Source organism: Tenrec ecaudatus, chromosome 2, assembly GCF_050624435.1.
Source record: "Tenrec ecaudatus isolate mTenEca1 chromosome 2, mTenEca1.hap1, whole genome shotgun sequence".
Taxonomy (NCBI): Eukaryota; Metazoa; Chordata; class Mammalia; order Afrosoricida; family Tenrecidae; genus Tenrec; species Tenrec ecaudatus.
Window position 1 is genome coordinate 67164708 of NC_134531.1, and position 116185 is coordinate 67280892.

Genomic DNA, 116185 nt, shown 5'->3' on the forward strand with positions numbered 1-116185 from the left:
CGTGCCTCACACCCTTGGTCCTGAAGGTATCATCCACCCTGGATTCCCTGTACCTCCAACCCTCATATGTACCAGTGTACAGCCTCTGTCCTATCCAGCCCTGCAAGGTAGAATTAGGATCATGGTAGTTGGGGGGAGGAAGCATCCAGGATCTGGGGGAAAGCTGTGTTCTTCATCGGTACTACCTCACACCCTAATTAACCCATCTCCTCTCCTAAATGCCTCTATGAGGGGATCTCCATTGGCCGACACTTGGGCCTTGGGTCTCCACTCTGCACTTCCCCCTTCATTTAATATGGTATATATATACATATACACATATATACACATACATACACACACTTATATCGTTGTGGTTTTTTTTTTGCATGATGCCTTATACCTGGTCCCTTGGCACCTCGTGATTGCACTGGCCGGTGTGCTTCTTCCATGTGGGCTTTTTTGCTTCTGAGCTTGATGGCCGCTTGTTCACCTTCAAGTCTTTAAGACCTCAGACACTATCTCTTTTGATAGCCAGGTACCATCAGCTTTCTTCACCACATTTGCTTATGCACCCATTTGTCTTCAGCGATCCTATCATGGAGGTGTGCAGTCAATGATATAATTTTTTGTTCTTTGATGCCTGGTAACTGATCCCTTTGGGACCACTCGATCACACAGGCTGGTGTGTTCTTCCATGTGGACTTTGTTGCTTCTGAGGTAGATGGCCGCTTGTTTATCTTCAAGCCTTTAAGACCCCAGTCACTATCTCTTTTGATAGCCGGGCACCATCAGCTTTCTTCACCACATTTACTTGTTCACCCACTTTGGCTCCAGCCGTTGTGTCGGGAGAGTGAGCATCATAGAGTTCCAATTTAATAAAAGAAGGTATTCATGCATTGAGGGAGTGTTTGAGTAGAGGCCCAAGGTCCTTCCGCCACCTTAATACTTGACCTATAAATATAGACACATAGATCTATTTCCCCATCCTCCTATATATATTTGCATGTACATGTCTTTGTCTAGACCTCCATGAATGCCCTTTGACTCCTAGCTCTTTCCTCCATCTCCCTTGACTTTCCTCCTGCCCTACTACCATGCTTCATTGCCACCTGGGCTAGAGTATACCTCTTCTCTAAGCAACCTTACCCTTGATCATTTCCCACCATGCCTGCCACTCCCCCTTCTCTACCATTTGGGGTCCCATGTTTTTCCCTTGTCCCTGGGTTTGTTAACACCACTTCCGTACCCCCCCTACCCCCCCACCCCAAGTCCCCCCGGAACTGTCGGTCCCGTTGTTTTTCCTCCAGAGAATGATTTTTTTTTTAAGGAGGCAGTAGGTCAAATAAATTTGAGAGCTCATGGGAATTGTGAGGCATATCATTTTACTTTGATCGACAATTAAAACATTCATGGAAGCAGCAGTCAATAAATAAACAATGTGTTACATTAAGCAAATATGTTGCGAAAGTTCTGTTAAACAGCCTAGGTTTCACTTTGAGCACTAAGATGTGCCTGTGCTAAGTCAGGGTATTTTGAAGGGCCTCATTTGCCTATGAAAGTTAGACAATGAATAAAGAAGACTGAAGAGGAATTGATACATTTGAATTATGGTGTTGGTGAAGAATATTGAAAGTAGCATGGATTCCAGGAGAACAAGCAGAACTTTTGGAAGAAGTACAGCCAGAATGCTCCATAGCAACCAGGATGGTGAGTTATTCTATGTTTTGGACATGTTATCAGGACATTATGCTTGGTAAAGTAGAGGGGCAGCCTAAAAGATGAAGCCCGCAAGGATATGAAGTGACACAGTGTCTGTAACAATGGACTCAAACAACAAGTGTGAGAATATTGCAGGCAGTGTTTCATTGTGTTGTATACAGGGTCACTATTAGTTGGAAGCAACTGGACCGCACCTGTCAACAACAACAATGTGGGACAAATCTTTTGTAAAAGACTTCTTTTTATTTATTAAAATCATTCTATTGGGGGCTCTTATAGTTCATAGCAATTGTATCCAGCATATATGTACATATATTATCATTTTCAAAACATTTACTTTATATTTGAGCCCTTGGTATCAGCTCCTCTTTTATCCCTCCCTCCCATCCTTGAGACCCTTTGATAAATTAGAATATTATTATTGTTTTCATATCTTACACTGACTGATGTCTCCCTTTACCCACTTTTCTGTTGAAAAGACCTCCTGAAAGTGCTTAAAAGCTAAGATATTACTTTGAAGTCTAAGGAGTATCTGACCCCATCCATCACATTTTGATTGCCTCATAGAAAGCTGAAAAACGATAAGATGACTAAAAATAATGGGTTCCTTACCATGGACTACCAGAAGAATGAACACATTTGTGATCTGAAAAGTATAGTCAGAATGCACCTCTGGATGCTTTCAAGCCTTGGCTTTATGTGTTTTGGAAATGGTATCAGGAGGGACCAGTTGCTGGTGCAGGACATCATGCTTGGAAGAGGGTCAGTGAAAAAAAGAGATACTCAGTTGGATGGATTGGCCTAGCTACTGCAACAATAAGTTAAACATCATGACTGTGAGGACAGTACAAGACTAGCTAGTATTTGATTCATTATGACTAAGAATTGATTTGATGGCACCTAACATCAACAGCAACAACCTGTCAAGGGCCCTGCAGGGTCCAATGCACCTCATTTGCAACAACTTGTCTATCTTTGGAGGCTTGTATCTTGCTATGATACTGTTCAGATTTTAGTTGACTTCTAAGAAAGAAAAAAAGGTCAGCCTCTGTACTTTGAAAGTCAGCTAATGAAAGTCCTATAGATCACATGGTGCTTAAAATCAGAGCACTACTTTGCAGGAGGCTAAAGTTTACAGTAAGAACCCTAAATCAGTTTGGAGTCTCCAAATAAACTTAGCCTCCATTGAGTCCATTTTGAGCGTTGACGGGCAATGTAAAAAGCTTTGCTCTCAGTGTGTTGGCTGAGCTGCATCTAGCCAGCCAGAGAATCGCTTCGGCATGCCCTTGATGGAAATTGGCCTCCCAGGGTTGCATGGCTGTGAGCCATGCCCAGACCATCGAGGACCTCACAATCCATTGTGTGAACTCTTCAAAATGGGCAATAATCGATGTGTCCCAATCATGGTCTCTTTCCATTTCTTATACTAGACTATGATTAGTTCATTTGCTGCTAATAGTGATTTTGTGTCAAATATCCTGTTTTCCACGCTTAATAATTTAGCGATGTGGCTGTGAGAATTTAGGTTATCATTATGGCCTCGTACTGATAGTCTCCTTCATAGGGGTTATTCGGGTTTATTTTTGTTTTTGTCTATGTCTTCGTCTTGTTTAACACTTAGTAAAGGTGTTTCAATAAAATGGATTTGAAGTTTGAAATAAGGAGCTTTTTTTAACGCTCGAACAGACAACGGGTCCGATTCGCATAGTCACGGATGGAGCAGAAGCAGGCAGACGTTCCTTCAGGTCTTCCTATCAGGCCGCCGCGCGTCCGTGGGAGTCGGCTTCCCGGACCCAGCACCGCAGCAGCAGCAAATACAAGCCCGCGGCTAGCGGAGCGGCGGCTCGGGTCTCAAGTTCCGGTTTGTGCAGCGCTCGCTTGGCAGTTTCCAGGGCTCTGGGCGCCGGGCTTCTGACGTCACGCCGCATGGGTGGCGGCGCCGTCTGATGACGCGCCAGTTCCGCCGCGCTCGGAGGACCGGAGCTGGGTGGAGAGGGAAACTTGGCGAGGGCTGTGGCAGGGTCATGAAGAAGAGGCGGCGGCGGGGGGCAGGTGGAGGTGGTGGGGGCGCGAAGCTGCGGTAGCTGGCTGCTGGATTGGTGGGGAGGCTTTGTGGAAAGGGCGTAGTTACCCCTCTCCCGGGCAGCGGCCGGGGCTCGGGGCACAGAGCGGCCGTGGGGCCGCTTCCCCGGGCCCCCTGGCTCCGCCATGTTCCGCCGGGCACGCCTTAGTGTGAAGCCCAACGTCAAGTCTGGGATAGGCACCAGAGGGCCCACCGCGTCTGTCCCCCAGCGTGCAAAGGAGGCTGCCAAGCCGCCGGAGCCGGTAGCAGCTTCAGCTCCGAAGCCATCAGAACCAGCAGATGGCCCCTTGGTGGATTTGGGAGGAACGGAACCCCAAGAAAAGGCTCCGAGGAGCAGGTAAGCGCCTACAGAGGGAAGCAAATTTGTCTGCCCCTCCCCTTAGGCCCTGTCACATGGAAGCGGAGATGAGTAACCACCGAAGCTGTGCTCCCTTGCGTGCATTGTCATTCATTTTCGGTGTTGGGAAACCATTATCCCTCTGCTCAGAGCTATGTCCTGTGTGTATTTAGTAAGGGTCTTTGGCATCTCGGGGATCAGGGGGCAGTGTGGGTGACTGTCTTCTAGTGACGGCGGGGAATCTGGGCGGAACACTCGCGCGAAGACTACATGTGGTGCTGTTGTTCTTGGATAATTTAATTTTCATTATTCTGGAGTGCTTTGGGAGGAAAGTATTTTAAAATACGCAATTATTCACAAAAGGAGAAAACCAGCGTTGCACTGGTTCTGCTGAATATGTCAGTGGGAAGTAGGTCTGGTGACTTGCTTCGGCTACAGTGCTTTGAAGGTGTGCTGCCCCTTTAAATACGGTGACCATGCTTTCTAATAGGAAAAGCATGGCTTTAGGTTCAGGTACCACATTAGGATTCAGGACCCAGGACCCAGGACCCAGGACCCAGGACCCAGGACCCGTCAGCTGATTTTTAACAACATAGTAGACATTTCTTGGGCAGAATTTATTCATCTGTAAAGTGGAGTAATATAACGTCTTCGGGGGGGAGATAAGTGATAACATAAACAACTTCCCCACAAACAAACAACTGGTTTTACTGACATGTAATTCACATAACAAATTTAGTGCTTTGAATGTGTTAAAAAGAACTGTGAGCTCATTACCATAATACGTTTTACAACAGTTTCTTCATTTTTGTGCTCAATGTTACCAGCTCCACATCCCCCCTCCCTCCAGCCTCACCTAAGGATACAAACTTTCTTGTTCAGAGTATGGCAGAGTAGCAACTCAAGGATGACTAGTTTTATGTTTGTTTTCTTTTTAAGATGATGGCGCAGTTGAAGTTAGGACACACTAGGTTAATATGGACTGTGTTTCTGTATTATATATATGCAAGGAAGCCAGTTAACAACCAACCTTGTTAAGAGACAGTGGCGATGGTACAAAATCTTATGCTGTGACAGGAAGGTGAACATTTTTTCCCCTTTCTTTTTGGCTCAACTTCCTCTGTTGGCCTGAACTGTTTTGAATATGGGTGCTTATTTTGTTCAGAATGTAAACTTAAAAACAAAACAAACTCACTGCTATCAAGTCAATTCTGACAGTGAGCCCAAAGGATAGCGTAGAACTGCCACTGTGGGTTTCAAACACTGTAGCTCTTTATGGGAATTGAAAGCCTGATCTTTCTTTAAAGGATTAGTTGGTGCTTTTGAACTGCAGACCTTGGGATTAGCAGCCCAATCTGTAGTCCGCTCTGCCATCAGAACTCCAGGTTGATAACTTAGTGATGCTTAAAATAATTTCCAAATATATAAATCTCTTTCACATTTCCCCACCAAAATGGATTGTAAATATTAAACCCACTACTACAGAGTAGAACTGCCCTATAGGATTTCCAAGGCTGCTAATAGTCAACTGTTAGATCTTTCTTCCAGAGTGACTGGTAGGCTCAAACTACCTACCTTTTGGCTAGTAGCTTAGCATTCTTAACCACAGTTCAAGTAGGGTTTTTTATAAAAATACTAGTTTGCAGGCAACTGACTCAATCCATACTATTTTCAGTTGCCTCATTTTTAAGTCCCTGGGACAGGAACTTGCAACTTAATAAACATAGGGGAAGGGACAGATAGCCTGTTAGTCTTTCCAGAACTTGTCTAGCAGCAGATGCTCCCTGTCACCATTGGGCTCTAAACCCCTGCAGCACCTGCCTCGAGCTGCCTGGGAATTGATGAGCATGCAGGGCAGACTGTGGCATTGGAGACTCCAGGGCCTGTACTGACTCCCTGTGGTGATGGGGGGCCCCATGCCTGATGTGAGGCAGCTGGTTCTGACTTTGCTTTGGTATCCGTACTTGATAGTGCTTTGGCCCTATCCACAGTTGGGCACAATGCATTGACCCTAGACTCAGACCAAGGCCACAACTGACCTTGGCCCTGAATCATGCAGCCTAAGCAGGGCACTAGGCTCCCAGGACAGCTGGGTGGGAGACTCTAAGCAAAAGAGGGGCAAGATTTCTGGCCACTACAGCAGAGGTGAGTGCCTTTTGCCGCTTGGGGCTACTGCCCCAGATGTCGAAGTTTTCATTGCATGATTATGTTAAAGATATTTTACTGGTTCTTTAATATTTCCTATGCGTATAGAGGTACACAACATTGAAAATTTGACAGTTAAGACCATCTTTAACTCCCGGTTTATGTACAAATTAGACTAAAGAAAGATTTAGAATCGGAACTAGTTTGTAATCTGGGTACTACCTGAATATGGATGCATGATGATAGAGAATTTAATAAATCAAGACACTTAAACTTGAGGATATTTAATATTTTCTTTGAGTTGACATTTAGAAACGATCCATCAGAAGTGCTTACTTGTCTATATCAAGAAATTTGGAAGACAGTTACCTGGCCATGTAATTGCACTTTGTACCATGCACTTTAGACATGTAAGAGATCCGTAATTGTTCCCATTCTGAAGAAAAGTGATCCAACAGAATGTGAAAATTATTATATTTTACACACATCATAAATATTACACATAAGTAAAATTTTGCTGCAGATAAATAGAAAACAGTTAAAATAGTACATCCACAGGGTACTATGAGAAACTCAAGCTCCTTTCAATCACAAGAGGACTTGGAAATGAGGGATAATATTACTAACGTCAGATGGATCTTGACTGGAAGCAGAATACCCGAAATATTTTTACTTGTGTTTTATTGACCCTGCAAAGCTTTGTTAACTGTGTGGATCATAACAAATTATGAAAGAAATTGAGAAGAATAGGAATTCCAGAACACTTAAAAATGTTCATGCACCTCCTTGGAGACCAAGAGGCAGTTGTTTCAACAGAACAAGGGGTGGCTGCGTGGTCTAAAATCAAAAGTGTATGTGTGTAAAAGTGTATGTCAGAGTTGTATCCTTTCACCATATGTAAATGGTCTTTGCTAAATTGATAAACTGGGCTATATGAAGATGAATGTGCCATCATTCCTAGAGGAAGACTGTGATAAACATGACTACCTTCTTGTTGAACTTGAAGAGGACTTGAAACTTTTACTCATGAAGATGAAATATACAACCTTCAGTGTAGATTATAACTCAGTGTATGGAAACATATATTCTCGTCACTGGATCAAGTAGAGAACACCATGCCCAATAAGTAAAAATTGAGGTTGGCAAGGGTTTAATTTTGCTTTGCTCTGCAATTAGTGCTCATCAAATCAGTTGCCAAGAAATCCAGCGACGTAATACATTGGGCAATCCGCTTCAGAAGAGCTCTGTAAAGTGTTAATAAAAAACACAGATGTCACCAGAGGACTAGGTGTATCTGACTCAAGCCAGGCCATTTTCAGTGGTCCCAATACATGTGAAACCTGGTTGATAAATAAGGAAGGTAGAACAATTATTGGTGCATTTGAGTTGCATTATTGTCAAAGAAGATTGAAGACGCCATGAACTGGCAGGAAAAGAAATCTGTCTTAAGAGACGTACAGCCAGGTTCCTTAGAGGCAAGATGACAAGTTTTTTTTAAAAGACCGGACTTACAGCTTAGGCACGGGAGAGGTGTTTCTGGAAAGAACCAGAAAACCTAGACAAATTGTACAAGAACTGTAGCATTAGGATGACAGAATTTTGTGTCGTGTTTTGGACATGCTATCAGAGAGGACAAGTCCTTGGAGAAGGACCGCATGCTTCTCCAAGGTCAGTGAAAAAGAACACGACCTACAATGAGATAAATTGATTCTGGCTACAGCTCTGCTTTCAAGCACAGCACTGATTGTGGGTCTGGTGTAGGAGCAGGTAATGTTTTATTATGCTACACATAGGGTCGCTGTGAGTCATAACTGATTCTGTAGCACCTTCCAGCAAATTTGTTTTTGATCCAGTGTTGTGTTGTTTTGTGGGGGAGCCTTGTTGCACAGTGGTCAAAGCACTAGGTTGCTAACTGAAAGACAGATTGTTTCAACCTATCTATCCATTCTCTTGTGAGAGAGATGTGGCAGCCTGCTCCATAAAGATTTACGGCTTTGGGAACCCTATGGGATAGTTTATTCTTTCTTTGTTATGAGTCAGCATTGGCTGTAGCATAGTGGGTTTTTGGTTTTCGATTACTAGTTATAAAATAGTCTATATTCAATATATTTGGATAAAATGCAGAAGAAGATGCATGTATCATTTTAAAAAGGTTGAGAAAAAATTTAAGTTAAAGAAATGTTCATAGAAAAGGTTATTTTGCCCCCAGTAAAACTATTTAAAAAAGAAAAGAAAAAGGTCAAGGACGAATGGAATGGAAAGAAAATAAAAATTTTAATTTTTTTCTTAACAAAGAAAGTTATTTTGTGGCTAAGTATTTGCTATTTTTATTCAAAACTAATTTCAACATGAGAAAAGTAGATTTTCTGCTTTTAATCCTTGACTGAACCTACTCTTTTGTTGACGTTAGCTTATCTTGAAATTCTGTATCCAATCTGAACAGTTTCTAACATGTTATTTAGTGTGAGTACTTTAGCTGTGTTACTTGAAGAAGAACCTGGCATCAGGATTGGAGGAAGGCTTATTAACAACCTCTGGTATACACATGACTCAAACTGACTCAACCTTGCTTGCTCCACGTGAGGAGGACTTGAATCCCTTGTTGACAAAGATCAAGGATTGCAACCTTCAGTATAGATTACAATTCAATGTCAAGAAGATGAAAATTCTTACAACTGGAAAAATAGGTAACATCATGAAAAATGGAGAGAAGGTTGAAATTGTCAAAGATTTTATCTTGCTTAGATCCATAATCAATTCTCATGGAAGCAGCAGCCAAGAGATCAAACATTTTGAAACTGATTGTGGTAACAATTGTAGAATACTTCTTGACGTGATTGAATTATGGAATGATATAATATCTGTATTACCTCCCAATAAAAAATTTTGGGGAAAAAATGAATCAATCAACACATTTGGACTGGGTAAATCTTCACAAGACATCTTTAGAGTATTGAAAAACAAGGAAGTGGTGTTAACAAACCCAGGGACAAGGGAAAAACATGGGACCCCAAATGGTAGAGAAGCGGGAGTGGCAGGCCTGGTGGGAAGTGATCAAGGGTAAGGTTGCTTAGAGAAGAGGTATATTCTAGCCCAGGTGGCGACGAAGCATGGTAGTAGGGCAGGAGGAAAGTCAAGGGAGATGGAGGAAAGAGCTAGGAGTCAAAGGGCATTCATGGAGGTCTAGACAAAGACATGTACATGCAAATATATATAGGAGGATGGGGAAATAGATCTATGTGTCTATATTTATAGGTCAAGTATTAAGGTGGCGGAAGGACCTTGGGCCTCTACTCAAACACTCCCTCAATGCATGAATACCTTCTTTTATTAAATTGGAACTCTATGATGCTCACTCTCCCGACACAACGGCTGGAGCCAAAGTGGGTGAACAAGTAAATGTGGTGAAGAAAGCTGATGGTGCCCGGCTATCAAAAGAGATAGTGACTGGGGTCTTAAAGGCTTGAAGATAAACAAGTGGCCATCTAGCTCAGAAGCAACAAAGTCCACATGGAAGAACACACCAGCCTGTGTGATCGAGTGGTCCCAAAGGGATCAGTTACTAGGCATCAAAGAACAAAAAATCATATCATTGACTGCACACCTCCATGATAGGATCGCTGAAGACAAGTGCATAAGCAAATGTGGTGAAGAAAGCTGATGGTGCCCGGCTATCAAAAGAGATAGTGTCTGGGGTCTTAAAGGCTTGAAGGTGAACAAGCGGCCATCTAGCTCAGAAGCAAATAAGCCCACATGGAAGAAGCACACCGGCCAGTGCGATCACGAGGTGCCCAAGGGACCAGGTATAAGGCATCATGCAAAAAAAAATAGATATAAGTGTGTGTATGTATGTGTATATATGTGTATATGTATATATGTATATGTATCATATTAAATGAAGGGGGAAGTGCAGAGTGGAGACCCAAGGCCCAAGTGTCGGCCAATGGAGATCCCCTCATAGAGGGAGGGGTTTAGGAGAGGAGATGGGTTAATTAGGGTGTGAGGTAGTATTGATGAAGAACACAGCTTTCCCCCAGATCCTTGGTGCTTCCTCCCCCCAACTACCATGATCCGAATTCTACCTTGCAGGTCTGGATAGGACAGAGGCTGTACACTGGTACATTTGAGGGCTGGAGGTACAGGGAATCCAGGGTGGATGATACCTTCAGGACCAAGGGTGTGAGGGAGGATGCTGGGAGAGTGGAGGGTGAGTGGGTTGGAAAGGGGGAACTGATTACAAGGATCCACATGTGACCTCTTCCCTGGGAGAGGGACAGCAGAGAAGGGGTGAAGGGAGACTCCGGATAGGGCAAGATATGACAAAATAACAATGTATAAATTACCAAGGGCACATGAGGGAGGGGGAAATGGGGAGGGAGGGGAAAAAAAAAAGAGGACCTGATGCAAAGGGCTTAAGTGGAGAGCAAATGCCTTGAGAATGATTGGGGCAGGGAATGTATGGATGTGCTTTATACAATTGATGTATGTATATGTATGGATTGTGGTAAGACTTGTATGAGTCCCTAATAAAATGTAAAAGAAGAAAAGAGAAAAAAATGATTAGGGCAAAGACTGTACAGATGCGCTTTATACAATTGATGTATGTATATGTATGAACTGTGAAAAGAATTGTATGAGCCCCAATAAACTGTTAAATAAATAAATAAATAGGAAAAAAAAAGAAAAACAACGATGTTGCTGTGAGGACTAAGGTGCCCTGAAAGCCATGTATTTTTAATTGCCTCATGGGACACTGGATAAAGAAGACTGAAGAAGAATCGAGCCATTGGAATTGTGGTGCTGGAGAAAACTACAGAAAGTACCATGGACAAACCCGTCTATTTTAGAACAAGTACAGCCAGAGTGCTCCTTGGAGGCAAGAATGCAAGGATGTTGAGACTTTGTCTTACATATTTTGTACATGTTGTTAAGAAAGGCCAGTCCCTGGAGAAGGTCAGCAAAGATGAGTCAGGCCTTCAAGGTGCTGGATTGACACAGTGGCTGTAACAATGGCCTCAAGCATGGAAACAATTGTGAGGATGGCGCAGGATAGGGCAGTATTTTGTTATCTTCTGCTTAAGGTCACTATGAGTCAGAACCAACTTGATGCTTCCTAACCAACAACAAACTTTTCTTTTTGAGTGAAAAATTAATTCTAATGTCTTGTATTAATACAATCATGTTTACCAGAAGAGAAATAATTTCTACCTCAAACAAATTTGGTTTGGTTAATGTAGTTCAGTGTATATTTTCAAATATAGGTATTTCAGAAGTTTTGCATATTTTGTGATCTCAGGTTGATAATTAAATATGGCAGTTTAGACTAGTTCAAGGGATGGCAGATGAATTATAAATTTTATTTAAAAAAACTCAGTTATCTACTAATTCAAATTAAGAAAATTTAGCTTTGTTCTATAGCATAGTTTTATTATTTTAAAGGGAAGCCCACACCAAACTATGTGTTCATATGTGCCTAGGGACTTACAGCCTGAAAAAGATTTGCAGTTTCACTCGAGTTTACCTATCAGTTTTTACTGCAACCTCTGCCACAATTTAAATCTCAAGTCATTGACTTTGAGCAAGTAAGACATTTTTTCACTAGACAGGGTTTTAAAACTATAGAATCTGTAAAACAAGATTGCTTTATTCCCCCCCCCCCCCCTTGATTTCTCCAGCGATGAAAAGACTGATGGTAAAAGCCAGGTTGAAGAATCCTGTACCGTTTCTCAGAGAAGAAAGCGAGTATCAAGTTCTTCTGCTCTGGAGAAACCTCCTGTCAGTGTTCCATCAGAACCACATCCCTTAATTGCTGTTCGTCACGAAGCTCCAAAACCAACCTCGATTCCAGCAAAAGAGAAACAGCCATGCTCTGACAGATACCGAATTTATAAAGCCCAGAAACTGAGGGAAATGTTAAAAGAAGAATTGAGAAAAGAGAAGGTAAGGGAGAAAACTTAGAATTATAACTGATGCCTGTTGGATTTCTGTTTTTTATATTAGTAATGTATCATTTGGAGGAAACATTTGTGTCTATTGCATTTTGATATGGGATATAAATAACATTCCTCATAATACTTTTTTAAAATAAAAACATTCAAAGCTTTTTATTGTGAATTGGATGAAGGTTTACTGACAATTTTCCATTGAACAATTCCTGCATGTTTTGTTTCATGCCTTTGGCTGTTTCCCCACATGTAACAGTTCTTATCCCAGTGACCATGTTTCCTGCTTACATTCCTCCTCCTGTCCTAACCCTTATGAATGTTGTCCTTAGGCAAATGCCTGTCTTTGGTCTCAGCTGTTTGGTTATTCTAAGATGTGCTGCCTCTTGAGTGTTTTTATTCCCTTAGAGAACTCTTTGTTGGTGGCAGAAAATTGAGCCACGGGAGTGAGGGGACAAAGGGTCATAGTCTGGGGTCCCATCAGCCTCTATCTGACCAGTAAGCCTTAGCTATAAGTCGTATGAGTTTGAGTTATTTTCCACAGTTTCCTCCCACATGATCCATGACCTTTTAGTGTCCTCATTTTTCGAGCTGGGCTTCATCTAGTTCTTCTAGTCTCTGGATTGAGTAGCTGGGGTCTACATGCTCCATGATTCCATTGGACTTAATTATTTCAGTGTGTCTTTGATTTTCTTCATTCTGTGCATTCCATGGGGAAAGACTAATGCTTGCACTTCATATGACAGCTTATGTTTTTTTAAAAATCATTTTATTGGGGGCTCATACAACTCTTATCCCAATCCATACATACGTTAATTGTGTAAAGCACACTTGTACCTTCGTTACCCTCATCATTCTCAAAACATTTGCTTTCCTCTTGGGCTCTTGGAATCAGCTCTTCATTTTTTTCCCTTCCCTCCTCGCTCCCCCTCCCTCAGGAATCCTTGATAATTCATAAATTATTATTTTATCATATCTTAGCACTGCCCGACATCTCCATTCACCCACTTTTCTGTTGTCCATCCCCCAGGGAGGAGGTTATATGTAGATCCTTATAATCGGTTCCTCCTTTGAACCCCCCCTTCCCTCCACCCTCCCAGTATCACCACTCTCACCACTGGTCTTGAGGGGTTCATCTGTCCTGGATTCCCTGTGTCTCCAGTTCCTATCTGCACCACTGTACATCCTCTGGTCTAACCAGGTTTCTAAGGTAGAATTGGGATCATGATAGTGGAGGGGGGAAGAGAAAACATTTAAGAACTAGAGGAAAGTTATGTGTTTCATTGATGTTACACTGCACACTGATTGACTCGTCTCATCCCCACTACCCCTCTGTAAGGGATGTCCATTTGTCTACAGATGGGCATTGGGTCCCCATCTCGCACTCCTAATTCACAATGATTTTTTTGTTCTTTGGTGCTTGATATCTGGTCCCTTTGACGCCTTTTGATCACACAGGTTGGAATGCTTCTTCCATGTGGGCTTTGTTGCTTCTGGGCTAGATGTCCGCTTGTTTACCTTCAAGCTTTTAAGACCCCAGATGCTATATCTCTTGATAGCCAGGCACCATGAACCTTCTTCACCACACTTACGTATGCATACATTTGTCTTCAGCGTTTATATGAGGAAGGTGGGCATATAATGATTTTTGTTCTTTGGTGCCTGCTACCTGATCCCTTCAACACATTGTGATCACACAGGCTGGTGTGCTTCTTCCCTGTGGGCTTTGTTGCTTCTCAGCTAGAAGGCTGTTTGTTTACCTTCAAGCCTTTAAGACCCCAAACACTATATCTTTTGATAACTGGGCACCATCAGCTTTCTTCACCACATTTGCTTATGCACACGTTTGTCTGCAGCAATAGTATCTGGAAGGTGGTTGTCATGGAATGTCCGTTTAGTCGAGCAAAGTGTTCTTGTATTGAGGGAATACGTGAGTGGAGGCCCAATGTCCATCTGCTACCCTACTACTAAACCTATAAATATATGCACATAGATCTGTTTCCCCCACCATCATATATCAATATATTTACATATGTACATGCCTGTATTGAGGCTTCTGTATGACCTTTGCCTCCTAGCTCTTTCCTCTATTCCCTTTTGCTTTCCTCTTGTCCCACTACCATGCTCAGCCTTCATTTAGGTTTCTGTAATCCCTCTTGGTTACATTGCCCTTGATCACTCCCTGCCAGTCCTCCCACCCCCTCCTTGCCACTGGTTTTGAATCCCTCCTTGTTCCCTTGTCCCTGGGTGGGTTAACACCTCTTCCCTCCCTCCACCTCCCACTTTCCCATGACTCCCCGGAACCATCGGTCCAGTTGCTTTCTTCTCTACATCCAGCCTATCTTATCTAGATAGACCTGCAGAGAAGATAATATGCACATAAAATTGCGGATGGCCTGGACAGCACCAAACAAAGTGACACATAAAAACACTGTGATGACAGTGGCAACAACAACAAATAAACAAACAAGCAATAGCTTGTGTGAGTCAGGGGCTTGCAAGAAAGCGTCTGCTGCGCAATGAAGGTGAAGGCCGGCCTCATTCGCCAGGCGGGCGGAGGTGGGATCCCAAGGCCTCTCCAGTGCGCCTCGTCGGGGAGGTGGGGCATGAGCGCGCGCGTTAGGACCGACAAGTGGTGAACAATGCCTGGGCAGGGCGAAGCCAGAGGAAACTGGTGGAGGGCCATAGCGGTCCTGACGTGCAAATCGGTTGTCCGACCTGGGTATAGGGCGAAAGACTAACCGAACCATCTAGTAGCTGGTTCCCTCCGAAGTTTCCCACGCAGCTTTATCCGGTACAGCGAATGATTAGAGGTCTTGGGGCCGAAACGATCTTAACCTGTTCTCAAACTTAAATGGGAAAGAAGCCCGGCTCGCTGGCGTGGAGCCGGGCGTGGAATGCGAGCGCCTCGTGGGCCATTTTTGGGAAGCATAACTGGCGCTGCGGGATAAATCGAATGCCGGGTTAAGGCGCCCAATGCCGCCGCTCATCAGACCCCAGGAAAGGTGTTGGTTGATAGAGACAGCAGGACAGTGGCCATGGAAGTCAGAGTCCCCTAAGGAGTGTGTAACAACTCACCTGCTGAATCAACTAGCCCTGAAAAAATAAAAATAAATAAAAGCGACAGCTTACGTGTTTTTAAGACCCCAGTGGGCAGCTATTCCCATAGTGACCCAATAAGACAAGGTAGAACTGCCCCAAGGGTTTCCCAGACTGTAACTCTTTATGGGAGTAGAAAGCTGCTTTCTTCAGCATGAACTCGGTGACATTGAATTTGAGCCAGGCTAGCTAGACACTAGAATGTAGAAACGTCGTTTTGTGGCTTATGCTATGCCAGTTGACCTTGCTTAGTGTCCCACTAAAACTAGGGTCCTTGAGCCCTCATGTCCAATGACTCATTCCCTCAATGTGTTTGTGTTTTCATAACTGCCCCTGTATTCGCTACTATATTTATGTTTATATCTGCAGTATATGTCAAACTCTCCTTTTACAAACATAGATTCATGAGTGTGGTCTTAATTCTCCTTACACTGGTCTTTATAATAGTGCTCTCATAACTTTCTTTTGTGGTTGACTTACTTCACTGAACACGATGTCATGCAGGTTCATCCATGTTCTGAGGTGTTTTGCGTTTCCATTGGTGTTCTTTTATGTTGCGTAGTGTTCCATTGTGTGTTATACTGTGTTTTGTTTATCCACTTTTTCCATTGGTGGGCATTTAGATTGATTGCCCTTATAATATTTTTGTTAGTAGAATAATTCATAAATACCATGAATATTTTTTCACGTCTTATTAATGAATTTATTTCCTTGCTTTTTGCTTAAGAAACAAATACACATTTACTACACATATACACAACTTATGCTTATAAAATATTCAGTATGATTTTTCAAAATAAGCTTTCCTAAATGACATGGTATATTTATTTGAATTATGACAAATACACTTTTGCAAAATGAATGGGAAATAACTATCCAAGTTGGCAGTATAGAGCATTTTAAGCGAGGAGATTTTGAATGTGCATGTAGTATAGTCTATGTCCTAATCGTGAAGATTATAGAGGAGATTTGTTCTTTTTCCAGAAGAGCAGTGTATTAGTAGTACAGTATTCAGCCTCTGGAGTTAGATACTTAAGGTTTTCTTCTTGGTTTCACCCTTAGCAGCTAGGCCATCTTGGGCAATTTAATTAACCTCCATTTGACTACTTTCTTATCTGTAGAAAACTGGTAATAGTATATCTCATTGTGTGGTTGTGAAGATTAAATTTAGACTAAACAAACCAAAAAAACCGAACCCATAGAGACTTGTAGCAACCCTATAGAAGTAGAATGGCTCAGAAGGTGTCTGAGCTTAATCGTTACAGAAGCATACTGCCACTTCTTCTGCAGGAGGGTGCCTGGTGGATTTGAACCACTGATTTTTTTCTGTTAGCAGCTGACAACGTCACCATTGTGCTCCTTAAATTTTGACTAATGCTTAGCAAATTGTAAGTGCCCAACAATCGCTAGTTGTTACATCTTTTTATTTTCTATTAAAGAGGAAGAATCTATGTTGCTTTTTTCTATTGATAATTTAATTTTCTTAATTGTGAAGTAGATAACTCTTTTATACAGGAAGAAACAAGCTCAGAGACATTCTTTGTTTAGTGTTGAACATAATGAAAGATACTGGATTAGTATTGCTGTCAGGTAAACATTGGATTGTTAAACCTCAAGATCAGTGGTTCAAACCCATCAGGTGCTCAGTAAAGATTTACAAAGCCTTTGAAACTCTACATAGGATTACGATGAGTGGGTACTGACTTGAAGGAAATGAATAAAAGTGCTCAAATACAAGTCTTGGTTGTGCAGTTGGTTAAGCATTGGCTATAAATCAAAAGATTGGCCGTTTAAGCCCTGCAGTATTCTGCAGGAGGAAGGTGAGGCAGTCTGCTTTGGAGAACATTCACAGCTTCCACGCAGATTTAAAGGGACAATTGTACTTCATTCCTATGGGATCTATATGAGTTGGAATTGAGTTGACAGCACTGGGTTTGGTTTTTTGGGTATGTTCTAACATCTCAGCATCTAAAAAGAGCTTTGTTTTCTAGAAACTTCCCAATTATATTTAGGGAAATTAAAAATAAGCATTGGTTAGCAATTTTATAAAATATGCTATTTTAATTTAGTGTAGCATAAGGAAAAGCTATATATTTGTAAATTCTCAGCAGACTATAGTATGATTTTATATGTTGAGCTTTATCCAGTATTAGTTCCAAATTTCTTAGGTTTTTAAAATTCCTTAAAATGCTGTAACTTCTAAGAAAACAGTGCTGTAACTTCTAAGATTCAGTTCACATGATTTCCTCTAAAATGCGGTATAATTGGAGTCGGGCTACCACTAAGGCACTGCACGGAATATAACAATAGGCTGCTTTTGAACACGGCGCATTTGACATTCTGTGCTCAAAGTAATGCATCTCTGTGTTTTGTGCATGTAGAAGCAATGGAAAAATAAATATGCTGTAGCTGAAAGTGAGAGGCCACCAGATCGTTCAAAAATGACTATGAGAGACTTCATATATTATCTACCAAATAACAATCCAATGACGTAAGTAGAGTTTTTTTTAAGTTGGTATGAAGTGTGATTTAAATAACATGTTGGGAGTATTGTTTTTGTCTCCTCAAAGCATTTTGACACAATTTATAACATTTGTGTCCTTTTAAATAGAATTTATAGCAAAATTAGTTATTCTTCAAGTATCTCCGTTCTTTGTGTGATACATGATGTCCTTTAGCTCTGTGATTAAAAATACATTTTCTCTGTCATATTGACTACCAGAATATAGTAAGTTCAATTAAGCAACTGCTCCTAAGAGTGCAGTTTCTGTCTTCTATGCTGTTATTGGACCTAAAGGGGCAATGTGAGTTCCTAATTGCAATCGTAGTATTATTATCAATTCTCTTAAGAAAGCATCTTTAATCCAAGTTAGTCTGAGGAGCAGGGGGTTTATAATGAATCTAATTTGGCTCATGGTTGTGTTGTTAATGGCTTAGCAAGGGGAGGTGGGAATAATGGCATATTAATCAGGATAGGCTTTTCGCAGATTCACCAGGAAGGAATGGCCTGGAACTTTGATTTGAGTGTTTGACATTCAGGACTTTGGGACACCCCACCTAGGTTGCTTCATGCTTTGGGACTAGAAGATTCCTTTGTTGAGGTGTAGAGGGCTAGAACATTTCCTACTCAGAGTCTTAGAAATTATTTGTACTAGATGAGGAAAATTTTTGACCGAAAAATTCATCATTGGACCAGTTCATCTTTAATAGAAGTGTTAGAGCATATGAAAACCAAAAAACAAAGATAGCAGCATGGAAGTGAAGATAATTGCCTTCTTGCCTACTGATTGAATGTATAAGATACTAATTAGGAGTTTATTTAAAATTATTTTCTTATTTGTGTTTGATAGTTCTTCACTTGAGCAAGAAAAGAAAACTGAAAAAGCATCAACACCTGTTCAGACAAGAGAGTAAGCATCTCATGCTTTAAAAGAAAAAACTTTGCTATGGGTACATGAAAAGAAATACAATCACATGGTTCTTTCTGTTACAGTCAAATTTGGTAGGTGTGTAAAAACTAGACTCACTGACAAGTTAAATTTCCTGCCTGGTTTGAATCAGTATAAAAACCCCACTATATTTATGTATTACATATAATAATGCCTAGTATGTTTTAAATTAAAGCTTTTAGAATTACAAGTTTTTGCCTTTAAAAATATAATGATAATTTGTAGGTATACAAGTTAAAGGAACAAAACAATATATTGAGAAATGTCTTTTAACTTATTCTTTAACTTATTAACTAGTTCCTCTCCCTGGAGGCAACAGATGTTACACTTCATTCCAATTCTAGTCTAGTTACATCCATGCAATTATGTCAGTCTTTTTCTTTTTTTTTAAAAAAAGCCCTCCCTCCTCTTGTTTTTTATATATATCATACATACAGATACATCATATATATTGTGTCTATTTTTTTAAAGTTCCATTTTACCTTTCTCTGTCATATATTAAGTTTCCTCCAGGAAGCCCATTAGGAAATTATTGTAACCTTGTAACTCAAGGCATGGGATTGTGAAAAGTAATAGAAACATTTGAGAGTTTTCTGGTTTTCACTTCAAGGTTTTGATTCAATAGCATTGGCCAATTTGCCTAAGATCAAGTGTTTGAAAGTACAATTTAAAACTGGGTACTATTTTATAAGTTTGTATGTTATACTCATTGAGTCAATTCTGAGTATAGTTACTTGTGGGCCGTAGTAGAACCTACTGTTCAGGGTTTGTGAGGCTGCAAATCTTTACTGGAGCAGAAAGCCTTATCTCTTTCTGGGTAAGCAGCTGATGGGTTTCGACTTCTCCTTTAAGCCAACAGGGCTCCTTCTATATGTTATCTTTGCTATAATACGAAGTTGGCTTAAGGAGTCAGTATCATAGAATGGGAAGTATATGGGATTTGGAATTATTATTTGGGAACCTGTGTTTGCCTTCTGTTACATTACTTAGAGCAAAATGTCTTTATCTTCTTTATGTCTCAAATAGGAGTTCTGCTGGCATAGTGGGGCTGCTAACCATAAGGTCAGCTGTTTGAAGTCACCAGATGCTCTTTGGAAGAGATATGAGACTTTTTACTCCTGTAAAGGTTAACAGTCTCAGAATCCCACAGGGGCAGTTCTGTTTTGTCCTGTAGGGTTGCTATGAGTTTGAATCCACTCATTGGCTTGAGTTCAGTTTCTGGAAGTCTCAAATGTATGAAAATATTACCCCTAAAGGGTTGTTGTGGAGAGTAAGTACAGTGATCTGGAAAATAATGCTATAGAACAATAGGCATGTTATTGTTAATTCCATAATAACTGATGGTTTACTTTTGCTATTTGAGATGGAAAAGATGAGCATTCATTTCTCTATTTTGAAAGAGAGTTAATGCATCTTATGGACTGCTATTAGATTAAATCTGAGGAAATACTAGCCATGTGTTTGGCAACACGTGTTTTCAATTAATTATATGGAAGGTTGGAAATAGCTAGAGGGTTGAATTTGTAATATTTTGTTTTAGAAGTTCAAATTGTTTAGAAAAAATGTCTGAGGGCGATGTGTGTTAATCTTGTTCTTTTTGGTAGCCAAGAAAGTAAGAGTGCTCCTGATGCTGAAGAAAGTGATGGCTTGGAAGAGGAGACTGATGATGGACCGCTGCTGGTTCCTCGAGTGAAAGTGGCAGAAGACGGTTCTATTATTTTGGATGAAGAAAGGTAACTTAAAAAGGGGGAGGGTGGGGCTGGAAAGAGGATGGTTTCATGAAAATAAAAAGGCTTTGTTCAATGAGGTTTCTATATCTGTCATTATTACTTTGACCCTGATATTTATACTTGGATAATGGATATCGTAAGTGGAAAGATAGGCTAGCTTTGCTTAACATTTTTAGCAATTTCTATAATGCTGTGTTTTGTGTGTGAAGGCGTTAATGCAGGCTTAACCTGGCATCGTTGTTTTCCTAACTGTATTGGCAAATGAACTGAGCTGCTCAGCTAATCACATGCTGTCCTCTGCTGAGGATCACTGTCTAGGATGGACTCTTAGTCTTTAAGTTAACGTTCAACTTTGCATGTCATTAGTCCTGTATTCTGGTGTGCACTGAAACCTTATGCACATAGGATGAAAGGTTTTATGAGTTTTGCTATGGTGAGGTTTAGTTCACCTTGTTTAATTTCTAAGCTATAACATTACATCCCTCAAATTAGTTAAGCTTTGTGACATTTGGATGCATTTCCCAAGTATATATACTGTGATATCTCAGTTGACCGACGACTCCAAGCTTGGAATTTTCCACTACGTGAACAGCAAAGTTTGAAACAAAATCTTCGTGACATTGCCTGATGGTCAACCAAAAATCTTATGTAGTCTAAAGATATTTTGTATATTTTATATTCTTAGGAATAAAAAAAATAAGGTGCCATTGTAATCACTGGGGAGTTACATTTTAATGAATATTCACAGATACTTGAAATAATGTGTATTTTTGAAATGATTACCATTGTTAACTTCAAAATATAGCTATTTAAATCTTATTTATTGGGTGTTTCCTCGTTTTAATTGTGGATCTGTTGAAAATGTTTTTCAGTTTAACTGTAGAAGTGTTAAGGACAAAAGGTCCCTGTGTTGTTGAGGAAAATGACCCCATATTTGAACGTGGTTCTACAACTACATATTCCAGCTTCAGGAAAAACTATTACTCCAAACCATGGTCAAATAAAGGTAACCTGTTTTCATTTTAAATTGTGTAATTTGATTATTGCAAGTGATGTGAATTGTTAATATTTTTTTGTTTCCGAATTAAAGTCTCTTCTAGTAAGTAAATTGCAAATTAGAATGTTATTTTTTTCTTAGTAATTTTAGTCTACAAAATAGTTTAATAAATATATTAAGGCTTAAGGTAACCATTGTTTTATGTAGAGGAGGGTGGTTTACATCCTAGTACATCCAAAACATACTAGTTTACATCAGAATCTTTAAAAACAAGAAATGTACCGTATTACCATGAAGAAAACAAAACATGGGCTTGCCCAAGTTTTTTCATTCACTATATCTGCTTTCCAACTACTTATATCTGGTGAACAAAGAATGCTCTCAGTTTTCTGATGGATTGAGGGGGGAGAAAGTAGTCGAATGGTCTGATCTGAAATATTTACTTTTTCAGCAAAAAGCCTTCACTTGAAGATGATTTTTTCTTTCAAAATTTAAACTGATTTTTTTGTCACTCCTTCCCTCCCCGCTTCCTGGACATGGAATTTTGTCCCGGCTTTATTGTAGCATTTCTTCAGCAGCTAGCTTTCTAATCGTTTTGTGGGACTTTTCCTGTATGTCGTATTCTTATACAGCAAACACCGCTGTAATGACACAAAGTTTCTACTGTTCATAAGATAACAAAACCTTGTTGATAAATGTTACATTGTTTAAAATTATATGCTGTATTTTTACACATACAGAGGCCATGTAAACAATGTTCACATAATGTGTTTAGGGAAGTAATGTGTAAGGGGTTGCACAGTTTGCAGAAAGCCAAATAAATCATAAAAATGTACATTATTTGCCTAAAAGTATAGCAATACCTATTGTATGCTGTTGCCTATGTACTTTTTATTATAAAAACAGTACTGTTTGTTTTAGAAAAATTATAAACAGGACAGAAACATATCTAATGAAAAGATTGTGTACTTCTTCCTAATGCCATTTTCCTGAAGTAACGTGTGCATCTTTTTAAAATATGTTTTCTTTCACCTATCACTGAGCACAACATAGTTGATTATGTAGCACAGTGGTTTACTGGCTGTAGTTGCCAGTATTCTCTAGGGCATTTTAAACGGGATCATATAGGCAGAGTGTCTGTATTTTTTAATATTCCAACTACTTTGGTATGAGCAAATTTCTTACATGCTTTCCTTTAAAAGTTTTAAAAAATGGTTTTAGATATTTTATGATGGAAGATTTACTGGACTTTAATGCAAAAATGTTAAGTACTATTCTTTGTTTTTAATTCTGAGTAAATATGTATGAAAGATTTTTTTCCCCTCTGACATATTGTGGTTTATTTTTTCAGTCATTCTGAGACTTTTATTTTTGCAGAAACAGATATGTTCTTTTTAGCTATCAGCATGGTGGGAACTGACTTTTCTATGATTGGACAGCTTTTTCCTCACAGAGCAAGGATAGAAATTAAGGTAAAGTAACACATTTGTTGTTTGGAAAGAGATCCAGGTCCTAATGTTACTATTATTTTTCTTATCTTTGCTTCCAGTCTCTACTTTTTAACTTGTTTTTGTTATTCTTGCTCTTGGACATAGAATAGCTAAAAGGTAGCATAATTGCTGAACAGAAGATTTCAAAGGGTGGCTTGAGAAGACAAAGTATTATGAAATGTGCAAAGCCCCAGAGTTAAAAAGGCTTGGATCATTCCTAATCAAGGAAAAGGCGCTAAAGGCCAAGCAGAGTGCCGCCCCTGAGCTGGGGAAGCAGGCAGTCTTTAGCAGCAGGGTTCTGGAAAGAAGGGAGTTATGTGGATGGGGCCTCATAAACTTGATGGAAATCCTCCATGTGATCTTGACCTAAGTCGGGGTTGTGCATGCCCAGAATGCTAGACATGAGAGAAACTGCTGTATGGAGGAGAGCAAAAAGAAGCTACCACAGACACAGAATACTGGTAGGTGATAGTCTTCTAGCACAGATGAAATGAAAGATCTGCTTAACTCCCAGAACCACTAGGAAGGGAACCATTTAGAGATAAGGAATACATCCTAGAGGGCAGTCTTTTTCATCTGGGGTTCTAGTACGAATTGTAAATAACTTATAGTTAAGGATTGATGGCAATGACATAATACATGCTTGAAGAAACTTTTCAATACTTAAGAATTATTTTCCAATTCGTAATTCTTGATACCTTTTGGAATGTCTAAAGAATACCATAATCTTTTAAAGGAGCCCTGGTGGTGCTGTTAGATAAGCAAATACCAGCCGCTCTACAGGACAAAGAGGAAACCATGTGGTCTTGTAGGGATTGGCAGCTTCGATCCAGAGTCACTTGATATAGACAGAGAGTCACTATAAGTGACCGTTGACTTGAAGGTCATGGATAAAACCTTCTAAGGAGGAAAAATGTTCACCCTTGAAAACTTTTGTACTAATAAGTTTTATAAAGAATACTCTTTTTTTAAAAAAAAAAGTGGAGTTCCTATAGATAAAAGGCTGTTACAGTCACATAATTCTAAATATGGGCAAGTCTCAACTGTAGCGGGTAAGGCTACATATTGTGTATACTCGTATATAAGCCAAGTTTTTCTTTTTAAATCATTTTATTAGGGACTTATCATCATCCATCCATCCATCCATTGTGTCAAGCACATCTGTACATTTGTTTCCATCATCATTCTCAAAAAATATTTGCTTTCTACTTGAGCCCTTTTTTTTCGCCTCCCTCATTTTTCGCCTCATTTTTTCACCTTCCTCCCCGCCTCCCCTCTCTCATGAACCCTTGATAATTTATAAATTATTATTATTTTGTTATGTCTTACACTGTCCGACATCTCCCTTCATCCACTTTTCTGTTGTCTGCCCCCCACTTTCTCCTTCCCCTCCTGGTAGCACTACTCTCATTATTGGTCCTGAGGGGTTTATCTGCCCTGGATTCCCTGTGTTTACAGTTCTTATCTGTACCAGTGTGCATCCTCTGGTCTAGCCAGATTTGTAACGTAGAATTGGGATCATGATAGTGGGGGGAGGAAGCATTAAAGAACTAGAGGAAAGTTGTGAGTTTCTCATTGCTATATTGCACCCTGACTGTATGCTGAGTTTTTCAGCACATTTTTTTATGGTAAAATTTGATGCCCAGGGTTAGCTTGTACTCGAGTATATACCGTACTTGAATGGTCAAATAGTACAGAAAGGTGAAAGTTATTTCTTTTAAAGTTGGGTGAATGGGCAGTTAGTTTTGAAGAGAGCAAGAGGGCTCTGAAACAGTTCATTTCTTTGGTGGGATTTTCTCTCAGTGTACTTTTTATGCAATAAAAATTTGGTATCTTTTTAATATAAGTTTGTAGATCATTTGTTATGTAGGAGAGATAGACTGATCTCTGTCCTATGAAGTATATGACCAATTATATTATTTTCAGGCATACACTTAGGTCCTTAGACTAATTAATTTCTTAACATAGGTTAAACTCTGAACTGTAATTATCTGCATATTAATGGATTAGTCTGGAGTGGAGCTGAGGACAGGGATTTTGGGTGGCTCCACAAGTATGAAGAAATAGCCTTTCCAATATGCAGAAGGTTGCTAAGATAAACTTCACTTACTGTGTTGCTTCCTAAAGTCTCAGCTGTCAGTAAAAACACATCAGAACAATAATGAAAAATAAATTGCCAGGGGCTTAAGTGGAGAGCAAATGTTTCGAGAATGATGAGGACAAAGAATGAACAAATGTGCTTTACACAATTGATCTATGTATGGATTGGGATAAGAGTTGTATCAGCCCCTAATAAAATGATTAAAAAGAAAAAGAAATTTCACATGATATTAGTTTTTACAAAAATAACACTTATTAACTTTATTGATTCTAGATTTTCTTCTTCATGCTAGCTTGCTTTATTTTTCTTTCATCCATACTTTTTAAAGGCTTAAAGTACTTATTGTTAGACATATTGTTTAGTTGAAAATTACGTATAATTCTTAGAGATTTATTTTAATACTTGATGTCTTAAAAGTATTTTCCGTTATTGTGAGGGGGAAAAATTGCTATCGTCTTTTTTTTTTTAACAGAATAAATTTAAACGTGAAGAAAAAACAAATGGATGGAGAATAGACAAAGCATTTCGTAAGTATTAGGTTGTCTTTTACAGAGTACCATTTGGAAATCCTAAACAAGACTCATCTTTGATATTTGGCGTCAGTGTGTTTTACAGTTGTTTAGTCCCTATGCTGGCATAGGAAGACTGGAAGTTTTTCTGTTTTGCAGCAGGAGTCTGGTAGTTGCCACAGATCAAAGAGTAGTTAAAATAGCAAAAACCAGTTCAGAATTCAGAGTCTTCAGAGCCTAGAACTAAAGATACTACTTTTCCTGCCGTTCTTTTGAGGGTAGCACTTGAATTTAGATTTCAGTCAAGGAATGACATACACAATTCAGCTTCTTGCTCATGTCCTCAAAACATTAAATGTATTGTGTTTACAGTACCTAATTCCTATATTGTTTGTCTGGAAGATATTTATTTTTTTATGGACCTATAATTATCAAAAGGAGCCCTAGTGTCATGGTGGCTAAGCGCTTGCCACAGTTTGAGCCTACTAGTTTCTACACTGGAGGAAGATGGGCAGTCTGCCTCCAGCAAGATTATAGCTGTGGACAGTCAGCTTCCCTAAAGACTGAAACTATGGACTCCCGCTGGGACAGGTCTACTTTGTCTGTAGGCTCACTAGGAGTCAACATTAACTTATCAAAGTTATCAAAAAGTTCTCTATGAGCGTCCACTATACATTTGCCATAGTGTGAATCTTAGAAAACAATCCTAGTTTGTTGAGACTTCAGGTTGTGTCACATGTGCACTTATTTGTGAGTAGACATTAAAGTAAGATGAGCGGACCTTATCATACTCACTGTTTTAATAGCTTCTAGGAATAGTTCCTGGAAAAACTGCCGTATTGTTATCTCAGTCCTCTTCATTTTATTGGTTTTGAAACTTAAAAAAAAATTGTATTTACTACATAATCAGAACAAATCCATAGATCTGTAAGCATTGTTTGGGGTCTGAATAATTTTTAAAAGGAACTTTAATAAATATTTAAAACTCAATGATTTTGTTGGTTTATAATAGAGAATTAACAAAATAAACTGCACATTGCTTACATGTTGAATATTGTAGAAACTGACATGTTGAATTCTGAGATCCGTGCAGAGATTCTTTCTGGACTATTTTTAGTTTGAACTGTAATGTAGAGGGTCTGAACAGATAAGGGCTGGTCTCACATAAACAAGGCCTTAGGAACTCCAAATTTAGAGTTGGCTGTATAAAATGAACTTGTTTATGTTTTGGTATATGCCTCTTTTTTATTTTGTTGTTGAAACTGTTGTGTGACCTAACTAACCAGTTACAAGCTGATGTGTGCATAGCACAGTTTTCTACATGCACTGTGTTTTTAGATTCAGTGAGCGTTTGGCTACGGGGTTGACTCCTGTAGTGGACGCATTCCTGAGCTGTTAGTGCTTGAGTAGAGTGCTGCTGACAGGATGTAATGAGCGTGATGACCGCCATCACGATTCATTTCTTTTCCTCTGCCAGCATTTGCAATAGTGGAGTTCGGAGTAAGATGGCTGTGTTAAAGGCTTTTTGAAGACCTCTTAGACATTTATTTCCCTAATTTAAAATTTATTTTTAATAAATATGCAGTTGGATGAGTTTAACAATGAGTAAAGCCATATAACCACTACCCAAAACAAGATGTAGGGCACTTACTACACTTCAGAATGCCCTTTTTATAATATCCACAGCTGTTCTGTTCTAAAGCACCTATTATTTTATTTGAAATTCCATATGTTAATTTAGTTTGAGATTATAATTCATGGAATCAAACACTTGTACACTGTGTTTGATTTCTTTCACTCAGTGTGTTTTTAATATTCATCCACTATTGTGTGTCTCAGTCGTTACTTTTATTTCTGAGTGATGTCTGTCTGTAGCTATATTATGGTGGATGGAGTTGCTTTTATAAATTTCTTATGATAGGCACACTCATTTGCTTTTGATCCTATGATGCTTTAAAAAACCAAAACTTGAAAGTTCTTTCCCTTTTTTTCTTAAACAGAGGAAAAGCGTCCTTTTGACTTCGATTTTTTTGCTCATTTGCTTCAGAAAGTTCTTGCTGAAGAAGAGAAAAGAAAACAAAAATCAGTTAAAAATCAGAATTCAAAAGAGAAATCTTCCAAATCACGGAAAAAAGTAAAAGGTATTTATGTTACAAGAAGTTGTGCTATTTTAGTTAGTAGTAACATACTGGGGACTTCAAAAAGTTTGTGGGAAAAAATATGTTGTTTCCACAAACTTTTTGATGTTCTCTCATGTTTGTAATATCTCTTACGTCTGTAAGAGTCCACTAGAGACAATTGTTTTTACGCCAAAATCATTACCTAGTCCAAAGTAGCAGCTCCTTTAAATATTTTATAATTTACATGGCTAGGTCATTGTCATCTTTGTAGCACATGGTTGTTGATGCCTTTGAATTGGTTCTGATTCATAGCAACTCTTTGTCCAATAGCACGAAACGCTGCCCAATCTTGATCGTTCCCAGTCATTGCTGTGTTGGAGCCCTTTGTCGCAGTTGCCATGTTAATCCAGCTCATTCAGCCTTCCTCTTTTCCACTGACTGCCTGCTTTCTCAAGAATGGTGTTCTCTTCTGGGACTGGTCCTTCTTGATAACATGTCCAGAGTGCAGGAGACAGAGTCTCACCATCCTGTTGCATCAAGGAACATTCTGGCAATGCATATTCCAAAATCAGGAGCATACTTGTAGTTGCTAAAAGCATCAGAATTTTGGAGTTTAATTTTTTCATGTTTGATTATTTATATTTCTTCTGTTAAAAAATCTGGTACAAAATTCTAATGTTTGGAAAAATGGAACTGTATACTTCGGGTTGTACTAGATTATGTTGTTTGCGTTCAGGGTATTTTTGAAGGTTGCTGTATAAAATTGCTTATATCTAGCCATTTCTGTTTTTAAAGTTATATTTTCTTACCATTTGAACTCTATGAAAACAATAGTTAGTTTAAGCACATGATTTGGAACTTCAAGGAACCTTCCATGCTAGCTGGGCTCCTTTTCCAATTTTTTACTCACATAGAAACAGATCTCGAATAGAGGTCCTTAGTCACTTTTTCCTAAGGTCTCACAGTGTTAGTAGCAGCAAGATGTAAACCTAGGACTATGAGAGCTTGTGTTGGGGATGCCCAAGACCACCCAAGTTCAGTGATTCATTGGAAGAGTCCTAGGACTCAGCATAGAGTTGTATTTATGACAAAGATTTATGACAGCAGAAGGATTCCGAGCAAGTTGGATCCTATTGTATTTATCCTTCTGTGTCTGACTTATTTTATGCAACATCTGTTTTTAAAGGTCACCCATATCATAGCATGTATTCGGACCTCATTAATTCGGACCTCTTAATGGCTGATACTGAGTAATGGCCCACTGTGTGTACCACACTTATCGATCCAGTCATCCTGGGTTCTTTGTAGATGCCAGCTGTTGAGAATAATGCTGCAATGAGCAACTCTTCTTTCAGGTCTCTTAGGCATATATCTGGGTGGTTCATATTGGAGGAATTGTCCAACTATTTTTCACATTATGCATTCTTAGCAGGGCTTCAAGTTGGCCTTGTCATGGTGTACACATTGCACAGCAACAAAATCACATGTCCATGAGCTTTTGACCTGAGTCAGAAATGGGAAACAGGAAAGGCAGTTGACTGCTTTTACATATACTGGAAGCCTCGTTTCTGTCAGCCATACTGAACTGTTTCAAACTGGTCCAGAGCTTTGCTTGCCAGTAATGTGTAAGCGTTCCAGTTTCTCCACATTCTGCCAACATACTAGCTTCCATTTTTTTGCTAACAGCCAGCTCCCAACACTGCTGCCTAAGAACCCTTGCCCAGAACCAGCCCTCTTCTTCACCTGCGGCTATCCCATATGTGGTCCCATGCTACAAGAGGCTGGACTTGGGAACTTTAAAACCACTAGGGGGCAGTAATAACAAGGAGAGCAGTTTTTCCATTCAAAGTCACACCAAAACAGAAAAACCGTATGGAACCACAGACATTTATGTTGTGATGCTATGAACGTACATTTGTGTCTACATCTTGTTTGGTGGAAGAATGAGTATTTGAGTCTTCGGCCCATGTTGGGATTGGATTTTTTTTCTCTCTATTATTAGGTTATAGAAGTTCTTTATATATTCTGGATATTTTCAGATATTTGATAGTCTGATATCAATTTTATCACATTCTGTAAATTGTTTCTTCATTTTGTTGAGAAAGTACTTTGTATAAAAAGTTTCTATTTTCATGAGGTGTTGACGGGATCACATATCAGGTATCAAAAGATCCAAGGGGTGTGGGGTGGAGTAGGGACTCAAAAGCCCATCTATAGACAATTGGAAATCCCCTTTCAGAAGGCTCACAAGGAAGGGAAGAGCCAGCCAGGGTGCATTATAGCACCAAGGAAACAACGTTCCTCTAGTTCATGAATGCTTCCCTCCCCCCACTATCATGACCCAATTCTACCTTAAAAAGCTGGCTAGGCCAGAGTTTACACTTTGTTACCGCTAAGAGCTCCCGACACATGGAATCTAGGACAGATAAACTCCTAGAAAGAGTAGTGGATGTAGCGATACTGATAGCATGAAGGTAGGGGGAAGGTAGGGATGGGAAGGGGTAAAAAGGGGGAACTGATGCAAGGTTGGAAATATAACAGCCCCCCCCCCCAGGGGGATGAATAATAGAAATGTGGGTGAAGAGAGACAAAGGATGGTGTAAGATACGAAGTAACAATAATAATATATACTTGATCAAGGATTCAGGAGGGTGGGAGGATGGGAAAAACGAGGAACTGATACCAAGGGCTCAAGTGGAAAGAAAATGTTTTGGAAATGATGATGGCAATTTATGTACAAGTGTGTGTAATACAATTGAATTATGGATTGTTAGAAGATTTGTAAGAGCCCCCCAATAAAATGATTAATTAAAAAAAGCAAGCTGCCCCACCATAAACACTCAAAAAAGTTTGTTTTAATGAAGTATAGTTTATCTATTTTCTTCTTTTCCTATTTCTGCTCTTGATGTCTTATATAAAATGTCAAAATTAAAACCATAAAGGGTTTTTTAAAAATAATTTTATTGGGGACTTATACAACTCTTATCACAATCTATACATACATCTATGTGTCATGCACATTGTACATTCATTCTCCTTTCTACCCCACCCCCCCTCCACCCTCTCGGTAACACCACTCTCAGCACTGGTCCTGAAGAGATCATCTGTTCTGGTTTCCCTGTGTTTCTAGTTCCTATCTGTATCAGTGTACATGCTCTGGTCTAGCTAGATTTGTAAGGTAGAATTGGGATCATGATAGTGGGTGGGGAGGAAGCATTTAGGAACTAGAGGAAAGTTGTATGTTTCATCGTTGCTACACTGTACCCTGATTGACTGGTCTCCCCACAACCCTTCTGTAAGGGGGTGTTCTGTTACCTACAGATGGGCTTTAGGTCCCCACTCTGCACTCCCCCTCATTCACAAGTAATTGATTTTTTGTTCTAATGATGCCTGATACCTGATCCCTTCAACACCTCATGATCACAGAGGCTGGTGTGCTTCTTCCATGTGGGCTTTATTCTCAGCTAGATGGCTGCTTGTTTACCTAGAACCTTAAAGTTTTATCTCTTTTTTTGAAGGGGTAGCTTAAGATTTTAGTCCTCATATGTAGATCATTGGCCAATTTGAGTTTACTTTTGCATATGAGGTGATGTATGAGACCAATCATTCATTTATATGTGGATATCAGTAATCTCAAGCACCATTTATTGAGGTGACTTTCTGTATTGAATGATCAAATTAAATATGTCTTAGTAATCAAATTAAATAATTTTAGAGAATATGAGGGGGTACTCCCTCCTCCCCAAAACGTGAAAAAGCTTGGCGAGCATCTAGCAACTCACTCTGAGTTAGTGGACCCAGTGGTGTCAGCTAAGATGGTTCACTCTGGTCACAGTGAATTTTCAGTGAAAGCAGTTTTGCTTGAACCTTGTTTTTTGTGGTGGCTGATTTATGAGTACAGTGTATGGTTGTGAAATTTTGTTCCTGCTTGGGAAAAATGCTGCAGACACTGTTGTGCTGTTGAGCACAGCTTACAAGGCCTGCACTATGGGGAAGACTCAAGTGTATGAGTGGTTTTCTTGTTTTAGAAAAGGTGAAATGTTGATTGATGACAAACCTTGTTCTGGATGTCTGTCATCTTTTCAAATGGATAGAAATGTCTAATAGCTGAAAATGTTGACCTCATAGTACATTTGAAGTTTGTTCCACCAGGTCAGACTATTAATTCAAGCTTTCTAGTTAGAGGTTCTGAAAAGATAGTAGAGCAGTGCGTGATAAGAAAGGCCTGAGTTGTGGCAGATGGATTAGTTTTGCTGCTCCGACAATGCACCTGCTCACACTGCCATCTCAGTGTGACAGTTTTTGGTAAAAAACAGCATGCCTCTCTTATGGCACATACCTTAGTCTCCTGACCTTGCTCCATGTGATGTATTTTTTTGTTTCTGTGGATGAAGAAGGACATGAAAGGATGGCAATTTGATGACATAGAACAGGTGAAGAAAAATTTTTTAAAAATGTTTCCATGGAAGTGCAGATTTCACAAATGTATTTTGTTTTTTTCTTTTTAATCATTTTATTAGGGGCTCATGCAACTCTTATCACATTCCATAGATACATCAATTGTGTAAAGCACATTTGTACATTCATTGCCCTCATCATTCTCAAGACATTTGCTCTCCACTTAAGCCCCTGGCATAAGGTCCTCATTTTCCCCCTCCCTTCCTGCTCCCCACTCCCTTGTGAACTCTTAATAATTTATAAATTATTATTTTGTTATATCTTGCCCTGTCCGACATCTCCCTTCACCCACTGTTCTGTTTTCTGTCTCCCAGGGAGGAGGTCACATGTAAATCCTTGCAACCCACCCTTCCTATGCCCTCCCAGTATCGCCACTCACACCACTGGTCCTGAAGGGATTCCCTGTGTTTCCAGTTCCTATCTGTATCAGTATACATCCTCGGATCTAGCCAGACTTGCAAGATAGAATTGAGATCATGACAGTGGGGGGGAGGAAGCATTTGGGAACTAGAGGAAAGTTGTATTTTTCATTGTTGCTACATCACACCCTGACTGGCTCATCTCCTCCCTGAGACCCTTCTGTATGGGGATGTCCAGTGGCTGACAAATGGGCTTTGGGTCTCCACTCTGCACTCCCCACCCTCATTCACTATGGTAAGATTTTTTGTTCCGAGGATGCCTGATAACTGATCCCTTCGACACCTCGTGATCACACAGGCTGGTGTGCTTCTTCCATGTGGCCTTTGTTGCTTCTCAGCTAGATGGCCGCTTGTTTACCTGCAAGCCTTTAAGACCCCAGACACTCTATCTTTTGATAGCCAGGCACCATCAGCTTTCTTCACCACATTTGCTATGCACCCATTTGTCTGCAGCCATCTTATCACGGAGGTGAGCACATGGTGATATGATTATTTTGTTCTTTGATGCCTTATCCCTTCAACACTTTGTGATCACACAGGCTGGTGTGCTTCCATGTGGGCTTTGTTGCTTCTGAACCAGATGGCCGCTTGTTTACTTTCAAGCCTTTTAAGACCGCAGATGTTAATCTTTTGATAGCTGGGCACCATCAGCTTTCTTTACCATATTTGCTTATTCAGCCGCTTTGTCTTCAGCGATTGTGTCGGGAAGGTGAGCATCATAGAATGCCAATTTAATAGAAGAAAGTATTCTTGTATTGAGGGAGTACTTGAGTGGAGGCCCAATATCCTTCTGCTACCTTAATACTAAACTTACAAATATATGCACATAGATCTATTTCCCCATCTTCATATGTAAACATATTTGAATATGTACATGTCAGCTCTTTCCTCTATTTGCTTTGACTGTTCTTCTGTCCCACCATCATGCTCAGTCCCCATCAGGGTTTCAGCAATTCCTCTTGGTTACATTACCCTTGATCATGCCCTACCAGGCCTCCCACACCCTCCTCACCACCGATTTGGATCACTTGTTCCCTTGTCCCTGGGTTTGTTACTTTTTCCCCCACCTCCCCCTCTCCCATGTTCCCCTTGAACTGTTGGTCCCGTTGTTTTCTCCTCCAGATTGTTCATCCAGCCTATCTTATTTAGACAGACCTGCGGAGATCATAACATGCACAAAAACAAGACAGGCCAAAACCATGCAACAATATACAAAACAACAACAACAAACCAATGACAAAAAAACAAAACAAAATATAACAAGAAAGAAAAGCTTGTAGTTAGTTCAAGGATTGCCTGTTAGCCTTTAGGAGTGTTTTTCAGTCCGTCTGTTGGGGCACCATGCCCTGGCCCCAAAGTCCACCTTCAGAATTTCCTGGGGACCTCGCTGCTCCATTCCTTGTTGTTCTGTTGCACCCCTTTAGTTTTTTGCCTCAGTGTGGGTGTGGCGGGATCAGATCAGATGCAATTCCCTCACTGTGTCTCTGTTGTTGTTCCCTGTAAGACTATGGGTCAGTGAGAGTTTCATGTCTCATAGTGGGGCCAGCCATGATGTCCTCCCTGTGGACTGCCTTCTCTAATTGGGAACATCCTCCTCAAGGCCTGGTGACAAATGTATTTTGTAAAAAAAATTAAATACATAGCTTTTGGGGGAATAATTCCATTTTTGTTTTGGGTACCCCCCTCATTGTCACATTAACCATGATTATGAAGTTAAGCTTGATTTTGCTAGGGAAAGTGTTTCCATGGTGTTCTGTATTATTTGCTTTTTTTAACACAATTTTTTTATTTCATCTTTTGGTACGGCTGACTATTACCTTAATAGAAGGCCCTAAACATTGTCAAAATGATTGTTCATTGGAAAACAAATGATACAAAAGTTTTCTATCTTTTATTGTACTGTCAAATTATTCTGAATTCTTAGTCATTGGTTTTATACCCTTTTCTATTCATATTGGTGTATGTGTGTGTTACAGAGTACTCATAATTGTTCTTGTGAAGTACACATAATTATTTTCTTGTAATTAAAATGAAATTGCATAGTCCTACAAGTTGATTATTTTATGTAGTAATATGTTTTGAGAATCCTTTACATGACTTCATACAAACCTATCTCCTTGTCAGTGACTGCTTGGATTTTTATGGCATAGCTTTATTATAACTGAAGCAGGCATTTCCTGTGGGGCGTTTAGAGTATCTTCATTTTTTATTGAAAATTAGGTAGATCAGATCATCAACTTTGTATTCATCAGTTTAAACTGCTAATCCTCCCTCTCCCCACTAGTTTACCCTTCTCTATCTCCTTCATTTCTCTTCCTCTTCTTTCTCGTGCATTACTGTTTTCGACTTCAGTTTTTATTCAAATACAATACTTCAGAAGACAGTCTGGTACATTTTATTCTCTGACTTTAAGAATGTTTCTGTAGGTGATTTATTCATTCATATAATTTCTCCCATTTTCAGTGAAAAAGGGTGTCAGTCAAGGAATGAATGAGAGCTCAGATGAATCGCTGAGTACTAAAATTGCAGACACTGAAGGACATGAAGAAGATGTTCAGACCATTGAAGAACAAGAACCACCTCTGACTTCATCGGAGCAGGATTCAGGACAGTCTCTGTTAGAGTCAAACCTAAACCAAAAGCACAAGAAGAGGAGGGGTCAAGATAAAGCTGATGAACAACAAGCAAAAAGTCTTTTGGGAAATGCTACTGTCCAGTCAGGCCCTTCTACAGGAGAAAAATGCAAAAGTAAGTTTCTTTTACATTTAAATTGTTGGTTCTTGATACTGGGTTAGACCTTGTTATTTATTATTACTTTTAAACTTTGCTATTTTTGACTATAAGAAAAATGATACATTTATGTCAAGTAGGGAGATTTTTCTGTAAGCTTATTTCTAAGATTGTTACCTTCTGTTAGCAATGGTCAAAAGTCACCTATGATGGGCAATGGGGAGGCGAGTGAGGGGAGACGCCGGGGAGTTTGGGATAAGATATAATAATTATTTATAAACTATCAAGGGACCAGGGGTGGGATCGGGGAGGGAGGGGGATAGGGGAAAAAAAGGGAAACCGAGCTGATTCCAGGAACCCAAGTGGAGGGTGAATTATGAGAATGACGAGTGCAACGAATGTCTAAGGGTGCTTTGCTCAATTGATGTATGTACAGACTGTGATAAGAGCTGTATGAGCCCCAATAAAAAGATTTAAAAAATAAAAGTCACCTATATGCTGTTTATGTTTGTTAATAGAGCCGGCAGGTTTTGCTTGTACAAAGCACCTCCGTGAGCTTACAATGAAGTATTTTAATTTCAATAAAAACCCATTAGAATAAGTATTCCTTTCATATTTTTTGCGTTATCCTTCCTTAGAATACGGGCATGTTGACATTTGTGAATTGTGAGAGATTTAGGACTAAGAATTAAGGGCACGTTTGATTTATTTTTTTCCTGAAGAGTTTATAGATTACTTAAAAGCAGGTAGTCCTTTGAAGGCAGACAGATGTTAGAATACCGTAGCATATTAGAAGGAGGAAAGATAGTAGTCTTTGATAGGAGAGAAAGATAATTAGCTGACGAGAACAACCTTGTGGAGTTCACATTTTCCGTAGTTCATCTTCACCAGGATGCGTTATATTAGTGAAGTCAGCCAGGCAGCATTGTATGATAAAATGTAAAAAAAGAAAAGAAAATGATTAGGGCAAAGAATGTACAGATGTGCTTTATACAATTGATGTATGTATATGTGTGGATTGTGATAAGAGTTGTATGAGCCCCTAATAAAATGTAAAAAAAAAAAAAAAAGAAAGTAGAACTTTAATTTAATCTTGATTTAAATGTAGTTGTAATACTTGCTAAATGAATAGCAAGTTACTTAAGATCTCTATGATGGGAATAATATGAATACCTTTTATGAGATGATGCATCAGAACGACTTAGCAGAGTTTCCTATCACAAGGTAAATATTCAGCAAATATGATATTAACGATGACATCTGAAGGAACAGAATAACAACGAAGTCTACTTTTTATTTATTGATTAGATAAATAAATAAGTCATTTTATAACCACTTAGCACTTAAGCAAGATTGAAGGAAGATGCTACAAGATGCCCAGGGAATTTTAGTCTGCGTCTTAAAACAGAAAAGAGATACAAGTTTTTATTATGCTCTAAAAATAAGATATATGCCTTATAAAAAAGACCTTGAATATTGAATGTAGTAATATTTTTAATTTTTAAAATCATTTTATTGGGGGCTCACACAACTCTTACCATAATCTATACATACATCAATTGTGTGAAGCACATTTGTACATTCGTTGCCCTCATCATTCTCTAAACACTTGCTTTCCACTTGGGCTCTTAGAATCAGCTCCTCATTTTTCATTTTTTTCTTCCCTCCTTGCTCCCCCCTCCTTAATGAGCCCTTGATAATTTATAAATGATTATTATTTTATCATATCTTACACTGCCCGATGTCTCCCTTCACCCACTTTACTGTTGTCCATCTCTCAGGGAGGAGATTATATGTAGATCCTTCTATGAATTAATGTTTTTTAGCAAAAGAAAATACTATATGTAAATTTCCTCCTGCTTTAAAAAAGAATTGAAGAGATGTCTTTGCTGTCATTTCTAAGAATAACCTGCATTTTGTATTCATAGATGAATGTGAATCTTTAATGCCAGAGGTAAATGAAGGTGAATGCAATAGGGAGCAGACACTGGCCTGCTCACAGAACACAGATGATGTTGTGGATTTGCCCTCCAGTGAAAAAGATGAGAAAAGACCTGGCCCCATCCTTTCATCAAGGTATTTTCTCTCCGTGCTGACTTTACCGGGAGGTGGTGTTGAGTCACCTAGCTGCGTCTGTTTATTTTTCTGTATAGTTTCCTTTTGCTTCATGTCTTTGGAAGCTCTGTTGTTTGGGACTTACATATGTACGATTGTCTTGTCTTTTGAGGAAATGACCCTTTTATCATTATGTAATATTCGTTATCTCTGTCATTACATTGTCCTGCACCCATCCCAATGCTTTTGACATTTGCAGTTCAGTGACATTAATTAAGTCCACCTCATCATGTTGTGGGGCTATCGCCCCTATCCACTTCCAAGCTTTCTCATCACCCTTACCAGGAACTCCTTGTCTCTAGGCATTGGCCCCTATTTATCCCTTTTATCTACTCCTGGTAGCCACAGAAACGTTGTTTCTCTATATTTGCCTAGTCTCGATGGTTCTATAAGTTGGGTTATGCAATATTTGACTTTTTTGTGACTGCCCTATTTTACTCAGCCTAGTATAGTTAAGGTTCATCCATGCTGTAGCATGTATCAGGACTTAATTTTCCTTTCTGGCTGAGTAGTATTCGGTTGTATGTATGCATCACCTTTTGTTTATCCATTCTCCTGTTGACGAAAAGTTTCCTACCATGTTGAAATTGAGCAGTGCCACAGTGAGCATTGTTGTTCAGGTGTGTATTTGTGTTTCTGCGTTCAATTGTTTTGAGTAGATGTGTTAGGCTGGGTTGACTAGAGAAACAATCCAGTGACACTCATAAATGTGTAGGAAAGAGCTTTATATCAAGAAGTAATACTATATCAAGAAAATGATGCCCAATCCAGGATGATCACAGGCTGGTGGATCCAGTGGCGGTGGATGCATCACAGATCTCTGACAGTTCCCCAGTGGCCTGCCAGCAGGAAGGCAAAGGCAGCGAGGGGAGTTTCTGCGGGAGGGGAGTTTCTGGGCCTTTCTTATGAGAGGCCATGCCCTTAAGTAGATACATCAAACTGTGATCTGATTGACAGTTTGAATACCACCCCTGTACTTTTAAATAATTTTAAGTTGACATGAAATTATGTAACTAACAACCAAGGAATGGAATCACTGGATCATATGAAAAGCTATGTTATTGCTTTTTTAGTAACTACCAAAGTTTTCCACAGGGCTATGCAATTTTACAGCCTCATTGACAATGGGTGGATGCTTCCAATTTCCCCACAACCTTACTCTTACCTGTTTTTTTTCTATGTTTTGGTCATAGCTACCTTAGTGGGAATAGAGTGATATTGCATTGTAGTTTTGGTCTGCATCTATGTAATGAGTAATGATACTGAGAATCTTTTCATGTGCTTGTTGGATAGTTGACTTCTTCTTTAAATAAATGGCTATTTAGGACCTTTGGCCAGTTTTTGATTAAAAAGTAAATAACAGGAGTTTTTAGATGAGAATTGTTGGTGGCAGAGTTGTTATGCTCTGGATTGCTTGCTAACTGCAAGGTCAGCATTTCAAAACCACAGCCGCTCTGCAGGAGGACAAAGCTCTCTACCCCCGTGAGGAGTTGTTGATAGGTGCCACTGAGTTCGCTCTGAACCATAGTGACCTTCCGCAGGCTATTATGAAACCGCACGGTCCTGCACCACCCTCCCCATCGCTACTGTGCTTGAGCCCATTGCTGACCGCCATCATGTCAGTCATCTCCCTGAGGCCCTCCCCTCCTTGGCTGCCTCTCTAGTTCACCAAGTATGATGCCCTCCAGGGGCAAGTCTCTCCTGGTAATATATCCAAAGTATGTGAGATGAAGTCTCGCCGTCCTCATCTCTAAAGATCACTCTGGCCATACTTCTTCCAAGACAGATTGGTTTGTCCTTAGCAGCCCGTAGGATTTTCAGTATTCTTCCCCAGCACCGCAATTGGAATGCATTGTGTCTTCTTCCATCTTCTTTATTTAGTGTTCAACTTTCACTGGCAATGGAAAATACCATGGCTGAGTCAGGCACACCTTATTCTTCAAAGTAATATCTTTGCTTTTCAATACTCTAAAGAGTTCTTGTGTGCAGAATTACCTAATGAAATTTGTCTATTGATCTCTTGACTGCTGCTTCTATGAGCATTGGTTGTGGGTGAGTCTAAGCAAGACAAAATCCATGACCACTTCAGCCTTTTCTCCATTTATCATGATATTACTTGTTGGTCCAGTTGTGAGGATTTGGGTCTTCTTTACACTGAGTTGTAATCCATACTGAAGGCTGCCATCCTTGCTCTTCATCAGTAAGTGTTTGAACTTTACCTGACTTTGAGCAAGCAAGGTTGTGTCACCATCGGCATATCTCAGCTTGTTAGAAAGCCTTCCCCCAGTCTTGATGCCACATTCGTCTCCAGAGTCCAGCTTCTCTCTAAATCCATTTGTAGACATCCTTTATGTACTTAGGAGCACAATCCATTCTCTTTCCCACACTTGCTCATCTATCTTGTAGATGATTAAAACTGTTATTGCAGGATTGTGTACATAATAGTATTTACCTTTGTTGTGTGATATGCATCTTATAATTTTTGTCCAATGCCAGATAAAATTATATTTGACAGTGGAAAATTTGTTCTTTTGGCAGTCCGTGGTATTTTCAGTATTCTTCGCCAGCACCATAACTCATATATATTGATTATTCTTCAATCTACCTTATTCAATATCCAGTTTTCATTTGAGAAGTGAAAATGTTGCCTCTTTAGAAATATGTAGACATAATGAAGGATATGTTAAGAAACAGTAGCTTCAATTATTTTATATTTACTAACAATTCATATTATTTTACACTATTGTTTTTTACTACCCTCATATAAAGAACTCCTACTGATAATTAGGAAAAGACAACCCATTTAAAAGAATGGGCAAAGAAAAAATGTGCTAACACTAGTTGCTAATGAGTAGATGCTCTCAATTAAGCTGTTGTTAGATGGAATATTTTACAATATGAATGGTATGCAAAAAGTCCATAGAAAACTGGAATTAAATGGGAATTTCCCACAACTTTTTGAAGTCCCCTTATACAGTAGTAGCCTTTGCTTTATATAGTATGGTATAAACTACAACTCAGATATAGAGCACCGCTCTGTACAGCTTCTATACAGCTCTTGGCTGTCGGTGCCATGCAGAGCGAGGACTCCTGTGTACGAGTTTCATCAAAGCTCGTCCTAACTTACTGTGATTTTACATGCACAGTACAGTTTCACCTTCCATGTAAGTAACACCTCATCATTTTGCAAATCTGTGGACACATTTCTAAGTATTTTCTCTGCTCATTTATGACTGCTGTTGATTCTGAAGATATAGTTCTTTATAATACAATGCAAAAAAATAGGAACTCAGATAAAAGTATTTTTTAGTTTTCCGTAGTATGAGAGATCACCTTCCCTCATATTACGTTATGTTTTGTATTTTAAGAAATCTTTAAAATAATTAGCATAAAATATATTGTTACTAAGGATTCTTTTCCTTTCGGTGTGTTTTCATTTCTTTAGTTCTCAACAAGATGGCGTTCCAGAACCGAGCCCTTCAGATTCATCTCCTTCCCAGGTCGCAGCTGCAGCATTGTCCGAGGTGAACAGCGCTGAGAGTAGTTGCACAGAGGAAAGAAATGTTGATGGACAAGATAAGTCACTGTAAGTGTTCTCCATGGTAGGGTTTATTTTGATATTTTTGCTGCTTCTGGATTTCTAAACAGTTTTGTAAGATTTTAAATTATAATAATATTGCTTCCTCTAATTGTCCCATTGGAATGGGACTATGTTTGTTGAGTCTGCTCCAACTCATAGCGACCCTGCAGGAATGTATTTGTCTCCCATTAGCCTCCCAGTAAACTTTGCTATTAAATTTTTTGCATAGCACAGTATTAACGGCGACTTACATAATGCAGTGCTATAAAAACTATAGCCTTTTACAAAGTACAGTTTAACTGTAACTTTTTACATGGTACAGTATTAACTGCAGTGTTTAATCTCTTTCTAGTTTTATTTATTGTGGTGCATCTATAGGTTACAAAAGATTTACCACTTTATAATCTTCACATAAAAAGTTCAGTGACATTATATTTCACATTTATAACAATTTGCACTTTATTTTGTGAGAATTACTCATATCCTTTGCAGTATATTTTTAAAATCATTTTATTGGGGCTCATACAACTCTTATGACAATCCACACATACATCAATTGTGTAAAACACATTTATATATTCGTTGCCCTCTTCATTCTCAAAACTCGCTTTCTGCTTGGGTTCCTGGAATCAGCTCCTCATTTTCCTTTTTCCCCTCCCTTCCCCTCCTTCATGAACCCTTGATAATTTATAAATTATTATTGATCTTACACTGCCTGTTGTCTCCCTTCACCACTTTTCTGTTGCCCATTCCCCAGGGAGGAGGTTATATGTAGATCCTTGTGATCGGTTCCCCCTTTCTACCCCCCCTTCCTTCCTGGTATCGCCACTCTCACCACTGGTCCTGAGGGGTTCACCTGTCCTGGATTCCCTGTGTTTCCAGTTCCCATGTATATCACTGTGCATCCTCTGGTCTAACCATGTTTACAAAGTAGAGTTGGGGTCATGATATGTGGGGGGAGAAAGCGTTTAAGAACTAGAGGAAGGTTTTGAGTTCATTATTGCTACACTGAACCCTGAGTGACTCATCTCCTCCCCACTACCCCTCTGCAAGGGATGTCCAGTTGTCTACAGATGGGCATTGGGTCCCCATCACGCACGCACTCCCCTCATTCACGATGATATGATCCCCCCCGCCTTTGGTGCTTGAAACCTGGTCCCCTCGGCCCTTCATGATCACACATGTTGGTGTGCTGCTTCCATGTGGGCGTTGTTGCTTCTGGACTAGATGGCTGCTTGTTTACTTTCAAGCCTTTAAGACCTGGACCCTATATCTCTCTATAGTTGGGCACCTTTGCCCAGTATTTTAATGCGTTTTTGGTCATAATTATTTTGAGCACCGTATATATTAGGTAAGTTAGCTTTTTGTTAATGAATCATACAACACAATTTCCTGGCTTGTCATTTACCATATATACTCGAGAATAAGCCAACCTGAGTATCATCCGAAGCACCTAATTGCAAAAACTGCATTAAAAATGTGCTGATTTGATAAGTTTTGACTTATATTTTGGAATTTTGATTATGTATAATTTAAAAAACTTAAGTTGTCTGTTTTCTCAGTTTTTCTTTCATGACTGGAAGTTTTTTTATATTTTAGAAAGATGTATTCCACTTAATGGTAATAAAATAATTTATTCCTTCTCTGTGGTTTCAATTCAATCTTTGGCCCATTTGAAATATATAATGAATGCATTGTAAGGAATGCAGACATTTGTTCTGGGTGTTTATCATTTTCTACTGTGCTTTTTAAAGTTTTATTTAATATTTTACTGTATACTCACTGATAAGACATGCTATGTTTATTATATACTAAAATCATGTGTATTTTGGGGAGAGGGATCATTTTGGATTTTCTGCTTTGTTCCAATTACCTGTTTATTCATAGCCATATTTTTTTATTCAATCATACTCTTTTAATTACTGATTAATTACTAGTGCAATATAGTGTTTTTTTATTTCAGGGATCGGCAGTATAGTGTATTTTTAATATCTCTTAGAGCAGACTAGGTACCACTCTCATAGCTCAAAGTAAATTTTTAAGGGAATTCTTCTTGGCTTTGGGTGAATTTTATGAGCATGAGTATATATTAAATATAATTTGTTAAATGTTCGTCTTTTTAGAGAAACGAATCGAACTGAAAATGCTAAACCGAGGGGGAGAGGACGATTCCAGAAACCTAAACCCAGTTTATCAAGAGCTGTTGTGAAGACACCAGCTATTTCCCACAGCAAACCAGCCCCAGAGAGCAAGAGTTCCCATGCAGAAACTTCAGTTGAGAAGGTATGGAGTGAAAGCTTTCATCCCCTACCATCAAGTTGATGCCGACACATAGTGACCCTGAGGCCAGGGTGGAACTGCCCTTGGGAGTTTTCCAGACTGTGACTGTTTGTAGGGGTAGAAAACTCCCATCTTTTCCCCACAGAGTGGCTGGTAGTTTCAAACTGCTGACCTTGCGGGTTGTAGCTTACCATATAACCACTGTGCCACCAGGACTTTGATAGAAACCAAAATATAGAATTTTTTCCTAAAAAGCAGGGAAAATTTTTATAGTGTATAATTACAAAGTATTGCTACTTAACCAGAGATTAAGAACTGACAAATCCGTTATATTTATTCTTACTTTATTTCCCATTTATGTATTTTTTGGGGAAGCTAAGGTGCAGATATCTTCTGTAATGATCAATCTATCCTTGGCTTACTTATATAAAATTTTTATTGAAATTATTTTGAAACCAACTATACATAAATGATAAGCTTGAGAAGACAAAGTATCAGAAGCATTCAAAGACCCGGAGTTAAAAAGTAAAAGGGTACAATTCCCTTAGCACGTTTTACAGAAGAAATTGAAGCCTGGACTTTGAATCGTAAGGAGCCCATAGGCCCAAACTTGAGTAATGCAGGAAGTGTACGTACAAAAGGAAGTGATACACAGGAAGAAGTCCACGCTGCACTGAAGGCAGTGATGGAAAATAAAGCTCTGGAAGTTGATGGAATACCAATTGAAATGTTTCAGCAAATGGGTGCAACTCCGGAAGGTCCCACTCATTCTTGCCAATGAGATTCTGGCTCAGTGACACTCCTATTTGTGCTCTTGTGATGGAATGATGACCCAGCAGAAGGTGTACATTATGAAACAATAATCTTAATATCATGCAAGGAAAATTTTGATGAAGATAATTTAAAAATGGTTACAGCATAAATTAGGCAGGATCTGACAGAAGGTCAAACTAGATTCAGAAGAAAATCTGGAAGACAGAATATTATTGTTAGATGGATCTTGGCTGAAAGCAGAGAGGATCAGAAAGATGCTTACATGTGTTTTGTTGACTATGTAAAGGCATTTGACCATGAGGTTTATAAAAAATAATGGATAATATTGAGAAGAATTGTGCTTATGTGGAACCTGTACATGGACTAAGGGGCAGTTGATGCAGCAGAACAAGGATGTACTGCTTGATATAAAATCAGCCAAGGTGTGTGTCAACGTTGTGTTCTTTCTTCATAGTTACATTCTGTGTGCTAATCAAGTGACCTAGACACTAGACTGCATCAGGAAAGCATGGCGTCAGAATCAGAGTAATGTGTATTTGACAACCTGCAAAATGAAGGTGACAGCCTTGCTTGCAGAAAGTGAGGACGCACTTAAAGTGACTTGACGTACTTAAACTGGATGAATACTGAACACAACACCCTTCAGGATAGATGACATCATAAAATGAAAAATCTTCACAACTGCACTAGTTAGCCACATTATGGTAAATGGAGGAAAGACTGGACTTGTCAGGAATTTTATTTTATCTATAATCAACACCCATGGAAACAGCAGTCAAGAAATAAAATGACATATTTCAGTGGGAAAATCTGTTGGCAAAAGAGTAGTGTATCTTTTCTTTATAGTGTTAAAAAGCAAATGGTTTCAAAGAGGTCAGAGCTAGTGATAAGGACTAACTGAGGAGAATGGACAGGAGCCCTAGTGACATGGGGGATTATGCGCTGGCCTGTCCACCACAGGTCAGCAGCTCCACAGTACCAGATGTGCTGCTGGGGAGCGAAGCTTTCTGCTCCTGTAAAGTTGTGCAGCTGGAGAAAAACCACAAGGGCAGTTCTGCTCTGTCTTAAAAGGATGCAGTGAGTGGGAATCTGCACAGTGGCAGTGAGTTCTAATAATTTATGCATGTGAATTATGATGTTGGTGAAAAAGATTGAGCATTCCATGTACTGCCGGAAAACCAAACAGATCTACCGAATGCTTCTCCGACGTGAGGATGGTGTGGCTTCGTCCAGTACTTTAGACATGTCATTAGGAAAACCATGCTTTGGAGAAGGAAATCAGTTTTGGTAAAGTAGAAAATTGAGAAAAGAAGACAGCACTTAAAGAGGTTGATTGACACAGTGAGTGCAGTAATAGGCTCTAATATGGCATGTATTTTGAGGATGACGCAGGACTGAGCAGTTGTTTATCCTGCTGTACATAAGGCTACCGCAAGGCCTAGATGACCCAGTGACACCTAGCAAAAGCAATCCAAGGAAATTAAAAAATTTGTGGAAAAATTGAATAATGGAATTTATAAACACAGGTAGGAAATTGGATAAATGATGTGACACTGAAGGGCTGTGGTCATTGAAATGAAAACATTGCGTATGAATTGTTGAATGGAACAGTGATGATCTGCACGGCAAGTTTTACTTTCGTCTAATTTACAGTGAGATGTCTAAAAAAGCAAAAAATAAGATAATTGAATTTATCCATGACATTTGGAGGCCTTCTTGTACATAAAAGTATTAATTACTCATTTGTATGCAGGCACTCATGCATATGTGATCTCCCTTCTGTGCTTGTGAAGATTTCATTAGTTTTTAAATTATGCTTAAGATTGGGTCTGATTGATCTTTTTAACGGATGTTATTGTGTTAAACTATTTTCAACTTAATCATTCCTCTACTTTTGTACTTCTGATGCTATTTCCATTAAAACTAAGTGTTGCAAAATAAAAGTAAACAATTTTGTAAATAGGTCTTTAAAAATTTTTTTATAATAGGTCTTTCTTTGGAGACCATGTAATTGATAGATTTCAAAGAATATTTTAAATAATTTTAGGGCTCAGCTTTTGCATTGTCAAATTGATATTCAAAAAGAATCTGTTGTGCAAGCATTTAAATTTTTTTTAATTAAATAATTTTATTGGAAGCTCTTACAGCTCTTATCACAATCCATACATCCATCCACTGTGTCAAGCACATTTGTACATATGTTGCCATCATCATTTTCAAAACATTTTCTTTATACTTGAACCCTTGATATCAGCTCATTTTCATCCTTCCCCCCACCTTCCCTCCTTCATGAACCCTTGATAATTTATAAATTTCTTTTTCATGTCTTAACACTGACTGCTGTCTCCCTTCACCCACTTCTCTTTTGTCCGTCCCCTTGGGAGGGGGTTATACTTAGATCATTGTGATCAGTTTTCTCTTTCTTCCCCTACCTTCCCCTTCCCCTCCTGGTATGGCTACTCTCATTATTAGACCTGAAAACAGGTTTATCAGTCCTGAATCCCCTGTGCTGCAAGTTCATATGTGTACCCGTGCACATGCTCTGGTATAGCCAAATTTGTAAAGTAGAATTGAGGTCATGATAGTGGGCGGGAGGAAGCATTACAGAAATAGAGGAAAGTTATGTGTTTCATTGGTGCTACACTGCATCCTGACTGGCTCGTCTCTTCCTTGTGACTCTTCTGTAAGGGGATGTCCAGTTGTCTACAGATGGACTTTGAGTCTCCACTCCATGCTATCCCCCTATTCATATTGATAAATGATTTTTTGTTGTGGGTCTTTGATGCCTAATACCTGATCCCATCGACACTTCATGATCACACAGGCTTGTGTACTTCTTCCATGTGGGCTTTGTTGTTTCTCAACTAGATGTCCGCGTGTTTATCTTCAAGCCTTTACAAACCCAGATGCTATATCTTTTGATAGCCAGGCACCATCAGCTTTCTTCACCACGTTTGCTTATGCACCCATTTTGTCTTCACTGATTGTTGGGAAGCTGAACATCACAGAACTCTGGGTTATTAGAGCAAAGTGTTCTAGTGTTGAGGGAGTACTTGAGTAGAGGCCCAATGTCAGTTTGCTGCCTTAGTACTTAACATGTAAGCATATGCACATAGATCTATTTCCCTATCGTTATGTATAAATATATTTATATATGTACATGCCTGTATTTAGACCTGTCTAAATGTCCTTGCTTTCTAGTTCTTTCCTCTATGTCCTTTTACTTTTTTCTTGTCCCACTATCATGTTCTGCCTTCATTCAGGTTTCATTAATTTCTCTCTGCTACATTAGCCTTGATTAAACCCCACCTGTCATCTGACGTCCTCTTTGCCATTGACTTTAGATCACTGTTGTTCCCTTGTCCCTGGGTTTGTTAACACCCACTTCCTTTCCCCTGCCTCTCCCTCTGCTGTGTCCTCCCTCTTCAGTCATGGGTCCTGTTCTTTTCTCCTCCAGATTGTTTATTCCGCTTACCTTATTTCAGTAGACTTGCAGAGACAACACTAAATACAGAAACAAGACAAAGCAAAAGAAAACAAAAAGCTAAAACAACCCAAAAAAGCTTAGTACAGGCATGTACATATATAAATATATTTATATAAAATGATAGGGAAATAGATCTATGTGCATATACTTAGTTATAGAAAATTTAGAAATGCCTTTTTACATATAAATTTAAAAGTTCTCATAATTTTAATATACTTTATACTGTGCTGGTATATAGGTAACATTTTAATATATATCCAACTTAAAAATTGAATAGTAGTAATAAATTTTGTATCCTGGTATTTAATATTTCTTAAATATTTTTCTATGTCATTAAGCATCTTTTGAATGGCTTTTAAGTGACTTCATGATGTAATTATTTTTTCTAGAATAGAATCTTAGTATTACTGGGTAAAATAGCCTGGACATTAGTATTACTGGGTAAAATAGCATGGACATTCTTAAGGGCATTATTCATTTTAGCAAAAGGCTTTCAGAAAGGATTTTACTAGTGTGTGCTCTCATCAATAATGTATGTGATTGTTTTAACATATTCACACCTGCATTTAGGATTTTAAAAATCTCTTAATTAGAAGTACAGAAATGGGTATCATTATTTTATTTTACTACTGTTTGATTCTTAGAAAGTTTAAACATATAGATAACCTGTAAAAATTTAAATTCATAGATTCACATGGGAAAGGATAAAATGAGTACAGATGAGAATTTGGGAACAGAGAATTCAAAGAAAGAGAACTCAGAAGCTGAAACAATATCTGAGTAAGTATTTCAGGAAGTAGAATTACAAAAATAACTCTTAGGAATGAATGATTGCAATAGCTTGTAGCTTGTTTTCTACTTAATAACATCTGAATTTTATTTTCCATTGGTGTATCATAGTCCATTTTTAGTATACATGATATTGAATCACTTATACATTGTATATTTGTAATTATAGAAAACATTTTTGATATGGATCCATTAAATCATCTATTTTTCTCTCACCTTCTTAACAAGAGTTTCAAAGAGTCTTGTTCGATAAACTAGGAGTTAAGCTATGCTCCTGAGTAATTTCTTTAAAGCAAGAGTTTTCAAAAGAAAATATTTAATTTGGAGTCGAGATCTAGACTGGGCCTTGCCCACTATCAATCCGAATTGTGCTGTACCAGGAACCTGCCCGTGGAGCCATCATGTTGACTATTTCTTGGGAGGCGTGTATCACACAGTTAGATTTTGAGTGAGGATTAGTATCTGTGTTTGCCAGGTATGGGTTTTCCTAAGTTTATAGTGAAAGTTTTATTTTTTAAGTGCTTTTTATAGTAAGGTATCTGGGACCAGGTAGCTGCTAACAACTTGGTGTAGTTGTGTAAGTATCTTTGGGTTCCATTTTAAATGGATAAGTTCCTCATTTTGGGGAGAAGAAAATACATTAAAATGAGTATTCATAAAAATACTTTATGAATTCAGAATAAATCTTTATCCACTTTTAATTGTTCTAGTTCAAGTGAAAACATTTGTGTGAAGGAAGATAATCAACCAAAGACATCCAGACCTGCACGACTAACAAGGGGCCGATTGCAAAAGCCAAAGCCAAATGTAGGTAAAATTGCTGAAAAGAAAGAAATTCTAATATCCCAGGAAAAAGTTGGATCTGATGGAGAAAAGAATGAAAAGGAATCATGTATCAACAAAGGTGTAAGTATTCGATCCCTTCTGCTTTTTTGGGGGGGCGTCTGTTGCTAAATAATTCATAGCCTCTGGATAAACCTCTCTGTTCCTTTTTAAAACAGTAATTGCATGATTTGTCTCCGTGCATCATTTATTAACTTAGTGGCCAAATTCTTGGTAGTAAAACAGCCTTGCTAAGCATGAAACCACTTCTCTGACCCCTCTGAATTGTTGAGTAGTTCCATAATGGTAATCTGCTTTCCACTGGTTTTGTTTGAACTTGCTTTCCCCTGTTGTTTAGCAGGGACTTGAAGTCCTCCCCCTTTTGGAACTAGAGGAGCCGTGGTGGTGGGGTTGTTACATGCTGGGCTGCTAACTGCAAAGCAGGCAGTTTGAAATCACCGCTGCTCTGAAGGAGAACGACAGGGCTTTCTATCCCTGTAAAAATTTCCAGTCTTTGTGACGGATAACTTCCTCATAATGACTTGATGGCAGTGGGTTTGGTTTTCTTTTTTAAAAAAAAATATACATAGAAATGTGAATTTTTAAAATTGACTGATACATAATAGAATGTTAAAAGCAAAGTTAAAATAAACATCTAAAGATGAGTATAAATTTCAGATTATTTATAACAACAACTAATTTTTATGATCAGAGTAAGAGTTGGCATAATTTTGAAGTTTGAGGTTCTTCTGTTGTAATTTTCACAGCCTCTAATTTAGTTCTGATATTTAGAAAGCTAGCTTATAAATTCAACAGCTAACACGGAAGCAATTACTTGCTTTCTGGTTTGGAGATCAGAATGAGCCTTTTAGATGCTGTAACGGTATGGCTTAGGAAATGTCTAAGCTATCTAAAGGAAAATGATAGAAGGCATCCCTTGAGTTTCATTTTAATATTTGAAAATTTTACCATCTTCTATTTATTGAACAGAATTTTAAGTAAGTCTTTGATTAATATGTGCTTCAATGTGAAATCTAAAGTTAAATTTATTTTTTATTAAGACTTCTGAACAGGTAGACGATCAGTCATGTAAAATTTTTGATGGTGGAGATGTTCCATCACAGTCTGAGAGAAAAGTTATTTCTTACCAAGATGTGCAACCAGATGAATCTAAGACTCGTAATGAATGTCTAAGGTGAGCAGTATCTTTTTAATTTTTAAATCATTTTATTGGAAGCTTGTACAACTCTAATCACACACAATCCATAAATACATCCATTGTGTCAAGCACATTTGTACATTTGATGTCATCATCATTCTCAAAAGAGCAGTATCTTATTGACTATATAATTTTGAACTTTTACATAAAGTTGTATCGATTATTAATAACATTTTAAAAGTCTACACATTAAGTTATATAATACGTAAAATTTAAAAATAAAAATTTTATATTTCAAGTCTAGGTCATAACCTTCATGTGATTTTCTTAGTTATGGGTAGCTTGGAATGAGTTACGCAGTATAAATTAGATGGTGCTAACTTGATTAGAAGCCCTGGTGGTTTAATAGTTTAACTATTATGCTTAAGAAGTGATTCTAATGTTAACTAAAAAGTCAGCAGTTGGAACCCACCTGTTGCTCTGTGGGAGAAAGATGTGTCTGACTGCTTTTGTAAAGGTTTGCACCTTGTGAACCATGTGTGGCATTTCTGTCCTCCAGGGTTGGCAGGAAATGGAATTGTTCACTGGCAGTGGGTATGGTTTTGGGTAACATGGGAATATTTGTTACTTTGATTTTATTGTGATCATATGTATTGCCTTTATTTAAAATTTACATGTATCTTTTGTAAAACATACATATAGAAACCCATACTAAAACTCCCTGTGTTTTGTTATTTCCCCTCAAGAGAAGATTGATGGAATTACTAGCCAACTTTTTTTTAAGTTAGATAAAATACATACCTTAATTTGGGAATTTTTGATGCTATAAAAGCAGAGATAACAGAATAATGGATTCTCAAACCCACTACTCAGTTGGTCAGCAATTATTATTATTTTTGCTTTCTCTACTATTCCTTTGCTTTTTACTTCCTTTTCTAGAAACCTGCCTCTTTTAAAATTAGAAAATTAAACAAAACATAAAACATGTTTTATGAAAACAAAGCAAAACAAAAAACCCTATTTTATGACTCATTGACTGTGGATAGTGTCGCTTTGATAAATTAGGAGATTAAAATTTATTTATTATTATTTTCTTAAATCATTTTATTGGGGACTCATAGCTCCTATAACAATCTGTACTAGAAAATCTTTTGAAGCCTATTCTTGTAGGCTAATGTTTCATCCTGTGTACTTCGTATGAATATTTTGAGGTTTGTGTCATGGCTGATGGTTTATTTAATGAAGCTTTATTATTTTGTAAATGATTAAACTGTGTAATTTAGAAAGATAATATTTATGGACCTTGAAAGGTGTTTCGAGTTGTATTCCTATTCTTCCTACTTTCTCTACTTTTGTTCTTTCTTTGATTTTCTCCTTGAATTCTGTGATCCGAGGAGGACGTAATTTCTAGGTCTACTATGTGTTCTTAAAGTGAGAAGTAATTCATTTCAACTGTACATCTGGTTTTCAGTCTCAGATAATGCCCTTCAGTTAGTTGTGCACCTAATTGGAACTCTGTGAGAATGTTAGTATTCTTACTTTGGTATTTCAAGTTCCTACCACTATGCTCTGGCTTAGAAATATTTGCTGATTGGGAATTCTAATAGGTGTTATATTTATTTTTTATTTATCCATAACTGAAAAAACAAAACAAAAAACATACCAAACTCACTGCCATCGAGTTGATGCTGCCTCAGTGATCCTAGTTGCCCCTGTGGTTTTCTGAGACTATAACTGAAAGCCCCGCCTTGTTCCCACGAGCCCGGTTGGTTTCAAACTGCTGACCTTAAGGTTGGCAGCCAAACTAGCAACCATTATGTCATCAGGGCTCTTTTTAGTGTTCCACATGTAATTTAACAAAGGCCATACTTGTTCCCATTTTCCCTTGATTCTTATACCAAGACTGCTAGCATAGGAGCCTTACTACAGCTTGATGTTTCTGGAGGGAGATAAAAAGTATAAAAAACTGGAAAATAGAATGAAGTCCGTATATGACTAATTAAATTAAATTTCCTCTATCAGTTGGTATTGATGTTGCATTGAATATTACCACTTGCTAATGTTAATAATTGATGTGAACATCTTATTTTTTAAAACAAATTTAGTTTGAAAATCAATCTTTTTTCTAAGGAGCTGCCTTGTATTTTAAATAAATTCCGTTATTAAACAGTTGTTTCCAGGAGGAAGAATAAATTAGAGTCTAGAGAGTTTTCAATAAACAGTAGAATAATTTTAAATAAAGCTTAAAGCTTTTTTTAAAAAGTTGTGTATAGTTACACATTTAACTCAGTGGTTCTCAATGTGTGGATCGTGATCCCTTTGAGGATTGAAGGACTCTTTGACATGGGTCCAATAAGACCATCGGAAAACACTTATTTCCGATGTTCTTAGGAAATGAGAAACTGTTCCTCTATCGGTCTCCAGGCGGGTCTGCTCACATGCAGATACACCCACATGCAGATCATATGAGTACCTGGTGTGATGATATCATGGCGCCAACCCCATCATATACACCTCGTACAAATACAGGTGTATGTGACAGGGTTGGCACAATAATGTACTTATGCAGACCAGTCACACGTGTAGAGAGCAGCTACTGTGTAGAAAGCAGCTGTTGTGTTGAAAGCAGCTATTCTGTTAAAAACAGCTACTGTGTTGAAAGCAGCAGTATTGGAGGTAAAACGACACTTAATGAATTATAATTACATATTGGTTTTGTGATTAATCACTGCTTTAATTATGTTCAATTTGTAATAATGAAAATACATCTTCATAAAATATATTTACATTAAAATTAATAACTAGAAAAGTTATAGTTCTGAAGTAGCAACGAAAATAATTTTATGGTTGGGGTCACTACAACATGAGGAGCTGCATTAAAGGGTTGCGGCATTAGGAAGGTTGAGAACCACTGGTTTAACTTAACATTGCTGAAAAAGCTCAGTGTGTCATTTGATCTAGCTTTTGCACAAGAGTAATGATTTATTTTAAGTTGTTACTTGGAGCCTTTTTGTTTATAAATTTTTCGTGATCTCACCATCCACCATTATGGTAAGGGAAACCCAAAGGCAAACAAAGGAACTGTACCAAGAGAGTGTGCTTCTGCTTTTACTGAATATCAAGGTGCTTTTTTCAGGCTAGCAATTGTTTTATGACCAGTAGTGTTCAGTAAACCAAGAAATGCTCTCTATTTAATCTGTCCTGTTATCTACAATTACGTATTATGGAATCTCAAACATTAAGACTAAGCAATTGTGCTTGCTTCCGCATAACATATAATAGAATTAGACCATAAGCATTTCATACTTTAAATTTCATTTTAAATTATTTTTTAAAATCCAAGGAGGGACAACCTAATTCTTCCTAATAAGACTGAATTTTATTGAAATCATACTTCCATCTAGTTTTTTGAGATAGTGCTACTCTGGCCCCACAAATGATTTTTCAACTAGGTTCAAAACACGAATCTGGGGGAAAAATGGTAGAGAGAAAGAAATAGAAATAACAGACACCGTTTGCTCAAGTCTGATGCCGAGTATGGGGAAGTCTTTCCCAGGTAAGATTTGGATAGCATGATAGGGCTAACATTTAGAAAGGAATGATTCAAGGCCCACCAGCTGCTTCTCTGCATGGTGGGCTTGTTCTTGGTATTAGGGCCATAGAGTTGGATGCGACTCAAAGCAACACCATGTGTCACTGAACAAAACACTGCGGGTCCTGCACCATTCTCAGACTTGTTAGGGTGGAGCCCATTGTTGCTGCCATTACGTCAGTCGCTCGCATTTAGGGTCATCCTCTTTTTTGCTTTCCCTTTACTTTACCAAGTATAATGTCCTTCTCCAGGAACCCAATGCCTACTTCGAATGTATCCAAAGTGAGACAGTCGTGCCACCCGCAGATCTAAAGTAGTGATTTGGCTGCACTTTCCCCAAGAGTGTTGTTTGCTCACTGGCAGTCCATGGTCCTTGCATTATTCTTCACCAGCTCCATGATTTATGGGCATCAATTCTCTGGTCTTCCTTATTCATTGCTCAGCTTTCACACGGACAGGAGGCAATTGAAAATACCACAGCTTGCGTAAGGAGCAGCTTAGTAGTCAAGGGTCACTTTTAACAAGGTGTACCTTGTGCAGCAAATCTGAGTGACATTATTAATGGATATCTCCATGTATGTATCTGCCTATGTATACATTTGCCTGTAAAGAAGTCCATTAATCGAAATATATTTAACTGTTTTAAAATTTTACTGTAATTTCTAAAGATGGAATGTTTTTTCTTTAATTGTTGAAATGTCATCCATAGATTTCTGGGTCTGTGCTATTTTGTGTGTGTGTGAGAGAGAGCGGGGGAAAACTTGGTATCTCCTAACTCTATCACTGGCAAGTTGGTTTGAAACTTGTTTGTGTATCTTTTTTTGTAGCTTTCAAGAGGAAAATGAAGTAAAGATACTCAAACAAACCCCAGTTGTAAGGACTCGATTTAAAAAACCAAAACCAAATATAGGAAGAGGAACTGGAAAGAGAGAAATTTTCTCAAAGGAAGAGGTATCAGAGAAGATTCAGGCTTCTGGGGAAATGGAATCAGTTCTGAGAGAAATTCCAAGGCTAGAAACCTCACCAATGGAGAGTGTACCTGCAGAGACTGATAATTCTAAGGAAATAGCGACAGATTCAAAAGAAACTGGAAGAAGAGATGACTTTCTTAGTGAGAAGACACCAGAAATGATTGACCTCTCACTGGAAATGGAGACAAGTTTGAGAGAGACAGGACAAGAGATTTCCCCAAGAGAGAACATACCCAAAGTGATTGCTATCCCTGAGGAAAGAGAGTTGGAAGACACTAAAAGAGAACTATCCCCCCAGGAAAAAGTCCCCGAGGTGGTCCCAACTGTAGGTGAAGCAGAGAAAGCCTCAGAAAGAGCAGAAAGAGAGATTTCCCCAACCCAGAAGGTACCAGAAATAATTTCTGCTTCTGAGGAGAGAGCGAGAGATAGGGAAGAAATTGGAAAAAGAGAAATATCCCCACAACAAAAGAGCTCAGAGGAGGAGGTCAAGACTATGGGGGAAGTAGAGAAAGCTTTGAAAGAAACAGAGAGAGACATTTCCTCAACAAAAATACCAGAACGTATTGCTGCCCCTGAGGACAGAGAAGCAGATGTAGAAGCAATCCGAACGAGAGAAGCTTCCTCACAGAAAGAGATCCTGGAGGAAGTTACGATTATACATGAAATCGAGAAAGGTTTCCAAAAAACCGAAGGAGAAATTCCTTCAAGGAAACAGATGCCAGAGATGACTGTTGCTTCTGAGGAAAGTGAGCCAGACTTGGGAGAGACCGGAAGAAGAGAAATTGGAGAAAAAGAAGCTTCCTCACAGGAGATCTTGGAGGAGCTTAAGACGCTAGATGAAACGGAGAAACGTTTCCCCACAACTGACATTTCTCCTAGGAGGAAGAGCCCAGAAACGATGCCAGCCCGGGAGGAAACTGGAAGAAGGGAAACGGGAGCAAGAGAAGCTTCCTCAGCGGAAGGAAACCGAGAGGAGGGCAGGGCGGTGGGCCGCAGCGCGCAGAGAGGCTCTCCACGGAGGAGGAGGAGGAGGAGGAGACCCGCAGCCAAGGACGCAGGCGCAGAAGACAGTGGAAGGAGCGAACCCCCCCCACGGGAGCGGGCCCCCGGGGCTCCCGAGAAGAAGGCGGAGGCGGACTTGAGAGGAACCAGAAGACCGGTGTCCCCGAGGGAGAAGCCGCCCTTCGCCACCGCCAGCCCCGAGCACGAGCACTGGAGGGCAGGCTCCGACGGAGTGGCCCGGGAGGCGAGGATGTCCCCACGCCAGCCGCCCCATGGGACCTCAGGCCCCGAGGGGGCAGACGCCCACCTGCTGGCAGCGGCCCCCGCAGAGGCTTGTCCTTGCTCTATGTCTGCAGGGACCGGCCAGGAGGGCGCGCCCCCCAGGATTGAGCGTGCAGCGGCAGAGGGCCGAGCCCCTGTGGGGGAGCGCGATGTGTTTCTGGGGGACAGTGTGTCCGGGTTGAGGACCATCATTGAGGAGATGGAGGCGGCCTTGAGAGGCGCCCGAAGAGAACTCTCATGTCATGCAGAGAGCAGTGCTACCCAGGGGTCGGCGGCCGATGTAACACCTGCCAAGGCCGTGCAGGCTGCCCCGACGGAAAGCGTTCCCCAGGAGGAGGCTGCCGGCCTCGGACGGAGCCCCGCGGAGCACCGGAGACCCCAGGAGGAAGCTACTGACCTCGGGGAGAGCCCCGGGGAGCACCGAGGACCCCAGGAGGAGGCTGCTGGCCTCGGACGGAGCCCCGGGGAGCTTCGAGGACCCCAGGAGGAGGATGCCGACCTCGGACGGAGCCCTGGGGAGCACCAAGGACCTCAGGGGGAGGATGCCAGCCTCGGGGAGGGCCCCGGGGAGCACCAAGGACCCCAGGAGGAAGCTGCCAGCCTCGGATGGAGCCCCGGGGAGCATCAAGGACCCCAGGAGGAGGCTGCCGGCCTCGGACGGAGCCCCGGGGAGCACCAAGTACCCCAGGAGGAAGATGCCGGCCTCGGACGGAGCCCCGGGGAGCACCAAGGACCCCAGGAGGAGGATGCCGGCCTCGGACGGAGCCCCGGGGAGCACCGAGGACCCCAGGAGGAGGATGCCGGCCTGGGACGGAGCCCCGGGGAGCATCGAGGACCCCAGGAGGAGGATGCCGGCCTCGGACGGAGCCCCGGGGAGAATCGAGGACCCCAGGAGGAGGATGCCGGCCTCGGACGGAGCCCCGGGGAGCACCAAGGACCCCAGAAGGAAGCTGCTGGCTTTGGGGAGAGCCCTGAGGAGCACCAAGGACCCCAGGAGGAAGCTGCCAGCCTCGTACGGAGCCCCGGGGAGCACCGAGGACCCCATAAGGAGGCTGCTGGCCTTGGGGAAAGCCCTGAGGAGCACCGAGGACCCCAGGAGGAAGCTGCCGGCCTTGGACGGAGCCCCGGGGAGCATCAAGGACCCCAGGAGGAAGCTGCCAGCCTCGTACGGAGTCCCCGGGAGCACCGAGGACCCCAGAAGGAGGCTGCTGGCCTTGGGGAGAGCCCTGAGGAGCATCAAGGACCCCAGGTGGAAGCTACCGGCCTTGGACGGAGCCCCGGGGAGCATCAAGGACCCCAGGAGGAGGCTGCTGGCCTCGGGGAGAGCCCCGGGGAGCATCAAGGACCCCAGGAGGAGGCTGCTGGCCTCGGGGAGAGCCCTGGGGAGCACCGAGGACCCCAGGAGGAAGCTGCCGGCCTCGGACGGAGCCCCGGGGAGCACCGAGGACCCCAGGAGGAAGCTGCCAGACCGAGTCCCAGGGAGCATCGAGGACCCCAGGGGGAGACTACCAGACGGAGCCCCAGGGAGCATCGGGGACACGAGGAAAAGACTGCCAGCTTTCCACGGAGCCCCAGCGAGCACCTTGGACACCAGGAGGAGGCTGCTTGCTTAGCGAGGAGCCCCGGGGAGCACCGAGGACCTCAGGAGGAAGCTGCCAGCCTTGGACGGAGCCCTGGGGAGCACCTAGGATCCCAGGAGGAAGCTACCAGCCTTGGGCGGAGCCCTGGGGAGCAACGAGGACCCCAGGAGGAGGCTACCAGACGGAGCCCCAGGGAGCATCGGGGACCCAAGGAAGAGACTGCAAGCTTTCCGCGGAGCCCCGAGGAGCACCTCGGACTCCAGGGGGAGGCTGCCGGCCTGGGACCGAGCCCCGGGGATCATTGTAGACCGCCGCCCTCGCCAGAAACACAGGTAGATTTCTTTCTGGTCTGTTGAATGTGAACTTCGCTGCTTCAGAGTGAAGTTGCGTACATGATTTCATGACTATTGCCCTTACATACAATTTCAAAAGCCCTAAAGGCCTAAAATCCCTTCTAGTCCATACATGTAGGTTTAAGGTTTTAAAGGAATTTAACAATTATTGTTCTTAATGTCAAAAATCTTTTATTAAAGCTTCCTACTTATTTGAAGTTTATTCTTTTGTAACCCTTTTGAGGACTTTTAAAAACTTTTCTTGACCAATAATGTGGGCAATAATGGTTTGGAAAAATCACAATACGTAATATCAAAGAGAGGGTTCCTAGTTTTAATATTTGTAAACTAAATGTTATTGTGCTTAAAGTGTTTAAACTTAGATTTTGTTTTTGTAAACTTAGATTTTTAAAAAAGAAAAACCTTTTGGCCTTTCATTGAAAAGCTAGAAATGTCTAAGGAATGTTGTACTTGTGCTGACTGGTTGTGACGGCTCCTCCAGAACACGAGCAGCAGCATACTACCAGTGGTGCCTGCCTCAGCTGAAGAAGAGAGACTTTCTGGGAAGGAAGTATCCAGTTGCTGGAGGAACTTAAAGGCTTCTTCGCCACCGCCTGAACTTAGTAAGACAGAAGACCAAGCGATACCGTTGCCAAACCTTCCAGAACAGTTTCCTGATACTAATGCAAGGTATGAGTTATAAGTGTGTATGTTTAAAGAAAAAATATATAGTTATACTTGAAAATTCTGATTTGAGCAAGACTGGGAGAAAAGGATGGAGGTCATTCTGACAGTTAATTGTCAGAATTGCTAACAGAATAGTATGTATGCAGCATACACACCTAAGTCTGTGTTGATTTGCTTGCACACCTGTGTTTTTTGGGTGCAAAGTAATATTGATTTTAGGCGTATAGCCTTATATTTTTAACCATTAGTCCAATCCCCCCCCCCCCCCCGCCAATTAAGAATTAGTAGGGTATGCTACTGCCAGTCTCTAAGGTTGTCCTAAGACTGGTCTCATAGTCCCTTCAATTCTCTCTAAAGCTTGATAATCCTTGTTCCAAAAGCAAATCTCTTCCTCAAGAGCAGAAGTCATTTGAAGTAAAAACAGCACCTTTTGTTAGAAGTCGATTCAAAAGACCAAAACCAAACCTAGCAAGAGCAACTTTAAAGAGAGAGACAACAGAAGCAGAAAAACACATACCTCGGGAGAAATTGGAAACGGATAAAATGGAAAATGTTGTGATACAACAGAAGAGTGAACAAGCGGACAACTACACATCGTCTCAAGATGTGAGTGCTATTTGACCGAATCACTTGTTTTGTGTAGTGTTGCCAATCAGCCCTTGGGTGGTACAGATGCTTGACATTTTGGGCTACTGACCAGAGGTAGGAGGTTCAAGGCTATCTCGAGGTGCCTTTATAGAAAAGGTTTGCAATCTGTTTCTGAAGAATTAACCATTGAAAACCCTGTGGCACACAGTTCTACTCTGACACACATGGGTCTCTGTAAATTGTAATCAACTCAACAGCAACTGGTTAGTGTTACTAAAATGAAACACCTGGAATTAAAATGTATAAATGTCTTCATATTACTTTACTGTGTGTGACATTGTTCCTGTGTTTGTCTTCACTGCTTCACATACTTTGTGACTCTGATGTCTGATGATGGGCCACTTTCATAAGAAGTTAAGAGGCCTGTGCTCTAGGTCGTGTTTTGACTTTTACTCACTAACCCTAACCAAGAGATGTGATGAGTTTTTTCATAGGAAAAATGGGAAGAATAATTGTTTATTACTGAGTTATGAAGATGAAATGAAACCTAAAAGCTTGCTATGTTTTATTTATTTGGTCCATAACAGATTAAGATTGTTTCAAAAATTTGAAATGAACTATAATAGTAAAAAATAGTGTTCCTACAACCTTGCCCTAGATCTTTAATGCTCCCCCACCCCCGACCCCCCACCAACTCTCATGACTCCCAATTCTATTTTACAAATCTGGCTAGACCAGAACATGTATACTTGTACAGATACGAGCTCACAACACAGGGAAGCCAGAACAGATAAACCCCTCAGGACCAATAAGGGGAGCAGTGATACTAGGAGGATAAGGGAAGGGGATTGGGAGTAAGGGGGAACGGATCATTGTAATCCACGAATGCCCCACCCCCGCATAGGGATGGACAGCAGAAAAGTGGGTGAGGGGAGACAGCAGTCAGTGAAAGACATGAACAAAAAAAGAATAATTTATAAATTATCAAGGGGACATGGGAAGGGAGGGTGGGGGTGGGAAGAAAATGCAAGGAGCTGATTCCAAGGGCTCAAGTAGAAAAAAAATGTTTTGAAAAAGATGACAACAACATATGTACAGTTGTGTTTGATTTAATTTATGCTGTATACCAGCATTTATACTTCTCAGTCTTACATTAAACAAATATTTGATATTTTCTGAGTATAAATTTTTTCATTGGAAACACCTGTACCGCCTAAGAACGGAGAGTTCGCTATGATGGCACACTTCTCTTTTCCACGTTAATCATGTAGCAATTTTGAATATAACTATACTTTTCTTTATAGATATGCTTTTTTGTAAATAATGAAATCATTAAAATCAAACCTTGTCTCTGGTTTTCCGTTTTATACATATGGGCTTCTGTCTTGAACAGTGCATAGAAATTTAACTTATTTTATGTGACTACATGTAAGTTGTAAGGAGCACTGGGGGCATTGGGCTGCTAACCACAGGCTCAGCAGTTTGAAACCACCGGCTGCTCTGAGGGAGAAAGACATGGCTTTGCTCCCTTCCGTAAGATTTATCAGGTCACTTTGCGTCGGAATGGACAGGCTCAGAAACCCAGAGGGACAGTTCTATTCCTGTTCTGTAGAGTTGCTGTGAGTCGGAATTGCGTTGATGGCATTGCATTTGTTTTTTTATTAGATGTTACATTATTCAAAATAAAACAAAATCCCACTGTCATGTAGTTGCTTCTAAGTCATGCGATCCTATAGGATGCTGTGATTGCCCCTAGAGTTTCCGAGCCTAAATCTTTATGGGTCAGCTAGCCTATCTTTCTCCTGAGGACGAGCTAGTGGATTTCAATTGCTGACCTGAAAGTTACAGCCCAACATTGAACCCATTACACCACCAAGGCTTCTGTGAAATTGTAAGGATCTTATAATAATTTATTCATTCAACTTTCTACTGATACTTTTTTCTGATACGCATCTCTATTACGTTGCTATAATAAATATACTTACCAGCATCAATTCAAGAGTGAGTTTTCTTTTTTTAATGTTTTATATATATATTTTCTTTTAAAAAATCATTTTTTTAATTTTGGGGGCTCATACAACTCTTATCACAACCCATATATACAACCATTGTGTCAAGCACATTTGTACATTTGTTGCCATCATCATTCTCAAAACATCTGCTTTCTACTTGAGACTGTGGTATCACCTCCTCTTTTTTTTCCCCTCCCTCCTCACTCTCACTCCTCACTCCCTCATGAACCCTTAATAAGTTACAAATTATCATTATTTTGTCATAACTTATATGACGTCTCTCTTCACCCACTTTTCTGTTGTCCAGCAGTGAGTTTTTAAATAAATTTCTAGATAATTGGGTATTTTTATAGCAGATAGTTCTAGAAGTGAAATTGTAAGGAATTTAACTTTTGGCAAAATAATGCACAGTTGTCCTTTACAAAGATTGTGCCAATTTATTCTTCTGCTAATGCTATGTGAGTACCTTTACTAACCCTGGATGGAATTTTTTAAATGACGTGCCTTTTAGAATGTGGCTTCCCTAATGATGTCAAAAGAAAAAGATGAATCGGATCACAAGGAGAAAAATGATATGCTATTACCATGTGTACTGACTGAAAAGAAGGTTTCACATTCATGTTCTTCTGAACCAGAAGAGGAGACTCGGTCTATACAAGCCCAGGAAAATGACTTGGTTTCTTCTACAGGGTAACCACTGATGTTTCTTCTATTATCTAATTAAGAATGATACTTCTTCATTTCAATTAAGGTTGTATTCACTTATTTATTTAAATTAAGGTTTAAAAATTGAAAGTCAAGATGAAGGATTTGTTGCTGTTGTCAGTTGCCATGTCATTGATCCTAACTCATGGTGACCTCATGTGTTAGAGAGAGGGATATCTCTGGAGTTGTCCTTGCTGTAATCTAAACAGAAACAGGTCGCCAGCCCCTTTCTGCCATGGCGCTGGTGTGCGAGTGCTGCATGAGTGTGAACTGCCCTGCTTTGGGTAAGCAGCTGAGTACAAAGGACCCAGGGTCCTTGTCTTCAAAACAAAGCTATTCCGTTTTTTTATCAATATAAGTAGCACAGTGCCTACGGTAGAATGTCAGATATTTGGAAATCCTAGCTCTGAATGCTTGCCTACATATATTCCTTGTGAAGATCCTGTCCAAATAATGCACATGTTTATAAGTATACAATCATTACGTTTTTGAGAATTATTGTTACAAAATACTATTTAATCAAAAAATAAATATTTTTATCTAATGGTACAAAACATTTTTTGAGACAGATTATTAGAAGAGTCACATTTTACATTTTTTAACAGTTTTGTTAGCACTTCATCTATATGCCCTGTAATTCCATAATTCAATCAGGTCAAGAGGACTTGTACATTTATCACCACAGTAAAATTTAAAATATTTTATTCTTCATTGTGCTCATTGTTTTTCATGTAATTATTATTTTTTATAACTGTGGCAAAAATATATACAAGGCTCTCCAATTCCACAACTTCTACATGTATCATTAATGCCATTGATTACACTCTTCGTGTTTTACAACCAGTATTGGTATTCTTTTGCAAATTATTCCACCACCATTAACATAAACTCAATGCCCTCAAAGCAACAACTCTTTATCCTTCACCCATGGTGACCATCGGTCAAGTTTGGTTTCTTTCTCTCTCTCTCTCTCTCTCTCTCTCTAAGTAGTTTTCTTGATACAGTAGTAGCATATCATACACTCCCATGGTTAAATCACTTTTAAAAGAGTTGCACATACATCATCATCATCAGTTCTGGTGCTCCCTCCCTATTCCTGCATTCATTGTTTGCTCCTCACCCAAATTCCCTCACCCTCCCTACCCTCATGCCCCCTCCACATCCCTGATAAACTATTGTGTCATTTATTGTCTGTATGCATCCACTCCTCCTGTGCTTTACAAACTGGGAAACCAACAGAAACAATAGCACTTTTTAGATTACTTTTCAGCCCTTTATAATCAGGCTCCCACTTTGTCTCTCTGTGTCATTTTCTAGGACTTATAATATAAACACTTGCCAAAAAGAAATGAAAGAAAGTGGTGTCCAAACTACTCAACCATTAAGGCGCAGACTTCATAGACCCATACCAAACGTAAGAAAGATTGAACAGAGACAAAGAGTAGAAAAGGTTGAAGCTAAAGACATAGTTACGGAAGAAAGAACAATATTGCAAAAAGAGGAAACGAAAAAATGCCCCAATTTGGTGAGTTACTGTTACAATATTCACGTGAAAATATATTTATTATTTCTTTAACTCATGACCCTATTCATTATAAAAATGTTTTTGATCAATATAAAGGAAGTTTAAATAGTAATGCTCACCACTTTGATATGACTACTGAAAATGTTTGACACATCATAAACTCATTTTGCATGTATGAATAATACAAATTTAAATGTACATATACTGTTTTCTACTTAGTTTCTTTTACTTAAAATGTTAAAGTGAATGTTTGTGTCAAGAAATGTATAGGTCTGAGTTTAAAAGTGTATTATCTCTGTTTTGAACAATCATTTGGTAAGTTTTTTATTGATGGTCCTTTTGATATTAGAAAAGAAATCTTTAAGAATTGTAATGCTCAAAAATGTCCATTTTAGCTGTTACTTGTGATTGTATTCCTTGTTGGAGCAACAAAAGAGGACTTTGTTTTAAAAAACCCAGCATGTGTTTTTTTTTTTTTCTATTTTGTTTTTCTGCAAACAGATTGCTGTTGTAGTTGCCAGTGTATTTTGTAAACACATCATTGAGTAAATCTTGAAAGTTTCTCGGTAACCTAGGCAGTTTACTTTTGGGTGGTGAAACATGAACATTGCACACCCTCCTCAATTCTTACTTAATGCCTATCCCCATGACTGACGCATTTTAGAAGATATATTCTGTAGTACAGAAGAGAAAAACAAAAGTAAAACTAATAGATTTTGTCATCTTCAGCCAAATTCTCCGATTGGAACTGATATTGAAGTTGTATCCTCCAAAGTTTCTGAATACAGAAGCCATGAAGATCAGAGCCATGTGGTGCTTGCAGAAAACCTTCATGTTAACAAAATTAATGATGTAGATGAAAAGACAAGGTGAGTTTGCATCTAAACTTTCCTAAGATCAAGGTTAGAATTTTGCATACTTGATTTTATATCATGTCCTGGAAGTTTTTACAGAAGGATAAAGTAATAATTGCAGCTAGGAAACCTTCGAGTATGAAGCCAGTTCTTACTTACATTAACTTCAAATGCCTGTGCGCTCACGTGTTCTCGTTCCTTCTTGGGGCTACGTAAGTGAAGCCATTCCGTTCAAACTCACACGTTTGACAAACTCTGCCTTAACGTTCACTGCTGGTCGATGCCGTTCCATAGCCGCTATTGGATTACTGTTTCAAGGAACGGTTTCTGAGATACTAATCTTCAGGCATTAGGGATGAACCTTTTCACCTCTTTGCCCTGAAAAACCATTAATGGACTTACTTTCCATGTATAGTTGAATTCCTTTTGTTCTTAAAAAGTATAGCATTTCTCCACAGCAAAGAACTATATTCATGGGTTCAATATTTTAGCGTTTCCTGTCTCCACGACATTGTGCCAGGAATTGACAACATAAGATTAAACAAGACAATCAATTTTGTCTTTGTAGAGGTTATATTCTAACTGGGGAAACATGTTACATAGAGTAAATAAATTGATAGTAAAATCACCAGGTGGCAATATTATCGAGAAATATAAAGTCAGGTGTGTGTTGGAGGAGGAGAGTCATGAATGGGGCTTAACTTTGAAATCGCGTGGTCAGAGTACTTCCTTGAAAATGTAGTTACCTATTCCTCACACATTAACTCTCTTGTTATCTGACACGTTACATTGACAAGAATAGTACAAAATTGATCCCACTGCTTCGTGCATTAGCAATATATGTATGGCAGTACCAAATGCCACGGCACGAGGAAGAGTGAAACACTGGCTGTGAGGGTCAAGATTTGTGTCACCTTGGCTGGGCCATGATTCTCAGTGGTTTGACAGTCTATAAGTTTTGTGACCTGATCTGGTCATGCTCCGGTTTTACATAATGACCTGGTCTTTGGAATCTAATCGTGTTAATAGCGAGGAGTGGGTATATTCGAAAAAAGACCTGGCAACGGTGCAGAAGAAAGTGAAGGGGCTGGGGAGGATGTCCAGGGCTGGAAGAAGCAGTAGTTCCAAAACATGAAACAGGAACGTGCCTGACGGGGTTGAAGGCCAGCAGCAGGGAAGCCGTGGAAGAGAAGAAATCTAGGTTTCAGAGACAGAAATCTTGGTGATAGTGGAGGACAGCCTATATAGGACCACTGAAAGGATTTTCTATTTTACTTAGAGCCTTTGAAGAACAAAATCAAAACTTAGGCCCATCAGACTTAGAGTGAACCTATAGTTTCGAGTAGAACTCGTTCTTAGCTTTTCTGAGATTATGAATGTTTACAGGAGCAAACAGCCTCCTTTCTCACTCAGCAGCTAGTCGGTTGGAATCACCCACCTGGCCGTTAACAGCTCAGTGATTGAACCCACACTCCAACTCCAAACTCACTGCCATCAAACTGGTTCTGACGCACAGCTACCCTATTGGACAGGGTAGAGCTGCTCCTTTGGGTTTCTGAGTCTAATTCTTTACAGGAGTAGAGAAAGTCTCAACTTTCTCATATAGCCCAGATTGGTAATCTTAAAATTTACCTTCCAATATACCTTCCTCATTTGTAATTTATTACACCAGCCTACCTATCCACTGCCATTGAGTTAATTCTGACCCACTCCGACCCTATAGAGGGCTTCTACAAATGGTAAGTCTTCATGGGATCAGGGAGCCTTGTCTTTCTCACATTGAGTGGCTGGTGGGTTTGAAACACTGACTTTGTCATTGGCATCTGACTCTGTAACCCACAGTCTTTGTTGTTGGGTGCCATCAAATTGGTTTCCACTCACAGTGACCCTTTATGCAACAGAATAAACACCACATGGCTTGTACTAGCCTCACAGTTGTCATTTGAAGCCTGGACTGCAGCACCAGTGTCAGTTCATCTTGTTGAGGCCTGCCTCTTTGCTGCTGCACTGCTTTACCAAGCGTGATGCCCTTCTTCAGAATCTGGCCTCTCCTGATAAGATGAATAGAGTGTGTGTGAGAGCTTGCTTTTCAACCCTTTCAAGAGGTCTTGTCCAGCAAAATTACCCAGGGAAGTGTGTCCTTTGATCTCTTGACTGCTTTTTCCAAGAGCATTGATTGTTGATCTAGACAAAATGAAATCCCTGACAACTTTAGTTTTTATCATGTTCCTATCTATTGATCCAGTTGTGAGAACTTTGGTTTTCTTTACATTGAGTTGTAATTCATACTGAAGGCTGTAGACCTTCATCTTTATCAGCAAATGCTTCAAGTCCTCACTTTCAGCAAGAGAGATTGTTCCACCTGCATATGAGAGGTTGTTAATAAGCCTTCCTCCAATCCCGATGCCACATTCTCTTCACGTAGTCAGTCTTGTGGTTTTTGGCTCAGTGTGCAGATTGAGTAAGTATGGTAAGAGGATGTACCCCGATGACCACCGCTCTGGATTTTAGCCATGCAGTATGCCCTTGTCCTTGTGGTGCCCGTACTTCTTGATCCATGTACACAGCACTACCTGGAAGATGTAAGTAGGTTGTTCAAAATAACATTAGTTTCATTTTCAGATTTATGACAGCCAGACTAGCCAATTCTTAGTCTGGAATTTTATATAGGTAGTACTCTCTTTTATTTGCCAGGAGTCCTGGTGGCATAATGAGTTATAGTTTGGGCTGCTAACCACAAAGTTAGTAATGTTTAAACTACCAGAGAAAAACAAAGTTTTCTACTCCTGTACAGTTACAGTCTCTCAAATGCATAGGGACAGTTCTTCCTTATCCTATGGGGTCGTTTTATGCCAGAACTGAATTTATGGCAGGGAGGTTGGGTTTGTTTTTATAGTTTTCTTTTGTTCGTCATTTAAGAAACTTTTCGTTTCTAAGCTGTTTTATAGACATCCTTTGTTTTGCTTGATAAGAGAGATCCATTTTTTTCCTAAATCATTTTTTAGGGGCTCATACTACTCTTAACATAATCCATACACACATCCATTGTGTCAAGCATATTTGTACATTTGTTGCCATCATCATTCTCAAAACATTTGCTTTCTACTTGAGCCCTTGGTATCAGCTCCTCATTTACCCCCTCCTTTTCTTCCCTTTCCTCCCTCATGAACCCTTGATAATTTATAAATTATTATTATTGCTTCATGTCTTACACTGTGATGGAGAGAGCTCCAACTTTCAAACTTCCAGTGTGGAAACTCATATCCCCTTTACTTCTAAACCTTTTTAATCCATGGATTTATTCTAGTCAGTACAGATACCATGACTAATTTCTTTAGAGTCACTATCCTTGCTGTCTTTAATTAGCTTATTTTTATGTCTAGCATTTTGTAGTCCCTTCTGACGCCAGTTCCATATTGCACCCATATATATATAGTTTGATATATTTGCATAATCATATTTGATGTCAATATCTTTTACTTAAGTTCTGATTAAAATAATTATTTTAAACATTAGCCTTTTGGTCATGTATTAGACTTACATATTCAACTTCCTGTGGACTTCTTTGTGTGTTTCTTTGTCAGAAGAGCTTAGTGGGCTTGGTACTTTGTCTTACAGGTAATTTTTTGAAAATCTTACATAAAATTAATTTTTAGTATGTCTTTGAGAGAGATCTTGGTAGACATTTCTCTACTCAGCTATTCTTGATAAATATCTAAGTTTATATTAGATTTTAAGCATTCAAGTGATTTCCCATAATTATTTTTTAATATAAAAAATCATTTTATTGGAGACTTGTATAGTTCTTATCACAATCTATTCATACATCCATTGTGTCAAGCACATTTGTACATTTGTTGCCATCATTTCTAAAACATTTTCTTTCAACTTGAGCCCTTTGTATCAGGCCCTTTTTCCCTTTTCTCCCTCTCTTCCTCATCCTCATGAACCCTTGATAAATGATAAATTATTGTTATTTTCATATCTTATACCATCTACGGTCTCCTTTCACCTACGTTTCTGTTGTTCATTCCTCTCAGGGGATTTCCCTTAATTTAACAAATTGCTAATTACTGAATTCTTTCCTAGGAACCTCTGTTATTTCAGGTGGGGGCTATAGCTACTCTATTGGCTCTCTGATATGGCAGATACAAATAGACATTATTGGGACCCTTATGACCATTTTCTATGGTTTTGCCATTTCCTATGTGGTAGGAACATAGCCACTAGTTCTCAATCCTGCCATTGAACAGAAGGAGTAGGTGGTTATGACCGTAGTACATTTTCTGTGCTTCAGATCTTGAATAATGGCATTGCAAAGTGTTATTATGAAATTCATCTATAATTATTGGCCTGTTTATGTACCTAGTTGTTTCTCTGAAAGTTATTTCAGAGGAATAGTAGGCACCAGAATCCGTAAACAAAAGCAAAACAATATATATTAGTAATATTATGAAACAATTCCCAAGGCTATACTGAAAATTGAAAACAAAATATTTTGTTTTTCATTTAATATCAGATATGTGATTTCATTTTATATGTGTGGTTTGTAACCAATATTTAGTTATTTGAACGTAGCATAGTTTTATGCTCCAAATTGTTTGATTTTTAACAAGGAATTTTAGTTTATGTTCTTGAATGTGATTTGTATTTCATTCCAGAGAAGAACATAAAACTTATTCTCCTAGTCCAGCCCCATTAGTAAGAAGGCATTTCCATAGACCTAAGCCAAATCTGAGAAGTGCCCACGGTAAGAGAAAGGAACCAGAAACAGAAAAAGACGCAGTAGATCACAAAGAGGCAAGAAAGGCAGAAGATAATTTGCTGCAGCAAGGGGATTCTGATATCCAACACCTTCCAAAAGTAAGTTTAGAAAAAATAGCTTTTTAAACCATGCTCCATTTTGCCAACATCATGAAGGAAAGAATTAAAAATATATAGCATTGCCTTTTATACGTGTAACTCTTTTCATGTAATTGATTGACTTTTCAGTATTATAAAAATTTAGACACCATGTTTGGTGTGTGTAAACTTAAGAGTTTTAGTCCAAACTCTTAGACTAAATCAACAGAGAAATTGTTTCCATGTGATTATAAGTTTCTTTTTAATTTTAAGAAAAAGGCCGAGCCTCTGACATCTCTGGCGAGTTCAGCAGGAAAAGATTGCGAAGGACTGAAAGAGGCAGTTTCAGCCAAAAAGGATGCTCAATTTGAAGAATTTGGACAATCGGGAAGTGTTGGAAAGCAAACTCTAGGGAATAATTCTCTGTCTTTAGTAATTGAAGAGCAGCATCTCAGTAAACTGTCAAGGTAAATTTTTATTTAACAACTGGTTTTAAACGAGGATAAACTAGTACTTGTTCTCACTAGTGCCTTAGTGATAGACCAAAAAGATGACTTGTTAGCAGATATGAAGCTAATTTTCTATTGATAGACTTGTATTTCCCCAGTTTTGATTCCTGTTTCTTAAAGCTTACACCTTATTTGATCTAATAGGAATGTGTCTCTTCCTTCGTTTAAAATTTCTGAGTGTTGGGTATAGTAAATAGTAGTAGAAGCCTGCCCAAGGTGTAGTGCAGTGGTTCTCATCCTTCCTAATGCTGTGACCCTTTAATACAGTTCCTCATGTTGTGGTGACTCCTAACCACAAAATTATTTTTTTGCTAATTCATAACTAATTTTGCTACTGTTATGAATCATCATGTAAATAATCTGATATACAGGATATATTTTAATTGTTACAAATTGAACAATTAAAGCATAGTGATTAATCACAAAACAATATGTAATTATATCTTGTGAAGTATTTATGTGTTTTCTGATGGTCTTAGCGACCCCTGTGTAAGGGTTGGTTGACCTCTTGGCTGAGAACCACTGGTGTAGTGTATACTACCTAAATAATTAGAGTGCTAATTCATATGGAGACACACACACACACACACACACACAAAGCACCCTTCCTCAGTTGTTTTCCAAGAAATAGGAAAGGAACCAGCACTGTTCTGGTGGATTTTTCTGTTTTTTGCCCTCCTTTTTATTTTCTCTATTTTATATACATATGCAATAAAATATTTATATATATTCATTAATATGCACGTGTCTGTGTATATAATACATTTTGCCATTCTAAACCATTTGTAAGTATGAAATTTAGAGACACTAATTACATTGACATCATTATGCCGTCCTCACCACTATTTTTTTCTATTTCCAAACTTTTTTATCCTTCCCAACACTCTATTCTCCTCTTTCCTTTGCTCCTGGTAACTACTAATCTCCTTTTTGTCTCTATGCATTTGCCACTTCTGATATTTTATATGAGTAGTATCATACAACTTCTGCTTTTTTTGTGTTCGGCTCTTTGGTGCAACATGCTGGAGTCAAGCTTGTGGGGTACATGCTTACTCACCCACCAGAATTTGAAAATTGCCCTCTTTTCTTTTAACATAATTTATCTACCCAGAAGCAAAACCCACTATCACTTTTGATCAGTACATCTATTATTTCAGTATCCATTAGGCCACTTTCTTTCCTTTGTTTCCAGTCATAAATAGAAAAGGAACCCCCAGTTAAGGATTTGCTATGAAATAATGTTAGGTAAATAACACAGAACCGAATAGTGGTAACTACTCTTCAGACATAATGTTTTGTAAGAATGGGTAGAGGGAGTTTTTTTAAATGGCTTGAAGTAGGATTTTACTCTAAAGGTTTGATTTTCTATAGAAATTATCCTTGCACATATAGTGGCCATATTGTTGTTTTGATTAAACCCATCCAGCTGTCCACAGCTGTTAAAAGAATCACATTACTCCAAAATTGCACTGGATCGAAGATCGGCTATCCCTTCTGCCTCTGAATGTGATCTAGATCATGGTGAAAAGAGAATACAGCGAAAGAGCAAGCCAAATGTCCACAAAGGGCGTGGGTCAAAGCGAAATCGGGGCAAGAGCTCTAAGAAGGAACCTCGACCTTCCAAGGCTGTGCTGGTAACTCTTCGGGCTTCCCAGGAAGAAGAGGAAGATGATGCTGAAGATTTTGCATCTGACTATGAAGAAGAAAGTTATCTTGCTCCAGAAGAACTAAGCAAGGCTCCAGTCTTTGTACCCCTGGGTCTCAGGTCTCCTGAACCTGTTCCTACTCAGATTGAGGAAACAATGGAAGAGGTAGAGTGTTTGCTTTTGTTTCCGCTTCTTTTGAATCCTTGGCACAGATCTTACTTGGTTTTTCTACGTTTTTTTGGTAGCTCATTATTTCTTAGTTATTGTTAGTATCTGAATAGGTCATTCTCTGAATAACCTCTAGCAAACCTGATTTGTTGGGGCCTACTGAAGTGTCAAACAGTAAGATGATTGACTTTGCACAGTTTTGCTTTTTTGGTTATAATAATGACAGAATTTTTTAAAAGTCTAAGTTTATTACTTTTGCCAAGTTGCCATGAGTCAGTTTAAGAATCACTGTTTAAGTTTCTTACTGTGGATTGTATTTTCAGTTTAACCTTTTGTTGTATACAAACTCATGTGAGAAATAGAGGTTTGGGTGTTGCCGCTTATTGTAACCAAAATGAAATAATAAAATCTTCCATTGTGACAGCTTGAAATAAGCGTGAATGTCCCAGATGCCACGTGCATAGCTGCGGTTGAACCTCAGCTCTTCACTACAGATGGTCCTGCTCAGGAGACGGAGCCAGAAGCAGATGTGAATGCATTCGCAATAGTAAGCATCCATTTTATCTTTTATTTGTCATTTACTCACCAAACTTTGGGGACTTATTTTGATAGGTTTAAGTTTTCATGCAGATCTTAATTTTTGTTATGAGGAAGCTGCAAGTGTGCACAGTTGAAACTAGTAAATAACTCATAGTTTTTGTATTTGGCTTGGAAAACGTGTGCGTGTGTGTGTGTGTGTTTCTCACTATCCTCATAGGTTTCTGTTAAATTCTGTTGTGTTAAATCTATAATAAATCAAATTATTTAAAACATTGAATTTTGTGTTCTTTCCTATTTGGTATATATCTTGTTTTGCCAAGAGGACTGGAAATAATTTATAGCTTGTAACTTTTTAATAACAGCTTCATTGAAATATACTTCAGGTCCTATATATTTAATTCACTTAAAGTATATATAGTGTTCAACTGTTTTTAGGATAAAATAATATATTTGATTCTCAGTCAGACTTGACTTGATGGCATGGGTGTGGCTGCTTTAGTATCTGCCGTCTCTTAGTTTGGGGTAGTGCCTAGCTCTTAGACATTTGCAAATGGTTATCAAACACAGCAGCCAGTCATGCTAATTTCCTGGAGCAAGAGAATGTGCAGAAGTGTCCCCAATAGGTCCTCCTTGAACAATTGCCCCCTTTGCCAGGAGACCAGAAGCACTCGATGGGGCTCAGCTACCGTTATTGAGCACTTGGTTCAAAGATTCTGTAGGAGAATCTTGATCAAAAAGGAAAAATATGGAACAGATTTTCACATTTCTTTGTACTCCAGATGTCTGGGAGCTTTGCGGGCTGGATGAGTCCATGAAACTCTCGCCCTGAGATAATCTTTAAAACGTAAGCCAAAAGTATTCTAAGAAGTCTTAAAACCCAACAGTAGTTTATTGGAACCGAAGAAAAGTGTCTCCTGAGCAATTTGTTCTTTTAGGAAATAGCTATATGGGATCATTTTGATAGCAGCAACTCGAAAATAGATAGGAACTTCAGGTTAGGGTGTCAAACTGGCGGCCCCTGAGGTAATAGTCCGTGACCCGCGATGCTCTGAAATAAAATGAAAATAGAAAAAATTGTTATGAAGAAAATAGCTCTTAGGGGAGATGGAGGTAATACCGCATGCACAATTTCCCCATTAACCCTTTAACTGCTGAAGGCAAGTATACACGTGGCCTGGTGCCTCTCCTGGAAGCCTGTGGACGTGTATTAACGTGCTGACTCAGTTCTGGTGATGTTTGGAAGCGATCTGTCCGCCACTCTCAGTGTCACTAATGTAAAACAGATCCCAATAGCAAAAGGTTAACAAGAGCACTCTAGGTGGTGCTGTTATGAATCATACGTAGCGGCAGTGCTAGTTAACATTTTTAGAGGGAAGTCATTAGATTGTGCATCACGTTTGTCAGCTGTCCAACATTTTGTATTTTTTATTGGTTACTTTGTTATATTTTCCAGTCACAACATAAGAGGTATGTGTAAACTCGTAGGAGGAAAACATTGGCAAGTTTCGGGTAAAAAAGAATAATTTTAGTTTATAAATACATTAAATAAAATAAATGTTTAAATAAAAGCAGTTATATAGTGTTTTAATTATCCTATCCATATTCCCGAATCCTTACTTCAAAATATAAATGTAAAAAAATTTGTAAATGTGATATGGCCCGCGTGAATCTTGCCTGTTGCACCCAATGACCTGCGCTTTAATTGAATTTGACTCCCCTGCTTTAGGTGATTGTTTATGTTAATGGAGGAACCACTCAGACAAGGAGGGAAAAATGATTATAATTCTCATGAAGTTTTACATACCATGTAGAAGTGGTTGAAGTAAAATAACATTTAAAAATAATCGACTTATAAAATTAAAAAGAATTACCTTTTAGTATTTTTCTGATTATCTATGAGCTTTATAAATAATGATGTTAACGAAATAAATAATTAGAACGAATTAATTTGGGGAGAAGGTGAGACTATCTGCTTTCACAAAGAATTACAGCTCTGAAAACCCTGGAAATTCATGGGATCCCAATGAGTTGGAATTAACTTGATGGGAGTGTGTTTGATTTTTTTTTAATACATAGAAAGAACTATGAAATGTGCTATTTGAAATATAGAGCATGTATTTGGAAAAATAGTGTAGATGTTATGTGTCTTTTTTTTCCTTAGGAAATGACCATAGGGGAGCAGACTCAAGATGAAGCAGGTAATTATTAACAAGGAAAGTACTAAAACTTCTTGATTAATGTTAGCATAATGATTCAGTAGCTGTGCTAGTAAGTCAGAATGCTTGGTAGTGTGGAATAAAAAGATAAAACTATTGAGTAGATTATCTCTAGAGAAAATATGGAATGCTTTAGAAGTTGACTCAAGAGTTAGACAAATAAAGTATTAATTGAAGTTTTAGTTTCCTTTTATGCACAGCTGAGACTATTTGAAGTATTAAGTTATTTAATTGAGGGTGGAGAGGGAGGCATTTTTAATGAATGAAAGCCACCATTGATGATAAGTACCTGAATTAGAAAGATATGTTTCATGTATGTAAGTACATTTAAACTTCTGGATTCATTTTATGTTTTAAGGCTGGTATATTTTCTTACAAGGTCCCAACGATGGAAGCACTGAAGCTGCTATCACCTTACTTACAATGGGAGATCTTGTGTTGCAGTCAGAGAACAGTACTGAGCAGGATGATGGTAAGAATAAAAGATGATTCTTAAAGTTTAAAAAAAATAATGCTTGAATAATAAGTGAATACCTATCCTTTCCATTTGAACTTGGCATCACTTTGTTTTTCTAGAAAAGGTAGTATGTGTGCATTGACACATTTACTAACTTCCTGAACCCTTCAGTTATGCTGACTCCCTCCCTCCCTCCTTCCCTCCCTCCCTCACTCACTCACTCAATCACTCCCTCCCTTCCTCCCTCCCTTACTCAATCACTCCCTCCCTCCCTCACTCACTCAATCACTCCCTCCCTCCTTCCCTCCCTCACTCACTCACTCACTCAATCACTCCCTCCCTTCCTCCCTCCCTTACTCAATCACTCCCTCCCTCCCTCACTCACTCAATCACTCCCTCCCTTCCTCCCTCCCTTACTCAATCACTCCCTCCCTCCCTCCCTTACTCCCTCTCTCAATCACTCACTCCCTCACTCCCTCACTCCCTCACTCACTCAATCACTCACTCACTCAATCACTCCCTCCCTCCCTCAATCACTCACTCACTCACTCATTCACTCACTCACTCACTCACTCACTCACTCACTCACCAAGGGCTGCTGTTTGGATGGCCTTTAGGTTTATATAATAGTGAAATGCAGCGTGAAAGGGCAATATAGTCAATCACTTTGTGAAGTAATTGTTCACAAAGTAATTGTTAATGGTAGTTTGGTCAGAGTCAAAAGCTACAATTCAACTACACTTTTATTCTGTTAGGTTATAGTTTATGTTCTTTACTAATTATCTTATACTTTAAGTACCATATTTTAATATAAATAATGCTATACTGACATTTAAAAAACATGCAACCCCTTGAATATTAGTTTCCTATGTGCTACATGTGTTGTTTGTGTGCATGTTCATTAGAAAATAGGGTGCATTAAATGGATAATTATGCTTATTACATTCTTTGTTATTATTTTGATGGCTGATAGTGGCTTGCCATTCATTTTGAGAAACCTTTGACTTTTAAGGCTGTTGTAGGTGCCTTTGAATCCGTAGGACAATGTATTTATCAGGGAAGTCTTTTGTTTTCCATCTAGGGCTCTTGTCTCAATAGTAGAACTTGTCATACATTTTTGGAACATAAAATACAGGCTTAAAAAAATATAAATGAAAACAGTTCTGTATTGAAACTCATCTAAGGTTATGTAGTTGCTTAAAATAATAAACTAATTTTACATATAATTCATGTTTTAGTCAATAAGGATTTTTATGCCCACACAGATCAAATCCCTATCATAAAATATGAAATTACCTATTTACATTTGGAACCCCAAAGAGCATATCTGAATATTAATATTGTTGTTGAGTCAGCGCTGTGCTCAAAGCAAACCTAAGAAGATTGGAGCCAGGACGTTGCTGTTCCTTAGCTGACCTTTGGAAGCAGATTATCAGGCCTTTCTTCTCTAAAATAATACAGAATTTTAAAAAACACCGAACTTTGAAATTATAAAATGTTGAAGAAATCATTCTGTCTGTACTTCAGTGGGTTAATTTCAGTTTTCTTTTCTTTTTGGTACTAGGACTAGGCATAGTTCCTGATGGTCATTCAAAAGATAACAGCTATATTCATTTGAGTCCAGTTCATGCAAAGCACAATATTACTCATGAATGTCTGGAGCTTTCTTCACCTGTTATTAGTCTATCTCCTGCACTGTATGAAGAAAAGACAGTTATCGTGGAAGAACAAAATACTAGCAAAGAAGTTGGTTTACTCGAGAAAATAAAGGAAAATGCGACACCAATCAGGTTGTTTTTTTAATTAAATTTTATTTCTTTTAAATAATGTAAAAGCCATGTATAGAAACCATAGTATTCAAGTAATAAAAATAATTTCCCCAGCCATTAGTTTGGTTAATACCTTTGAGAAATGTTTATTAAGTAGACAATTTAGATTTCTTACCTTTAAAAAATGATTGGCTAATTTTTATGTTAATGACTCACATAATAAAAGTATAAGAGTATGTTGTTTTTTAACCTGTAATGAAGTACTTTTATGTAAATCTCTCTCCTGCTCAAGTAGTAAAACTACTACTCTATAATTTTAGCATTAAGAAATTAACATTTGCAAACAAGTGTGGTTTGTTACTTGTACATTGAAAGGCAATATATAAATTTTAGAGAGAGGGAGAAAGAGAGAGATTCTTACATGATGGGTAAATTTTACTTTCTTTTCATGTGTCTTTTTCTAGGAAGACAATTTCTAAAGTGACCAATAACTTGCGAATAAGGAACAGATTTCCGAAGCCTAAACCAAATCTTAACAGGATGGTACGGACCGAAAGGCTTAGTGCTCATCAGGGGTTTCCCAGTGGAACCAGAGGGGAAGAAGGACAAATTCAAAAGGGTAAATTCCCTCCCCCCACCTATAATATGGCCAGATTTTTTCTGGACAAGAAATTGAATTAGTATTTCAAGTGAAATATTCAGTCATTCATAAAACCTATATTAATTTACTATAAAAGCCAATTGAAACAAAAGTAGAATGAATTATAAAATCAATACTCATAAAACGACCACCGGGTTTTAATAATCATTACCACTGTCCTTTAATTTTTTATCTCTTAAGATACATATATTTCCTTGTATTCATGTGTGCATATGCACACAAATACTCCAGCAAATATATTTTAGGTATGTACTGTGCCGCAGTCCAGCTGCAGCAAGGTCCAGGGGTCCCTCAAGGTGGGTCATGGCGTCGGCGAGTGGGAAACAGAAACCACACAACTCAAAGGTTGCAGGTGACCGTTCCAATTTTATTCATGTAAAGCTTCAACTTAAATATTCTTTTTCTTGGCTTAAAGCGTATGGATTGAGGTCATACATCAGGAAATTCTCAGGCCACAAGACCATGACAGGTTACATAATCACATCATGATTCTTGGTTAAAAATTAGGACATCTTGAAACTAAAACTGTCTCAACCACAAGGGTGATAGATCTAAACCTTCTAACAAAAATATTTTATTTAATCTTATAAAACTTAAAAGGCAAAATTTCTATAAGCAATTAACTGAGCAGCACACTTCATCCAACTAGGGTGCATTGTTCTGACTATGAAATCAATAAAGTATTGATGCATTTCATTATCAATCACAAAAGTTACTTGACAGGCTTTGGCTGTTCTTTCTGTTCCTTCTTAAGCTTTTCCTCTAGGGCTTTCATCTCGTGTTCTTTCTTTTCCACTGGGTTCCCATAAATTGAACTCCCAAAAGTCTTTCTGTACCAAGGCATGAGATGCCTCACAGTAGGTAGCTTTGCTTCAGTGGACTTCAAACACCACGGGGCCCTCCTTGCTAACCGTTCCATAAAACTTAAACTAAAAGGAACTTGTACACCTTCTTTGTTAATCATTCTTATGCCATCTCATTATACGTCCCCAAATAAGGAAAATCAGGGTCAGGAACTCTTATTTCTCTTGGGTTATTTCCTGGAGGGGGATACCATATTCTACCCCCTATGCGGTAAACAATATAAGGAGGGGGAAAAACCGTGGGAAGAGGATGATGAACTTTTTTAGGGTCTTGCACAAAAGCTTCCAAATGAGCCTCTGGTATTTCCATGGATTTCTGTTTGCAATAGCTTTGCCTGCTAAAGATCTAACTTCCTTAAGGCGAGTTTCTGGCTTCCAGTTTTTTGCACACAATCAGGACATGGATCTTTCAAAGCCATAGGAAGGGGAGTAACCTCAACTTCTGGGGAATGTTCATCAGTTGTTTCCTAGAAGGGGAAGTGATCAAAATTATCAGGAACCAGAGAGCAGCTACAGTTATCAACAATGATATTAGGCCAATAATTCCAAAGGGTTCACGGAAGAGACTTCCTTGGTGGAGCCTTCTTTGAATGCTCCTCCTCCATGCGCTGACTTTGTCAAGGCCCATGGTTGAAAGTGGTCTCGGAAGTACTGCCTGCATCAAATAGTAAGACAGCCCCTCAAACAGTAAAATGAGAAAACTCTATTCTCTGCTTTCTAGCCTGTTAGTTCCACTTCTAGTGGTTAATGTAACAGCTTTTAAAAAAAGTATATCTAGAAATGTTTTATACACACAATAAGCATCTAAATGGATGTATGTGTGTGTGCACACATGCACACAAACTTTTCAGAAAGAAAAATATATGCATGCTATGTTGTATGTGCAGTTCAACATTTTAAAAATAAAAACTATAATTGAGCTATAATCCATGTACATTACATTTTACCCATTTATGCAACTCAGAGGTATTTAGTATGTTCATATTTTTTGAGTTATATAGCCATCATAATTAACTTTAGAATGTTTTTATCACCTCAAACATAATCTTTGTATAGCTTTACCACATTGGAATGACTTCCATTTTTTGCATATTAAACATAATGCTGTTGTGACCATTCATATGCACTTTTTTTGCACAAACTTGTGTTATTTATCTTGAGTATATACCTATAAGTAGAATTGTTGGATCGTATGATAATTTTATGTGTTCCCCTTTTGAGTAATAGCGAGGGTGCTTTCCCAAACAGTTTTATTACTTTACATTTTGACCAGCATAGTAAGGGGTTTCAGTGTTTCTCTCCTTCCTCTGCTTTTCCAGGCAAGTAGAGACCAATTGTGCCTTGGTTGACCATGGGGAAGCTTTGAAGAACCTAGGCACCGAACATCAAACATAGGAGGCAGAGCATAGGTTATTAGGCCCATTAAATAGGATGCTCCCTGGAATCATGACCTCTTGAGCCTCCAAACTAAGAAAGCCAATCCTTTGAATTTGATGGCTTTACAAAAGAAGCTACTTATTTTTGTCATTGTTGTAAATATATCTAATTAATAACTTTTTATAGGTATACAGCTTACAGCAGCAATTCCAACAATCAATTGTGTAATCCTACCCTTAATCAATGTGATTTTTTTTCTCCTTGCCCTTCAATTCCCCTTTAATCTCTTTCTTCAGCTGCTGGTGACCACTTAATTATTAACTTTGGTGTCTATGTTTTTGCCTTTCCTTGTCTTTTTGTATAAGTGATGTTATATAACATTTGTCATTTTGTGATTGACTTATTTCACTCAGTATAATGTCTTCACTGTGGTAGCTTTCGTGCTTTTGTGATGATGGAAACTAGGCCTCCAGTATCTCAAATGCCAGCAGGGTCAGTTGAACAGGTCTCAGTGGTGCTTCCAGACTATAAATAAATGAGAAGCTTTCTACTTCCGAGGGATTAGCCACTGAAAACTTTCTGAATGGCAGCAGAATGTCAGATAAACTACCAGAGGATGAGTCTCGCGGGCTGCACGTTGCTTAGACTACGATTGGTGAGTAGCTGCCTCTTGGAAGCAGATTGGATCTTAATGATGTGAATGGAGGAAGAACTTCCTAGACCTTCATCTGCTGATGGGGCATGACTCACAATGAGAAGACACAGCCATAAGCATCTATTAATAATCTGAACACTGGAAAGTACAAAGCATGAATCTAGAAAGATGGGAAATAATAAACAAGTGAAATATATAAAGAGTGGTGTACTAGGCATCCGTGAACTGAAATGGACTGGTTTTGGCCATTTTGATTCAGATTATGAAATGGTTTACTGTGCTCGCAATGACAAGTCCAAAAGTAATGGTTTTACATTCATCATCAAAATGAACATTGAAAAAATCTTGACGTACAATGCTAACTATGATAGGATAATAACTATCTATAAGCAAGTCCAGATAATATAACTATTATGGAAATTTACCCAACACTTAATAAGAACTGTACCAACTTTTTCACTCTGAGATTGATCAAACATGCAATCAAAATGTATTGATAATTACTGGCAATTCTAATGTGAAAGTGGAAGCAGTAGTTGGAAAATAAAGCCTTGGTGATAGAAGTGAAGCTGGAGATCTAATGATAGAATTTTGTAAGACCAATGACTTTTTCATTGTAAGTATTTCTTTTAGCAGCACAAATGGCAAGTGTACATGTGAACTTGTTCAGATGGAATCAAGCTGACTATATTTGTAGGAAGAGACATGAAGTTCATTGTCATCAACCAAAACATAGCCAGAACTTGACTGTAGAACAGACTGTCAATTGCTCATACTTAAGTTGAAGTTGAAGAAAATTAAAGCAAGTTCACAAGAGTTAAAATTTGACCTTGAGTATATCCTACCTGAATTTCAAGACCATCTCAAGAACAGATGCATTGAACAATATAATGACAGAAGACCTCATGAGCTATGGGTTGACATCAACTACACTACACAAGGGGGAAAAAAAGCAAAAGGTCATTGAATAAGTGGGAAATAAATGTAAGACCCCAAATAGCATGTCCATGCTGTGGTTCTCAGCCTTCCTAATGACCCTTTAATGCAGTTGTGGTGACCCCCCCAACCATAAAGTGATTTTCATTGATACTTCATAACTGTAATTATGCTACTCTTAGAAATCGGGCAACCCTTGTGAAATGGTCATTTGACCCACAAAGGGGTTGCGACCCACTGGTTGAGAACTGCTGATGTATAGTAATTAAAGCAGATGGAATAAATGAAGTAAAATAATTGAGAAGGAAATTTCAAACAGCAGCTGAAAAAGACAGAATAGGGTTATTAAATGTCCAAAGACCTGGAATTAAAAGCCAAAATAGAACAAAACCAACATACTCCAAGCAGAAAGTATTGAGAAAAAAAAAGTGAAGTTGTAATATTGAAGAATTGTATAGGTGAAATGTTGAGTGATGCAGAGGCATGAAAAGAAGATGGAAGAGGTGAGCATGACAGCAGGACAGGAGAAAGGTTAAAGGAACTAGAGGAAAGAAATAGGCAAAAGTTATTTATAGAGGTATAGCTATAAGCATATAAAAGTAAGTATATTCATTTATAATGAAAGGGATAGAGGGTAATGTACATAGACTTTATGTTAAGTATTAAGATAGCATATGGACTTTGGACCTCTACTCAAGACCTCCCTTAACACAAGGACACTTTGTTTTGATAACCTGGCATTCCGTGATGCTCAGCTTCCAGACACTATCACTGAAGGCAAAATGGGTGCATAAGCAAATGTGGTGAAGAGAGTAGATGGTGGCCAGCTATCAAAAGATACTGTATCTGGGGTCTTAAAGGCTTGAGGTTAAACAAGCAGCCATCTAGCAGGGAAGCAAATAAACCCACATGGAAGAAACATACCAGCCTGTGTGATCATGAGGCATCAGTAGGATCAGATATCAAAAGATCCAAAACAAACAACTATATCAATGCGAACGAAGGGGGTTGGAGTGGAGCTTGAAAGCCCATCTGTAGACAATTGGACATTCCCCTGGAAGGTTTATAAGGAAGGGAGGATTCAACAAAGGTGTAGAATAGCACTGAGGAATCACATATCATTCCTCTAGTTCCTGAATGCTTCTCTCCCCCCCGCCCGCTGCTTCCGTGACCGAAATCTACCTTATAAATCCAGCCGGAAAGGAGAACACACATTTGTATAGCGCTCTCAACACATGAAATTCAGGACAGATAAACATCTTAGAAATAGTAGTGGGGGTAGCCATATCATGAGGGTAGGGGTGTGGCTAGGGGGAGAAGGGGGCCCCATCACACGGTTGGATATATATATACCCCCCGCAAGGGGGGTGAATAACAGAAATTAGGGTAAAGGGAGACAATGGAGTGTAGAATAACAAAATAACAAAAATATATAATTGATCAAGGATTCATGGGGGAGGGAGGGGAAAAAGGAGCTAATATCAAGGGCTCAAGTTGAAAAAGTTTTGGAAATGATGGCAACGTATGTATAAATAAATATGCTTGATAAAATTGATGTGTAGAAAACTTCCAATAAAATGATTTTTTTAAAAACGATGGAAGGATTACAGAGACACTATACCAAAAGGAACTGATCAGCAAAAACCATTTCAAGAGGTAGTATATGATCAAGACCAATGGTTTTGAAGGAAGGAAGTCTAAACTGCATTGAAGGCTTTAGTGGAAAACAAGGCTCCAGGAATTGATGGAATACCAATCAGAGGTTTAACTTAAGTAGTACTCATCTATGCCACGAAATTTGAAAGACAGCTACCTGACCAACCAACTGAAAGAGAACTATATTTGTGCCCATTCCAAAGAAAGGCGATCCAACAAGATGAAGTTATCAAGCAATATCATTAATATCACATGCAAGGGAATAATGCAAACATGGCTACAGCAGTACATTAACAGGTAGCTGCCAAAAATTAAAGCTGGATTCAGAAGAGGACATGGTATAAAGGATGTCGTTGCTGATGTCAGATGGGTTTTGGCAAAAAGCAGAGAATACCAGAAAGATGTTTACTGTGCTTTATTGACTATACAAAGGCACTCAATTATGTGGATCAAAATATACTATGGGTAACATTGAGAAGACTGGGAATTCCATAACACGTGACTGTGCTTATGCGGAACTTATATATAGAGCAAGAGGCAGTCAAAAGAACAAGTCAATGCTGCATGTTTTAAAATCTGCAGAGGTGTTTTGTGTCAAGGATGTATTCTTTTACTAAACTTTCTCAACCTGTGTGCTGAGGGAAAAGGTCCAGACGCTGCTGTTATCAGATGAAGAAGAATGGGTCATCAGGGTTGGAAGAAGGCTTGTTATCACACTTTGATAGGAGGTGACACAACCTTGTTTACTAAAAGTGAGGAGGAATTGAAGTATATGCTGATGTAAATCACAGTATAAATTTTGCCACTCAATGTAAAGAAAACCCAAACCCTCAAAACTTAATCAATAGACATTATGACAAAAGAGGAAAGATTGAAATTTTAAAAGTATTCATCCACAATCAATGGTCATAGAAGCAGCAGTGAAGAAATCAAATGACATACTGCACCAGACAAATCTGCATAAGATTACTTAAAAATAATGAATAGAAAGAATTTTGCTTTGAAGACTGAAGTATGCTTAACCTAATGTATGGTATTGTCAGTGGCTTCAAATACATGGGGCAGTTAGACTAGGGATAAGAAAGACCGAAAAAGATTTAATACATTTGAATTGATGTTTGCAAAGAATATTAAAAGTACCTTTGCCTGCCAAAGTGACAAAACTTGTGGAAGTATGCATAGCCAGAATACTTCCTGGCAGATAACTTGGTGAGACTTAGTCTCGTATATTTTTGTCAAGCTATCCGAAGAAAGATGCAGTCAAGGTGCATTGAGGTAGGCCCTCGACAAGAAGGACTAACACAGCCGCTACAACAATGGGCTCAAACGTAGAATCAGCTTTGAAGACGGTGCAGCAGTGGGTGGTGGTTCACCTTGTTGTACATGTCGTCACTATTAAGAGCTGCCTCGATGGCGATGGCACCTAACAACATAGGGGAGAATAGTCCCTGGAGAGAGACATCATGCTTTAGGGAATAGAGGGTCAGCCAAAAAGGCGAAGACTGTCATGGACATGGATTGACATAGTGGCTGCAACAATGGGCTCAAGCATAACAATTGTGAGGATGGCAAAGGAACGGCTAGTGTTTTCTGTTTTACCTAGGGTTGCTATGAGTCATAACAATTAGATGGTACCTAAAGACAACAAAGTCTTCAGGCTCTTTTCATATTGTAAGGTGTATTAAGATTTAATTTCTACAACTAGTGCCCATGAAAGAAGCAGTCAGGAGGTCAAACATTGTATTGGGCACATCTGCTGTAAAAGACCCCTTAACGGGTTGAAGAGCAAAGATGTTAGTTTGACCTGAGTCATGGTACTGCTTTCATAGGCATGTGAGAACTGAACAATTAATAAGGAAGAACAAAGAAGAACCGATGCATTGTAGTGCTGGTGAAGGAATTGAATAGATCACAGACTTCCAGAAGAATGACCAAATGTCACTTGGAAGAAGGACAGCCAGAATGAGGGTAGCAAGGCTACATCTCATGTACTTTGGACATGTCATCAAGAGACCAGTCCCCAAAGAAGGATATCATCCCTGTTAAAGTAGAAGGACAATGAAAAAGAGGAAGACCCTGAATGAGATGGACTGACATGGTAGCTCCAACAATGGACTCAAACATAACAATTGTGAGGGTAATGCAGGCCCCGGCAGTATTTCATTGTGTGTCACACAGAGACAGTATGATTTGGAATAACAGGACTATACCCTTCACATAAGCTCTGGGTAATGCTGAAAGATATTGACATACCACTCAGGCTGCTCCCAATCCCAACTACGTGGACAGCCCCACTTCCTGCAGCAGAATTTACTTCAGATGACAGCATTGAAGCTACAGCTCAGGGAGAGGCACATGTCTGATCAGAGCACCCAGGAACAAATGAAGAGGGAGGAAGAAAGTGGAGCACATCCTGGCCTACCAAGACCTGAGGACGATATCCCCGCTCAGAGCAGCCAATGCAAAGAGGACCATATGGCCGGCCCCATTAAGAGACACAACATCCCTTACTGAACCATGGCCCTATGGGGGACAACACTGGAGACACAGTATGGGAATGGTGCCTGATCTGACCCTACCACACTGAGGCAAAACACTAAGGGCGTGCAACAAAAGCAAGGGGAGCAGAGCAAGGAAGTCCCGAGGGAATAACAAAAATAGACTTTGGCAAAAAAAAAAAAAAAAAAAGACTTTGGGACTAGGGCGTGACACCCCATCAGACTCCACCAAAAACACTACTAAAGGTCAACAAACAGACCTTCAACTATTCACAGGCTTTTTTTTGTCATTGATTTTGTTGTTTTGTTTTATTTGTTTTGCTCTGTCTTGTTTTTGTGTATATTGTTATCTTTCTAGGTCTGTCTAGATAAGATAGGATGGATAAACAATCTGGAGGAGAAAACAACAGGACAGACAGTTTTGGGGGACATGGGAAAGGGGGAGGCAGGGGAAAGGAAGTGGGTGTTAACAAACCTAGGGACAAGGAAACAACAAGTGATCCAAAATTGGTGTTGAGGAAGGTGTAGGAGGCCTGGTAGGGCTTGATCATGGGCAGTGTAACCAAGAGGAATTACTGAAACCCAAATGAAGGCTGAGCATGATAGTAGGACAAGAGGAAAGTAAGAGAAAGTAGAGGAAAGAACTAGGAGGCAAAGGGCATTAATAGAGGTCTAAATACAGGCATGTATATATGTAAGTATATTTATATATGATAGGGAAAAACATCTGTGCATATATTTATAGGTTCATTATTGGTAGCAAAGGACATTGGGCCTCCACTCACGTATTCCCTCAATACAAGAACACTTTGTTCTATTAAATTGGCATTCCATGATGCTTATCTTCCCAAAACGATCACTGAAGACAAAGCAGCTGCATAAGCAAATGTGGTGAAGAAAGCTGATGGTGCCTGGCTATCAAAAGATATAGTGTCTGGGGTTTTAAAGGCTTGAAGATAAACAAGTGGCCATCTAGCTGAGAAGCATCAAAGCCCACATGGAAGAAGCACACCAGCCTGTGTGATCATGAGGTTTTGATGGGATCAGGTATCAGGCATCAAAGCACAAAAAATTATATCATTGTGAATGAGTGGGAGTGCGCAGTTGAGGGTGGACCCAAAGCCCATCTGTAGGCAGCAGGATATCTGCTTACAGAAGGGTTGTAGGGAGGAGATGAGCCAGTCATTGTCAAGGGAAGCCGGCCCCTAACACATCATTACGTGTCCGGTAGGCGCAATTGTACAGCGATATTAAGTAAAGATCATAGTAAAGTTATAGAGAGCATGAGAGATAGAAGTATTGAAATAAATGGGAGTCAGTCACAATTCATGGTAGCATGCTCACCTCGGCTCCACTCAATGGTCCACGGTGGAGGGAGAGAGTGTTTAATAGTAGCCCCTGCCCCTTTTATATTCTCTGGGGACATACAAGCCCCCTAATTACAGGTGAGGACATATGTCACTGGAAGGGGCTGTCCTATAGGTAATACAGTAATGAGAGAGGGGTGGTCTAGGGATATACACACAATAGGAAGGGGCGGGATCCTAGGTTCAGGATGGTGGCCTAACTTTGACCTATTCCCTAGATCTCCATAGGAATCATTATCACTAGGGTGTGAACGCTTGGTCTCAGGCCTCAAGGAGGAATAGCTTATTGTCCCCAGTAGCAGGGAGTGAGGCCTGCCATGTAGTCTGGTTGACTAACTGCCCTAGAGGCCTACCCTGTCGTCTGGTGACTAACTACCCTGGGGAGGATGTCTGTAAGCGTTTGACCTCTCCCCACAAGTCAGGGTGCAGTGTAGAAATGATGAAACATACAACTTTCCTCTAGTTCTTTAATGCATCTTCCACCCCACTATCATGATCCCAATTCTACCTTACAAATCCAGCTAGATCAGAGGATGTACACTGACAGATAGGAACTGGAAACACAGGGATTCCAGGATAGATGAACCCCTCAGGACCAGTGGTGAGAGTGGCAATACCCGGAGAGTGGAGGGAGGTTGGGGTAGAAAGGGGGAATCGTGAAACCCCCCAGTTCCCCCCCCTCCAGGGTGAAAGGAGACGTCGGACAGTAAGACATGAAAAATTAAAAAGATCAACATCGGGGATTTCATTAATGTACTTCGGGCTGCTTTGAGCTGGAACAGCTTGCCAGCTTCTAACAACAGTGGGAGAGACACAGTATTAGTGTTGACTTCATCTCTTATGACTAATGATGCTGAGCATTGTTTTGTGTGTTGGAAAGCCATTTGAATTTCCTTTCTGGTGAAATGTATATTCACTCTGCCCATTTTATGACTGATTTGTCTTTTTGTTAAGGTTTTGAAGCTTTATGTTTATGTTCCTTATTAAATTTTTGTGTTGGCTTATATGATTTCTGAAGTTACATTCCCAGTTGGTAGCTTGCCTTTTTACTTTTTCAACAATATTTTGATGAACAGAATTAAATAAATTTTTTGGAGTAAAATCCTTTTATTCATGCTTCAAAATGTAAACTAAGAGTCCATGACAACTTCACACCCAGGAAATGGTGCTCTAGGCCAGGGGTCCTCAAACTTGTTACACAGGGGCCAGTTCACCGTCCCTCAGACCCGCTGGAGGGCCGGGCTATAGTTTTAAAAAAACTATGAACAGATTCCTATGCACACGGCACGTATCTAATTTTGAAGTAAAAATACAAATGAGGCAAAAACACCCAGCGGGGCGGGCTGTATAGATGTCCTCGGTGGGCCGCAGTTTGAGGACGCCTGCTCGAGGCTGAGCTCCAGCCCCTCCCAGCAGAGGTGTCCATGGTCATGAGGGCTCTCCCAGGAGGGCAGAGGGTCTGGAGGAGGGTGCCAGTCACCACCTGTGGAACTCAGAGCAGCACCCGGCTTGGTGCTAGGTCTCAGGCAACAGCAGGTCCGGCGCCTCAGACTGCACCTGGTGAGCGGGAGATAGACCCATCTACTCACGGGGTGCTGGCTCTTGGCAAGACCGTGCGTGCCTGCCCCCACACCGCCTGTGAGGCTGATGTGAGGTCACATTTGTTTATTTTGTTTTGTTGTTTGTTGTTTTTAAAATTATATTAGTCAGTCCATTGTTAAAAATTAAGCTCAACAGCATTGCTCCTTCATTTTCATCTAGGAATTTTAATGTTTTTAGTTTGCACATTTAGGTCCCTATTCCTTTTTTTATTTGCTTTTGTATATGGTGTGATGCAAAGACTTGGTTTCATTGTTTTGCTTATTGAAATACAAGTTTCCTAGCATTGTTTGTTAGAAACACTCATCTCTTCTGATGTAATGGACTTGGTTGGTATACTGTATTGAGCAGTACACAGATACTGTTTCTTAATTAAAAAAAATAAATCATTTTACTGGTCCTTACAGCTCTTACAACAATCCCTACATCAATTGTATCAAGGACATTTGTACATATGTTGCCATCATCATTTCCATTTTCTTTCTACTTAAGCCCTTGGTATCAGCTCTCCTTTTTTTCCCTTTCCTCCCCAACCCTCCCATGCTCATAAATCCTTGATCATTTATATATTATTATTGATAATTTATAAATTATTATATTTTTCACGACTTATCCCATTTCTGTCTCCCTTCACCCACATTTCTGTTGTTTGTCCCCTGCAGTTGTGGAGGTTGTACGTTGAGCTTTGTGATCGGTTCCCACTTCTCCCCCACCTTCCCTTTATCCTCATGGTATCACTACTCTCATTATTGTTCCTGAGGGGTTTATCTATCCTGGATTCTCTGTGTCAAGAGCTCTTATCTGTACCAGTGTACATGCTTAGGTCTAGCCAGATTTGTAAGGTAGAATTGGGGTCATGATAGTGGGGGGAGAAAGCATTAAAGAGCTAGAGGAATGTTGTTTGTTTTGTTGGTGCTGTACTTTACCCTGGCTAGTTCGTGCCTTTCTTGTGACCCTTCTGTGATGAGATGTCCAATCGTCTACAGATGGGCTTTGGGTCTCCACTCTGACCCCCCTCGTTCTTGTGACCCTTCTGTGATGAGATGTCTAATCGTCTACAGATGGGCTTTGGGTGTCCACTCTGACCCCCCTCGTTCACATCAACAAGGTTGTTTTGGGCCTTCTGATACCTGATCCCGTTGACACCTTGTGATCACACACACACAGGTTGGTGTGCTTCTTCCATGTGGACTTTGTTGCTTCCCTGCTAGATGGCTGCATGTTTAACTTAAGCCTTTAAGACCCCAGATGCTATATCTTTTGATAACTGGGTACCATCAGCTTTCTTCACATTTGCTTATGCACCATTTTGCTGTCAGTGATCATATTAGGAAGATGAGCCTCACAAGAATGTCAGGTGATTAGAACAATGTGTTCTTGCATTGATGGAGTCCTAGAGTTGAGCCCCCAATGTCCGTCTGCTACCTTAATACCTATAAATATATGTAATAGACCTATATCCATATTGTTATATATTAATATATTTACATATATACATTCCTATGTTTATACCTCCATAAGTGTCTTTTGCCTCCTAGTTTTTCCTTCTATTTCTATTTACTTTCTAATTGTCTCACTGTCATGTTCAACCTCCATTCGGCTCTCTGTACTTCCTCTCAGTTACACTGTACTTGGTCTAACCGCACTAGGCATTCTATGCCCTCCTTGCCATCAGTTTTAGATCTGTTGTTATTCCCTTGTCCCTGGGTTTGTTTTCTCCTCTCTCCCTTTTCCCCACCTCCTCCTCTCCCCTGTCCCACCAGCACCATCAGTCCCATTGTTTTCTCCTCGGGCTTATTTGTCCTGCCCCTCTTACATAGATAGACATGAAAAAGCAAAAATAGACTGTGACTAGTTCCACGTCTGTGTGCCGACCCTTTTGAATGTTTTCCGATCGGGTCTGATGCAGTGCCAAGCCTTGCCCTCCAAGTCCTAAGTCCCTTTTCAGAATTCCTCGGGACTTTGCTGCTTTGCTCCCCTTGCTGCTCTGTTGCGCTCCCTTAGTGTTTTGCCCTGGTGTTGGGGTGTCAGACTGGGAGTTAAGGTTCAGATTACCTTTTTTATATTGAAGTCATATTTTCCGGATTTTGACGTTCTTCTGTGTACCACAGCTCCGTCACCAGTACTTCTCCCAAGACTTCCTTTACGTGGAACTAACCTGACCTCATGTACCTACCATTAAACCACTTTTGCGTATGGGTTTCTAGTTAAAATGCCACTACCAGGAAGTTAGATTACAGTTGGTGGAAGACATGCTTGAATGTTTGTGGTAGACTAATGGTTCGTGTTATGTTTATTAATCATCTATTTCATTGTCAGAAATTTCATGGGCCAGGACAATTTTTCTGCCTTACAAATAACATGCTTTTGGATTAAGAGAATGTTGGAAGAGTCACTCAATAACGATCTGTCTTTTAGGAGAAAATAAGTTTCTTATGTGGAGACTGATTTGGAGTATATCTTAAATGTGTGCTTTCCCCCCTTGTTTTTGCTTTTGAGACTCTTTCCCCTTGGTGTAGTAAGTGTACATGTAACAACTTGTTTGCCTTATCAATATTCTTCACATGTGTAAGTCAGTGACATTAATTATGTTTATCATGTTGACCAGTGATAAATATTATCCATTAAACATTTTCATGTCACCCTTCAGAGTAGGCCTGTGTGCCCTAAGCAGTGAGTACCCTCCTTCCTTCTCACCCAGTGAACCAGTGGTCATTTGGTCTCTGTAGACGTACTTGAGGAAACCCGGGGCATTGTGGGGCCAGCGGTGCAGAGATCACGGTTCAAACCCACCAGCCCCTTACTGGGTTTTTTGGATTTGTTTGGCTTGTCCTAGATATTTCATATAAGCGCAATATTGAACATACTGGCCATAATGTATACATGTGTTTTTTTTGTTTAAGAAACTGAGGAATATGGTGTTAAAGGAACAGACTTGGAAGATAAAAACCTTGGATCAGTTATAGCACCAGATAACAAGGAGCAGAACACTTTGGCGTGTGCACATGCGGTTGAAGGAACTAGTATTTCACAAGAAGCCAACCTGACTGAAAAGTAAGAGAGAAGAGATTCTGTTTTATTCTGCTTTATCTGTAGCAATAGCTGTAAAAATAAGAATTGGATTGAAAAGTGTCTTCTGGTGCATGAGGTGTATTTTAGAAGTTTAAGAACTATTGAATTAAATGATTTTTGAAGCACCTAGCTTTAAAAAGTCATTTATTCTGTGGTTGTATGCTTGATTTAAAACACATACAAAAACTCTCTTTTAGAATTGCTGGTCAAGAAGAAGAAGCTAAAGAGGTTCAGAGATTGTCGGTTGCTCCAGTGGTTTCTTCAGAGACTAGAGCCCACATGATTGGTCTGGGTGGGGGCCCCGGTGAGAGTTGTGTTAAGGAGCCCCTGACAAAGCTCTCCAGTGGAGACAGCGTGCCGATGCTCCATGGACCAGAGGTAAAGATTGTAGGACATAACAAGGGATGGCTAAGAGTTTACCCCCATTTCACAAAAAGTAATGTTTAATTTACATAGTCACATCACCACCACCACCACAATCAAATAATGAACAGTTCCTTTACCCCCAAACACCCCCAGTGCCCACCCATAGTCTCTGGCAACCACTGATCTGCTTTCTATCTCTCTAGCTTTGCCTTAGCAAGAATGTATTATGACAGAATTTTAAATGTGCTTTTGTCTCTGGAGCATAGAGAGAGAGAGGAGCTGATACCAAGCTTTGTTGTAAAGGCTTTGAGAAAAGGAATTGTTTTATGCACAGAGGACTCACCTTTTGTTTCTGAGCTCTTAAATCTGAGGAGCTCATCTACAGGGCATGCATACCTTTATTGAGATGTCATATCTGTCTGTGTGACACCGTGGAAGCTACTGGGGAGTCAATGTTTCAAGAAGAGATGAGTATATGCCTGTTTGCCCTCAGTGTGGTAGGCGCCCAAGTGTGAGAAAAGTTTGCACAAGAGTCCATAGGAGTGCTCCTCAGCCTCTTCCAATTTAGTCCGTCTCTGATAATAGGTCCCAAACCTAGAAATGTTTTTAAGCTTCTCAGGGGTTCCCATTAGCATCCAGGATTGAGAGAATACCTGATCTTGGCTGAAGAGTGAGCATGTGCTAGCCAGGTGTGAGGTAGCATAATGTGCTCTGGGACCTGAAAGTAATTATGAGTGGAATTTAAATGAAGAATAGTTAGGAATACAATTAGAAAGGTAGCCAGGGGATAGAGCATAATAAGTTTTTTGTTACTTGCTAATGAGTTTGTATCCAGAGTTGTTATATTTCCTCCTCAACTTCTCTTATATTCCTTTTTATAAAATAATTGCAAACTTAGAAAAAAATTGCAACAGTGGTGCAGGGTACTCTCTTATGTCCTTTACTTGGATTCATCCATTGTCACATTATGTTTTTCTCTTTCTCTCACTCATATCTCAATAGATAGATCTGTGGATGAAAAAATTAACAAGTAAATTCATTGCCTTCAAAATACTTCTGACTCATAGCAACACTGTAAGGATAGTAGGATTGCTTCATTGAGCTTCCAAGGCCATAAATCCTTGAAGATTTGAACCACGAAACGTGGTTAGCAGCTGGACCTTTTAACCACTGTCACTGGAACGTACTACATAATATTATTGGATTACTGCTAAATTTCTTAAATGTGATAATAGTATTATCACTACTGTGTAATACCCTTGTTATTATGAGGTAAAAGCTGAAGTAATGGGGATGAATACATACCTGCTTTCTTTCAAATGGTATATGTTTTTTTAAAGTATCTATATGCTCTATTATAGATACTTTATCTTTTTTGTAGGTAGATACTTTAAAAAAGGGAATGAACCATATGAAAGTAAACAGCAGGTACTAACTTTAACCCCTCTGTACTCTGGCTTTGATTTCATTGAAAACATACATTCTGTAGAGAAGTGATCATATGAAGTATATTTTTTGGAATAAATTTGTTGTATGAAATGTAATATTGATATGATAATATGTATCATGCAGTCCTTTATTCTCTTGTGAACTTGATATTTTAGATGCGTCAAGGGCGCTTTCCAATGTGAACTTTTACATGACTTCCTCATTGTAGATTGCCGCACAGGTCAGGATATGCTCTTCCACTTGCATCACGTTAGTAGATGGACTGTGTTACTTTGCCACCCATTGCTGTGCTGAATGATCTTTTGGTTAGAGAAGTAAATTTCTCTGTTGGAAAGGCATCTCTTCCACTTTGTGTGGATAAGTCCAGTGAGACTCAGTCAGTCATCTTTCAACAATGACTTTAGCATCTGTCGACGATCTTTATTGGTTTTGAGTTGGGCTGCTAACCACATCAGCCATTGGAAACCACCAGCCGCTCCAACGGGTTAGACGGGCCTTCCTACTCCCGTTAAGAGTTAGTCTCAGAAACTCACAGGGGCAGTTCTGCTCTGACTTACAGGGTCCTTAAGAGTTGGCATCGACTCGATGGCAGTGAGAGTAAGGGAGCGATCGATGATCTTTGCCTGAATCAGTTATCACATTATTGATTGCAAAATGAAACATAAGTCTTTAAGCAGAAAACAGTGAAAATCAGAATTGCATTTTAGAAAGATGATGTATGCAATTTTGTGGAAACAGATTTATTCTGAAAACGAGGAGCAAGTTTCAGATGTCACCTGCTAAATAAAATAGTGACTGGTATGGTACAGCTGAAGAGACAGTTTAGGGGTGTGGATCTCCCAGTGTTTATCTTTCATTCCCTAGAATACACATAGTTAACAATCAAGTCATAATGTATGTGTGTTTAAATGAATAAAACATTTATTGGGAAAGCTAAAAGATAAAAAAATCTAAACAAAGCAACCTATGAGGAAGTAAGTCCTAAAGTTCGGATTACTATCTCTTCAAAATTGTTAGCATAAGTTCTGAAAACTTAGATTTTTCTTTCTAATTTTTCATGGCAGTATACAAGTATTCCAGAAGTCCAACAAGAGAATGTACTCAATGCTCAAGACCTAACAGGTATGCGAATCTGCTTCAGTAACTGCCGTAAGACTGCGGGGGCCATGCTTGTAGCCTGTACTTTTATTGGGGGCTCTTAGGTCTTTTAGCACAATCTGTACATTCCTCCAGTGTGTCCAGCACATTTGTACATATGCTGCCATCATCATTTTCAAAGCATTCTTTTCCCACTGGAGCCCCTGATATCACCTTCCCATTTCTTCACCACCACCCCCCAAACCCTTGGTAAGTTATAGATTATTTTTTTAATATCTTACATCATCCTGCATCGCCCCTCACCCACTTTTCCATTATTCGCCCCCCTGGAGGAGATTCTAGGTTGATCCTTGTGATCGATTCCCCCTTTCTCCCCTCACCCTCCCCTCCTCCTCCTGGTATCTCTACTCTCCTTGTTGGCTATGAGGGATTTATCTATCCTGGATTCTCTGCATTGTGGACTCTTGTCTGTAACAGTTTGCATGTTCTGGTCTAATCTGATTTGTAAGGTAGAATTGAGGTCATGATAGTGGGGTGAAGGAAGCACCAAAGAACTAGAGGAAAATTGTGTGTTTTATTGGTGCTATACTGCACCCTGACTGGCTCATCTCTTCCCTGTCACCCTTCTGTGAGGGGATGTCCAGTTGTCTACAGATGGGCATTGGGTATTCACTCCATGCCCCCACTCCACCCCCAGTTCACCTTGTGGGGTTTAGTTTTGTTCTGGGTCTTTGATGCCTGATACCTGATCTCATCGACACCTCATGATCACACAGGCTGGTGTGCTTCTTCCATGTGGGCTTTGTTGCTTCTCAGCTAGATGGCCGCTTGTTTATCTTCAAGCCTTTAAGGCCCCAGATGCTATATCTTTTGATAGCGAGGCACCATCAGCCTTCTTCCCCACATTTGCTTATGTACTCATTTTGTCTTCAATAATCATGTAGGGAAGGTGAGTATCACAGAATACTGATTGTTGCAACAAAGTGTTCTTGTGTTAAGGGAGTACTTGGGTCGACACCCAATGTACATCTTCCTTAATTCTTAACATAGATATGAGTACATAGTTTTAGTCCCCTCTCGTTATATATGTATTTACATATTTATTTATTTATTTTTTTGTATTTACATATTTAAATGCCTCTATTTAGGCTTCTATAAATGTCCTTTTCCTCCTGGTTCTTTACATCCTTTTTACTTCCCTCTTATCCCACCATCATGTTCAGCCTTCATTTGGGTTTAGTAATTTCTTGCTGCTACATTGCCCTTGATTGAGCCCCACTAGGCATCCTAAGACCTTCCTTTCATTGATTTTCGTTCCCTTGCTCCTTTGTCACTGGGTTGATCTCCCCTCTCCCCTTCCTTTCTCCCACCTCCCCTTCTCCCGCGTCCCCCAGAACCATTGGTTTTGTTCTTTTCATTCCTGAATTACTTATCCTGCCTCTCTTACCCAGACATCATCTGTATATTTTTAATGATACTTGGTGGTCTTAAAAAAAAAGCATGAAGTATGTTGAATATCTGTTTTGTTATTCAGAATTATAAAGCATCTCTATAAAGTATCATTATCCTTTGTAAAATAATTTTTTGAGGGAGGATGTTTAATTTTTTTGTCTTGGTGAATAGTTGTCACGACATTTTTAGAAATGAGATTAATCAATGATTTTTTGTTGTTTTATGCTTGACTTTTCAACTTTGGTAGTGAATCTGGTTGCTAATGTACATCAAGATGCAGAAGATGAGCAAACATTCATTTTAACTCTGGTGGAAATCCCAACTGATGCAGTAGAAATGCTCACCAATACCGAAGCACAATTAATGCCAACCCCTTTACTGCCAGCACCCATCTTGGTTAAATCCGTGAATACAGAAAACAGGAGTGACTTGAGGTAATTAATGAGCTGAACTCCTCCCTGAGATTGAAGGTGCTTCATGCATGGATTGAAACAAGCCATTCACGAACCTATGTAATTGACTTAGAGGTCTTAGTAATTTTTGGTAACTTAGAGGAAAAAGGTGGACTTTATATGCTATCTATTACTATAAATACCTGTTTGATATTTCAAGTATTTTGAAAAAGCTTAAAAATTAGCAGTTGGAATTATAAAATGGCATCTATTAAAATTGTGGTTACTTCAAAAATGTTTATATATTTATCTTAAGCTCCATAAAATGTTTAAAATGAATGGGTATTCTTAAGTTGAAAACATAGATATAACATTTTTAATGTTATCTTAATTCTTAATTGTGGAAATACTAAGTTATATTTTAACAGTCATTGGTTAAGATGTCTGTCATCAAGTAATATTAGAAATTGAAGCCTTTTCTCTTCGGCAGGGACATTTTGGAATACAAGTTTAACTTTAGCATTGCGGAAAACACGGCCATGTATACCCATACATTTGAATGTCATGGGACTTAGGTCTCAAATCTTCAAATATAAACAGAGCTAGAACTAGCATTGTTGTGGCCATGACCATATGTATTTTAGTTATTTTGAACTCTTTTGGTTAATTTTCATTGGAAGGGCTCAGACTTTGACTTCATTGAGTAATTTATTGTTCCCCCTTCAGTATGAGCTTACCAGTAACTTCAATTGCCCAAGATGCCATGTGTGTGTCTGATTCTGGAAGAGATGATTCTGAAGAGCCTCCTGCTAATTTGAGTCTTATATCTAGGAAGAGAGCTCATTGTGAACTTGAAGAAAATGACTATGTTCCTCCTACCAAAAAAAGTTCCTTCACTTCAATAGGTGATTGTCCAGAATACACCCCAGAGGTACGATAGCATCATTATGAAAGTTAAGATGGCCATTTTCTAACACATTTGTTTGTTTTTCTTTTTAATCATTTTATTAGGGGCTCATACAACTCTTAGCACAATCCATACATACATCAGTTATATAAAGCACATTTGTACATTCATTGCCCTCAGCATTCTCAAAACATTTGCTCTCCACCTAAGCCCTTGGTATCAGCTCCTCATTTTTCCCCTCCCTTCCCGCGCCCCCCTCCCTCATAAACTCTGGGTAATTTATAAATTATTATTTTGTCATATCTTTCACTGTCCGATGTCTCCTTTCGCCCACTTTTCTGTTGTCCATCCCCCAGGGAGGAGGTTATATGTAGATCCTTGTAATCGGTTCCCCCTATCCAACCCACCCTCCCTTTACGTTCCCAGTATCGCCACTCACACCACTGGTCCTGAAAGGATCATCCACCCTGGATTCTGGTTTCTATCTGTACCAGTGTACATCCTCTGGTCTATCCATATTTGTAAGGTAGAATTGGGATCATGATGGGGCGGTGAGGCATTTAGGAACTAGAGGAAAGTTGTATGTTTCATTGTTGCTACATTGCACACTTGACTGGCTCGTCTCCTCCCCAAGACCCTTCTGTAAGGGGATCTTTTTTTAAATCATGTTTTTTCTTTTAGACTTTTTAAAATACATAAACGTAAATCTACTTTTCAGCATAGCTTTATCCAGGTAAAAACAATTCTAGATTGTCACTTTAAACCAGGTCCAGTTGAAAAGTAATTGATATTAATCAAGAATTCATGCCTAACTGTGTGACAGTGGCTTAAAAAATGGGACAAAAATATCCAGTGGGAAAAAAGAAAAAGAATCATATAATTCTAGAGCTCGGCTGTACTACTTTTTAGCTGTGCAGCCTTAAGAGAAGTTCCTTCACGTCTCTGAAAGACAGTTTCCTAAGGTGAAAAAGGATGATAGCAACACCAGCATCACTATTGTCACCCCCAAACATCGCAGTTACTTTATGATTATTTGACCCTGCTCTGTGTCCAGTCTTATTTGTGCTAGTCTCGGGCTCACTTGCTAGCCACACTGACCATCTGTCAGTTCTTCGAATGCACCATACTCCATTTTGTTTCTGCCTCTGCTGTACAAACGATCCCCTTGAGTTCAGTCAGCACTGCCTCAGGGAAGCTTGATTGCTGAGTTGTAGGTTTTATGGCAACTTTAAAATTTTCTTTTGATACTTATTATAATTTGTATTACGGCAGCGGTTCTCAACCTGTAGGTTGTGGCCCCTTTGGGGATTGAACGACCCTTTCACAGCGGTTGCCTAAGACCATCGGAAAACACTTATTTCCGATGGTCCTAGGAACCAAGACACCGCTCCTCTCTCTGTCTCCAGGAGGGTCCACCCACATGCAGATACACCCACATATGCATATGCGTACCCGACGGGAAGACTGTTACCTATGCTACACCATGTTTGAAGACAACATTTCATTTATTTATAATTAGAAGTCTTTCGCAATATCTAGTTACATATTGTTTTTGTGATAAATCACTATGCTTTTATGATGTTCAATTTGTAACCATGAGAATACATCCTGCATATCAGATATTTACATTACGATTCATAATAGTAGCAACATGACAGTTATGAAGCAGCAATGAAAATAATTTTATGCTTGGGGTCACCACAACCTGAAGAACTGTATGAAAGGGTCGCGGCAGTAGGAAGGTTGAGAACCGCTGTCTTACAGGCAAGCCAGTTTAGAATCTATTCTTGAAGGCAGTAAGTAGCTCTGCACATCGGACAGGTGTATACGGTGTGCACCCACCACCGCTTCAGCTTCTCTTATTGTGAGTGAATCCGAGCATCTTTTGGTATACTTAAGAACCATTTGTTAAAATGATTTTTCATGAAATGACACTTTTTATTTTTTACCCAGTTTTCAATTAAGTTATTAGATTTTAAAAACAACAACATTTTGTTGGGGGCTCGTACAACCCTTACCACAATCCATACATCCATCCATTGTGTCAAGCACGTTTGTTGCCATCATCATCCTCAAACATTTTCTTACTACTTGAGCCCTTGGTATCTGCTCCTCATTTTTCCCCTCCCTGCCCTTCCCTTCTCCCTCATGAACCCTTGGTAATTTATAAATTATTATTTTTTCATGTCTTGCACTGACCACTGTCTCCCTTTACTCAGTTATCTGTTATCCAGCCCCCTCGGAGGGGGTTATAGGTAGGTCATTGTGATCGGTTCTCCCTTTCTCCCCCTTCCCATTACCCTCCTGGTATGGCTTCTCTCAACATTGGTCTTGAGGAGTCTGGAGTCCCTGTGTCTCCAGCTCTTATCTGTTCCCGTGTCCGTGCTCTGGTCTAGCCAGGTTTGTACGGTAGAACTGGGGTCATGACAGTTGGGGCGGGGGGGAAGCATTCAAGAACCAGAGGTGCACAGGCGCTTTTCTTCTTCTTTTTTAAAGATTTGGGTGAGCCCTTGGGTACATACCCACGTGATTTTACTTTAAATAGTTCTGTTATTTGCCTTTTTGCTTTGCTTTTTATGGTTCTTGCATAGCTTTTTGATTAACTTTAATACAAACTTTATCAAGTATATACAAAAGTTCGACAAAATAATGTATTACCGACTATGTACCAATCACCAAGTTTTATCAGTGTTTCAGCATTCCATGCAGATGCTGCTTAGTCTTATTTTTAAACATACTTACCGACACGGAGAATTCCTGATGGTGCTGTGGAGTAAGCCTGGGGCTGCGCACCCAAGCTTGGGGCTCTTTCTCTAGGGAAGAAAGGAGGCTCTCTGCTGCGTTAAGACTGACAGCCTCTCAACCCCTATGCAGGATTGCTGAATTGAGATTGACTCAATGGATGTGGGTTTGCTTTTCTTTTTGGTTAATTTTTAATGTAGTGGGCAGAAGTTCACAATATATCGCTAAATGGTAAGCCAGTTTGTAATGTCATTCAGAAAATGAATGTACATGGACATGAATAAGTATGTCAGAAAAATGTAGTATCTGTTCATTGGACTTAGTTGTAAAATTTGATTTTTGTCGTTTGTTTTAGCATTTTGACAATAAAAAATATAAAAATTCAGACTAGTCAGGGCAATGACTAGTACAAGGTTTCCTCTGTTCACTCTGAAGGGAATCCTTGCCTCAGCTTCTCTTGCATTCTTCCCAGTGCTCCTTGGCAATACCCCATCTGCACTTGTCTGATCTGTGCCTAATCTGCTTGTTTCCCTTTCAGAAGTAAGTATCCTAAAGTACAGCCCACAGTAATTTGGTTCATGAACATAAAAAAGAAACCCTAACCCAGAGGGGACTAGTGTTCACAGGTCTTGAACACTAACCTACAGCCATGCGTTGATTCCAGCTCAGAGCCGAGTCCCAGGTTGCACAGCTCTCTTCACCAGTGTCGTTGACATAATTCACGTATCATGCAATTCAGTGGTTTAGTGGTATTATCACTAATCAACTTAAAGACAGTTTTATCTTATACTCAATATTATCAGCTCCTCGTTTTTCCCTCAGTTCCCCTGCCATATCTCTAAGAAATTATCAGTCTGTTTACTGTCTCTACAGATTTACCTGTCTTGATTTTCATACACAGAAAGAAATCCCATAACATAAAGAAAAACCAACCCCGCCCCAGATTTCTCATAGTTGCTTATATGTTCTAAAATTAATTCTAATTTTTAGAATTAGCCTGTTTAGATTTTTTTTTAACTTCTATTGTTACTTGTGTTATGGTCAAATTAACTCAGCAAAAATTGACACTAAATTATGTTGAATATTCCTATAAAAAAACCATGTCTTTTTTTCAATCTTCCATTGTATATTTCAATGATCTTTTAAGCTCTTCTCCATAAAGATATTATATATATATTTTTAATTATTTTTGCTATTATTGTAGGCTCTTTTTATCTATCTAGTGTACTGAATTCCCTTATTTTGTGCAGCAATTTTTCAGTTATCTTGGGTTTTCTAAGGAAGTGATCATAGCTACAAAGAAAATATGAATTATTTTCCTTTTTTAAACTCTGATTTCTTTTGTTTATATAACACAAGAACAGTTGTTAAAAGTAGTAATATAAATAATGGACATAATTTTCTTATTCTTGACTTTTAAGTTTTTTTCTTTTTATTAAAGAATGTTACCAAAACACCTTTTTTCAAAAACTGGAGCTAATCATATGACTTGTTTGATGGTTTCATCCCATGTTTGTCTATAGATTTCATAGGTATAAAGTCATCTTTTCATTTCTAGAACAAATTGGTCTTTTGTTTTACTGCTGTTGAAGCTTATAAATATTTAATTTGCTACTTGTGCACTGGTATAAATGAGACTGGTTTGTAGTTGGTATCAGTCTTATGTTGGATCTATAAAAGACGTTTGAACAATTCTCCTGGTCTACTGCACTGATAATGTAGAATAGTTTAGGCAGCAGTGGTAACGTCTTTTCTATAAATGTTTGGAAAATTTCCTATAAGACATTGTGTGATCCTAGAGTTTCCTGGAAAATATATGTCTTATTTAAAAAAGAAAGAACATTGATTTTAACTTTAAAAAAATTGATTTCTAATATTTTTGTAAATTTTTTAAAAACAGGTGTGTTCAAAGGAATTAATAAATGTCTTTGAGGAAACAGGTAAGTGAAATAAACTTTACCTTGATTATATTTTGCTTGTACCCCTGGTCTTGGATGCATCTCGTTCAAGTTTGCAAACCCCCACTCCCGCTGAGATGAGATCTTGGAATTAGCAAAGGAGTCTCTGGGTGATGCAAATGGTTAACTCGCTCAGCTGCTAACTGAAAAATTCGGGGTCAAGCCTACTCACAGGTGCCTCCGAATGAAAGCTTGGCCATCTGCTGCTGAAAATCAGCTGCTGAAAACAACGGAGTTTCTACTGTGGCACAATGGTTGGAGTTGACTTCGCAGCAACTATTTTGGGGCAGGTGGGGGAGGCAGGTAGCCAGAAGCCATGCCTTTCGTCTTGTAATTAATAGTCCTGTGGCTGTAGGGATCTCCCCATGTAGCTTTCCTATATAGAAGGAGCCCTGACGGTGCAGTGGCTAAGGCCTGTGGTTTGAAGCCATCAGCTTCTCCGGAGACAGATGTGACTGTCTGTTTCCATAAGGATGTATAGCCTCTGCCCTCTTTGAGTTGCTGTGAGTCAGAATCGATTTGAAGGCATTGGACTTGGATTTCTAAGGGAAAATAGTTTGTTTTTTAATTTACATGAGCTTTCATTTTATTTTGTTTGATTAACAGTCATTTTGACTCTTGTTTGCAATTTAGGAAAGACACAGTGTTTGAGACTCTGGTCTTAACTTTTCCATAATGCCACAGGTCACTCAAGAGTACCCACCTTTATTTTGGGTTGTCTTAGCCTCTACATTTCAACAACTCTTGATTTACTAAAAAATTTCATTAGCTGAAGAAATATTTCTAGAGATGGGGAGAGGAGGGGAGGAAGGACACATAACCCCCTCCCCCCAGGGGGATGAACAACAATGGTTAGTGTAGGATATGAAAATATAATAATTTATCAAGGTTTCACAAGGGTAGGTGGGGAGGGGGGGGGAATAAAAAGCTGACACCAAAGGCTCAAATAGAAAATAATGATGGCAACATGTGCAAATATGCTGTATACAATTGATTTATCGATTGTTATAAGAGCTGTAAGAGCCCCCGATAAAATGATCTTTTAAATAAAACAAAATATTTCTGGAGAAGGATTTTCTTGGTAAATATGTAGTAATGCTGACTGTTTCGTATCTGAATATGAACAGTGTTCCAATAGCTTTGAACCAGTTATGATAGTCTTAGTAATTCAGGTAACTCACTAATCATACTTTTACTCTCACTAGGATATTAGTAGCCCCAGTGGTGTAGTAGTTTTACATTGGGCTGTGACCCACAAGGTCGGTGGGAGAAAGCTGTTTTTCCCGTAAAGAGTTGTAAGTCTCAGATACCCACAGGGACGTTTCTACCCTGTCCTATAGGGCCGCTAGGAGTTGGCATTGACTTGGTGGCAATGAAGTTCTTGGTTATCAGTGTAAGTTTAATAGATTATCCTGATGAGGATTTTTTCTTCACTTGTTACCAAATTGAATGACTCCAGGGTGTGCTCATTGTTGGTTTTCTTTTTTGGAAGGGGAGTCTTCTGAGGGACAGACTGTTTTCCCTACCTCAGGAAGCACATATGCAACTCCAGAACCTCAGAAAGAGCAACTCGAATCCACTTTGCAGAGTGTGGAAACTGGATCTCTTGGTAAAATAGTCGATCCACACAGAGAAAGGATTACACCTCAGTTACCTCAGGATGGGATGGTTGTTTCTGATAAGGAAGAAAGAACTGCTGCTGCTTGTAAATCCGAACAAATGGATAGCAGAACACCATCTTCTAAAACCACACTAACCAGGTATCATGAAAAAGTTCTTAATAACGTTTCTCTCTCGCCTCCCCCGTTGTGTAAAAGCTGTACAGAACACATGTAAATAAAACACACACAAACACACATATTTATAAATACGTTATGCATACTAGATCCAGTACTAAGAGTGGTGTTTTTGAAATACATTCCTCTGTCAGTAATATAAAAAGAGAGTACTTCAGCAAAGGCACTGCAGTAATGTCAGGACACGTTGGGCAAACTGTTCAGTTAAACTCATATTCCCATGAGAAGAGGTTCAGCTTGTTAAACTGCTGACGCCTGGGCTATTTCAGTAGGAAATCTTAGATGTCTTGCACACTTCCTTTTCTGAATTGTTTGCTCTTAGGACTTGACTGTGTTTAAGTCTGCCACTGAGGAGTGGTCAGGCCCTAGGTAGACTGTAGGAGAAGTAGGAAGCAGTGGAAATAGTTGTGTTGAAGTTACAACTAGTGTGTTCCTTATTCTCTCATGGCTTTCTCCCTGTGAGAGTCAGCGTGGGTTGAAGACCCAACCTAACTCCTTCTACATTATTTTCCTCACCCTCCAGAACGGGGTTTTCCCCAGTGGGTGATATCTCATTTATAGAATCTGCCGGGAACTTGCACTTGGCCTAGGGCCATAGTGTGCTGACTCCTGCTCTTGAGCTTTGCAACACATGAAGCTCTTGTTCCCAGGACCGGCTGCATGGCTGTTGAGACCTTGTTAGAGGCTCAGAACTCAGGCCAGCTCAGTCGGAATCTAAGTTTTTATAACATCCCCAAGTGATTTGTATGTATAATTAACCTTTGACAAGCACTGGTCTTGAGTAAGCACTGAGTTTGTCATAGGTATTTGTCATAGCATAGATGTATCAGTAATTAGTTGTGTCATTTTAGCATTAATGGAAAGAGGTTGGTATTAAGAATGCCTTTATATTTGCATTTCTAGACCTGGACGAAGACCCATGGGATTTTTGTCTTTAATTTGTTCCAAGAATAATTTGGAGTCTGAACCTACTCAAGTTCATAGTAAGAAGCGTCTAAAACCTCTTATACCTGTATCAAGGAAAGGTTTGAAAAGATCTAATCCACCCAATAAGAGTCAGCAAAAACTCCAAGAGTCCTCCGATGTAGCTCCACCTTCAGATGCTGTTCATAATCAGTGTGAGAATGTCGACACTTCAGCAACTCAGGTATGTGGGAACCTCTGTATTTTCCTGTGTGAAAAATCAGTTGGATACCAGGTATAACCAAGAAAATCACGCTAAGAGTGATTTCCATTTGGATGTTAAATGTTACTGCAGAGCCACTGCCACGCGTGTCTTCCTCACTGCGACCTGCCCGCCCCCCTCACTGGAAGAAGATGAAGTGTTGCATTGGGACGTTTCAGCCAGTTTAGGACTGAGCCGTGAAAGTAGTCATTTGATTGAGCCCCATTCTTTTAGTGCATTGACTCTTCTGGTCTGTGGAGATTAGAGAGGGCATACCTAAATTTTTATTGGCCTTGAGTATGTACACTGGTAGACATAATCTGTGACCCCCAAGAATTCAGTGAATGTTCTTAGAGTGCTTTCCTATGCCCACCCATACCCTCTTCCCTCCTGTTCCTATCTTCCCTTTCACCTCTTAACTGCAACATCAAGTGTGTATGTAGGGCCTTGACGTGTGACCCCACGAGCATTGGGCCTCATCTGACCCAGCTAGCCAGACCCTGAGTTCAGACCATGCCCCTGGTGAAACTGAAAGTGGGGAAATCAGAGTTGCAGATGGGCAAGCCTCGGAAACAACTGGATGCTGTTCTGCAGTGTCTGCTAGAGAAGAGCCACATGGATAGGGAGCAACTAGATGAGGAAACTGCAAAGACACCCTCAGACACCCACAAGAAGGATGCTCCATTGCAGCTACCGGCAAACGGCCATCTACCCTCTTCCCTCATCAGTGGCACTAGAAGAGAGATGGATGACGGGCTGGCCAAGGGAGAGCCTCAGTGATCCAACATGTATGTGATCAAGCTTTTTGACTGGAGTGTGTACTTGGCCCAGTACAGTGAGAACACCCCGCTGTACCCCATCTGCTGTGCCTGCATATGCAACAGTCCCACCACACGAGAGCGAGAATGTTTACCCACCTCACCACTACCACCACTCCCTGGAGATTAAGAGGGGTCAGAGGTTACCAACAGCAAGAGTCATGATGTTGCCTCCACCCACGGCCTCCACCCACGGCCTCCACCCACGGCCCCTAGAGATTCCTCCAAGCTGCCTCCACCCACGGCCCCTAGAGATTCCTGCAGAACTCGGATTCCCTCCCCATTGCAGCCTGAGACCCAGGGTACCCCAGATGATGAACCCGCTGAGCCATGTGGTGCTGGAAACGCATTTGCCAGAGGTGAAACAGGCCTCCCAGTGACCAGGTCTGTTCCGCCGAAAGCATGAAGGTCCTACGGGAGATTATGACCGACTGATATTTTCTCAGCCCCCCTCGACAATAAAAATCCTCCGCCTCTTACAAAAAAGAAAAGTTATGTAAATAGAAGCATATGGTAAATCCTCTTTTGGGATTGGCTTTTCCCTCAGCACCAATCCTGGGGGAATCCCCGAGATAGCTGTGTGTGAGTAGTTCCTTTTCAGTGCTGAGTGGTAGCCCGCAGTGTGGATGTATCACGGTTTCATTTCCTCTTCCTCCCAGAGAAACGTCTGCATTGTTTTCAGGTTTTGGCTGTTACATGCATGTGCATGTTTTTGTGTGAACATGCTTCTGTTTGTCAGGGCTAAGTCTCCTCATTTTTAATGACTGCTCTTCCCTTGTTTGGATATGCTATAGAGTGACAGTAGGCCCATATTGGTAAACATTTAAATTGCATTTGAAACCCATTTCAAGCAATGTAGTAATAAGAAACTTATAAATAGCCCTTTTACACACTTACATACATAGGTTAAATTTTTAGGAATAAATTTGCCGCTTAAAAGTAGTTAGTATCATTTGAACGAATGTTACCTTCTTGTCTTCCAGAGAGGTTATATCAGTTTCTGTTCATCGGCGGTAGAAGAGTGGGCCTTTTTCTTCAACAGGTTATTGAGTGTTTCACGTTTGGCATTCATCGTAGGTGTTACAAGCACACGTTCTTAATTGTTGAGCATCTCTTCATGTTACACATGAAGGTCATTTGTGCTATAATTTCTGTGAGCTTTTGTTCACATCATGTGACTGTAAAAAATAGATTATAGATTATTGGTCTTTTTAATGCTAATTTGTAGATGTTCTCATTGTATCGAGGGGGAAAAGGACCTTTGTGATTTGGATTTTCCCCCCAAGTATGTTATTTGTCTTTTGATTTGCACCTGGTAGTTTTGCCATGTTTAAAATTTTTACATAGATGAATTTATCAGACTTTTCATTTGTGACTTTTGACTTTTTGTATCATTTAAAAAGATATCCCCACCTCAGTCTCGTGATTATAAACATGTTTTTTTTTCCTCCCACCATGGTCTCCCACAGTAGTTTTAACTAAGTCCTTTGATATATCCAGATTTGATTTTGGTGAGATGTATTATCCATGCCCCAGTTGCCCAACATTATTTATTAAATAATTCAAATTTTATTAGTTTTTGAAATGCTAGGCTTATCAGATACTGTATTTCCATGTGTAATTTGGTTATTTCTAGTCTTTGCTTAAACGGATAACAGCTGTTTGTGTGCCAATACCATACGATCTTAATTTCTTATAGATTTAGATATGATAATTTTATAGGGTTTTTTCTGATTCGTGATGCTTGAATGTTTTTCTGTTTCATGGGTTTGTTGTTATGCCAGGAATAAAGGTTTATATATATATATAGTTTTCTTTCTGTATTACTGTAAATTTTTGATGGAAACTAAAGTAAAAGAATGAATCATATACAAAATAATGTATTTAGTCATGTCTTTTTAAATAGTTATTTCTAATTTTATAATTGTAAGTAATATCACAAAGACCATCTCATTCATCAAACTCTTACTGTGTTTAGCATTATTTCCTTAATATAATAGCATGGAAATGAAATTGTTGGATCACTGCATAAACGATTTTTTAACATCATTTTATTAGGGGCTCATACAACTCTTACCACAATCCATCCATCCATCCATCCATTGTGTCAAGCACATTTGTACATTTGTTGCCATCATCATTCTCAAAACGTTTGCTTTCTACTTGAGCCCTTGGTATCAACTCCTCATTTTTTCCCTCCCTCTCTGTTCCCCCTCCCTCATGAACTCTTGATAATTTATAAATTATTTTGTCATATCTTACCTTTCTGACGTCTCCCTTCACCCACTTTTCTGCTGTCCGTCTCCCAGGGAGGAGGTTATATGTAGATCCTTGTAATCAGTTCCCCTTTTCTACCACCCTCCTCCACCCTCCCAGTATCACCACTCTCACCACTGGTCCTCAAGGGATATTCCGCCCTGGATTCCCTGTGTTTCCAGTTCCTATCTGCACCAGTGTACATCCTCTGGTCTAGCCAGATTTGTAAGGTAGAATTGGGATCATGATGGTGGTGGGGGGTTGGGGGAGAGGAAGCATTTAGGAACTAGAGGAAAGTTGTATGTTTTATCATTGCTACATCGCACCCTGACTGGCTCGTCTCCTCCCCATGACCCTTCTGTAAGGGGACATCCAGTTGTCTACAGATGGGCTTTGGGTCCCCAATCTGCACTCCCCCTCATTCACAGAGTTTTGACTTTTTGTTCTTTGATGCCTGATACCTGATCCCTTCAACACCTTGTGATCACACAGGCTGGTGTGCTTCTTCCATGTGGGAACGTAAATAATTAAAGTGCTTAATATTTAGTGCTATGTTCTTTGAAACAATAGTACTCATTTAGACTACCACTAACAGTATATAAATTTTATATGGCCGATTGATTTTTATTGCCTTTTTAGGTTCCTTGTGATGAACCCTTACTGCAAGAAGAAAGTACAAATGGCCAAGACCAGCCATCTGAAGAGGAGACCAACACCATCTCTGAATATTTTTTTAATGATATCTTTATTGAAGTTGATGAAATGGAATAAAATACTTTTTTTTCTAAAGCCTGCCTAGGTTTTCCAGAGTCAATTACATCAACAAGCTTGGTTTTGATGCATTTATGATCAGTGGGAAACATTGTTGATTGATTCATTGTTTTCATTCTGATTAATTCAATATTTTGAAAAGGCCAAGCAATTGAGACTGTTTTCTCAGACAGACACCACATTTCTTGTTTACATTTGGACTTCTCTTGTGCTGGGCACGCAGGACAGTTTTGAATGTCATGGATTCTTGTCTGTATAAATCACAGTACCAATGTATTTGGAGATTGATTGTATTTAATGTTTATTGAACTTTTTGTAAAGGTTTTTTTTTTTATGATGAAGGCCTTTTCAGTTGCCTCTAAGTGTATAAAAGTAAATTGTGAAACTCCATTTTAGTATGATAAATGCTAAACATTTTTCTAGCAACTGTTTTGACTGACTTAAAAATATGTATTTTTATAATTCACATCGATGTAACATTTGTCCTAATTGAAGAATTAATATTTAAACTTATTATTTATAAAGATGAAACATCAAAGAGCCTATTTATTTTTAAATTTTTTATTTAAGAGGTTATCCAGTCTTAATTATTTTCATCTCTCACATTGTGGGTAAGAAGGCATTAACAAGTTTATGTTTGTCTCCTTTCCCTCTTTAATTTTAAAGAGATTGTAAGTGATAAACAGCAAAGTATGTGGACAGTGTATATGTTTTGAATACATTTTTCTCATAGTATATGAACTTTGTACTGTGAAATTTTGTTTCTTATTTTGTAGATAATCTCAGGATTGGCATGAAGGGGAAAACCTTAACTTCTATGAGACAAATTTCCTTACAAAATTCAGGCTATCACATACATCTATTCTTTAAAAAAAAAAAACTACAATTAATTTCATGATCTTTACCACCACCCCACCACCCCTAATTCAATTCTGCACATAGAACGTTTAGGTCCTTAAGTACAGAACTTAATTGTGATGTTAAAAACAGAAAATAAAATAACAAGGTTGATAGAATTAGTGATTGTCAGCAATATGAATTTAAGACAGTTTACATATGTAACTCTAGTATTTACCCCCAAGCCAACCTTCAGAGGTTCAAGGAAAAGTTCTAAAAGAGCAGTCTGTATTGTCGTTTTATTGGGAAACTTCCTGGGTTCATAATCTGTATTAGAAATTGGCAACTTTTTCTGCAAAATATTTTTGGCTTCAGGGTCATATCTGTGGCAACTCGGCCCCACCACTGTGTGAAAGCAGCAATAGACAACACTTAAAAAAATGGCTATCCCTGGGCATGACCTGTCTTTTGCTGAAATTTTCATTAGAGAGTCATTGTCTTAATTTATGGTGCTGAAGTCTGTGTGATTCATAAGGTGTGCCTAAAATGGTTGATTCCATCATGAAATGATAAGTATTTCATTTGAAAATATATTTTAAAGTCTATGTAATTGTGTTTGTATATTATAAAAAGGTGGGTAATTTTCAAGTTCATTAGGAAAATAGGATAAGACTAGCAAGTTATAACAGTATTTTTAATTTATTGAAATTATTGCTATTAGAGCATTCTCATTCATTGTTTTATAGTGACAATTATTTTTTTGGTCATTAAAGAGTATAAGTGAAAATTCTCTGTAGGTAGTCATATGTTTCATGGGATTAATATGCCCCTCAAAAAAATCATGGTATATAGTAAGTCATATTGCTGTTTTAATGCTGTGTCTTAAAAATCCCATTTTGAAAAAGTTTGTTTTTCTTAATATTGAGTTTAGTGTTAGATTGCCACAATTGAACTTTTATTTTTTCCCTTGTATGATATTTATTTTTTTAACTTTGTTAATATCTGTCATTAGTTCATCTCTAATAAATTTTATGGAAAATGTAATTTTTACTGTATAAAGAATGGTTTTATCTTTGAACATTGTATTAGAGAATCAAGTCAGCCAACTAAATTATCCTGTTATATTCTTAAAACTAATATTACAGAAAGAGAAACTTAATCAGTGTATTTATCTTGCATGGTGGAAAGACTGTTCACCTTGTTTTCAGATTCATATAAAGATGTTGCAGAGAATTTGTATTTTATAAAAAAGGAGCTGTGATGAAAGATCTTTCCTGACTTGTCCTCCTGAACTCTTAACATCTAGCAAATGGTCAACATGATGATTTAAAAGTCTGACTGTTGGTAAATGATCGAGACAAGAATTTTCATACCCACAGTTGATCACCATGTTACTTCAAATAGAAGTGACCACCCACAGTATCCTGCTTGAAGAAGTATTTTACAATAAAGCAATACCGGTCACTTGTACGTTTTCTTGTTCCAAAGAAAGCAGTTATGTTCTATAGAGATAAATTATGTAAATAAAGACTATTTTATATCATTTATGCTGTCTTTTTCTAAGACTAAATAAAGGTATTGATGTACAGCTAACACTGGTTATGGTTTTGAATTTTTTTCCAACTGCAGTATATCTTTGCTTTTTTCCTAAAAATGTAGTACAACTGGAAGGATTTATTTTTATTCTGACCTGCGATGAAGGACTAAGCTGAGTGAAGGAGTAGACTCCCCCTCCCTATTTGGGACATGTGAAGAATTGCTTAATCTTCTGCTTATCACTCTATATAATGCAGTTCTAGATCTAAGAACCTGCTATCTTTCACTTTTTCTTTTCTCATTCTGTGTTTTCTCTGTAGAGAAGACCAACTTTAATTTATACATGGACTTAACTAATGCTGGACGTGGGTTAAAATCTTGGCCAAAAAGATTATGTGAGAGGAATTTGTGAAATCTCCCATAAGAGTCCAGCCATTTCTCCAGACAGAATTCTGCCTTGGCATTGTGTCAGGCCGCCAACAAGCTACATATTTGGGCTACATTGTTGTCTGATCATGGTTAGGGACATTAGGCAAAATAGCCCCCGATACTAAAGGAATGGCTCTTTTTCTTATAGTGATCCGAGCTTTACTTAAGGAAACTTCGTGGATCGAATAGCTAAGTGGATGCTAACGAAAGTGGTGGTGCTTTGAGCGCAGCCACTGGCTCTGGAAGAAAGACCTGGTGATAGGTGAAGATTACAGCCGAGGAAACGAAAAGGGACCATTTATTACATGGAGTGGCAGTGAGCAGGATTAGTTTGATGGCTCATGACAATATTCTAATTGTGGGGACCTGTAGGAGACATCAGGAGCCGTGGTGGTGGAGTGGGTTACATGTTGACTGCTAATCTCAACTGTCTGGTAGGATTGCTTTTAGTAGGAATCTGTCGGCTGGCAGTAAGTGAGATGGGAGACTTTTGTTTGCCCTCACTACCGGGAATAGTTGTCTTGACAACTTTTTTTGTTTGCTCTTTAGCCATGAGTGGTGGGAGTTTTTTGTGTTTTCAATGCAAAGCCAAATTTGGAACCAAACTATAATAAGGTAGAATGCTTCATGTCTTGTGTATTAAAATTATTAAAACTTTAGTTTTTAGTCTGATAAGTTTATTCTTCCAAGTACTTTTTCCCCCCTCCTTTGAACATTTTGTTGCGGTTTGGGTGGACATTTGCAGAAAAATGTGGTGTCCTATTCAATAGCTTTCTACGCTTCACTCATTGCAATACCCTTCCCACTGGCCGCCTGCTTTCCTCGTTTCTGTTCACTTTTCTTCCCTTCCTCTTCCGGCCTCTTATTAAGGCAAATGGCCCCCGTTTGTCTCATGGTTAATTGTACCGAGAAGCATGGTCCCCATGGTATTTTTTTCACTATGTGCCTGTCTGGCTGGAAAGTGACCTTCAGGAGTGGGTTCAGGGCCAGATTTGAAGGTGATCAAGACCGTAGTCTCAAATGCCACCATTGTCATCAAACCAGTAAGCCTGGTCTTTTTTATGATTTGGAATTTTGTTCATTTTTCCTCACGCTGTGATCTAGAGCCACAGGTGATGGTAGCCCTGCACCATGTGGGTTTTTTTGGTCCCAGGTGGTAGAAGCTGTGCTTTGAGCATCCCGTTCCTCCTTCCGCTTTACTCTTACGTGTTTGATTTTCTTTAATTGTTTTGCTCACATATGGGAGGAGACCAATAGTTGTCTCTTAGACAACTGTTTGCAAAAGTGTTTGAGACCTCAATCGTTAACAAGACTGGATGTAGAACATTATCTCTTTGGACTAGTAGGCCACTTGACCTTGATGTCCCACGAGACTATCATCGTAAACTCTCAAGCCCACTGACTTAGTCCTTTTTAAGATGTTTGGTTATGGCTAAGAAGTTTTCTGAACTTGACTCCTTGAGATTCATTATGTTCTATATACATGGATAAGGAGCCCTGGTACCATAGAGGTTATGTGTTGGCCTGTGATCCACATGGTGAGTAGTTCGAAAACTACTAGCTCCTCTGGAGAAAGACAGGCCTTTCTACTCCTGTAAACAGTCTCTGAGACCCACAGGGGGTCACTATGAGTCAGCATTGACTATTGATGGCAGTGAGGATTTTTTCTAATTTTTTACATATGGGTATATAAGGGGGCTCCAGCAAGTTTGAGAAAAAATGGAATTAAATGACCATGAAATTGTCCCATGACATTTTGAAGCCCCCTTATAAGCTTCTTATTTGTAGCACATACAAATGCACATGCAAAATTCCTCTGCCAAGGTGGTCTATACTCACAGGTGTACTCCCACACTTCATTTATCACGGGCACCGCAGGATTGTGGCCAGAGCAGCATTTCTCTTCACTGCCGCTCACTCTTGCTACTTGTCAGTGTCTTCCTTTGCCTTGGTGTGTGGTGCTGATCTCTGTTGGGCTTTGCCTTTCCCTCCACCCAAGTTGTGGGGGATTTTCCCTTCCTCTCCTTGCTGTCTTTGATCAAAGAATGTTTCTTTTTGTATGAAACCTTTGCTTTGACTTTTTATAATACTGTTTTCATAAAATATATGTTCTTTTGTGAATGATTTATTTCACTTAATATCCTCCAGTTTCTATGTTGTGAGATATCTCATGGATTCCTCTCATTCTTTAGGGTTGCTTATCTATTCATCCATTGATTTACATTGTTTAAATTCTTTTTCTTTGGGGGGGTGTTGGCAAGATGATTTAAAACTCATTTCCAAATTGTTTAAATTTTTTAAAAAGTATTTCAAATGAACTAAGAAATCAAATAATTCTATAATATTTTCCATCCCTCAAAAACTTTTACATATTGTTGCTTTCCTATTTTTAAAATCATTTTATTGGGGCTCATACTACTCATCACAATCCACACATACAGCAATTGTGTAAAGCACACTTATACATTCATTGCCCTCATCATTCTCAAAACTCACTTTCCGCTTGGGTTCCTGGAATCAGCTCCTCATTTTCCTTTCCCCCCTCCCCCACCCATCCCATTCCCTGTTCCTTCATGAACCCTTGATAATTTATAAATTATTATTTTATCTTACACTGCCCGGCGTCTCCCTTCACCCACTTTTCTGTTGCCCACCCCCCAGGGAGGAGGTTATATGTAGATCCTTGTGATCAGTTCACCCTTTCTAACCCCCCCCCCCTTCCCTCCTGGTATTGCCATTTTCATCACTGGTCCTGGGGGTTCATCTGTCCTGGATTCCCTGTGTTTCCAGTTCCCATCTGTACCGCTGTGCATCCTCTGGTCTAACCAGATTTGCAAGGTAGAATTGGGATCATGATAGTCGGGGGGAAGAAGTGTTTAAGAACTAGAGGAAGGTTGTGAGTTTCATTATTGCTACACTGAACCCTGAGTGACTCATCTCCTCCCCACTACCCCTCTGCAAGGGATGTCCAGTTGTCTACAGATGGGCATTGGGTCCCCATCACGTGCTCCCCTCATCCCCCCCGCCCCCCCTCCGACTTTGGTGCTTGAAACCTGGTTTCTCGGCCCTTCATGATCACACATGTTGGTGTGCTGCTTCCATGTGGGCTTTGTTGCTTCTGGGCTAGATGGCCGCTTGTTTACTTTCAAGCCTTTAAGACTCCAGACACTATATCTTTCAATAGCCGGGCACCATCAGCCTTCTTCACCACACTTACTTATGCACACATTCATCTTCAGCGTTTATGTGGGGAAGGTGATCACACAATGATGGTTTTTGTTCTTTGGTGTTTGCCACCTGATCCCTTCAACATCTCGTGATCACACAGGCTTGTGTGATTCTTCTCTGTGGGCTTTGTTGCTTCCGAGCTAGATGGCTGCTTGTTTGCCACTTACATATTTCTAACATTCTGATCCCTTATTTAAAAATGATGTTAGACCTGATTGCCTATTTGATCAATTTCAGATGAGAAATTGGGAAAATTACTCAATTTCTTCATCACTAGTTTTAGTGGATGGTGTGTGTGATAGGTTTATTGTGCCAACGTGGTCAGTGGGAGCACATGGGCAGAGATTAATCAGGTCACAGTTTGATTGGAGGGCAAAGAGATAAATGGCTCTGCAAGGCCTGCCCCAGTCCCTCTTGCTCTTTAGAGATCAGACCAACGTGCTGCTGCTTTAGCTAGTTCTCTGCCTCAACCTGTATGCTACAGGACCTGAGGGCCAAGCCAACCCATGGATCATGTGGCTACAGCTTGAGGCTACTTCGAGAACTGCTTTGCCACACTGCTGGTGCTTATATCTTGAGCTTGAGGCTGGTGGATCCACCTTGCCTTGCCTTGCATTGCTTAAGTCCGATAGTGCTACTGACTGTTTCTGATCCACCCTGCTGTCTGCTGCCTGAGGGCAAACTCAGCCTTTTTTGCCTGAGGGAAAACTTCACTGTCTGCTTCCTTGACACTGGACGGAAGCCTGCTCTGTGAGTTGAAGGACTTTCAGTATTATCAACTGTTCCACAAAAGTGAGTTGAACTGAGCCCTCTGCACTGCTGTGTGGACTAATTAGTTGTTACAGTCCTTCTTGCTGTATAACCCTATCCTTTTATATACATATATAATCACAGTGTGTAAATTTGATTAGTTGTATTAACTGGAATTTTTTGTTGTTGAATTGTTAGGCACCATGGAGTGGACTCCGACTCATAGTGATTCACTGTGCCATAGATTGAAACATTGCCTAGTCCTACATCTTCCTCATAATTATGTTTGAGCCCATTGTTACAGCCAATGTCAATCCATCTCACTGAAGGCCTTCTTTTTCACTGCCCTTCCATTTTACCAGGCATAATGTGCTTTTCCAAGGCCTGGTCTTACCCTGTTCACTATTGGTGAATGCAAGTATATTCCAACTCATAGGGACCTTATAATTTTATCAACATATTACCTTTCCATAGTTCTTCTCACAGCTAGATATTTTATTTTACTTTTTTTAATCGTGCCAGCTGTGTAACATGTCAGGTGCCCTGCCTCTCCCTTGTATCCCCAGCGCCACAATAGCACTGATAACATATTACCCATTGCCAACTAACTGATTCTGACGCTTAGCCACCCTATATAATGTTTCTGACACTTTACAACCTTGACCTTGTGGTTAACAGTCAAACACATTACCAGCCAGCGCCAGGAGCTGCTGGGGAGGCGGGGCGGGAGGGGGCATGATAAGTAAAGAAGGGGGAAAAAAAAGATTTATTTAGTGTCTGAATAAGGAAACATTTTTTTCCCAAAGAGTTTTATTTCTGAAACCTATCAAGCACTACTACTGGGTAGATCTTGAGTCATAGCGAAACTGTAGGGCCCAGTAGCACTGCTCCTTGCCTCATCTTCATCCCCCAGGGCCGGTAGTGGGCTTAAACTCCTGACCGTACAGTTAGCAGCCTA

At 39.4% G+C, this 116185-nt stretch overlaps 1 protein-coding gene, 1 non-coding gene and 1 pseudogene across 3 annotated transcripts; 2 read left to right on the plus strand and 1 right to left on the minus strand.

Moving 5' to 3' along the window:
* The first annotated feature begins 3760 nt into the window (after nt 1-3760).
* Nucleotides 3761-109713, plus strand: BDP1 (BDP1 general transcription factor IIIB subunit). 2 transcript variants are annotated; one of them, XM_075541151.1, is made up of 39 exons: nt 3761-4121; nt 11942-12206; nt 17689-17798; nt 18658-18717; nt 20361-20489; nt 21359-21492; nt 22861-22955; nt 25547-25601; nt 27584-27724; nt 35044-35328; nt 37239-37386; nt 40871-41011; nt 43129-43288; nt 48235-48326; nt 49046-49241; nt 50219-50352; nt 54736-58075; nt 58578-58765; nt 59143-59368; nt 61874-62052; nt 63385-63592; nt 64322-64461; nt 69108-69309; nt 69562-69755; nt 71224-71608; nt 72036-72158; nt 74313-74349; nt 74747-74839; nt 76389-76614; nt 77058-77212; nt 91109-91259; nt 91475-91655; nt 94157-94214; nt 95890-96076; nt 96866-96965; nt 101584-101623; nt 103134-103401; nt 104341-104584; nt 108316-109713. In XM_075541151.1, the coding sequence occupies exons 1-39, from the start codon at nt 3910-3912 to the stop codon at nt 108445-108447; spliced, it is 9414 nt and encodes a 3137-aa protein (XP_075397266.1). In that variant the 5' UTR covers nt 3761-3909; the 3' UTR covers nt 108448-109713. The 2 variants fall into 2 exon arrangements, with proteins under 2 accessions (XP_075397266.1, XP_075397265.1); XM_075541150.1 differs by having other exon boundaries at nt 3762-4121; nt 96761-96965.
* Nucleotides 7793-7852, minus strand: LOC142442052 (U7 small nuclear RNA). The gene has a single exon (XR_012783310.1). It is a non-coding gene; the product is annotated as a U7 small nuclear RNA (small nuclear RNA).
* Nucleotides 104595-107200, plus strand: LOC142439061 (protein lin-37 homolog pseudogene; annotated as a pseudogene).
* Nucleotides 109714-116185: the final 6472 nt, after the last annotated feature.

Excerpts from the sequence above, each read along its gene's own strand:
- BDP1 (XM_075541150.1), top strand. The coding sequence starts at position 3,910 with ATGTTCCGCCGGGCACGCCTTAGTGTGAAGCCCAACGTCAAGTCTGGG. Across the intron at positions 18,718-20,360 it reads ACACCTGTTCAGACAAGAGA|CCAAGAAAGTAAGAGTGCTC; the intron begins GTAAGCATCTCA and ends TCTTTTTGGTAG. Across the intron at positions 43,289-48,234 it reads CAGAAACTTCAGTTGAGAAG|ATTCACATGGGAAAGGATAA; the intron begins GTATGGAGTGAA and ends TTAAATTCATAG.